At 31.6% G+C, this 119,295-nt stretch overlaps 7 protein-coding genes and 1 non-coding gene across 13 annotated transcripts; 4 read left to right on the forward strand and 4 right to left on the reverse strand.

Moving 5' to 3' along the window:
* Nucleotides 1–1,159: 1,159 nt before the first annotated feature.
* On the forward strand, nucleotides 1,160–7,947 carry LOC8269754. Its single transcript, XM_002530512.4, has 5 exons — nucleotides 1,160–1,454; nucleotides 1,673–2,257; nucleotides 3,811–5,055; nucleotides 5,141–5,211; nucleotides 7,364–7,947. Exons 1-5 carry the CDS (start codon nucleotides 1,359–1,361, stop codon nucleotides 7,695–7,697), a joined length of 2,331 nt encoding a protein of 776 aa, XP_002530558.2. The 5' UTR covers nucleotides 1,160–1,358; the 3' UTR covers nucleotides 7,698–7,947.
* Nucleotides 7,948–12,162: 4,215 nt separating this feature from the next.
* Nucleotides 12,163–12,837, reverse strand: LOC107262156. The gene has a single exon (XM_015726221.2). The coding sequence runs from the start codon at nucleotides 12,835–12,837 to the stop codon at nucleotides 12,163–12,165; it is 675 nt and encodes a 224-aa protein (XP_015581707.2).
* Nucleotides 12,838–22,140: 9,303 nt separating this feature from the next.
* LOC125369991 (protein DOWN-REGULATED IN DIF1 11-like) lies at nucleotides 22,141–22,545 on the forward strand. Its single transcript, XM_048373535.1, has one exon. It carries the CDS (start codon nucleotides 22,141–22,143, stop codon nucleotides 22,543–22,545), a length of 405 nt encoding a protein of 134 aa, XP_048229492.1.
* Nucleotides 22,546–54,309: 31,764 nt separating this feature from the next.
* On the forward strand, nucleotides 54,310–57,241 carry LOC8269753 (uncharacterized protein At1g65710). The gene is made up of 2 exons (XM_002530511.4): nucleotides 54,310–55,884; nucleotides 56,136–57,241. The coding sequence occupies exons 1-2, from the start codon at nucleotides 54,577–54,579 to the stop codon at nucleotides 57,003–57,005; spliced, it is 2,178 nt and encodes a 725-aa protein (XP_002530557.1). The 5' UTR covers nucleotides 54,310–54,576; the 3' UTR covers nucleotides 57,006–57,241.
* Nucleotides 57,242–57,539: 298 nt separating this feature from the next.
* Nucleotides 57,540–62,264, reverse strand: LOC8269752 (WAT1-related protein At3g02690, chloroplastic). 6 transcript variants are annotated; one of them, XR_001536055.3, is made up of 8 exons: nucleotides 61,509–62,261; nucleotides 61,239–61,286; nucleotides 60,850–60,972; nucleotides 59,154–59,303; nucleotides 58,726–58,897; nucleotides 58,495–58,555; nucleotides 57,790–58,292; nucleotides 57,540–57,601 (listed from the first exon to the last, which is right to left on the reverse strand). XR_001536055.3 is itself a non-coding variant. In XM_015726223.3 (7 exons), exons 1-7 carry the CDS (start codon nucleotides 62,115–62,117, stop codon nucleotides 58,190–58,192), a joined length of 1,266 nt encoding a protein of 421 aa, XP_015581709.1. In that variant the 5' UTR covers nucleotides 62,118–62,261; the 3' UTR covers nucleotides 57,634–58,189. The 6 variants fall into 6 exon arrangements, 3 of the variants coding, with proteins under 3 accessions (XP_015581709.1, XP_048230464.1, XP_015581711.1); XR_001536054.3 differs by having other exon boundaries at nucleotides 57,777–58,292; XM_015726223.3 differs by lacking the exon at nucleotides 57,540–57,601 and having other exon boundaries at nucleotides 57,634–58,292.
* Nucleotides 62,265–68,246: 5,982 nt separating this feature from the next.
* Nucleotides 68,247–69,459, forward strand: LOC8269751 (NDR1/HIN1-like protein 6). Its single transcript, XM_002530509.3, has one exon. The coding sequence runs from the start codon at nucleotides 68,490–68,492 to the stop codon at nucleotides 69,249–69,251; it is 762 nt and encodes a 253-aa protein (XP_002530555.1). The 5' UTR covers nucleotides 68,247–68,489; the 3' UTR covers nucleotides 69,252–69,459.
* A 10,724-nt stretch (nucleotides 69,460–80,183) lies between these two features.
* LOC8269750 (laccase-15) lies at nucleotides 80,184–83,108 on the reverse strand. Its single transcript, XM_002530508.4, has 7 exons — nucleotides 82,971–83,108; nucleotides 82,653–82,804; nucleotides 82,292–82,536; nucleotides 82,061–82,186; nucleotides 81,373–81,952; nucleotides 80,862–81,220; nucleotides 80,184–80,634 (listed from the first exon to the last, which is right to left on the reverse strand). Exons 1-7 carry the CDS (start codon nucleotides 83,061–83,063, stop codon nucleotides 80,468–80,470), a joined length of 1,722 nt encoding a protein of 573 aa, XP_002530554.1. The 5' UTR covers nucleotides 83,064–83,108; the 3' UTR covers nucleotides 80,184–80,467.
* Nucleotides 83,109–94,673: 11,565 nt separating this feature from the next.
* Nucleotides 94,674–94,780, reverse strand: LOC112536581. Its single transcript, XR_003080574.1, has one exon. It is a non-coding gene; the product is annotated as a small nucleolar RNA R71 (small nucleolar RNA).
* Between the last annotated feature and the right edge of the window lie 24,515 nt (nucleotides 94,781–119,295).

The following is a 119,295-nucleotide window of genomic DNA, read 5'->3' on the forward strand; positions in this document are numbered from 1 at the left end:
GTGTTTCTAAAATCAATGAAAGAAAAGAAATAAAAAAGAAAATAAATTCAAATGAGAAAGATGATGAGATTTGATACCTGGCATGAGAAGTATATTGGCGACAGTGATTTTTTAGGAGAGAGAGTGAGAACAATACAAAAAAAAGATAAAAAAGGAAAAGAAAAAGAAGCATAAAACTCTATCACAAACGGTTACTTGTTTACATATGATGGCACTGTTATATCTGGGCGTTTTACTAAGAAAATTCTAACTGCCACATCATTTAATTATATTCAAATATTGGCAATACACTAGGCTAGTAGAGAATGCATATGATTGAGATTTATAATCCAACATATCAAATAAATATGTGATTTTCCATTTGATGAAGAAAGTTTAACAGTGCTATATGAAGATAATGCTGATTGTATTGCATAACTCAAAGGATGATACATTAAAGAAGATAAAACCAAACACATTTCGCTAGAGTTCTTTTCACACATGAGCTTCAGAAGCAAGGAGTTTTACATGTTCATCAAGTCCGATCTATTGATAATTTGACAGATTTATTTACAAAAGCAGTTTTTACAACAACATTTGAAAAGTTAGTGAACAAAATTGGCATGTGCTGAATAAGAAATCTTTGTTAGAAGTCATGTTTTTATGCGGAGAAAATTTTGATGTATTGTACTCTTTTTTCTTTAGTTTAGGTTTTATCCCATTCGGTTTTCTTACAGAATTTTTGCTTTTATATAAATGATGTGCTCTTTTTTTTTTTACTAAAATTTCTTTTATAAGATTTTTCTTAGTAAGGTTTTAACGAGGCATATTCATTATAATAAACATGTTATGATAATATTAAAATATTTGAGTTATATTAGATATTATTATTATGTCTATATATAGATTTTTTTATGTAAATAAAATTCTATCTTTATCAAACTTTATGCATTGAATAATGACACAATTATTTTTTTTTTTTCTCTCTTTATTCTTCTTTATTATTATTCTTTATTTTACAATAATTATAAATTAGCTGTTGTGTTTATATTGACTAATTTTTTGATTATAAATAATTAATAATAATAAATAAATAAATAAATTTAAATATAATATTTAATAAATAATATTATATTAATAATTAATTCAATTCATTTGCGGGTGACGTCTCGTGACTAATAATTACTCTCTATATAATAGTAACAGTAGAACTGAGTTTTAGGGGGCTCCTTGGATATCATCCCGCCAAAACTAAAACTCACAATTTCTAATGTATAGAAAAAAAGAAAAACTCAGCACCTTCCTCAATTGTGTTTACTTGGATTTGTTTTTTTAATATCTTTGAAAGGTTTTCTCTGCGTTCGTGCTATGGTTTAGGAATGGGTGCGGGAAAGAAGAAACGTCATGCTCTCACCAGAAAGACTCACTCTCAGTCTCATATGCATACTTTGATGTCTTCAATTCAATATCTAGAGGTACTTTCCTAAATACCCACTTGCTTATCCTTCATATTTTGCATTTTTTAACTTCTGGGTTCAAAATGGTTTGGGAATTTGCTAGAGTTTGTACTTCTGCTTATTATTCTTCGGAATGATGGTTTTTGTTTTTTGGACTTCATTTTCAAGTTCTGGGTTTTAATTCACTATATAAAATTCCATTTCTTTGTTAATCTTTTTGCTTGTGTTAATTTCAGGGTCTAAACCCAGCAAACTTGAAAAAATTGTATGCCATGTTGCTCCATCTATCTTTGAACAAATCCACATTGAGCTGCTCTAATTGTGAATCTGGAGATGTGGAGCTGGATAAATGTGGTGTAAAATTGGTTAAAGAGATATATGATCTCTCTGATGTTCTGTTTAAAGAATTAGAATGGAGATTTAAGGAGTTATTCTCTGCTTTACATGATGTTTCTGCTACTTGGGGTAGCGGCAATTCTAAATTGACAACTTATATTTGGGCAAAGAGCGAGGAACTAATGTTGTTGCTGAGATGTTGTATGTCAATGTTAGATTTGATTGAATTCAACCATAACCTTCTCATGGAAAAAGGCAAACTTCTCCTTTCAGTGCTTAGAAGATTATTTTCTTTTGAGTTAAGTGGTGGTGGTGGTGCTGATGGAAATGAGAAAGCCTCAACCGCTTTTAAGAGGTTCGTTTCTGTTGAATGTCCATATGTTAGTGGTGATTGCACCACCTCTGTTATCGAGGAGTTTGTTGCTTCAAAATCTTCTTCTGAACCTTCCGATTCCTGCTGTACACTTCTATGTGCTGTGCTTGAGGTAGTAATGATTTGTACAAACTTAATATTTTCCTCTCTTTATTTTTGTCAACTATAACCCCTCTTGTAAAGTTTGTATAGATGCTTTTTACTTTTATCTTTTGAAAAATTCAGTTGGTTCTTACTATATCATTTGGAATCTTATTAAAACCAAGTGTGGTGCTGATGAAGATTTATAATTGAAGTATAAATCTTCTCTTCCAGATCAGAGCTTTTCCCTCTTTTTCATTTTATCAACTTGAAATCCTGTTGTGAATTTTAAGAGTTGCAACTTTATATTGGTTATTCTTGCTATATGCTAGAATAGCACTTAATGCTAGTAAATGGTATCGTTGAAGTCTTACTCATAGGGACATAAGTTTGATTTGAATTCTTGACATTGGGTTATTCTTTTTAACCATGCTTAAAGGATAGCTTAAATTATTTTCAGATGTTTTGCTTCTATGCATGTGGAACAATCACCAGATTTTTTATTTGTGCTAACCTCATAATTTATCATAACTTAAGGTACTAGCAACTTGCATTAAAGCTCAGTATTTGGTTTTATAACTTGCTGATTTTTTTTTTTGTTTTGCATTTTATGTTATCTAAATGGATAAGACATGCAATTATAACTATTTTGGTTCACAATGCACTCAAGTATATAAGCTATCCTGACAAGAGGTATTATGAGGTACAATATTGCATTTGGATAGATTGACAGTACAAATGTAGTGCCATCTTAAAAGTGCCTGTAGGAAATATGTACAACTACATTGTTCAAGTTACAACATTTCTTCCCCACCATTCGTAGTTTGGATGAGTATAACAATAATGAATTGGGTCAAACTTACATGATAAAGTTCTTTATATAGTTCTGTACATTGAAATCTTTACATGAACTCTGTTCTTTTCTGGTGGTATAGTGGTACGTACAAACCGAGTGACATCCACCAGAGCAGTTTGGATATGATACAAGTTTATAGAACTACTTTTTTGCTTAAATGTTGCAAATTTATATTTTTCCTCTGGCATATAGATTATTTTTGGGTATTTCTTCCACCTGATATTTTACATATCCAGGTCTCTTCTTCTCTGTTTTTCCAATTAGTTAAACTTACTTTCAAGCATTATGGGATTTCTAGTTATTATTTAGTTGTTTAAATATGCTCGAGCCATTAATTTCTTCTGGGTCTCTGGATAGGGCTGTAGTGCTCTAACGGTATGCTGCTATCAATAAGCATTGGATTTCATTGCACTATTTGTGCTTTGATCTGTGGTATTGCACACTTTGTTTTATCAGTTAGTATGTTCATCTTCATCTTCTATGTAATTGTGAAAATCCTATGTTTCTGTCATGCTTCTTACATTGGCACATGATTTCTATTAGAAGTTTAAGGCTAGTCTCTCATTTATGTTAAGGCTTTTTCTTTTATTCTGTGTCCCTTTCTGTACCTTTTTTTAAATGTTTAGAAGTTACATTGCAGCCAGACCAAATTCTGTACCTCTTTCTAAATGTTTAGAAGTTATGTTGCAGCCAAACCAACTGGATATTGAAGTATTTATTATCTTTAGGTGATTGCAGATGAGCTTTTGGTGCATAAGTCATTGAGGGAGTACTTTATGTTGATTGATTCTGCATCTTTAAAAAGTGAAATGCTATTCAACATCCAATTCAGTCATGGTAATATTGGAAGTGTGTTAGAGGTTGTTTGTGCTCATTTTGTTCTGTCAGTTTCCAGTGAGCAAGGGTCTATAAATTTCATCAACAGATTATTTTGGTGCCATAGGGAGGACCTAAGAACTCCAGAAATCAGCTTTCCAGCATCCTTGTCCTTGCTTCTCAACCCTGTTGTGCTTTCTGCTCCAAAAATGTTTCAGGCATATTTGATTTTATTGGTTTCTGAAGCAATTGGTATTTGCACATCCTCTGAGAATATGATGCTAGATGTTCAATTAATGGACTGGCACTCAACAGCATTTGAAAGGTCTGTCATTCTGTACAACAGACATATGTCTAGTTTTCATCCTAATAGCCATCATTTGGCTCGTAATGGTTCTTTTCTCAAACTAACTATGGATGGGAGTAGTCCACTGAACTTCAAATCGTTCCTTCTGCAAGCAACGGTGGACAAAGTATATCATCTTATTGCCACGTCCAAAAGTTCTTGGGATTCATATCTTAGTAAAATGTCCTGTAGAACAAACTCTGACCTGGTGGCTTCCTCTATTGCGTATGTGAAGGAGAACATATGTAGTTTTGATGAATCCTATAAAGATGAGATTTTATCAATATTAAATTGCATAATACTGGGATCTTCATCTGATGATACATGCAATACTTTATTTCTTAAAGGGGAAACAAGCTTTCAAGACATATATCTTCTTGCTTCTATACTGAAGTTAATGAGTAGCTCAATGTTACAAGCTATACAGTACATGAGGTTTTTTGGAATTTCAGGTTGCCAGAAATCCTCAACAGATTTTTCTTCCTCTAAGGAATATAATTACCTAGTGCATATTCTTGGTTGTTTTCAACAGTTTAGTATCCATCTACCCATTCAGAACTTCTTAAATGAAATGATGCAATCTCATTCTGCAAGGCATAAGGATTCCAAGTGGATGCTTTTGCATCTTTCAGGCTTGCTTTCATTAAGTTATGCTAGTGGGATTGATTTCTTAGTTAAGGGATGCTTATTTACAATGATGATGCTGTTGAATTTGTTTATCATTGAAGAGGGTGATCTCAGCGCACTACGGTCATTATGTGGTTCTAGATCAAAATCTTATTCATCTAAATCACCTGATAATGTTGAAGAGGTAATCTTGGTTCTTATCTTTATGGATTTTTCAATTTTATCATTGCTGTGCTTCCAATCTATTAAAACTTTTAACAATTTTGTAGGTCATGGTGGTAAGAAAATCTACCGAACTAATTTCTTCAAAATTTCAGAAGATTCAGGATACGTACCTGAGGTAAAATAAAATTTTTCTCTTCTCGTTTATTCTTCCAATGCTTTGGGCAATGAATTTTGAAATTGGATTACTTATACTGGCACCTTGAGGCTTATAGTACTGGGTTCTTAGGGCAACAAAATATTGCATTATCTGTAGAATTATGCTCTGCCATATTTCTTTCATGTGCAATATGGTCTTAATTAATTTAATGCCCCAGGCCAGGGTCATTTCGTTCTGCAGTCTTTTCCACTTCTAATTGTTTCTGTGGTGTATAGCCTATCGCTAGCAAAATCAGCAACATCCTGTGGTAGTCTTAGCTTTTCAATTCTCTTTGGTTGCTCTTAATAACCACTGCCAGTAAATTTGTTGAGATTCTGACAAAGGTTTTCTTCTATTTTTTTCTTGTCTATTTCTCTTTTAGCTTCAAAATATTTCTCTGTTCTTTTTTCACCCTTGATAATTTAGATTATTATGAAGTATAAGGAGAATGGATATTTATTGGTTGTACTATGTATAGACTTAATCGTCTGGTATTCATATCTGCTAGTCAATCTGAGGTCATCTTGCATAGGTTTCATGTTTAGATTTGGTTTTGATAGTGATCACTTTTTCTTATTCACATGTGCAATTTAAATACTTTACAAACCAATGAAGAGCAGTCTGTGTAAATATTTTCATACTTCTCCATTTGACTTTTGGGCCATGGCTTTAATTGTGAAAGTGTGGCAGGGTTGGTATTGGTTTTCTTTCATATCGTATAAATGCACAAGTAGTTGAAACAAGAAATTGAATGTCTAAAATCCTGTGTTGCCGTTTTAAGAACTACTAAACAACGAAGGTAATAGTTTTCTTTTATGATAAAAAACTAGTTTACTAATATGGTAAAAACTAGTTTACTATTATGATTGTTTTTATTAATTGGACAGCTACTCTGTTATCATTGGTGTTGGTGTTTGCTCAGCTAGTTTCTATTTTATTTCTAAATTATGCTGACCTTCTCTTGCATTATATGGAGGACTAGCTTGTTTTGGCTCTGACTATGTTAGCAATCATTTTTAAGATAAAGTGTTGACTGATAAAGGCAGATTACCACATTTCCAAGAGTGTCTTCATTTATTTGTTGTAGAAATACACATTCATTTGGCTAGGCTCATCTTGTTAAAGTAAAAGAACCATAAATTTCAAAGGAGATTAAAGATATATGTTTAAGATGAAAAGCAATTTGGCTTTGACCATTGTATTATAAATGCAGTAAATCTGATGCTTATATGCCAGTGTTTTTATAGTGGGAATAAGCCTTTCATGCATCTTTACATGTTGGAGGTATCATGATTGGCAAAAGAGGGTATGCCATTTATGTTGATATTTCATCTCTTTGAATATAAAAACATGACTTTACAACATCTAGGAATCAGCATAACAAATAGGAAATGGAAGTTGTAACTGTTCATTTTCTGCTTCAGTATGATTTTTGGTACATGTGATGAAGCCAATAAATAAAGAGGATAGAGCCTGTGACAAAACTGCAAGTTGCTTATGTGAAATCGTGTTTGAGACAGTGAGAAGAGAAAAAAGAAAAAGGACTAAACAACACTGTTATTGTGAAATAATTGCCATAGTATTCATGTTGGCGGTTGTCCTCCTGAAGAGGAATGTATTATAATACACAGGAGTAGTTTAAACCACTGTATTTCAAGTTTTTGAATTTAGATAAACTGCTTTTGGATAGAAATGAACAATACAGTTCAACAAATTAATATGATACATTTCATTGTTCTAGAAGTGATTTTCTGGTTGTAGGGGCTTTTGTGGTTCTCTATCAACAATGTTTGTATGGTTTTATTAATGGAAACTTTTTTTTTATGGGAACTTCCCATTTCTAGAAAACATTGAATTGATTATTAGAATTTTTCCATTTTTGTTTCAAGTACTAGTACCTCTGAATCTGCAAGTTCAGGGAACATCATATACTAAAAGAGTATGTATTTGGTCAATTACTGTTGATATACTATTTACTTAGTTTCCTCATGGTGTTAATTGTTCATCTCGTTGCATCAAGAAACTCTTGCTATATGTTCGATTGAGGTTAGTTTTAAAAGTCCACTTTTTCTTTTTACCATAATCAAGATGGTAACCTGTATGTCCTTTTTCTTTTTTCCTTTATTTTCAGAACACGATCGCATGTGGTTTCTGACAAAAGAAAACAAGACAACCAAGCAGAAACTTCAGAATATTCCTGCGTCTTGAATGGCCTGGATTCTGCTGTCACTGTAGCCAGCAATACTGAGGAAATCTGTAACGGCGAGATGTTCTTGAAATGTATATTAGGAAAAAACTCCAAAGAGCCTGATTTTGATGATTTAGCTGACTTCGTTGCATGCAAACCGGGGAAGGACTACTCAGACTGGTTGAAGGGTCGAGAGAAATTAAGACAACGGAAATATAAGAAGATGATAAAGTTGAGATGGAAGAAAAAGAAGTCGGCATGGAATTCTATGAGGTGATGTTAAAAAACCATCTTATATGTTTCAAATGTAACTCCGCATAGATGTTGTATAATGAATTCTATGAGATGATGTTAAAAAACTATCTTATATGTTTCAAATGTAACTCCGCATAGATGTTGTATAATGAATTAGCATATGTAAGCTTGGTAGCAGTATCCCTTTGTAAATCCTTTACTGATGTTAACATTATGATGCTCTTGTGCACATATAAGTTGGAAGTTCTTTATTTATCTCTAAAATTCCTCAACAGTACACTACTACTAATAGAGGGGCTTTGGGTCAATGGTTAAAATAGTGCTGGTATGCTTGATGAGTTCTGCTCTTTTGAATGAGGTTGAAGTTCTGCTGCTCGGATCGCTTGAAATGTACCAACTAATGAACCGGTTCTTACTTAGTGATGTATAACTTGCTTAAACTTGAATTTGGATGAGATACTCTACTTATTCAACTTAAACAGAAAACATTAGTAGTCTACTTTGGCATTGCGCGTTTGTTATTATTATTATTTTGATTATAAATATTTTTAATTTCTAAAGTCTAAATTAGATTTTTTATTTTAAATATATTTTTATATATGAAATTTAACTAATACTAAATCAAATACATATAATAACAATTCAATGAAAGGTATAATTGCTGCTTCTTCCGAGTCTCGAGGAATCGAGGAAATCACAGTTATGGTTGCAAATAATTAAACCAAAAATCGTTTTTTAAAATCAATTTAGACCAAGTTAAAATAAAAAATTAAGTTTACAGGTGAAATTGGAAGATTTGAAAGTTTAAGGATTAAATTGCAAAACAATTTGAGGATTGCCTACATAGAGCTAATTGGCTCTGCGTACAGGCGAATTGACTGTACATAGTCCCGATTGGCTCTAATTCCGGAATTTAACATCATTTTGAGATATTTTTCCTTTTAAAATGTCAAAAATAATAAAAAGACATCTTCTAGAAGGTTTTATTGATAATTATTCGAATTTTTAATATTTGTCATGATTTATTCAACATTTATCAATATTTATCGTCCAACACTTTTGATAAGTCTAAAAATATATATTTTATTATTGATAATTATCAAACCACTAAAGAACGTATATCTAGATTTCTAGAGTTTTCTCTGCTCTTCTCTATAAATAGAAAAGGAAATCCTAAGCTAGGGGGTTGGCAATTATCAACAGAGAACGACCTAGGAGAACCTAGAATAGGCTATTAATTAATAAAATTGAAAATAAGGATACACAAATAAGGAAGTTAGCTTCTAGATCTATCTCTAGATGTGGCGAAGCTTCTTACGAAATCTAGTACGTCACTCAACTAGTAAAAGTGTCATGGAGGGTGGCGATTCCCTTTCTTCGCTAGTCTATGTGACTAATTAGCGTGTTCTCGATAAGGTTGAAAAGCCTTGCAGTGCCGTAGTCGCTAGAAACACTTGAGTGCGCACCCAAAACTGCCGCCCACAGTGACGACTCCACTAGGATAAGAGAAGTTGATTCCAATGTGTTAGATGTATGTTCTAAAAGCCAATTGGACCTTTTGCTTTTTGGTTCATACATTATGATATTATTATGTAATGAATATCCTTTTATTTAATGGCAGTTGTCTATCATTCATTTTTGTAGTAATATAATTATTGAATGAGTCTAATAATATATATTAAAGACTCCATTCTCCAGAGTTGAGAGTATGAGTGACGGATGATCTTTAGAATAAATATTATAAAATAGTGCTTGGTTGTAGGATTAAACATTGGACATCTTTAATCCGAAAGACCAACATAATGCGTTTAACCCTATGATTAGTATGAGATACTAATATTTATAGGATGTTGAGTCTCATGCAATTTAGTATGAGTTATTAAGTTAATCATTATAGGTCATTTGTGAGACGAGTGTACTGAACATGACTTGAAGAAATAATAAATCACATGGATGATTTACTTAAGTCAGTGTGTAACACCCGGAATTTTTATATATTTAATAATGAGTTTTTATTTAAGTTAATTTTAGCTTCATTATTATTGGGTTTAATTTGAAATGATTTAATGAAAAATTTAATATTAATCAAATAAATAAGTTATTTTCTATACCCAATTAGTTTGAAATTTTAAGAAATTATTCAAGTAAATTATTTGAGAAATGATTATATTTTGGTTATTCAAATTTTTTTTCCAAATGCATATTTATATAAGTAAAATTATATATTGGAAAATTTTGGAAGAAATTATAAAGGATGTTTTAATAAAAGAATTTTGGGAAAATTGGTATTATAATTGATTAGTAGTATTAAATTTTAAGTTGGAATTTGATTATTTAATTTAATTGTGTGTTAGGACTAAATTGGAAATTTATTTTGGAATAAGGATTGAAAGTATAATGTTATTTTTATGGGGTTTTAATGGAAATTTGTGAGCTTGGTATTTTTGTAAATAAATATGTCGGTCAGGGGTATTTTTATAATTGTGTATTTTCAATAATTCGGTTTTGGCCCAAATTAAATAGTTAAGGGCTTAATTGAAAGGCTAAAAAGAAGTTTGGGGGTCAAATTGGAATTCTGCGGGATGAAATTGTAAGTAATTAAGAAAGATGAGGGACCAAGTTGTAATAAGGAAAAGTTCGGGGGCCTAATGTCGATATTGAAAGAAATGGAATCGGGGAGAGAGAAAGTAGAGAGAGAGAGAGAGAGAGAGTGCGGCGCCGGGAGAGAGAGAGAGGGATAATGCATCTTATGCATCAATCTAGCTTACTATTTTGAAGCCATATAGAATTTCATTTGGGTTGAAAAAGATAAGAGAGCGGTAGACTGGAGAGGGTACCAGTTTCACTAAAGATTTAGTCTGTGTTAGATTGTCTCGTAAGACCAAGGAGTCAACCTTCTTTGGTTGAGATCGAAGCCCCGATCGAGATTGAAATGGCCAATGAAAGAGCTAATGAGCAAGATATTGAGATCCTCAAGAACGTTATTATCGATGACTTAAGAGGTGTGATTCTGGAAGAGCTCCAATAACTTTTGGCAGGAATGGCTCCGAACCAAGCCCCACCGACTGCTCCTATTGCTTCGGTTGCACCTGTGATAGCTAATCCCCCTACTGTAATTGATGTAGTTACTATTGCTGCTAAAACTGTCACTACTACTGCTGCTGCTAGTGTTGATGACGGGCCTTCCCAGTTCGGCTTGAACTTCCTTTTTAGGTCGAATGCGGTAGTTCTTGTATGCTTTAATACTAGATCATCATCTCTGATCTTTTCTAGCTTTAAATGCCCTAACTATCCTTTTCTGATACAACTGCATGTGGTATAGGGCTTTCATCCTTTTCTCGTCAACCAAAGCCAATTATTGGTATCTTTGCTCAATCCACTAGTATTCTGGTATCTCACCCTCCAATAGAAACTCTCAAAGACTTCAACTCTAACTCAACTTGCAAAACTGTTTCAGTCCCATAAACCATAAAGTATGGTGTTTGCCCAATCGATGTTCGCTCGGTTGTTTGATATCCCCAAAGTGCAAAGGATAATCGAAACGACCAGTCCTTGTGATTCCACACCTAAGTGTAAAGTATTTTCTTCAGATTCTTGTTGGCTACTTATATCACTTAATTCGCTTGAGGTCTATACATAGAAGATCTATGATGCTCAATCTTGTACTCTACTACCAGCTTCGTTGTCTCACTCATGAACCGTACCACATTATCCGTCACGACGTGGTGTGGGACCCCGTGTCTACAGATTAGGTTCCTTCCTATAAATCTGGCCATCTACCTTGCCCTCATGGTGGTGAATGACTCAGCTTCGACCAATTTTGTGAGGTAGTTAATTGCTACAACTATAAGCCTGTGACCATTTGAAGGAGGCTTTATTTCTCTGATGATGTCAATCCCCGAAGTTGCTAAAGGCTAAGGAGATGTCAAGTTGTACAGCTCAGTTGGAGGCACATGACTAAAGTCACTGTATAGTTGGCATTCAGGGCATCTACTCACTAGCGCTATGCAATCTTTCTCCAGTATTAACTAGTAATAAAATTGCTGCATGATCTTCCTAGTTAACACTATGGCTCGCATACTCCTTTATGCATTTCCTCCATTACTACCTGAGCTTCTGCTTTAGTCACATATCAGAGCTATACACCCGATGCCATTCTTCTATATAGAACTTCTTCATGGTTGATGTAGTTCCTGGCTTGAATATGTAGAGCGTACCTTTCTTTAGCTGTCGCTTTTTCTAGATACTCATGATGGTAAATGACTCGGCTTCAACCCATTTGGAGAAGCAGTCAATTACTATGACTATGTACCTGTGACCATTCGAAGGAAGCTTTATTTCTTCGATGGTGTCAATCCCCTAAGCTACAAAAGGCCGAGAGATGTCAAGTTCTACAGTTCGGTTGGAGGCAAGTGACTTAAGTCACTCTATAGTTGGCATTTACAACATCTCCTCACTAGTGCTATGCAATTTTTCTCCATTGTTAACTAGTAATAACACTGCTGCATGATCTTCTTAGTTAATACTATGCGGCTCATATGAGGCTCGTATACTCCTTTATGCATTTCCTCCATCACTACATGAGCTTCTACTTTAGTCACACATCGGAGTTGTACACCCGAGACTGTTCTCCTATACAGAACTCCATCGTTGATGATGTAGTTCCTAGCTTGAATCCGTAGAGCGTACCTTTCCTTAGCTGTCGCTTCTTCTGGATACTCCCTGCTTTCTATGAATTTCTTTAGATAGTAGAACCATGGCTTCTCTTCTGGTCTTATATGAACTTGCATTATCTGATCCCATTGATAATAAGGCGCACCTGATTTTATAATCACCAAAGGCTTCATCAAAAGATGTGAGGGATTAACCTGCATAGACGACAGAGTGGCTAGTGCATTCGCCATCTCATTCTTATCCTGAGGCAAGTATACAAAGGAGCACTTGGAGAAGTCGCATACTAAAGTCCTGAGATAGTTGACATATGACTTCAACCTCTCTTCTTTTACCTCCCATTCCTCGAGGGCTTGTTGGATTACCAGCATGGAGCTCCCATAGACCATCAAATGCTTAGCTCCTGGTACCATGACCTCTTCTAATCTGAATAAACACGCTTCATATCTTGCCATGTTATTAGTCACTTCAAAGTCAAATCTCTTGGCCATTGGCAGCATCTCCCCTTCTAGCGTGATCAGAACTATTCATAAACCTACACCTCTTGCATTCACGGCTCCATTGAAGTACATCTTCCATTTCTGGATCTCGATCGCCTCTAGATTCTCATCAAGAAATTTGAGATCCCAAGGGTCGTCTCCTTCAATCGTGTTCTGGGCTAGAAATTCACCTACAACTCTATCCTTGACTACCTTCTTGGTGACTTACTATATGTCAAATTCCATAAGGAGCACCAACCATTTAGCCGGCTTTTCTATAAGAGATGGAGTTTCAAATAGGTACTTCAGAGGGTCTATTTTTGAAATTGCTTACACCTTATAAGACTGAAAGTAGTGTCTCAACTTCCTTATAGCCCATATCATAACTAAGCATGTCTTTTCCACAAGGTTGTACTTCGACTCGTAAGACAGTAACTTCTTACTAAGATAATAGACTGCATTCTCTATATCATTAGGTCCACACTACGTTACCATTGCCCCCAAAGCTTCACCAAGGCCAAGTAAAGGATTAGCGGCTTGCCATCCTTCGACAGCTTGAGTATCGGCGGCTTCATCAGATACTCTTTGATTCTTTCGAAGGCCTTCTAACAAAGTTCATCCCATATAATGGGCTGAAGTCGATGGCCATGTCTGCCTAAATCACGTTGGCTCAGTCTCGAAATCACTGTCTGCCTAAATCTCTTTGGCCTTAGTGTCTTGAACTTCATTCTCATCCTTGAGCTATACTAGATGTTGATGGCCATGACTGACTTCTTTTCCCATTCTTTCCAGACCTTTAAGAGACAAGGCTCATAAGTGGCTTGATCATCATCTGATCGATATCCTTAATTCGAATATCAATCGAAGGTGGCCTCGAATATCAGACTTTGAAGTCATATTTGCCCGAGGGCTACCCAAGCAAGTCTTCACTCTCATATCGAGGAAGTTGCTCAACCTCCCATTCTCCATAGTTGATTAAGTTCTGAATCTCACGCTTGAGACGGTTGCACTGGTGCGTTACATGCCTGAAAGCCTGGTGATGTTCACAATAATGACCATTGTAAGGCTTAGGACTGTCTTTTGGCGATTGGGGCTTAAGCTTCCTACTCCATTTCAAGTGTTGGAACACCATGGATAGTGGTGCCGCCAACTCGGTAAAGGTTTTCTGTGGGCTATTTGCTTTGGCTTCTGGCTCAATTTGAGGGTAGGTCTTCGAAAAGAGTTCATGATCTCCTCTTTGCTGAAATCAGGATTGATCATGGACACTTGATTTGGGGGTGGTGTGTTATTGTAGCTTGGTAAGGGGTTCCTTCTGGTACTGGGTTGGTCAAGGTCAGTGAGCTTTCGAACATTAATAAGGTCCTGAATTTTGTGTTTCAACCGAATGCAATTATTGGTGTGGTGGCTAAGTGCTTGGTAGAACTCACAATAGGTGTTGAGCTTGTATCCTGGTGCGTTTGGGTTCGGTGGATTCTTTAAGGTGGTAGGTTGGAGTATGCCATCCTGAATCAATCTCTCATAGATATTAGAGAAAGGTTGCTTAAAGTTGGAGAACTTACTTGGTTGCTGCACCACTTTCACATCCAGGGTCCTGCTCTCTCCAGTCTGGTAGTTTGCCCTCCCGCCGATTCTTACGGTCTTTCTTTTATCATTCTCTATCTCATTGTCTTGTAGCCCGTCATCATACAGATCCATAAAGTTTTTTGGGTTCATCATCTACAACCTTTCAACCATCTAAGAAGGATGTTTCGGACCACCATATGAACATAAGCCCTCTTTACCAATCTCGCCTTATTCCTCCATATGGTCAGGAAATCAGAGAAGGATTCATTTGGCTTCTGCTTAGTGCATTCGAGATCCCTGATTTTGAGATGAGTGTTATAATCATATTGCTTAATAAAATAATTGCATAAATCACGCCATTCAGCTTTAGTGGATTTTGTTAGACCGTGATACTAGTTGACAGTATGTCTTACGAGTGACAGCACAAATAGCTTGACAATCTAGGTCCTGCTTAGTTAAGTAGTTCCCATGATGGTTACATATTGCTTCAGATGAACCTCCGGTCACCAGACCTATTAAACTTGTTCATTTCGAACATTCTAAACTTCATAGGTAGCTTGTCTTCTCTCATTAAAAACCAGCTCTTCGAAATCATAGGTTAGGTCCAAACCTTTGAATTTCAGCATACCTTGCATCTTGTCAAGCCGGGAACTCAGTCCACTCACAGCCTCATTGGTGGCAAGGGCAGTCTCCTTCTTATCCTAGTCTAGCATGAACTCATCAAAGTCCTAGAATTTTTGAACCACTCCCATTTTGGCTGGATCTTCAACATTGGCATTAGCGTTAGCTACAATAGCAGTAGCAGGAGTAGTCTCAACGGCTACTACAGCCGGGTCAACAACAATAGAAGGATTAGTTGATGCAATAGGAGCAGCAGGTGGGGCTTGGTTTACAATCATCCCGGCCAAGAGTTGCTGGAGCTCTTCCCAAATCACACCCCTCTAGTCATTAATGACAACATTCTTAAGGATCTCGACATCTTATTCATTTACCTCTTTTGTTGGCCATCTCTTCAATAGCTTGGCATCTTGGTCTTTGTACGTGCTCTAACACAGCTCTGATTCTTAGAGAAATGGGCACTGTTTCTAATCTCCTACTATCTTGTCTCTTCCAATCCACAGGAGAGTCTATATGGCTAAAAAAAAAGTTTAGTATGATGCATGATGCACGTGCAATGCATAAGGATAAAAGAAAAGAGGTTAGTACACATAGTAGTATACAATTCATCCTTCAAACCCTATTACTCTTGCACACGGTTCATGGTGAGTCTTTCTTCCTTATGATTTTTGAGTTTGGACTTTCTATCAACAAGGGATAATAGGCTCGACGCACATGCTATAAGCTCTCAAAGTAGATTTAAACCAAAAAAAGCAATGTTTCTCAATAAGTATAAAAGCCTGCATACTTTGGGCCTAGAGCCTAGTTCCACATTTTTGGGCCAAGGCCTTTCAATACTTGGGCTTAAGATACTTACAAGGAAAAACATCTCATATAGCAAGCAACGGGATTCCTATGGGAGATTACTACAGTCATTACCATGGGCTCAGTCTTAGATAAGGATATAAGGCTCCCACAAGCAGAAAGTGTTCTTCCTTGGCTCGTCCCCCCCACTCAAGGGTCCATGCGATTAAGGAAATTCACTCATTACTTGTGAGTGATGGTAGCCAGTGTCGCAATTGTAGGATTCAAGTGGAACCAAAGAATCGCTAGTCGATGCCATTAGGTCCACATGGGCTAAAGTGTACAGTGTGTGAAAGTGTAGTGATGCAAGAATAATCTGTTAAATTATAAAATTAAAGACAAACATACACTGGATCAGCTTCTCTTATCCCTAGTGGAGTTGCAACTATAGGCAGCACTTTCGGGTGCACATCCAAGTGTTTTTAGTGACTACGGCACTGTAAGAATTTTCAACCTAATCGAGAACACCCTAACTAATCTCTGAGACTAGTCCAGAGATGAGAGTCGCTACTCGGGTAATCACCGGGACACTTTTACTAATGAGTGGCATTTCTCAGATTTCATAAGGAAGCTTATGCCACAAATCCAGAGATGGATCTGAAAGCCAACTTCCTTATTTATATATATTAGTTTTTAATTTTATTTTTAAACAAATTATTCCCTATAAATGCAGGCAATTTATACACAGGCATGCTAAAACAATCACACATAATTCACCTAAGTTTAGCTTATTTTTATTCAACCCTGCCCATATTAGAGTTGTTAGCCTAGTTTACTAATTTATTATGTATATAGTCCACCTAGTCTAGCCCAATTACATATTATGCCTTGGATTTCCAGCCTTTAGACCTAATGGACTACTTATTATGATTAGGCTTGTTCATTATGATCCTAATTCTAATTAAGCCCAAGTCCTAACTAAAGCATGCCAAAGCCTGCTAAGTCTACTTAGATTTTAAGGTTTTAGGTCATTTAATGTTAATTAGCCTATTAGACTACCATCTTCATATTGGATCCGATTTTTACCCTAAGTCTATATGGCCCACTTTTAATTAGTCAATCATATAATACATATTTAATTAACCATGCAATAAGCAAAATAAATAAATAAAAGGCAGAAAGTAAAACATAATTATTACAACCCGGCCTACAACTACAATTGCGAAAAGGAAAAAAACCTAAAAACTATACAGAAGCTGAAATACATCAAGAATCATAAAAACAAAACAAAATGGAGGATGGGCTTAAACAACTGATCGGCTCAACGTAGAGCTAATTGGCTTTGCACTGAGTTGATCAGCTATAGGGTTCTAGGCTGGACTTTTAATGATTCTTCAATGTGTTTTACGTCCCTAGAGCCAAATTTCACATGCATGGGCAAAAAAATCAATTAGAATAAAGAAAATAGAATAAAAAATATTAAAATAAAAATAATATAAGTCAATTGAATGATCAAAACCCTAAACTAATAAAAACTCTAAGTATAGTAAACTAACAAATAACAAATCATTCAAGCAATCGTATTAAACATGTTTAATTAACTAATAATAATGAAAAATTGATCTAAACATTAATCCCATGACATGTTTCTAATCAGATCAAAAACCTTAATTGGTAAAATATTAGATTTCAATACCCTAGAGTTCTTATTATCAAATCCAAAACCCAATGATCATGCATATTCACAAACCTAATCTAATCATACTGATCATAAATCAAAATTCTAATCATGTCTCTAAAAATAAATAATCAAAGAAAATAAAAAAGGAACGAAGGAACCGATTTTATGATGATGGTGAATGCATGATTGAAGGAACCCTCAAGTTGTCACCGTAGTTGATAGATATACGAGTGTCAGGTGATGAGAATGCAGTTGAGTCTAAGACCGTGTAGGAATTCAGTGCTACATCTGATGTAGAGAAATCTTCTGTAGATTTAGAAATAGGTTTCCAAAAATGATTCTTCCTTCAGTGGCTTGTTTTCCAAAACCGTTCTTTCTTAGTGGCTTGAATCTTCTGTTGTCAAATAAGAACGACAGTCTTTTTCTTTCTTTCCTCTTTGATTTTATAGAGGTAGGGCTTCAAGGGAACTCTAAGGGAGGCGATATATTTTAGGATTATATTAATAAATATCCTAGTTTATTTTTAAAATTTAAATAATTATCAATAAAAATGATGATTATCGTCAAGAAAACCTTCTAGAATTGTATCTAGACGTAAAATCATAAAAAAATGACATCGGAGTCTAAAAAACACAATTGGCTCTATGTAGAGAAGGTTTTGAAAATTTGTAATTAGGTACCTGGATTTATGAAAACTGTTGTTTTGCCTCGCAAAATTTATTTTTCTGGACAATTGAGTCCAAATTGATTTTAAACAAGGTAATTCCAACTGGATTAACATCGACCTTAGTCTCAGATTCACTTGTCCTTCACCTCTCGAGACCCGAGAAGGCAGTAATTTTTATCATAGGGTATCCCCTTTTCCCTCAATATTTAGTTCCAGAAAAGGGTGTTGACAGTAGGACCATGCTAAGAAAGAGACTATTCTTGCTACTAATAAGGTTGTAAGTGGCTTGAGTGCGAGGCTCGATAAGATGTAAGGGATGGTGGAAATTAGGGGTTTTAAACTTGATGTGGGTGGAATTGTACCCTAGTTTTCACACTAAATATAGAGTGAGTAGGGTGTCGAACTCTAGGGAACTTGGAGTGATTTTGTATTAGTTAATAAAGATACTAAGATAGATCGGAAAAATATTATTATAAAGTTGAATTTAATTATTCTAAAACCAAAATAAAATTAATCAACAAATAACAACTACTAATTAAATTATCTACCAACAATTTCAAGAAATGTTTATTAGAACCACAATTGAGAATTAATCAAAAAACTAAGAATTAATGTCAACACATATATTGATTGGAGAATATGACCTAAAATCCTTAAAAGCAACTCTTATTGTCAATTAAGGAAATTTCCATCTAGAGTCTAGAAACACTCTCATGTCATTGTAGAGATAGACAAAACCATTAAGAACCATACCAATTATTTTACCCCTCAAAGTGGATTTTATCTCTAGGTACTTTCCTAACCTTTAAGTGATTGAATTGCATACATAATACAATTAAGCACTTAATTGAACATAAATCAATCATGCATTACTAATAAAATAAAAGTAGTTCACAATATCAATTCATCATTGCAATTTTAATAAACAAGAAAGTTAAGCCTTGATACATATTGGATAAAACCATCAAAACACAAAATGCTACACTAAACATCAAGTAAAACAAATAAAAGAAAGGAGAAGAAGGGGTAAAAATAATGTAGGCAGTGATCTCCAATGTCTTCCAAGTAGTTACTCATGAGAATGTCGCCTTTTCAAGAACTATCTTCCTTTTGCCTTTGTCTTGTCTTCAAAATGTATTTAAAACTAATCTTCTATTTTTATCTCTAATGTTTTGATATTGTATATTCCTTTCAAGAACAAAAAAAACATTTATATAGGCCTTAGAGTTGCTTACAAGTGGTCAAAAGTCGTCTCCGAATAGAAAGGCACCATTCAAAGTGAAAAGACACCATACTGTGCAGGAGCAGAAAATTCAGGGGCATTTTCGTCCTTCAATATGACAGAATGTGAAAATTCTTAAAACATCAAAGTTGTAGCCCCGCCTCTTATACTTCCAACGCCACTTTATTCGCCTAAATCCGAGTTCTGTAGAAGACGTTATGCCCAAAATACTGAAGAGTGCTCAAACTGAAATGTCATATTATTTGATGAAAAACTCCTTTTCACTATTAGTAACATGCGTAACTAGTAGTGACAGCAAATGAATTTTCCTTAAAAAGAATCTATTAGTGAATAAAAGAATTGAATTTAGTGCACCATAATAAAAGCATCAGTTATAAAACTAACTCATGCTCAAGAAAGTTTGAGTTTAATTTCTACTTTTCAATTATTAATCTTTTAGTGTCATATAAATGCCTTAATTTATTAGAAAACTGAATAAAAATATTGATTAATTTTTTTATAACTTGTTAATGTGACTATAAATGCGTGCTTCACTAACTATTCAACTCCACCAACAAACATATCTTTATAGAACCCAGAAGAAAATAATTTCCATCCATTCGCAATGGTAAGACTTAACAACCTTTTTATCTCGGTACTTTTGATCCAAGCTAGTGCTGTAATAATCAATATGTCAAAGTTTGCATCTGGACTTGATTTTGGAGCACCAACGCCGTCACAAGAGCCGCTCCCGGGACTATATAAATTTTTGGATGAATGTGAAAAACAAATCACAAAAGAGTGTGGAAAAGAAATTTTCAAGTCAGTGTTCTTGAAGGGTATTGTTGCTAATGATTAATGTGTTGAACTAGTTTCGATGGGAGAAACTTGCCATAATGAAATGGTGAAGTACATTGCCCATGGATCACAATTCAAAGCACATTTAGAAATGTATTTAGCTAAGGGTGAGGAAGTGTACAAGAACTGTGTTGGTACACCAGTACCACTTGCCCGCTCAATCAGAATCTAGAAAGTTTATTATTGCCAGATCTATTGAGAATGTGCGATGAACGATTAGTGTCATCGCCTCGAATAAGGAATTGAAATAATTGTACTAGAAGATTAATATCAGAGATGTTCAAAATGTTTTACATATCTTTGTTCGATAGGGAATTATGAATCTCATTTTCTTAGTTTGGTCCTAATATTCATATTGTTATTTCCACGTAATTTTCTTTTTTTCTCTTAGAATTAATATGCACGTGCGCTACATATACGTCCAATTACTTTTCATTTGGGCGTAGAAAAAGACAAATATTATTAAACATTGGTACTCTAGCAGTGATTTGCATCCATTCTTAGATAAGTAAAATAAAAAATTTATAGTATAAATAGTTTTGAAAATTATTAGTTTTTCTGTCTCCAAAATGGCGGATTATCTGAGAGAAATATAAGAGAAGTTTAACATAATTTAAACATAATGAGAACGGAAATAAGAAAAATAATGTGGGCGTTGACGACTCTAGTGCCATTATTCAGTGGGGATAAAGTGAGAAAAATAAGAAAAGTTAACATACAGGAGATATAAAAAAAGAACAATTAATACATAAATGAGGCATACTTAAAAATATTTTTAAGGGCTTAAATTGATTGTTTTAAGTACTTGAGGGGACAATGCATAAAAAGTGGAGCGAACTTGCACAAACTTTTAAGGTATGAAATTTTAACTTTGGAAGTAATTCCCCTCAAACAGAATCGTCATTATATAAGGATCCTATATTCTATTTTCTCATTTTCCTAAATAATATACCTTACAGAAGATTCTTTAATATTTAAAATATTTACTGCTATTGACAATATTCTGATAGAAAAGAAATTACAATTTATACAATCGAAAGATATTTATGCGATATTCATAGTCCTATAAAGCTTTTCAAAAGGACTAAATGATAAGGTGAATTTGACCGAGGTTAGTTATCCAACTGTATTTAAAATTTTAAGACATCGATTTAAAGTTTAACTCAAGTCTCTAAAATATTTTTGAGAAGAAAGTAACAAAGAATCATTATGGAATGCATCAAAGCTATAGATAGAATCGCATTTATCCAAGCTTAGCTCTAAAAATTTTATTTATTATAACTTGTTTGTCCGCTAATTTATTTTCCTAAATTTCTTATAATTTACAGAACATTGATTTTCTTTTTCCGTTGTAGCTTGAAAAAATAACTCACCATAACATTTAATAACTCACCATAACATTTATTCTTTTTATACATACTATCTTTGTATAATGGTAATAAGATATATAATCCAGTACGACATGAAGGCGGTGCAACTGATACCTCTTACGTCCACCACATAGGTAATTATAATTACTCTAAACTTTGGAAGTGTAACTTTAATAGTATTGAATAACTAAATGAGACGTCAATTACAAATGTAACATACTCTCAATTAGCGTAATGCAACATGAATTTTTCCTTAAAAAGAATCTATTAGTGAATAAAAGAATTGAATTTAGTGCACCATAATAAAAGCATCAGTTATAAGACTAACTCATGCTCAAGAAAGTTTGAGTTTAATTTCTACTGTTCAATTATTAATCTTTTAGTGTCATATAAATGCCTTAATTTATTAGAAAACTGAATAAAAATATTGATTAATTTTTCTATAACTTGTTACGTCATGTGACTATAAATGCGTGCTTCACTAACTATTCAACTCCACCAACAAACATATCTTTATAGAACCCAGAAGAAAATAATTTCCATCCATTCGCGAATGGTAAGACTTAACAACCTTTTTATCTCGGTACTTTTGATCCAAGCTAGTGCTGTAATAATCAATATGTCAAAGTTTGCATCTGGACTTGATTTTGGAGCACCAACGCCGTCACAAGAGCCGCTCCCGGGACTATATAAATTTTTGGATGAATGTGGAAAACAAATCACAAAAGAGTGTGGAAAAGAAATTTTCAAGTCAGTGTTCTTGAAGGGTATTGTTGCTAATGATTGTTGTGTTGAACTAGTTTCGATGGGAGAAACTTGCCATAATGAAATGGTGAAGTACATTGCCCATGGACCACAATTCAAAGCACATTTAGAAATGTATTTAGCTAAGGGTGAGGAAGTGTACAAGAACTGCATTGGTACACCAGTACCACTTGCCCGCTCAATCAGAATCTAGAAAGTTTACTATTGCCAGATCTATTGAGAATGTGCGATGAACGATTAGTGTCATCGCCTCGAATAAGGAATTGAAATAATTGTACTAGAAGATTAATATCACAGATGTTCAAAATGTTTTACATATCTTTGTTCGATAGGGAATTATGAATCTCATTTTCTTAGTTTGGTCCTAATATTCATATTGTTATTTCCACGTATTTTTCTTTTTTTTTTTCTCTTAGAATTAATATGCACGTGCGCTACATATACGTCCAATTACTTTTCATTTGGGCGTAGAAAAAGACAAATATTATTAAACATTGGTACTCTAGCAGTGATTTGCATCCATTCTTAGATAAGTAAAATAAAAAATTTATAGTATAAATAGTTTTGAAAATTATTAGTTTTTCTGTTTCCAAAATGTCGGGTTATCTGAGAGAAATATAAGAGAAGTTTAACATAATGAGAACGAAAATAAGAAAAATAATGTGGGCGTTGACGACTCTAGTGCCATTATTCAGTGGGGATAAAGTGAGAAAAATAAGAAAAGTTAACATACAGGAGATATAAAAAAAGAACAATTGGCATACTTAAAAATATTTTTAAGGGCTTAAATTGATTGTTTTAAGTACTTGAGGGGACAATGCATAAAAAGTGGAGCGAACTTGCACAAACTTTTAAGGTATGAAATTTTAACTTTGGAAGTAATTCTCCTCAAACAGAATCGTCATTATATAAGGATCCTATATTCTATTTTCTCATTTTCCTAAATAATATACCTTACAGAAGATTCTTTAATATTTAAAATATTTACTGCTATTGACGATATTCTGATAGAAAAGAAATTACAATTTATACAATCGAAAGATATTTATGCGATATTCATAGTCCTATAAAGCTTTTCAAAAGGACTAAATGATAAGGTGAATTTGACCGAGGTTAGTTATTCAACTGTATTTAAAATTTTAAGACATCGATTTAAAGTTTAACTCAGGTCTCTAAAATATTTTTGAGAAGAAAGTAACAAAGAATCATTATGGAATGCATCAAAGCTATAGATAGAATCGCATTTATCCAAGCTTAGCTCTAAAAATTTTATTTATTATAACTTGTTTGTCCGCTAATTTATTTTCCTAAATTTCTTATAATTTACAGAACATTGATTTTCTTTTTCCGTTGTAGCTTGAAAAAATAACTCACCATAACATTTATTCTTTTTATACATACTATCTTTGTATAATGGTAATAAGATATATAATCCAGTACGACATGAAGGCGGTGCAACTGATACCTCTTACGTCCACCACATAGGTAATTATAATTACTCTAAACTTTGGAAGTGTAACTTTAATAGTATTGAATAACTAAATGAGACGTCAATTACAAATGTAACATACTCTCAATTAGCGTAATGCAATATGAATTTTTCCTTAAAAAGAATCTATTAGTGAATAAAAGAATTGAATTTAGTGCACCATAATAAAAGCATCAGTTATAAGACTAACTCATGCTCAAGAAAGTTTGAGTTTAATTTCTACTGTTCAATTATTAATCTTTTAGTGTCATATAAATGCCTTAATTTATTAGAAAACTGAATAAAAATATTGATTAATTTTTCTATAACTTGTTACGTCATGTGACTATAAATGCGTGCTTCACTAACTATTCAACTCCACCAACAAACATATCTTTATAGAACCCAGAAGAAAATAATTTCCATCCATTCGCAATGGTAAGACTTAACAACCTTTTTATCTCGGTACTTTTGATCCAAGCTAGTGCTGTAATAATCAATATGTCAAAGTTTGCATCTGGACTTGATTTTGGAGCACCAACGCCGTCACAAGAGCCGCTCCCGGGACTATATAAATTTTTGGATGAATGTGGAAAACAAATCACAAAAGAGTGTGGAAAAGAAATTTTCAAGTCAGTGTTCTTGAAGGGTATTGTTGCTAATGATTGTTGTGTTGAACTAGTTTCGATGGGAGAAACTTGCTATAATGAAATGGTGAAGTACATTGCCCATGGACCATAATTCAAAGCACATTTAGAAATGAAAAAAAGAAGAAAAATTAACATACATGAGATATAAAAAAAGAACAATTAATACATAAATGAGGCATACTTAAAAATATTTTTGAGGGCTTAAATTGAATTTTTTAAGTACTTGAGGGGACAATACATAAGAAGTGGAGCGAACTTGCACAAACTTTTATGGTATGAAATTTTAACTTTGGAAGTAATTCCCCTCAAACAGAATCGTTATTATATAAGGATCCTATATTTTATTTTCTCATTTTCCTAAATGATATACCTTATAGAAGATTCTTTAATATTTAAAATATTTACTGCTATTGACGATATTATGATAGAAAAGAAATTACAGTTAATATGATCAAAAGATATTTATGCAATATTCGTAGTCCTATAAAGCTTTTCAAAAGGACTAAATGATAAGGTGAATTTTCCTAAAATTAGTTATTCAACTATATTTAAAATTGTAAGAAATCATTTTAAATTTTAACTCAAGTCTCTAAAATATTTTTACTAAGAAAAGGATAAGGATATATGCTATTTTATATGATTGTATTTATCACATTAGCTGTATTATAGTTTACAGTTCTATTCCTAGTATATCTCAACTATTGTAAAGCTTGTAGTCTACATCTATATATATTGTAATCACAATACGTATAAGATAAGTTTTTCAGTTATTTGATCAATCTTAACATAGTATCAAGAGCATAGTGCTTCACAATTGAATTTTTTCTTTTTGATCCTTCTTACGCTTTTGTTCAAACGTTGGCTTCTTTTTACCATAACTACTTCATCTTCTACCTCCTCTTCTATTTATGCTTCTTCTTCCTCGTTCATTCCCTCTATTTTTTCTTCTTTACCAAATATTTCTAGCTATATTCTAATCAAATTAGACTCTACAAACTACCTTCTTTGGAAAGCACAAATTGAACCTCTCATCAATAGTGCTAATTTCGCTACCCACATCAAAGGAGATGATGTCGTTCCTCCTATCACAGTCATTGATGCTCCTAATCCCGAGTATGCCCTATGGTTTCATCGTGATCAAATGGTTCTCAGTTGTATTATCGGATCAATTTCTGAACAATATTTGCCTCAGGTAATTGGTTCCTCCTCTACAAGAGATGCTTGGAACAAACTTGCAACTTTTTATGCTTCTGGATCCAAGGCTCAAATTTGGAATATCAAAACTGGCTTTTATAAACTCCAGAAGGATTCTAATGAATCCATTGCTCAATATATTCAGAGGGGTAAATCTATGTATGACAAGCTTGCTGCCCTTGGTCATGTTCTTCAGAAAGATGATCTTGTTCAATTTCTTACCAATGGACTTGAAACTGATTTCAGACGCTTTGTATGTTCGCTAGAGAATCGTCTTGACTCTGTGGGATTTGATGATTTATACGGATTGTTACTAAGCGAAGAAACAAGTCTTCTTGCTGAAAATCGGGTTCTTCTTCCTTTACACCTTCTATTTTTTATTCTACTGCTCCCTCATTCAATTAGTCCTGTGGTTCATCTTCTTCTCGGGGACGTAATCGTGGTACAAGGGGCCATAGGAGGAACCAATATCGAGCCCTGCAACAGCAACAATTCAGTCCTTTTGCTCCACAGCAATATTCGGTAAATAATGTTGCTCATATGACTCCTTTTTCACCTTCACAAACTGCTCAAGACATATCTAATTTGGTTTACTACAATTGTAATGGCATTGGCCATATCAACCGTACTTGCTCATCTCTAAGAATCAACAAGAATAATCTTCCACCTCTTCTTTCTACACCCAAACCGATCAGCAACTACACCACTGCTACTCCACAAATTCCTACCCCTTAATAATGGATCCTTGACTCGGGTGCATCTCATCATTTTACACCATCTCTTGATAACCTTTCCACTCATTCACCATATCTGAGGAATGATGAAGTCATAATCGGAAACAGTAATACTATTCCAATTTCTAATATTGGTGCTTCGGTTTGTCATTCTTTTAGTAAAAAATCTCCTTTATGTCCTATTTTGCATGTTTCTAATATTTCTACTAATTTACTTTATGTTTCTTCTTTTACTAATTCAAATAATGTGTCAATTGAATTTTTTCCTGATCATTTTTAAATCAAGGATATCCACACGAAGGATTTACTGCTAACCCGCCCGAATGATGGTGGATTCTATTCTCTTTTTCTTCGGCTAGATGTGCCTTTCACCATGCCGAAAACTGCCTTGTTGTCTTCTTTTTCTACATGGCACAAACATCTTGGTCATGCTGCCATGCGTACTGTTGATGACGTCCTACGATGATATGTCATAAATAGTTATACTTATTGTGTTTAATTCTCTTACATTTTGATTGGATAATGTGCTTAGTTGTGAAAATTGTGTTTATTCTGATTTAGATGGTGAAATATCAAGGGTTGAGTGAAATTCAGCCAAAAGACATGTTTTAAAGCATCACTTGTCAAAAACCAAGTCTTTTGAAGGAAGAGGAAAAATTTGGGCAGAAGATCATTTTCAATAAGGCGTGACCACACCTTGCAACCCATGAGCTGCTGAAAATTGTAAAAGAGAGCTTCGAATTTTTCAAAGATAAATTTGTGGTGGACCAATCTTTAGTTAATTTCCTTTATTTTTAGAAGTGTTGGATAAAGAGAACTTTTTCTCATGTTTATTTCTCTTTAATAAGGATTTTCTTATTAGGATTTAGGTTTAACTTCCTATATAAGGAGGCTATTTCTACCAAGTAAAGGACGGCTGAGTACTTTGAGATTATTATTCATGTTCTTATTCTTCTTCTATTCTCTACAATTCTTGTGAATTCTTACTCCACTATGAGTGGCTAAGTTTTTAGTTTCTAATTCAAGAGTGAATAAATTCCAATTGTGATTTTGTGAGGTTTTGTGCTTAATAGAATTCTTCTTTAATTCAAGTATTTTTTATTTCTTATTTTTATTATTTATGAATTATTGATATTGATTGAACTGACGACTCAACTTTGATATTGATTTTCTATTGCTAAACTTTGAGTTTGTGATCCGTAATTGTCATGAACGATTGACATAAGTAGCAAGGAGCTGGCTCATGTATGTGTGATTGCGACTTATTCGAATTACATAGCTTGCATGATAGCCTCTAGGAAAATAAAGGAACAAGATTAATTCAATTGCAATTATCTCAATTAATTAATATTGGTTTAGTCATTCTCATTATTCTTAATGCTATCATTAAGTTGATATGGAACGCTATCGTGCCCAGTTGACTAATGGTAAGTTTTGATTTGGATGTTGGGTTTGAGTCAATTATATTAAGAGAATTACACTTGTTGCGGCTTTTTCGAATACGTGGACTAAATACTTGAATAGAAGAATTGATATTTTAGCCTATGATCATGATTACAATTGGATGGAATTAGCATTCTTAAATTGGTTAATTTGTTAAGATTGATTTTTATTTACTTTAATATTCAGCCTTCATTATTTTTTGTTTATTTATAATTTTGATTCAAACATTCAAAATCCCCCCATTTTTATTTTACTTTGAGAAGCTATCTACATTGGCACCCTTGGGATTCGACCTGGTTTCACTATTTCTACAAGTTAGTTTAGGAAAATCAGTAATTTATTTTGAAGGGCTTCGACAACCCGTTCAAATTTGGCGTCGTTGCCGGGGAACCTATTTTCGTTTCTCATTGATTAATTTATTTGTTTATTACTCGTTCTTCTCAAGATATTGATTTGAAGTTTAATCCTGAAATTGAGAAGACAGCGTGTCGATTAAGAAAGGAGAATAGACAAAGAAAAAGTTGTCTCATAGAGGAGTTGGAAATAGATTTGGCTATTGGTGACACATCTATTTTTCAAGAAGTTACAAAAAACATGGCGAACAGAACTCTCAAAGACATAGCTGCACCGGATTTAAATCAACAAGCTTTATGCATTACATTTTCCAATATTGCAGTTAATTTTGAATTAAAATCTGGTTTAATTCACTTATTCTCTTCTTTTCATGGATGTGCAGGTGAAGATCCTCATAAACACTTGAAAGAATTCCATATTGTATGCTTCGGAATGAAGCCACATGGTGTGACCGAAGAGCAAATAAATCTTAGAGCTTTTTCCTTTTCTTTGAAGGATAAAGCAAAAGATTGGCTCTATTATCTACCCTCCGTTTCAATAACAACATGGAATGAGATGAAAAGATTATTCTTAGATAAGTTCTTCCCTGCAACAAGAGCTGCTAACATCAGAAAAAAATTTATGGCATAACACAGTTCACTAGGAAAACATTTTATGAGTATTGGGAAAGGTTCAAGCAACTGTGTGCTAGCTGCCCCCCATCATCTAATTTCTCAGCAACTCTTAATCACATACTTCTATGAAGGATTATGGCCAATGGATAGGAGTATGATTGATGCAGCAAGTGGTGGAGCTTCGGTAGATAAAACACCTGAAGAAGCTAAGCAATTGATTTCAAACATGGCTGAAAATTTTTAGCAATTTGGTACAAAAGCTGATGGAGCTACAAGGCGAGTTAATGAGATAAGCACTAAAAATCTTGAAAATCAAATTTCTAATTTAACTGCTATGGTTCGTCAAATGGCTGTAGGGCAATTGCAAATGGCAAAAGTTTGTGGAATATCCTCAGTTCAAGGATATCCCACTGATATGTGCCCAACATTGCAATAGGACTCGATGCAAAAGACTAATGTTCTAGGCGGATTTACTGGTCAACCTCAAAGGAAGTATGACCCTTTTTTCCAATCATTATAATCCTGGATGGAGAGAACACCTGAATTTGGGCTATGGAAACCAAGGAGGACAACAAAATTATCCTTCCCAGAATTTCATTAGACCACCTCAAGTTCTCCAAAAACCTCAAGCTTCAAATTCAGGTATGTCTTTGAAAGATATTGTTAAAAATCTTGTTAACAATTCTCTTCAATTTCAACAGGAAACAAGGTCAAGCATTCATAATTTAGGCAATCAAATTACACAATTGGCTACGTCGGTTAGTAAATTGGAGGCTTAAAATTCTGGAATACTACCTTCACAACCAGAAATAAATCCAAAGGAGAATGTTAGTGCAATTTTTCTAAGAAATGGAAAGGAGATTCCTTCAGGGTTGATTCCACTCAAGGGAAGTGAACCGAGCAAGGAAAAGGAAGAAGAAGCTTCCTCTAAAGCATCATGTGGGGTAAAATTCGATCCTCCTCTATCTCTTTCATCTCACACTCCATTACCTCCTTTTCCTAGCAGATTAGCTAAGCCAAAAGAAGATGAGCAAGAAAAGGAGATCTTGGATACATTTAGGAAGGTGGAGATAAATATCCCATTATTGGATGCTATCAAGCAAATTCCTAAATATGCAAAGTTCTTGAAGAAATTGTACGCAAACAAAAGAAGGATGAAGGAAAAGGAGAAAGTGGTGGTAAGTAACAATGTGTCGGCTATCTTACAAAATAATATGCCAAAAAAATGCAAGGATCTAGGTATGTTTTCATTACTTTGTGTTATTGGTAATACAAAAATTGAGTGTGCCATGTTAGATTTGGGAGCTTCTATTAATGTCATGCCATTTTCTATTTATCAAGATTTGAAACTAAATGACTTGCAAAACACTGGTGTAGTGATTCAATTAGTTGATCATTCTTATATTCATCCCCTTAGAGTTATTGAAGATGTTTTGGTGCAGGTTAATGAGCTCATATTTCCTCTCGACCTTTATATTTTGGAAATGGATGGTAATTCTTCATCAAAATCAGCTTCGATTTTATTAGGACGACCATTCATGAAAACTGCTAAGACAAAAATTAATGTAGATGAGGGTACTCTCTTCGTAGAGTTTGATGGAGAGATTGTTAAATTTAATATTTTCGATGCAATGAATTATCCTAATAATGGACATTCTTTTTACCATATTGATGTAATTGATCCAATTGTGCAGGAAGTATTTGCAAAAGAGAGTGTTAGCGATGAGCAAGAATTAGATGCACAATCTAATTTAGAAGGAATTGATTATAAGATTGGTCAAAAAGTATTATTATATAATTCCCGATTGAAGCTTATGCCTGATAAGTTTCGTTCTCGATAGATCGGTCCATTTGTTGTTACTAATGTGTTTCCCTATGGTGCAGTAAAAGTTAAAAGCTTGGATTCGAATAAGATTTTCAAAGTGAATGGTCATAGATTGAAAATCTTCCATGAGGGTGAAATTGCTCCATGTCTCATTAGTTTCCCTTTGGATCACTCCACTTATTTGGATGACTCAAATATTTCATCATTCCGTCGAGCATAACGACGTTAAACAATTGCACTATTGGGAGGCAACCCAAATGCTTTCTTTATTTTTATTTATACTTTTTATTTTCTTTCATTTAATTTATTTTGTTTTCGAATATTTTTTTTTAATGAAGAAGTTCAATTTTTTTTTCTGGCAGGAGACTAATTTTGATAAGGCGTGACCACGCCTTTTACAGCTCTCCCAGAAGCATTAACTGAATTCTTTTTTACAGAAGCTCGTTTCTTATAAGGCATGACCACGCCTTGTTTCCAAACATCTTCTGTTTTGTTTTAAAAATTACTGTTAATCTTACAGAAGCTCGTTTCTTATAAGGCGTGACCACGCCTTGTTTCCAAACATCTTCTGTTTTTGTTTAAAAAAAACTGCACTTAAAATTACAGAAGCTCGTTTCTTATAAGGCGAAAACATCTTCTGTTTTGACAACTGCACTTAAAATTACAGAAGCTCGTCTTTTATAAGGCGTGACCACGCCTTGTTTTAAAACATCTTCTGATTCATTTCGGCTTCTCTACTTCATTTTTTTTATTTATTTATTTATTTTTCTTATTTATTTATTATAGAACTAAATAAAAGGAAGAAGAAGAAGAAGAAAGAAAGTTTTATTTTACAGCAGCCACCAACGTTTTATTTTCTTTTGCAGCAGCCATCACCAAAACTTTCTATTTTCACTAGGCGATTCTATCTTCTTTCCCACCATCACTATTGACTATTCAGTCTGAGTTGGTCGCAAATCAGGAAAGTTTCATATTTCTTTTCATTTCTTTTATGAGCCATTTTCTTTTTGATACATTAAGGACAATGTATAGTTTAGGTGTGGGGGAGGAATATGATAATTACATGATTTCCTTTTCTTTTTGAAAATATTTTTTTTATGCTTAGAATTAGGTATGCTATAATTCATATGTGCTAATTTTTCCTTTGCAACCTTGAGTTTTGTTTTGATAACTTAGAATACCATGTAAGTTAGATATACATTTTTTGTTTGAGTTTTAATGCATGAAAGGGATAAGCATGATTAGTTTTCTTTAAAATTATCTGATGGTATCCCATTAGTTTGTTGATTGAAAAATGCACAAGACTTGATACAAATTTGAACATTCAAGTGAGCTTTTGAGCCTAAGAGCAGTTCATTATATTTTGCTCTAATTATTTTTTGTTGAGTGTTATCAAACTTAGTATGATTATTCTAGAACTTGCTTTCGAATGTACGTTGAGACCACATCCTTGGATCAATGCTTTAATATGAAAAGGGCAATTAGGATTAACCTATTCTTAAACTCTTAAAATACATACCCTGTTGATTTCCCTTTTAGTTAGCCACTTTGAACCTATTTTCTATTTTTTTTTCTTGTTTTTAACACATGTTGTTTAACCCAAAACCTTTCATTTGCTACCTCTATTTTTCTACCCTTGTCAAGACAAGAAGGGAAGTGTTGCATGGTATAAATGAACAGAAAAAAAGAAGAGACAAAACAAATAAAAAAAAGAAAAAGAAAGAAGAAAAGAAAAGGGAAAGAAAAGGAAGAAAGTGAGAGAAAGAAAGTTGATATTTATTCCTTTCATAAAAGAGGATAATTGGAGAAGTATTCATCAAATGTATTGAATTGAATTGTTATATGTTATTTCTCCAAAGTTTTTAGTGCTAATATAAGATGTAGGAATAAATTTCAAAGTTTTAGTCGTGTGTTTTATGGTTATGTGGCATAGTTATTATGCAAGTAACTAACCTTTTTGTCTTGATTGCAAAACACTTTAATTTCTCATTTTATCATACCCTTTCCTAAGCCCCATTACAACCCTTATAAAGTCCCTTTGATTCTTGCATCTAATTCATGTTTAGTGGTGGAGACTTGATTCATTAGCAAGCTTATGGTAATAACATGCTATGTTTTGATTCTGAGAGTAAATACACCCTAAACACTTTGAGAGTATTGAGTGAAACCATGTTAGGGTGTTAAGTCTTGTTGCTTTGATTTTGATGAATTAGTGAGATACTTATTCTTTTTACAAATTTATCCTATGAGCGCTACTCTCTTGATTGTCATTATTATTCAACTCATTGATGTATGTTTAACTGATTTGGTATTTGTGAAGATTAAAAGAGATAAAAAGGAAGTAGAGAGGAGAATTGGTATGTTGAATTAAGGTATGCTTGAGGACAAGCATAAATTAGGTGTGGGAGAATTTGATAGGTCATAAATAGTTATACTTATTGTGTTTAATTCTCTTACATTTTGATTGGATAATGTGCTTAGTTGTGGAAATTGTGTTTATTCTGATCTAGATGATAAAATATCAAGGATTGAGTGAAATTCAGCCAAAAGACATGTTTTGAAGCATCATTTGTCAAAAACCAAGTCTTTTGAAGGAAGAGCAACAACTTAGGCAGAAGATCATTTTCAATAAGGCGTGACCACACCTTGCAACCCATGATCTGCTGAAAGTTGCAAAAGAGAGCTTCGAATTTTTCAGAGATAAATTTGTGGTGGACCAATCTTTAGTTAATTTTCTTTATTTTTGGAAGTGTTGGATAAAGAGAACTTTTTCTCATGTATTTAGGATTTTAATTTGTTTAGATTACTCTTTATCTTATCCTTCCTTATAGGGATAAGATCATATAGGAAGTTTATTTCTTTTAATAAGGATTCTCTTATTAGGGTTTAGGTTTAACTTCCTATATAAGGAGGCTAGTTCTACCAAGTAAAGGACGGCTGAGTATTTTGAGATTATTATTCATATTCTTATTCTTCTTCTATTATTCTCTACAATTCTTGTGAATTCTTACTCCACCATGAGTGGCAAATCTTTTAGTTTCTAATTTAAGAGTGAATAAATTCCAATTATGATTTTGTGAGGCTTTGTGCTTAACAAAATTCTTTTTTAATTCAAATATTTTTTATTTCTTGTTTTTATTATTTATGAATTATTGATATTGATTGAACTGACGACTCAATTTTGATATTGATTTTTCTATTGCTAAACTTTGAGTTTGTGATCCGTAATTGTCATGAACGATTGACACAAGTAGCAAGGAGCTGGCTCATGTATGTGTGATTGCGGCTTATTTGAATTACATAGCTTGCATGATAGGCTCTAGGGAAATAAAGGAACAAGGTTAATTCAATTGCAGTTATCTCAATTAATTAATATTGATTTAGTCATTCTCATTATTCTTAATGCTATCATTAAGTTGATATGGAACGCTATCGTGCCCAGTTGACTAATGGTAAGTTTTGATTTGGATGTTGGGTTTGAGTCAATTATATTAGGAGAATTACACTTGTTGCGGCTTTTTCGAATAAGTAGAGTAAGTACTTGAATAGAAGAATTGATATTTTAGCCTATGATCATGATTACAATTGGATAGAATTAGCACTCTTGAATTGGAAATTTATTAAGATTGATTTTTATTTACTTTAATATTCAGCCTTCATTATTTTTTGTTTATTTATAATTTTGATTCAAACATTCAAAATCCCCTCCATTTTTATTTTACTTTGAGAAGCTATCCACATTGGTTCCATTGGGATTCGACCTGGTTTCACTATTTCTACAAGTTAGTTTAGGAAAATCAGTAATTTATTTTGAAGGGCTTCGATAACCTGTTTATACGATGTTCAAAAATAAAAATCTCGTCTTAGTCTCGTCCTAGATTATGTCATTCCTATAGTGTCAATAAAAGTCATAAATTGCCTTTTATTTTGTCTAGTACTGTTTCTAAAGGACCATTAGATTTAATTTTTTCGGATGATTGGGGACCTACCCCGATTGATTCCATTGATGGTTTTCGTTATTATGTTATTTTTCTTGATCATTATAGTAGATATTGTTGGATTTATTTTCTCAAAAAAGAAGTTTGATGTGCTCAATGTTTTCATTAAATTTCAACATGTAGTAAAAAAAATTTGACCGAAAAATTAAAATTTTTCAGTCTAATTAGGGTGGTGAATTTCAAGCTCTAACAAATTATTTTGTTCAAAATGGCATAACTCATCGTACTACTTGCCCAAAAACTCTAGAATAAAACAGTCTTGCTGAACGCAAACACAGACATTTAGTTGAAACAGGTCTTGCTCTACTATATCATTCTGGTGTTCTAACAAAATTTTGTACATATGCTTTTGATTCAGCTTGTTTTACTAAAAATCGTCTTCCTACGTATGTTCTTGATGGCATTTCACCATATGAAAAATTATTTAAAATTTCTCCTACCTATCATGAACTTCGAGTTTTTGGGTGTTTATGCTATCCTTGGTTAAAATCATATCAAAGTAATAAATTTAATACAAAGTCTGCTGCATGTGCCTTTCTTGGTTATCATAAACTTTTCAAAGGATATATTTGTTTTGATATTACTTCAAGTAAATTTTATTTCTCACGCCATGTTGTATTTCATGAACAGGTACATTCGTTTTCACAAGACAAGTCTTCCTTTGATACGGATACAACTCCTATTTCAAATCCAATTTTCATTAACCTAACACTTATCCCATCTCCACTTTCCAACTCAAATTCCGACACTAGTACCCCACGTTCCTTGACCACTACAAACACCTATCAACCATCTCCTACCTTATCTCTAATTGTACCCGATCCTATCCCCTCATAGCCACTCTCATCACCCGATCCTACCTTATTACAACCACTTTTACCAATTATTCCAAATTCAACAACTTCCTCTGAACCTTCCTTTCCAGGCCTTAGTCTCATAGTAGACTTAACCAAATACACTTTGGTCCCTTCCTCTTCTCTTCTACCAAACCGAATGGTTACAAGGTCTCATACAAGCAGCCTTAAACCAAAATTATTCTCTCCACATATATTGATATCGATGAGCTAGTTACATATAAGCAAGCAGCCAATTCAGAAAAATGGGTCTTGGCAACACAATTGGAAATTCAAGCATTACAGCAAATAAAACTTGGGATTTAGTTCCTCCTAATGATGCTCAAAATGTTGTAGGATGCAAATGGGTTTATTGGATTAGGAAGAAAGCAGACAGTTCTATTGATCTGTACAAAGCTCGGCTAGTGGCAAAAGGGTATCACCAACGTCCGAGAATTGATTTCATGGCCACTTTCAGTCCTGTGGTTAAACCAACAACCATAAGACTAGTTTTGGGGCATGTGGTTTCAAATGATTGGAACATTAGACAACTTGATGTATTCAATGCATTTCTCCATGGACAGCTCAATGAAGATGTTTTTATGAGTCAATCGCCTGGCTTTGTAAGTAAAGAATATCTTGAATTTATTTTTAAATACAATAAATCTCTCTACGGTCTTCGGCAAGCTCCACGACAGTGGTTTTTTTGCATTTCGGATGCATTGGTTAAAATCGATTTTCTTGCTTCAAAAACTGATTCTTCACTGTATTATTACAACAAAGGTACAACTCATGCTTATTGCCTAATCTATGTTGATGATTTAATACTTATGTGCAACAACAATAATTTTATTCGAATGACAATTCAATCTCTTGGTCATTCGTTTAAAATCAAAGACTTGGGTCCTCTTCATTATTTTCTTGGCATAGAAGTAACTAAAACAGCAAATGGTCTTCATTTATGTCAAAGTAAATATATTCGGGATTTTCTTGCTCGAGCTAATATGGAAACCGCTAATACTGTTGGCACTCCTGCTTGTCCAAGCATCAAACTTATTGGTGGAACTTCGGACTCTTTTCCAGATGGTAACTCTCTATCGTAGTGTTGTTGGTGGCCTTCAATATTTGGCACTCACTAGGCCTGATCTTTCTTTTCGGTTAACAACGTTTCACAGTATATGCATGCTCCTTCTCAGCAACATTAGATAGCCGTTAAACGTATCTTGCGTTACTTACAGGGTACGTTACATTCTGGCATATTGCTTTCTCCATCTTCCTCTTCTACTATTCATTCATATAGTGATAGTGATTGGGCTAGCTCTCTTGATGATAAAAAATCCACATCCAGATATTGTGTTTTTGTGGGCAGCAATCTTGTTTATTGTGGTACTAGAAAACATCATACGGTTGCTAAGTCTAGCACTGAGGCTAAATACAAGGCCATTGTTCATACTGTTCTAGAGGTTCAATATGTTTTATCACTTCTACGTGAAATGGGTATTTCTACGGTTTCTAAACCAATTCTTTCATGTAATAATTTAGGAGTTACTTATATGACTACTACTCTGATTTTTCATTCGCGATCCAAGCATTTGGAAATTGATATTCATTATGTTCGTGACTTGGTTTCTCAAAATTTATTGGAAGTTCGTTATATTTCTTCTCGTGATCAAATTGCCGACATCTTCACTAAATCTTTGGCTAAACAGCCCTTCCATTTACTGAGTTCCAAATTAATCATTGATTCACATCATGATCAACTTGCGGGAGGGTGATAAGGATATATGTTATTTTATATGATTGTATTTATCACATTAGCTGTATTATAGTTTAGAGTTCTATTCCTAGTAAATCTCAACTATTCTAAAGCTTGTAGTCTACATCTATATATATTGTAATCACAATACGTATAAGATAAGTTTTTCAGTTATTTGATCAATCTTAATAGAAAATAACAAAGAATCATTACTAAATACATCAAAACTATAGATAGAATCGCATTTATCCAAGTTTAAATTTTAAAAAATTTATTTATTATAACTTGTTTGTCTGCTAATTTATTTTCCTCAATTACTTATAATTTACAGAATGCTGATTCTCTTTTTCTGTTATAGCTTGAAAAAATAACTCACTAGAATATTTATTCTTTTTATACATACTATCTTTGTAAAATATATAATCCAGTACGAAATGAAGGCGGCGCTACTGATACCTCTTACGTCCACCACTTAGGTAATTATAAATACTTTAAACTTTGGAAGTGTAACTTTAATAGTAGTGAATAAGTAAATGAAATGTCAGTTACAAATGTAATATACTCTCTATTAGCGTAATGTAATATGAATTTTTCCTTAAAAAGAATCTATTAGTGAATAAAAGAATTGAATTTAGTACACCATAATAAAAGTATCAGTTATAAAACTAACTCATGCTCAAGAAAGTTTGAGTTTAATTTCTACTGTTCAATTATTAATCTTTTAGTGTCATATACATGTCCTTAATTTATTAGATAACTGAATAAAAATCTTGATTAATTCTTTTATAACTTGTTACGTCATGTGACTATAAATGCATGCTTCACTAACTATTCAACTCTACCAACAAACATATCTTCATAGAACCCGAAAGAAAATAATTTCCATCGATTCGCAATGGCAAGAATTAACAACCTTTTTATCTCAGTACTTTTGATCCAAGCTAGTATTATAATAATCAATATATCAAAGTTTGCATCTGCATTTGATTTTGGAGCACAAACGCCGTCACAAGAGCTGCTCCCGGGACTATATAAATTTTTGGATGAATGTGAAAAACAAATCACAAAAAAGTGTGGAAAAGAAATTTTCAAGTCAGTGTTCTTGAAGGGTATTGTTGCTAATGATTGTTATGTTAAACTAGTTTCAATGGGAGAAACTTGCCATAATGAAATGGTGAAGTACATTGCCCATGGACCACAATTCAAAGCACATTTAGAAATGTATTTAGCTAAGGGTGAGGAAGTGTACAAGAACTGCGTTGGTACACCAGTACCACTTGCCCGCTCAATCAAAATCTAGAAAGTTTATTATTGCTAGATCAATGGAGAATGTGCGACGGTTGATTAGTGTTATCGCCTCGAATAAGAAATTGAAATAATTGTACTAGAAGATTAACATCACAGATGTTCAAAATATTTTTCATATCTTTATTTAAAAGAGAATTATAAATCTCATTTTCTTAGTTTGGTCCTAATATTCATATTGTTATTTCCATGTAATTCTCTTTTTTTTTCTCTTAGAATTAATATGCACTGCACTACATATACGTCAAATTACTTTCTATTGGGTGTAGAAAAAGACAAATGGTATTAACCATTGCTACTCTAGCAATGATTTACATCCATTCTTAGATAAGTAAAATAAAAAAATTTATAGTATAAATAGTTTTGAAAATTATAAGTTTTTTTGTTTTCAAAATGGTGGATTATCTCAGAAAAATATAAGAGAAGTTTAACATAATGAGAACAAAAATAAGAAAAATAATGTGGGCATTGGTGACTCTGATGCCATTATTCAGTGGGGATAAAGTGAGAAAAATAAGAAAAATTAACATACATGAGATATAAAGAAGAACAATTAATACATAAATGAGGCAAACTTAAAAATACTTTTAAGGCCTTAAATTGATCTTCTTAAGTATTTGAGGGGACATTACATAAAAATTGGAGCAAACTTGCACAAACTTTTAATGTATTAAATTTTTTAAATTTGGGAGTAATTCCCCTCAAACAGAATCGATATTATATATGGATCCTATATTCTATTTTTCATTTTCCTAAATGATTTACCCTTACAAAAGATCCTTTAATATTTAATATATTTACTACTATTGATGATATTTTGATTGAAAAGAAATTACAGCTTATACAATCGAAAGATATTCTGATTGACGATATATAATTTTTTGATGAATGTGAAAAACAAATCACAAAAGAGTATGGAAAAGAAATTTTCAAGTTAGTGTTCTTGAAGGGTATTCTTGCTAATGATTGTTGTGTTGAACTAGTTTCGATGGGAGAAACTTGTCATAATTAAATGGTGAAGTACATTGCCCATGGACCACAATTCAAAGCACATTCAGAAATGTATTTAGCTAAGGGTGAGAAAGTGTACAAGAACTGCGTTGATACACCAGTATCACTTGCCTGCTCAATCAAAATCTAGAAAGTTTACCATTGCCAGATGTATTGAGAATGTGTGACGATCGATTAGTGTCATTGTCACGACCCGATCTGTGGGCCCGTGATCGGCACTAGGGAATGGGTAGGCGTAAGGCCATCAAATCCCATAGTAAGCCTGACTATTCACTAACTCAAACAAAATGCAATCTGGACTTTGTCCATTGGCATTTTTCCACAATTAACCTTTAGCCATCAGATACTACATTTGAAATTTGGCTTGCCAGCACAAATAGGTAATATCTGAATTTATATAAATTTACAAAATGATAAATCTGAAATTTCTACTGCGGAGATTCTAGAATTTTTAAAAGTCAACATACCAATAAAATATTAGTTACATTATACTAAAGATGAAGGAATCGGGCTGCTAGATGAAAAGAACTGCAAAAAACTAACAACATCTGAAAAACAGTGAAATTGTGACTGTCAGTCTCGAGAGTGAGTTAAAATCATATATTCATAAACAAATACAAAAACTTCAATAGCACATTTGTTTAATTTAAAATAAAATATTAATCATGCAAAAACACGTCTCATGCCATGCTTCTTATAAAAATGAATTACATACTACGGGACGGAGTACCTCAGTAGAACCCAAATCCCTATTACTAATCAGTCTTAGCCTTTCAGCTCTTTCATTCCAACAGAACTAGCGCCCAGAAAGCGAAGCTCGACCAGGGTCCTTAAATCCAGTCTAGTCACTTAAATTTCCAACAAAGCCGGCGCCCAGAGAGTAATGCTCGAGCAGGGACCTTTACTCCGGCAAACTCACTCTATTCAGCTCAGAGATTTAAGCTTGACCAGGGAAAGTCCTAAATTTACCTTTTAAAATTTATCTATTACTATATGTCTCAGATTCATACCGGTGCGCACGCGATCCTGATGCAACCTATCAGGTGGCATGTTCTACTGCCATCTCATTCTAAGTCAACATGCACTCACAGTAGCATTGATGCAGAAAATGATACATATATAAATAGTAATTAAATAAATAATTAAAATATTAAATTATTTAATCAGAACTATTACGTAAAATCTTAGCATGACCCATGTAAACGGATATTTGACTTTAACTCACAGTTCTAACGACAAACTCACGTAAGCCGAACTGATGGATTTATCTAATCAAGGGAACAATTCAATCAGAATAAGTAAAACATTTGATAATTAACCCTAAGCCTGGACTCCTAGAATTAACTGTCTAAGAATTTCGACCCGGGTAAATTCTACCAAAAATTCGGCAGAACCTCCCCTAAATATAGACGTCTACCCCCTGTATAATGGGTTCAGGACTTGCCAGAAAACACTTTAAATTTTCAACAATTTTATTTAATGGGAGTTGGGTCACCAAGATTTCATTATTTTCCCGAGTCCGCCACCCATCACAAATCACGATTATTGGCAGACGGTCCGACAAACCATTATTTTAACTAACAATCCTCACATAATTTTTCTGATGCTCAATAAAATAATTAATCACATAAATTTTCTCAATAAACTATAAAATCAATGGGCTAGAGAATTACCGAGACGCTTGATCACTCGGTCGACTCACCTACAGCCATCGGAGTCCAATCGACGATCCGAACATGCCTACGGACTCGAAACAACACGCTGATGATGATCCTAGCACCCGATCTTCATATCTGACCCCGATCATTCGAAGAAATTTACAGACGCTCTCGACCGTCGATTTTCAAACGGAGTCCGCTCACCGCGAAATTAGTGCCATTAGAAAGCTTGAGCTGAGGGGAGTCCGGATATGCCCTCCGATCGGCCAAAGCTCTCCAAAAAAGGCAGGAAAAGTCTGAAAACTCGGCTGCCATCACCTCACCAGAACTCCTTCCTTCGGCCACCAACGCTGATGTCGCTACTCCATAAGGAAGCCCTCAACTCACTAGTCATTTTGAGACCAACCACGCCGCGAAAGGACGCCGGAAACGCCCAGAATAGCAGCAAAAAGTCACTGCAGCTTCCTCGCGTTTTCCCTCCATCGCCGCCTGCTAGAGCCACTACCGCTGCAATCATTGGCCTCCGCTGCACCTTCGGCAGTCGCCACCATGCTCAACCGAGCCTCCTTCACCCTTCCGCCGTTGACGCAGCCCCCCACCTTCTTTCTCCTCTCTTCTTCTTCCCCAATCTCTTTCTTTATTTCTTTTCTTTCTTTTCCTTTCTCTTATTGACATTTGGTCCCTGAATTATTCTTCTTTTCCATTTAGTCCCTCAACCTTATTAATTACTAACAATTTGCCCTGCAAAATTTCCATTTAATCCTCCAACTTTTCCTTTAGCTTTTCAATTAGGCCCCTAATTATTTAATTTGGGCCAAAAAAATTACTGAAAATAGAGAACACTTATTTACCCTTGCTTTTAAAAGTAAAATTATCAAAATACCCTTACCGACATATGTAATTATAAAAATACCAACCATATAAATTTTCATCTAAAATCCCAAATTAAAGCAATTATATTTTTAATTCTTATTCCAAAATTAAATGTCAATTTAATCCTAACACTTAATTAATCAATTTACTAACTATTTTTTAATTAAAATCAACACCATTAGCTAATTAAAATTTGCTATTCCCCAATAAATTCTTTTACAAAAATATTATTTACCAATTCTTTCATAACTTTCAAATATAGAATTTAATTCATATACTCACATGGGGAGAAAATTAAGCGACCAAAAACATAATTTATTGCTTAAGAAATTTACTTAATAAATTTCTTGAAAATCAAACTAATTAGATATAGAAAAATAACTCTCTTATTTTTATCTAGCATTGAAATTCTATTATAAATCATCCCAAATAAATCAATTAAAAATAAAGTAAAATTTATTTAATAAATTCATTATTAATTATTATTGATATTATTATTATTAAACGAAAAATTCCGGGTATTACAGTCATCGCCTCGAATAAGGAATTGAAATAATTGTACTGGAAGATTAACATCACAGATGTTCAAAATGTTTTTCATATCTTTGTTTGATAGGGAATTATGAATCCCATTTTCTTAATTTGGTCCACATATTCATATTGCTATTTCCACGTAATTCTCTTTTTCTGTCTTAGAATTAATATGCATGTGCACTACATATACGTTCAATTACTTTTCATTAGGTGTAGATAAAGACAAATGTTATTAAACATTGCTACTCTAGCAGTGATTTGCATCCATTCTCATATAAGTAAAATAAAAAATTTGTAGTATAAATATTTTGAAAATTATAAGTTTTTAAGTTTCCAAAATGGCGGATTATCAGAGAAAAATATAAGAGAAGTTTAACATAATATAAACATAATGAGAATAGAAATAAGAAAAATAATATGGGCATTAGCGACTCTGGTGCCATTATTCAGTGGGGATAAAGTGAGAAAAATAAGAAAAACTAACATACATGAGATATAAAGAAGAACAATTAATACATAAATGAGGCAAACTTAAGAATATTATTAAGGGCTCAAATTGATTGTTTTAAGTATTTGAGGGGACATTATATAAAAATTGGAGCGAACTTGCATAAACTTTTAAGGTATTAAATTTTAACTTTGGGAGTAATTCCCCTCAAACAGAATCGCCATTATATAAGGATCCTATATTCTATTTTTTTTCATTTTCCTAAATGATTTACCCTTACATAAGATCCTTTAATATTTAATATATTCACTACTGTTGACGTATTCGGATAGAAAAGAAATTACAGTTTATACGATCGAAAGATATTTACACGATATTCGTAGTCCTATAAAGCTTTTCAAAAAAACTAAATGATAAGGTGAATTTTACCGAAGTTAGTTGTTCAATTGTATTTAAAATTTTAAGATATCGTTTTAAATTTTAACTCAAGTCTCTAAAATATTTTTGAGAAGAAAGTAACAAAGAATCATTATTAAATACATCAAAGCTATAGTTAGAATTGCATTTGTCCAAGCTTAACTTTTAAAAAAGTTATTTATTATAACTTGTTTGTCCTCTAATTTATTTTCCTTAATTTCTTATAATTTACAGAACGCTGATCTCTTTTTCTGTTGTAGCTTGAAAAAATAACTCACCAGAATATTTATTCTTTTTATACATACTATCTTTGTATAATGGTAAAAATATATATAATCCAGTACGACATGAAGGCGGTGCAACTGATACCTCTTACGTCCACCACTTAGGTAATTATAATTACTCTAAACTTTGGAAGTGTAACTTTAATAGTAGTTAATAAGTAAATGAAATGTCAATTACAAATGTAATGTACTCTCTATTAGCGTAATGCAATTTGAATTTTCCTTAAAAAGAATCTATTAGTGAATAAAAGAATTAAGTTTCGTGCACCATAATTAAAGCATCAGTTATAAAACAAACTCATGCTCAATAAAGTTTGAGTTTAATTTCTACTGTTCAATTATTAATCTTTTAATGTCATATAAATGTCCTTAATTTATTAGAAAACTGAATAAAAATCTTGATTAATTCTTTTATAACTTGTTACGTCATGTGCTTCACTAACTATTCAACGCCACCAATAAACATATCTTCATAGAACCAAGAAGAAAATAATTTCCATCGATTCGCAATGGCAAGACTTAACAACATTTTTATCTCGGTACTTTTGATCCAAGCTAGTGTTGTAATAATAAATATGTCAAAGTTTGCATCTGCACTTGATTTTAGAGCACCAACGTCGTCACAAGAGCCGCTCCCTGGACTATATAAATTTTTGGATGAATGTGAAAAATAAATCACAAAAGAGTGTAGAAAAGAAATTTTCAGGTCAGTGTTCTTGAAGGATATTGTTGCTAATGATTGTTGTGTTGGACTAGTTTCGATGGGAGAAACTTGCCATAATGAAATGGTGAAGTATATTGCCCATGGACTACAATTCAAAGCACATTTAGAAATGTATTTAGCTAAGGGTGAGGAAGTGTACAAGAACTGCGTTGGTACACCAGTACCACTTGCTCGCTCAATCAAAATCTAGAAAGTTTACTATTGTCAGATCTGTTGAGAATGTGTGACGATCGATTAGTGTCATCGCCTCGAATAAGGAATTGACTTAATTGTACTAGAAGATTAACATCACAGATGTTCAAAATGTTTTTCATATCTTTGTTTGATAGGAAATTATGAATCTCATTTTCTTAGTTTGATCCTAATATTCATATTGTTATTTTCATGTAATTCTCTTTTTCTCTCTTAGAATTAATATGCACGTGCGCTACTATACGTCCAATTACTTTTCATTGGGTGTAGAAAAAGACAAATGTTATTAAACATTGCTACTCTAGCAGTGATTTGCATTCATTCTCAGATAAATAAAATAAAAAATTTGTAGTATAAATAGTTTTGAAAATTATAAGTTTTTATGTTTCCAAAATGGCGGATTATCTGAGAAAAAATATAAGAGAAGTTTAACATAATATAAACATAATGAGAATGGAAATAAGAAAAATAATGTGGGCATTGGCGACTCTGGTGCCACTATTCAGTGGGGATAAAGTGAGAAAAATAAGAAAAATTAACATACATGAGATATAAAGAAGAACAATTAATACATAAATGAGGAAAACTTAAAAATATTTTTAAGGGCTTAAATTGATTGTTTTAAGTACTTGAAGGGACATTACACAAAAATTGGAGCGAACTTGCACAAACTATTAAGGTATTAAGTTTTAACTTTGGGAGTAATTCCCCTCAAACAAAATCGCCATTACATAAGGATCCTATATTCTATTTTTTCATTTCCCTAAATGATTTACTCTTACAGAAGATCATTTAATATTTAATATATTTACTACTGTTGACAATATTCAGATAGAAAAGAAATTACAGTTTATACAATCGAAAGATATTTATGCGATGTTTATAGTTCAATAAAGCTTTTCAAAAGGACTAAATGATAAGGTGAATTTTACCAAAATTAGTTATTCAACTGTATTTAAAATTTTAAGATATCGTTTTAAATTTTAACTCAAGTCTCTAAAATATTTTTGAGAAGAAAGTAACAAAGAATTATTATTAAATACATCAAAGCTATAGATAGAATGGCATTTATCCAAGCTTAGCTTCTAAATATTTATTTATTATAACTTGTTTGTCCTATAATTTATTTTCCTTAATTTCTTATAATTTACAGAACGCTGATTTTCTTTTTCCGTTGTAGCTTGAAAAAGTAACTCACCAGAATATTTATTCTGTTTATATATACTATCTTTGTATAATGGAAAAAGAATATATTATCTAGTACAACATGAAAGCGGTGCAACTGATACCTCTTACGTCCACCACATGGGTAATTATAATTACTCTAAACTTTGGAAGTGTAACTTTAATAGTAGTGAATAAGTAAATGAAATGTCAATTACAAATGTAACATACTCTTTATTAGCGTAATGCAATACAAATTTTTCCTTAAAAAGAATCTATTAGTGAATAAAAGAATTGAATTTCGTGCACCATAATAAAAGCATCAGTTATAAAACAAACTCGTGCTCAAGAAAGTTTGAGTTTAATTTTTACTGTTCAATTATTAATCTTTTAGTGTCATATAAATGTCCTTAATTTATTAGAAAACTTAATAAAAATTTTGATTAATTCTTTTATAACTTGTTACGTCATGTGACTATAAATGCATGCTTCACTAACTATTCAACTCCACCAATAAACATATCTTTGTAGAACCCAGAAGAAAATAATTTCCATCGATTCGCAATGGCAAGACTTAACAACATTTTTATCTCGATACTTTTGATCCAAGCTAGTGTTGTAATAATCAATATGTCAAAGTTTGCATCTGCACTTGATTTTAGAGCACCAACGCCGTCACAAGAGCCGCTCCCGGGACTATATAAATTTTTGGATGAATGTGAAAAGCAAATCATAAAAGAGTGTGGAAAGAGAATTTTAAGACAGTGTTAATGATTGTTGTGTTGAACTAGTTTCGATGGGAAAAACTGGCCATAATGATATGGTGAACTACATTGCCTATGGACCACAATTCAAAGCACATTTAGAAATATATTTAGCTAAGAGTGAGGAAGTATACAAGAACTGCATTGGTAAACCAATACCACTTGCCCGCTCAATCAAAATCTAGAAAGTTTACTATTGTCAGATCTATTAAGAATCTGCGATGATTGATGTCACACCCCGTCTCACATAGCCCGAGGTGGACACTTAAAACAAACCATTAATATTATTACTTAGTTAGTCTAAATATTTTATAAATATCATTGTATCTGCAAAATTGATTTAAATTAATCTCTTATATAATTTTAGAGCTATTCATACATTACATTTAGAAAATAAGAACTTTTAAAGTAATATGTTTTATGAATAGTGAAATACATATGAATAGTAAAATACATATAAAAGTAACCAGATGATCTAGAAATTTTCATCATTAAATTAATATAAAATACATTTCCAAACAGTTATATTATATATATAAATTAGCCACCATTATTTGACTTATAAACAAATTCTTTTACAAACTTACACAAATAAAACTAAGACATAAAGTACAAGACTTCTCTGACAAGGATGTTGGCCAACCTTATTCTGATACTTTATACACATTATCTTAGCTCAATCTACCCACTATCAAGTTCTGTTTTCTGAAAAGATTTTTAAAACAGAGTAAAATGAGTACAAAAATACTCAGTGGATAGATGTCACAAGCAGAAAATAATTTAACTAAATTAAATATAATAAACATCTCAAATTAAGACACTAGAGTATTTATAATCGAATTATCATTCACTTTAAACATCAAATCCATTCTCACTTTCAACATGTTCAAAACTTAATTAATTAAAACGCGTGCGTTTGTAAACATCAATACATCCTTTCATTTGTATTAACTATCCCTATAACAAGCATCACAACTCGGCCATAATATACAGGCCATCACCTCTAGGCACATTTGATGGCTAACCCTTCAACTACATTAGCACGGAGCAGCCCTTCTCCTTTCACCGTCCTTACATCAAGTGCCCCATTGTTTATTGTGCAATAACAACCAATACAATCTCAAATGTGCATATATCACCTCAGCACATACATACATCTCATATAGGGTGGTAATACACAAACCAAATATCATTTCTAATAATTAATCCGTCAAAACAATGTTAACACATTTATAGTTCAATAAGAATTCAAATAAAACCATATATGTCATAATCCAAGCTGATCAAGAACTCAAATAAATCAATCAAAACATTAAAATTACTTACCAAATCAATCACCAAAGGCTTCTAGAATGAAATTAAATCTTGGAAAGTATTTTTTATCACCAATTTCACTTGCAAATCAAGCCTAAACTTGAAGGATCAAGCAGCCCCCTTCAAGCTCTCTCTCTCTCTCTCTCTCTCTCTCTCTTTTTCTTCCTTTCTCTCCCTTTCTCTTCTCTTTTCTTTCCATATTTGTCTCCAGATCCGATTTGTGTAAATAAATGGTAAATTATTCATTTAAGCCCTTAATGAAATGGCTTTGTTACCTACAAACCCTGAAGCTTTCAATTGTGTAATTAAGGATAATCATTTGCTTCAATTAAGTCCTTTCCTCTATAACTATATCTATATATATACTAACTTATACTTAAATTCTATCAACATATATGTAAATAAAATACAAAAATAAATACAAATATACCTATAGGTAGAGTACGGGTGTGACAATTCTTTCCACCTTAGGAAATTTCGTCCTCGAAATTTGCTAGAATAAATGAGGATATTGGTTTCTCATATCTTCCTCTCGTTCTCAAGTAGCCTCTTCACTTCCATGGTGCTTCCATAATACTTTTACCAAAGGTATGGTTTTATTTCTTAACACATTGGTTTTCCTAACAATAATGGCAATTGGTTCTTCTTCATAAGATAAATTATCCTTTAATTATATGGGTTGGGCTTGCAAAATATGACTAGGATCACTCCTATACCTCCTCAACATGGATATATGGAAAACATTATGAATCTGAGACAATTCTGGAGGTAAGGCCAACCTATAGGCTATTGGACCAACCCCCTCAATCACCACATATGGAACAAAAGGCCTAGGGCTCAATTTCCTTCTTTTACCAAATCTTAATACTCCTCTCCAAGGTGAAATCTTCAAGAGACCTTATCACCCACATTGTATTCAATCGGTTCCCTCTTCAGGTCTGCATAACTCTTTTGTCTATCTTGAGCTTCCTTTAGGCGATCCCGAATTAGTTGAATCTTCTCTGTTGTCATTTATACAATTTATGGACCAACTAACAGTCTTTCCCCAACTTCATCCCAACAAACTGGAGTTCGGCACTTTCTACCATATAAGGCATCATAAGGTGCCATCCCCAAGCTAGAATGAAAAGTGTTATTATAGGCGAATTCCATCAAAGGTAGATGTTTATCCCAGCTACCATGTAATTCCATTACACAAATTCGAAGCATGTCTTCCAATGTCTAGATTATCCTCTCTGATTGACCATCTGTTTGGGGATGAAAAGCTGTACTAAACCTCAATTTAGTACCCAAAGCATACTGCAAACTTGGCCAAAATTTGGATGTAAAAAATCTTGGATCCCGATCTAATACAATAGAGAATGGAACACCATGCAATCTGACCACTTCTCTAATGTAGATTTCAGCAAGTCTATCTAATGAATAACTCACTTTCACATGCAAAAAGTGAGTTGACTTGGTGAGTCGATCAATAATTACCCAAACTACATCATGTCCCTGTTGAGTTCTGGGCAAGCCAATCACAAAATCCATTGTAATATGCTCCTACTTCTATTCAGGAATAGGAAGAGGTTGCAATGTTCTCACTGGATGCTGATATTCTGCTTTAACGTGTTGGCAAACTAAACATTTAGCCATAAAATATGCAATGTCTTTCTTCTTCCCTGACCACCAATAGTTGTCCTTTAAAGTATGGTACATTTTTGTACTTCCTAGATGCATAGCATATGCTGAATTGTGTGCTTCCTCCATTATCTCTCTTTTCAAAACTTCAACATTAGATACACATAATTTGTCCCCATAAAGTAAAGTACCATCTTCTGAAATCATAAAATCTGCTCTATTGTCTTGTTGGACTTACTCTTTGATCTTCACCATTTGTCCATCTTGACTCTATGCCTCCCTAACTCTATCAATCAACACTGGTCGAATCATCAAAGTAGCAAGCAATGCTCCTTTCTTACCTTGAGCTAACTCCACATTCAATGCCCTCAACTCAAATAACAATGGCATTTGCTCAGAGTGAATATGAGATAAGTTACCTGAGGACTTCCTACTAAGTGCATTTGCTACCACATTAGCCTTTCTTGGATGATATTCAATAGTAAGTCATAATCTTTTAGGAGTTCTATCCATCTTCTTTATCTTAAGTTCAACTCTTTTTTACTTAGTATGTACTTCAAACTCTTGTGGTTTGTGAAAATCTGATACTTCTCACCATACAAGTAATGCCTCCAAATCTTTAAGGCAAAAATAACTGTTGCTAGCTCTAGATCATGTGTAGGATAGTTCAACTCATGTGGCTTTAATTGTCGAGAAGCATATGCTACTACATTGCCTTGTTGCATCAATACACAACACAAACCATTTTTAGATGCATCACTATACACAACATATTCTAGCCCCGTCATTAGAAGTGTCAACACTGGTGTTGAAGTTAAACATGCCTTTAATTGATCAAAACTGTGTTGGCATTCTTCATTCCAGACAAACTTCACATTCTTTCTTAGTAGCTTTGTCAAAGGTGAAGCTATAATGGAAAAGTTTTGCACAAATCTCCTATAATAGCTTGCTAACCCTAAGAAACTACGTACCTCATGTACACTAGTAGGTGATTTCTAACTGACAACTGCCTCGATCTTCTTAGGATCAATATACACTCCTTCAGCTGAGATGACATGGCCCAAAAATACTACTTTTTCTAGCCAAAATTCACACTTGCTAAACTTGGCATACAATTGTTTATCCCTTAGTGTTTATAGTACAATTCTCAAATGCTCAACATGCTCTTCCTTTAACCGCGAATACACCAAAATATCATCAATGAATACAATGACAAAGTTATCTAGATAAGGCTTGAATACTCTGTTCATCAAATCTATGAATGCAGCAGGAGCATTTGTTAACCCAAAGGGCATTACTAAGAATTCATAATGCCCATATCGAGTTCTAAACGTTGTTTTAGGCACATCTGCTTCCTTAATCTTTAGTTGGTGATACCCGGATCTCAAATCGATCTTTAAAAATACTCTAGCTCCTCGCAACTGATCAAACAAGCCATCATACATGGTAGGGGATACTTGTTGCATACAGTCACCTTATTCAGTTGTTTATAATCAATAAACAATCTCATGGTACTATCCTTCTTTTTCACAAATAGAACTGGTGCACCCCAAGGTGATATACTGGGTCTAATATAGCCTTTATCAAGTAACTCTTGCAATTGCACTTATAATTCTTTCAATTCTGCTGGAGCCATTCTATATGGAGCTTGAGAAATAGGAGTTGTCCCAGGCTGCAAATCAATACTAAACTCAACCTCTCTATCAGGTGGCAATCCTGGAAGTTCTTCAAGAAATACATCTGTAAATTCATTTACCACTAGAAGATTGTCAAGCTTTTGTCCCTCTTTTTATGTATCAATGACATATACCAAGAATGCTTCATACCCTTTTCTCATCATTCTTCTAGCTGTGAGTGTTGAAACCATACTATAATGCTCTGACCCCCTTTCACCTCTAAACATAATTTTACCACCAGCAGGCATCTGGAACTCTACCTTCTTCTTATAGCAATCAATCATTGCTTGATATTTGGTTAAAACATCCATGCCAAGGATCACGTCAAACATCTGTAATGAAGATGGTGCAACTGATGCTTCTTACATCCAGCACTTAGGTGATTATAGTTACTCTAAACTTTGGAAGTGTAACTTTAATAGTAGTGAATAAGTAAATGAGACGTCAATTACAAATATAAGATACTCTCTATTAGCGTAATGTAATTTGGGATTTTTTCTTAAAAAAAATCTATTAGTGAATAAAAGAATTGAATTTAGTGCACCATAATAAAATCATTAGTTATAAAACTAACTCATGCTCAAGAAAGTTTAAGTTTAATTTCTATTGTTAAATTATTAATCTTTTAATATCATATAAATGTTATTAATTTATTAAAAAAACTGAATAAGTGTTTTGATTAATTCTTTTATAACTAGTTATGACATGTGACTATAAATATATGTTCAATAACAATCCAACTCCACCAATAAACATATCTTTATATAATCGAGAAGAAAATAATTTCCATCAGTTCGCATTGGCAAGATTTAACAATCTTTTCATCTCGATACTTTTGATCCAAGCTAGGATTGTAATAATCAATTTGTCAAAGTTTGCATCTGCACTTGATTTTGGAGCACCAACGCCATTATAAGAGCTGCTACTGGGACTATATAAATTTTTGGATGGATGTGAAAATTAAATCATAAAAAGTGCAGAAAAGAAATTTTCAAGTTAGTGTTCTTGAATGGTATTGTTAACTAATGATTATTGTGTTAAACTAGTTTCGATAGAAGAAACTTACCATAATAAAATGGTGAAGTACATTGCCCATGGACCACAATTCAAAGCACATTTAGAAGTACACTTAGCTAAGGGTGGAGAAGTGTACAAGAACCGTGTTGGTACATGTGACGGCCCTACCCGAACTGGACCAACTAGCTAATTTTCTATCTTCACTTTCCTAGACCGTGGAGTCTAGCAACTCGAAGCTTTAACTGCTGCTACGTCTATTCTGATTCAACTCTAGACATCCTGCATAACACTGGTAGGGCAAAATAAGGGTGAGTAAAACTCAATGAGAGGATAAATAAATAACAAAGGGGAACATACAAGAATTGAAATAAACACATATATTACTATACCTTTTTTTAATACTTTTTTGCTGAAGAAAATACTGCTATCAGCCTGAACATAAATATTTGACAAAAAAATATTGTAGTTGGACAAATAAAATTTTATAAAACTATTTAAATAAAGAATAAGTTCAACATGCATTTGAATCTACAATTTCTTTTACTAATTTGAATTCAACTATCTACATAACTCGATCTAATATGAAAATATCGATACTAATTTAAATTATGATATCATACCAAGGAAAAATAAAAACAATTAAAATAAATAATTCAACAGAAACTAATACAGTTATAGTTGTATCTTACTGCTCCTTAGCAACTTTCGCCGCTTAGACGTCTCACCTTTGCAAACCTCAAAGTGCAAATAACTAGTCATACGCGTATAGACAATAAGCCCGCATATAGCACCACCTAGCATACGCCCTAAAAGGCGATGTGTATACCAAGTATTGTCCCAAAGATAATATATTGTGTTTACACCTGACGTCCAAGTTATGATCTCTGTTGACCTAAAGTGTAATCAATCTCTATTTTGATTCTAGCAACCAAATTAATTATCACTAACACCATGATTGAGTGTATATGTGATAGAGCATTAAAGAATAGACGAATTGGGCACGTTAGACTGTTCAACACGCCCTGCCCACACGCCCGTGCTGAGGAGCATAGTCAAAGTCAGAGAGCATGTTGAAATGCCTTACCTATGGCAAAAAGAAGTGATTTGTAACACGGTTTCTGAGAGTGACACAGTCCAGAAGTATGTCCGTGCTTAAAAGCACGGTCCAGATCCAAGCCATAGGTTTATAAAAACACATGAATTTTAATATCAAATGATAAGCAATTCGCCCTAGTGTTATCATAATCTAGAATAATTTATTGTTGCTAAAATAATGAAGGTGTTTGCCTCTTAAAAAAATTTTGCTTAAAAAAAGAAGTAAACTAGAAGATGTCAAATAGATAACCGATGGAATACTAAAAAGTAAGATTTCCTAATTGTATGAGTTTTATATTGATTTTTTTAATATCAACTAATAACTATTTTTAAATTACATTTTTTTATTTGACCCATATTATTTATACTAAAAATAACTAATAATAAAGTACCTCGCATTAGATTAATTTTCATATAATTTGATTTTTAAATTCATAATAGAGGATTATAATTTTAAATTATAATCAAAAGTTAAATGATTATGGAAAGAGAAATGTATAATGGTAGAATTTAAAAACTAACACTAAATGCCAGTAACACAGGTTTTATATATATATATATATATATATATATATATATATATATATATATATATATGATTGTTCAATATTATCAATATGAATGGTGGAGGAGAAAATAATTTTGCTAGGCAGAATTTAGGCATGAGTAACGGAATTTAATTAAGAAAAAAAAAACTCGTTAAATTGACCACACAGAAAGGGAGCCGTTAGAAGAAATTTGAATTGAAATGCAGAAAGATGGAAGAGATTCGAGAATAATGATTATATTAACAGAATGAATGTCGTTATTTAAATATAAATAATAAATAATAAGAAACTTTTTGTAGCTTGTGGGACGTCAGTTAGTGGGGACAGTCAAAAAACTTCATCTAACGGCTCTCTCTCACTTCTCCAACGGATCCATTTCTTTTTTTTTCTTTGAACTTCCCTTTAGATCTGCCATGTGCCCGCCCTCTCTCTCAAAAATTTGAAATTCTTTTTCTTCTGTATTAATAACCAAAAGAAAAACTTAAACGCTTTTGAAAATGTTTTCTTGAGAAACGTACCCCACTTCTCTCTCTCTCTCTCACTCTCACTCTTATCTATTACAAGAGCCAAATAATCATCAAATTCGACCTTTCCCTTTTACCGATTTGTTATCTTGGCTTACTTCAGTCCCTACTACATTCAGAACTCTATCTTTGTTTGTTTTGCTCTTCCTGTTCTTGCATTGGGTGGTCACTACCATTACCAGCAATGGGTAGCTGTTTAAGCAGAAAAAGGGAGTCTTCTTCTTCTTCTTCTCTGGACTTAGCTGCTCCTGTCTCTGTTGCAGCAAAAGAATCTATACTTGCTACATTCAAGTCGTTTGATGCTAATGAAGAAGTGAAAATCAAGAAGAAGGTAGCTGAGGAAGAGAAGGACAAGAAAGAAGTAGTGGTAGAAGAAGAAAATGCAGTCAAGAAAGAGATTTTTTTTATTAAACATAGAAAGAGTCATGATAAAGACAGAGCATTACCCTCCACTCCTACTGCTCAAAAGAATATGGCTTTGGCAGAAGACAGTGGTAATAGCACCAACACTACTGAGTTGGGTACTAGTAGTAATGTTAGTAATTTGGTGGTGAGGACTTCAAGTTGCACTAAAGAAGAAGTAGATGCTATTCTTATACAATGTGGAAGGCTTAGCAGGAGTAATTCCTCTGGAAAGGTTGCCTATTCAGGTAGAAAGTACTCCGGTTCCAAGAGGAGTTATGATTTAGATCAAGATCAAGATGTTGACCATCATCAGGTTGATGCTGCTGCTGCTAATTCCGATGCAAGAAAAAGAGGAAATGGCGGTTCGTATTGCAATGATGATGAAGATGATGAAATGGGTGGCGCTGAGAGAAGGCAACATAGACAACGCCATCGCCAGTCTGGCAGGCCTTCTCCTTCTTCTTCACAAGGAAGGAGAAGGACACCAAGTAGAGAAAGAGACCAGCGATCTGGTAGTAGAGAGAGAGGTAATGGAACCAACAGTAGTGGGAGAAGAGTGAGTAGATCGCCCGGTCGAAGATCAGAAACAAACCCTATTGCAAATCCTTCCAATGGTACTGGTAGTGACACTAGTAATAATAACAGGCCTGGCAAGAAGATGGTCTCAGTTCCTGCAACTGTATCTTCCTTGACAATGGATAAGAGCAACATTGGGGTTGAACCTCAAGCAGCGAATGGCGTTAAACGGATCTCTGTGAAGAGAAATGTTGGAGGTGGAGAGGCAGGTTCAAGAAGTGCCGCATCCCCTCGTTCTCAATCTCCAGCGAGAACGAATGCTAAGGGTGGTGGCTCTAATGAGAATAATCAGCAGCAGCCATCTCTTAGTCGTAGCTCTTCGAGAAAAGCAGAACAATCGCCTTATAGACGAAACCCATTGAGTGAAATTGACACAAATTCTCTTGTGTATGCACAAGCAACTGGCAACAACACTACTGCCAATAACAACAGCAACAGCAGAGCACAAACCAGAAACAAAGAACTTGAAGGAAAATTGATGGTAAAGGAATCTGTCAATGTACTAAATCAGGTATAACTTAATTTCGAATTATAACTATAATTTTCGTTGCTACATTGTTGCCTTATGTCATCTAGGAGAGTTCTACGTTTGCAGACTTCTTTTTTATTGCATAATGCAGAATGCATATGCATTAACAGAACAATTCTGGTTTGTGCAATTGCCCTGTTGCGAGCAGAATTTGATCTGTCTACACATTTTTCGACTGAACTTTCTATTTCCCATCTCTTGAGTCAAAATATGCATCTTTCTCTCTCTTTCAGGCTCAGATGCACAAGCCAAATGCTGAGGCAAACAGCAAAATTAATGCTCAAGGGAGTAATAAGGGAGTGAAAGAGCAAACTGTCACTGCGGAAGCCTCAGGAGCTGACTTGAAGCCTCAGACAGTAGCAAGAAGCAGGTCAGCAAGGAGATCCCGAGATCTAGACTTCAATCCTGAAACTTCGTTGAATCCGAATCCATCATATACTGCTCTATTGCTTGAAGACATACAGAATTTTCATCAAAAGAGCACAAACACGAACACAAACACCCCTTCATTCTCAGTTCCAGCATGTGTCACCAAAGCATGCTCCATTGTTGAAGCAGTTGCTGATCTCAACTCAACTACAAGCTCCAATCTTTCTTGTGCATTTAGTGATGAAAAAAGAAGCCCTACCACCGTGGTCAGTAATCTTGTCGGGAAGAAACTAGAGGAGGGTAAAGACCCTTTTGTAGAATCTGAAGTACTAGTCAATGATGATCTAATGGAGCCAAGTTTCCATAAGTATGTAACGGTGAGAAGAGGAGGCAACGGCAAGGGAACATCGAGTGTAGAAGATATGGATGGTCAAGAATCTTCGGGGAGTAACAGCTTTGTTGGTAGTAGCCAACAGCACTGGGGATACTCTACCTCTTCTTGGGAACCAAATTCAGCTGACTCAACTGATCGATGGACATCACGATCAAACACCAGAGATGAGGAAGAGAAGAGCCCACTTGGATTTCAGAAACATACATCATCTGAATCAGGCCGTGACATGGAAGAGGCAAGAAGAGGATTTAGTGGACAGAGAAATGGAATTGGTCGTGGAAGAGTTGGTTCTAGCAAAAATCTCAACTCAACTCCTATTGTTGCAGCTGCTTCAACATAAAAGGGCTAATGAGTTTTACAACCCCCACACCACGCCTCCCCCCCACCCCACCTTCTCGCTGTAGTGTTTCATCCACTGATGAATTTGTTGTTTTTCAAGTATGTAAAACATTTAGTTTGTTTTGATGGGTTGCAAAAGACTTTGCAACTTCTTTTTTTTATTGTTCTTTTCGTACTTATTGGTGGCCATGATATCATTTGCTCAAAGGAGATCTATTATAGCATAATTTCATTTTATTCTCATTAGCGTCCGTAAAATGCCTGATATAGCATAACTTCGTGTTACAAATATACAAAATTCAACGCGAATTATACAAAATTCTTACTATTATAAAAAATTCTTACTCAGTGTAGGTAAATAAATTCAGGTCTCATGGCAAAAATAAAAACTTAAGTCTTCAGAATTCCTTTTCACAAGCAAAATGATTCCACGCGCAAATTCTGATGTTTGTGTCCACACGTCGGCCACTGGATGTGCACCATTTATTATTGCCTACATCTCCATGTGGACATGGAATCATATTCAAATTTATAATTATATCCAAGACAGAATCAACATTTTCATTTCCCAGGTTAGCAGATGCGTTTGCTTCCTGTCTATATACAAAAAGAAAAACAAAAAAACCAAAAAAAAAAAAACAAGAACTTAGCAATTAGGATTATTTTCAACAAAAATACCTTGAACAAATGCACAGACCTTTCCAGACTAATGCAGTTTTTAGAACCTTTTTGCTATATTAAAAAAATTCTAACATGATAACAAGGAGATTACCCTGACAGCATACCCTATTAATCAGCTTCATCAGTTTACCCGTATACATGGTCGTAAGAAAGGTTCCAAGTTTTTTTCAGCAGTCAAAATGCAGGCCCTCACCATCCCCGAAACTGATCGTCCCATGGACGCCTCATTATATCATTGCATAACTTGGTCAATTCTGAATCATATGTAGCCCCAGGAGGTCCCAACTATAAGAAGCTCCTAACCCTTGTGCAGAGCATTGCCATTAGTTAAACCCACAGTCGAGTATAACTGATATCTGTTTTTATGAATTGCACTCTAAGTTACAGATCCATGCCATTTACATGCTGCAGCATAGAGGTCTAGAGCCTAGAGCATTGTGCGTAGACTTGACTATATACATGTTCTCTTTTTGTGTCTCTATTTAACCTTACAGACCAAGGGCTTCATTCCATACTGCTACGATAATTAACCATGTATATTGCTACCAAAGTAACAGCAGCTCCAAACAGTTGCAAGGGTGAGAAGGTCTCACCGAGATATAGAAACCTGTAGTTCAAAATCCAATAGGAAAAAATAAATCAACAAAAGAATATGGAAGTTGTATAAATAAGGCAACATTCATCATTAACTAGTCCTACATTCTGTTCGATTCATCTTTAGTCTAAACATACAATTCAGTAGACAGTACAAGTCAAAAGTTCCTTCTCTTAATCCTTCTCTTAATCTCGTTCTGAAAGATAGATCTTACCCAAAAATTGAAGCAAACATTGGGGTTAAAAAGGTGAGGGAACTGAGTTTTGTCAGGCTACCTGTAATAAAACAGAAAACACATATCAGTTCTGGAAGCAAAATTCAAAATAATATTTGGCGCTCTTTGGAGTGCCATTACCATTTTAGATTTAGTTATTGAAAGCAAACCACGAGAAAGATGATAGACAACCAAAAAGAAAAAGGATAGAATTTCAGCATAGACTGCAACCTTTTGTTGCACTGTAGAAGAATACACCATAACTGATAGCACTTCCAAAAATAGAGGTATAAAGGAGTGCTGCTATGTCACTCACTGTAAGCTCCTGGAGACTCCCATTAAACAAAGGATCATGATTGAGAATAGAGATTACTGTAAGAGGGAGACCACCAATAACCATGTGCTGCAACGAAAATACACACCTGTCAATTTCTTTTCTTTTCCCTACACTTCATTGTCAAACTAAAACAAGGCAATTGAAATTCTACAACAGAATTCACACCAATCCTGTCTATTTCCAGTATGATACATCTGAATTACAATCATGGACAAGCTGCTGTCTACTTAAAAATTCGAAGGCGATTTATGATGCAATGATAAGTTACGGAGATTATCATCTTGAAAAGATCAATAAGCTGATTGCTACCCAAATAACCTACCCATCCAGTTGCCATAACAGGATCGGAGTACTTAGTAACCCAGCGGACCATGACTGTGCCTACTGCCATGCTCTGAGCAGCAAGAAGCATCCACCACTCTCCACTTCCCCATAAAGAAAAATTACTTTGGTCAATAGAAAGAGCAGGTACCTATAGAATAAACCACAACACCACTCAAATAATATAACTATTATACTTGTAAAAGAGAATGTTAACATTGAAAAATTGAGGTTCCCATATCATCACTTCAGACATGATTTCAGAACAGGGCTACAACTATAACTGATATGTGAGATATAGACCATAACAACATTTAAGAGTATCCACAACTATAAAATTTCTCCAAATTTGATATCTTTTCACCACCACTAATCCTTAGATAACGTACACTTTGTTCCCCCAACTTTTAGTTGGAAAACCTTTCAGCATTTCTGTTATAAACTGAAGCAACTTTAGAAGTCAATTACCATATTACTCAAGTCCTAATGTTGCTTGAGCCCTTATATTCCTACTATTTAGTACTTTGGAATTCAGAGAACTTGCTACGTAACTAGTCCAGTTCAATCCAGATATTCAGTTGCCATTATAGTTTGTGATTGCAAACTTCTCCAAGTGTAATTATGTCATTTCTTGCTTCTATTTTGTTTGTCCTGACCCACATTCAGTTGTGAATTTCTGCAAGGCTCCCAAAACTCATCAAGCAAACAGAAACTGCTATCCCAGTTGAAACAATAAATTTTCATAAAATAATAAGCACTTTTCTTTAATCTCAAAGTAAAAGAAAGAAATACACTCAAGTATACTATAATTGGATGCCAATATAAAACAGAACTCTTAATAACCAACTACAGAATGGAAACCGATTTTAGGATTTACATTTCAATTTCATCTTCAAAGGTGTTGGGATGGTGTCTTGTGGACTAGTGAGTTCATGCATTGTTTAATGAAATCTAAACATCTAACATTAAGTAGGATAAATTCCGATACCTTGCTATTTTACTAGGGAATCTGTTGTCTATTCATTATAGTTGAAAGACATCAAGACCATAAGCTTATGTGAATATATAGGTAAATCGAGATTTCTATGCATCAAGTTTCACATTCTGACATATTATCTCAAGTATCACAGTGCTCTCTGAAATGTAAAACAATGGAAATGCTGTAATCATGCACTATAGAAATAGTAATAACATATGGTAAAATATTTTGCATAATAACATATCCTTCTTAAAAGGACTGGTGGCAGGTGTTAACTTTTCCAGAACATAGATCGATTCAAGAACTGTTGTAACATAAACACCTTATAGAACTCAATTTGATCATAATTTGAGTGAAAGAAAAAGAAGAAAAAAGAAAAGAAAAAGAAATCTTTACAAGCATCTCATATGCAGCTGGACTAGTATCAAGTGCATAACAAATGCCACCGGGAATTAACCGAAAAACTATTAAGCCTTTGAATTTTCCCCCTTCCTTTTTGGTATGAATATTCCCTCTTCCTTTTTGGTTAGTTAGATGCTTAATAGTTCCCAAATTAATTTTAGATTCAAAGTAAACTGCTCGGGACTCCTATAAATTAGCCAATTTGCATGCACATCAAGTATCAGCTTGTGTCTGCTAAATAGAAAGAATAAATAAATAAATAAAAGAAAGACACATCATCTTTATAAGTACAACAATCAGGATTTCAAGTGCTGACCTCAAGAAGTAGAAGTCCTACAACACCAAGTACAAGACCTCCAGCTCCAACTAATCCAATGGATTCACCAAATAACAGGGCTGCAAGTACAGCCACTGTTAGAGGTTGCGAGTCAATTATGACCTGCAGTAACCAGAAGCTCTGAATTATGCCCTCAAGTGTTCTTGTAGAAGGAGATATTATAGATAACTTGCAGCTGAAAATGTTGAGAAACTAATAGGCAGTCCGAATCCCTAACATAAATATCATTCCTACTCTATTATACCCTAAGAACCAAATTTGTGAAGCCAAAGAGAAGAACGTAAAGTTCCTAAGTAGCAACAAGAAATATGAAAGTTAAATTTCATTAGATGCGAAAAAAATTAAACTATTTGAAAAAGAAAACATACACTGCCTAAACCAGCAGATGTCCTCTGCAATCCTTCAGCAAGAAATCCCTGTTACACCATTAATATAAATCAGACCCAATAAAGATCAACAAGAGGAACGATGACATATTCAGGTACATGGTTAAGTAGAACATACAAATTCATAAACTGTGATTTCTACCAAACCAACTATTTGGATAAGAACATTTTGCAGATAAAAATTTAACTTAAATCCATCTATTCCACCACAAATAATTGCATTAAAGACACACACAAACACAAGAGTGTAACCTGAAAGAAAGTGGCATCAACAAGCCCAAAAAGAAAGATGGAGAGCCAAGCATTGAACCCAGAAGGGAAAGGCCTATCTTTATAAGCAGCAAAAGCAATCAATATTAACCCAGCAGGAATAAGCCGAAAAGCAGCCACAAAGAAAGGTCCAGTAAGAGGAAGAACCTCCTTCATCGCCACCATAGCCGTACCCCAAAAGAAGAATGGAGAAACCAATACTCCATTCTCCACCACCATTTCTAACAAATCATCCCTTTTCGATTCTCTTTCTTCTCTTCCTTGTTCCACTGCGGTTGTTTCTGTTGATGACATTGTACCATTGCTGCTACTTTCGGAAGATATGAGGCACTCCACGTCCAGGCCCGTCCCCACACAATCAAGATCAGTAGAATCTGACGACGTAGATTCTAGTCCTACGTTTCTACTGCTAGTGGTGCAGTTGGCAATGAAATTTGGCCTTCTTCTTGTTGTTCTTGTACTGTCAGTAATAGTGTGAGAAGAAATAGGAGATGGGTATTTGAAAAGACGATTATAAGGTGGTGGAGAGATATGAAGCAAAGAGAATTTGACTGAAAGATTATTGGGTAATGAAGGAGAGAGCAGCTTCATGGTTTCCCCTGCTACTTGTGTTTTCTTTGTTTTTTCTCACTTGTTTTCAGTAACAACAGTAAGAACTAAGCTCGCTTCTGTAATCAGTGTAAAGAGAAAGGTCACCGACGAATGGCAAATGAAGTGTACACGTAACGCCCTTATGGATTTGAAATCAGACTTGCAAAATTTACAGCCAACTTCCACAAAACTTTGGTCCTATCCGTGTTTAGTGTCTAAATTTAGGGAGAAGGTACGTTATTGTCCCTAATGTTTGGCCCGTGGTGCAGATATGCCCCTCATATTATTTTAGGGATGTTTTACTTTAAAAAACATGTTTTTAAGGTTAAATTGGGCCCTCCTTTTAATGCTTATTAAGGTTAAAAATATTAATATTATTTTTTAGATGAGATGGCATAAGTAGGTTTGACATGTTAGCTAAAAAGGTAGTTGTGTCTGACATTAGGCGGGAAGTTTGTTTGCTTTAATAAAGAATAAAAGTTCCCTGAATGACAAAAAGAAGTCCTCAAATCTTCTTTTCCTATTTCTAACCCTAAGTCTTAAAGTAATTACCTAATCATTCCACCATTTTCATTGAAGTAAGATCAAAAGGAAGGGTTCACTTGGAATTCAAGTTAGTTGGCAAAAGCGATATTGGCAAAAGCAATAGGTGAGTTACCATGTGAATGCATAAATGGTGGGCACCAAAAGAAAAAATGTGTTTAGTGACGCCAAATAGTCATGGATAACAGTCGTTGCGAAATAGCGACGGCTAGTGATGGCAAATTACCGATGAACTACAAGACTTCGATAAATGAAGCGTGAAGTTTTGGAGCTAATAATAGTGGTGCTATATCAATAATTTAGCAACGTCATATAGTGACAGCATACTATCCCTTACTAATTTTTCGCAAAAAGAAGATAGGAGTTTTTGGCACTTAGGAATTACTCTTTAGCAACGGAAACAATCTTCATTAGGCATTTAGCGACACTTGGCAGGTCGTCGCTATATTTTACCGTTAGCGACAAATGTTATTGTTGCTAAATTATTCCAATGAAATATATTATTGTTCTGGCGTCATATAGTAGATGAAAAGAAATATGTCATTACTAAATTATTTAATGAGACGATACATTTACTATTATACCTAAAATTTATGGACGTACTGTCTATAAGTAAATTTTAGGCATAATATCATACTTTCTCCTTTCTCTCCCTTCTCCTTCACTCTCTCTCTCTCTCGATCCCCTCTCCCTCACTCCTTCCCTCTTTTCCTCTAATCGGTGAAGTCGTCGTCGGTTCTGCCTTCTTTTATCATCAATAAGTTGTTAAATTTTTCTTAGTTTAATAAAGTTTTGATTAATTTAACTTTTTTAGATTTTTTATCTGTCATCCCCTCCTCTGTCATTCCTATAATCATTTTGAGCTGATAAGTGGCTTTTTAAGGGGTAATTACTTCTTACCCCTTAATTCTTACTCCAATACACGAGTTACTCCCGTGTCGATTTTATTATATTAACTTCCATTTATGTTTTTACAAAATTTACTATTACCCCTTTCTGTCCAAAGTCAATGCAGTCAAAAAATTAAATTGATAAATAAGATTACAATTTAATTCTTGAAATTTTTATTAAATATTAAAATCATTCAAAATTAATCATTTTATCAAATTCGAGTAAAATCTTCATTTTACCATAGTTTAATTTTAATGTCTATCAAAATAATAATAAAAATAGACATTTCTATCTATAAATATGAATTCTGTTTTAATAATTCAAACTAAATTACATACTAATTTGATAATGTTGATCTACTTATAAGTATTCTAAAATATTTAAATTTTAAAATTAAATTATGCTAAAATTTAGAGTAAGTAAAAATAATAATTAATTAATTTTGTTAAATACTAAAATTAACTTATTGTATAACTAACTATTACTCATACTAAAATTAATAATTTCACTCTAATATGGTAAAAAAATTATTTTTGGATGAATTTCATATTTGGTTAAAGTTCAACAACTAAGTTATAATTTTATTTTTATTTTAGTCTTTTAACTAAATTGACTTTGGAAGCAGGAGATTATTAATCATTACAAGAAAAACTGAAATTAGCTGCCTCAATTTTTATCGCTATACTTCTGCAAATATATAACAGTAAATATACAAGTCGCTACTGAAAATATATTATTGTAAGTAAATTGCAGTAAAATTTAAATTGCTTCCAAAAGAATGTACTATTTTGAGGCATAGAATTTAAATTTATGTATAATTTTATAATTTTTTCTATTAATTTATTAATTAATAAATTACAGTCTAACTAAACATTCATTATAATCCTAAAAGAATAACATATTACTAATAAATTAGTTTTATAATTAGATAATAATTATTTTAAAAAATAGCATATTAATTAAATTTTAATTTTATATCAACTAATAAATAGTTTTTTAATTAGATAATAATTTTAATTATAAAAAAAAAATTTTTAACAAATTAGTTATGCGTTATAGTTGAGGTAATACACTTTTATAAATAAAATTTTATAGAGAAGATAAATTTTAACTAAAACAATGAATTTTCTAACTTATTAGAATTTTTAATGTCTTAGCATTCTGTAATTATTACTAGAATAAAACAAAATTAATATTTATATAAATCAATGCTACTTTTCTAGGTTATAACCGGTGGAAGTTACTCTCTTCCTGTAATTCACCTAATTCTAACTAATCTTATAATTTTAACATTTGAAAGAAAATAAAATAAGAGAAAAGAACAGCTAGATTATCCTTTTTCTTTTTCTTTTTTTCTAAATCTTTTTGAAAATTGTTTAACCTTGATTATCCTTTTTAAGTCTTCTATATATTGTGGTTTAGATCAATTAAATAAATATATAATAGATAATGAAAAATAATAAGAATTTTAGTGAGATGGTGACATAAAAAAATTCAAATAGAGTAAAATATATTTATAATCTGTAAAGAAATAATTTTCACATAATAATAAAAAAATTAAGGTTTTAATTTGAATTAGTTATAAATAAAATTAAATTCTCTATTATGAAAAGATTATAAATTTGTTTGAATCTTATTTTTTTATATAGTTATTTTGAAAATCAAAATCATAAATGACTTAATTTTTCTGGTCATAGAAAGCCAACTATTCATAAACCACATAATAAAAATAATAATAGTTGTTATCTAAATTTAAATATTAAAAATAATAAAGACAGTTAATTTTTTATATATTTTTTTACCATAAAATCGATAATTTTACAGCAGATAGTGGGTGAAAATATGTATAATTTTTTAATTTTTTAATATAAAAATTAAAATTATCTCAAATTATGAAAATTATTGTAAATAGCCTCAATATTTTATTTTTCACTTAATTAACATTATTTAATTATATATTATAAAGTGTGAGCGCCTCAAATAAAGATGTGATCTGCCTTATACGAAAGTCAAGAAAATTAGGTACGGAGAACTTGTCCACGCATACATTTTGCTAATGCAACAAGTAAAATAAAGAAAACAAAAAGGATGCAAAATCTGTATATTTTGGCAATTTGCAGAAAGGGACACTTGTTTAATACATTGACGTGGCAAATTACAGGACTTTTTCAATGTTTTTTTGCATTATATTTGTTAATACATTTTTTTAATGTACCTGGAGCTTTTAATATATAGTTTAATGCAGGTATTGACCAAACATTTTCTTATTAGGCTTCTATTCTTCCACTTCTCTAATAGTGGTTCTTGAAATCTATTTGTATTTCAAGTGACGTTTTCAGAACAGAATAGTGACAATGGCAGGTGGGGGAAGAAAAGAAAAAAATAATAATAAAAAATTAATTATTTATCGGTACATTACATTGTATTGTTATACAAAAGATTTGATATAATCATCAAAATTTATAATAATTTATTATATTATAGAAAATAATGATAATTATTTTTAAGTATCTTTTTTAGTAAAAGTTCTATTATAAATTTTCAATAATTAAACATGTTAAAATATTTGTAATATATTTAAAATAAATTCATATCAATTAATTTGTTAAAAATATATTACTAATGCTATTTTCATATTAGAAATCATTTTATGATTAGAAAATTAATTGATTATTTAATATGATATTAAAAAATTACAATTATTATTTTATCATATTACAATTATTATTTTATTAGAAAAGTAACTTATTAATTAATAAATTAATTATATATCAATGTATTAAAAATAAAGATATCAAATTATTCTTTTATTTATTAATATTAAATATAGATATCAAAAACTTTTTGCATCTTAATTATTTTATATATATATGGGTTGTTTAATACTTATAATAGAAGATGCCATTAGTATTTAATATTTAATAAATATGATCTAAAAGAGTAATGGATAAAGTGTCGACATTTTAATTTAATTTGGTATTATTATGTTCCTTATAGAATAACGTAAAGATAAAGCCTGGAGGAGTGAAAGCAGCCCTGACCATCGTGTTATTTGCTTCAATTAATTTGGACATTGTTTGCATAAAGTAAAAGTAGCAAAACCAAAATATATTGGCTTAGATAGCTATTGTTGACTTGGGAAACTTGCTTAATTCGGTTGCCTATCGATTTCCTGGAACAGAATCTCGCACTGTGTTCACATCTTATATATGTATATTAATATTGTATAAGGAAAAACTCCGAAGGACTTCTTCAGTATATACAAGTATTGGATCATTGTTAAATTGAAAATTCAATGTGGAAGCATGTCAAATTGATATCTCAGAGTTGTGATGAGGATATTGGTAGCCAACCAAGTTTCCCACTCAGGATATATATTTACTTATTGCCAAAAGGACCTATATTCTTGTGACATTTGTTGTTACCTGGGCTCTCTTACTCAAAGAAGCTTCTTAGTGTGGATCATTGTTCTTGTGATCAATGTTATAATAATTAATTTTAAGTCGGAGATTAATTAGAATAAGAATTATTCTCTTTAAATTAATTGAAAATCCAACGGGTCCAAAGCAGCTTAATATAGGGAACACTCACCAAAAAGTGACAATTTACTTATACTCTAAAAAGTTGAATAGGAAAATAATTCTTTTATTTACATAAAATAAAAGTAATGATAATCTTATAAAAAATAGCAGTATCTCTCATCTAAATTGGGTTCAAATATAGATAATAGGTAGTCGTTGAACACTTTTTTTTATTTTCTTTTTACTGCAGTCGACATCTTTTCTTTGTCCTTCAAAGTAATTCATTTTCACTTTTTCTCTTTTTCTCCAGTTATAATGTATAACTAATTATATTTTTATTTCATTTATAAGATCTCTCATAATCTTAATAAATTTTAAAAAATAATGACATACAAAAATGTATGAACTAAAGTTTTAATGTTTAGAAATAAATTAAGATTTTCTATCAATAAAAATAAAATTATTTTAGTTTATGCTAGATTTACTATTTTGAGTTATTTATTAATAAAATATTATGCATTTTTCTTTTATTTTATCTTTTGTTTTTATAAGAGTTTGTTTGTTTGTTTTTCATCATGGGAATTAGAATGTTTTTAAATTTGATATTCGAAAGATCAGACTCGTTAAAAAATTAGTTAAATAATAATGAAATTAATTTATGATTTAATATATCAATTGAGTGAAATGTATTTTTTACCGGTACGTCAAATACAGCCAAAATATTATATATAACTATTATATCAACACCGATTAATGAAACGTAAAGGAGAAACTCGTTTTTTACAATACAATTAGTATGTATCTTTTGTACACCTTTACTTATTTGTTACAATTTATATTTATTAATTATTAATAAAAGATTTTTTAATTTAAAAAATAATAATTTTATTAATACTTTTTTTTGTGAAGGTTGAAAATTATAAAATTTTCAACAATTAACTTATATTAATATTTAAAATAGGAGTATTCGAATTTAACAATTTTATACACTAAAAATTAATCGCGGGACGCGTATTTATATTTTCTTTCTAAGGTTTTGAGGAAGCTAATTAACCAAATAAAAAGAACACACAACTGCTATGTGGTGCCATTTTTATGGCACGTGTCAAAATCTAGCATAAGCAAGAAGTTCCGTAGCATTTAAAATAGAGACAAACGCGTAGGGAGTTTGAAAAGAGAGGCATGTGAAACTCCCCTGTTCAGAAACTGCATATCAAAGTCAAATAAAGGAAGCTTCAATTGTGACCTAATCACAATTCTCTCTCAACAAAAGGACTTTACTTATAAAACCTGCATCAATTACCAACATAAAGAAGAAATCAAAAGCTTTTCACAAAACAAGAAGAAGAGACTGCCCTCAACTGTTAGGCCCTGTTTGGTATCAAAGTTCTTGAGTTCCAATACATCAGATATACCAATGGCAGATCAACAGAGAATCCATCCAGTCACACATGATGTAGAGGCACCGCAGACACCAACAGTCCCATTAATGCCAAGAAACTCATCCAAATCCGATCAAGGCGATCCGGCCGCCCAGCAATATCCTCCTTTTCAACGTACTTTTCCAGTGAAGCACTCGAAACCACCCAAGAAAAGAAGCTGTTGCTGCAAGTGCTTGTGTTGGACACTCAGTCTTCTCTTGATCCTTATAGTAGTCATCGGAATAATCATCGGAATATTATACCTTGTATTCCGTCCGAAGCTACCGGATTTTTCAATCGACAGATTGCAAATAACCCAGTTCAATCTGAGTTCCGATTCAAGCTTATCTGCTGCATTTGATGTCACTATTACAGCAACGAATCCGAACGAGAAAATAGGTATATATTATGAAGGAGGAAGCCATATAGGCGTATGGTATTCAGGGACCAAACTATGTGAAGGGTCACTTCCAAAATTTTATCAGGGTCATGAGAATACAACTGTCCTGAATGTGCCATTGACAGGACATACACAAGATGCAGCTGGGTTGCTAACTTCTCTTCAGCAACAGCAACAAGCAACTGGAATCATTCCTTTGAACCTTAGGGTTAAGCAGCCTGTAAGAATTAAACTTGGGAAATTGAAGCTTTTTGAGATCAAGTTCTTGGTTAAATGCAAGCTAGATGTTGATAGTTTATCTACTAATAATGATATTAGTATTAGAAACAGTAGCTGTAAGTTTAGCCTTAATCTATAATTTAAGTTCTTTAATTTTTTTTTTCTATGTAATATATATTGCCCATAGGCAGATGCTTCTTCTTTTTTTTTTTTCCTTCGAGATTTTTCTTTATTGTTCATAAAGTGGAGGATTATTTATGCTATTTTCCTCCCTCCATGATATTATTACATATATAGACTTGTATTTTATTACATTTATTAAAGCATATATACATTTTTTTCATATACATATAATTGCAATTCTATATATACTGTTTTTCTTTATATATATGCATATATGTAAAGGCCATAAGATATTCTTTCCCAATTTATTAAATTGTGTGATTTATTTAGTTTTCATTCATTCAATAAAGCTCAATCATCCTGAATTATTTAATAGAATAGTAATTGTTTAACCTCACTATGAAAATGATTTATTGATATTAGTCAATGTTGGATAAGGAAATTCAAACTTGAAATTTTTTCAATTTAACGAAATAAAAATACTACTCAAGTGATTTCTTGATTTTGGTTTTAATTTTAATCGTGTGCTTTAAATTTCTCAGAACATAGAATCAATGATGTCTGTATTAGGAGATTGGACATCATAAATTGGATTGCAATTGCTTTTTAACCTATAGTTGTTGACTAATGTTGCACATTTTAATTGCACATCTATTTGGGAAGAAATGTTTAAAAGAATTGAGGAAGGAAAATGTAGGAAACTAAAGTTTACTTAGAAGAGTTCCTGTACTTAATTTTCGTTTTAAGCAAAGGGCAGTCATTTTCGGGCTAATAACTTCATGTCCTTCTCAACTAATTAACATTTTCATTAATAATGTTGAAAGGGTTACCTTGTGGAGAAAATATATATTCAAGATTTAATAATTTTTTTAGTTCGGCAAATGATAATATGCATTTGGGTTCATATAGCTATGTGGTCAAATTTAGGTATACATGTGCGTTGAACACTGACGCGACGTGCGTCAGACGTTGATGCGAGTCAGATGCTGATTTGCCATGCATAAGATACTGACATCATTTTTGTAATTAACTTATATTTATTAAACTTTATTAAATGTTTGTTATGTTGGATCATTAATCCAACATTGAGCTTATCTATAAATAATTATGTATTACATGTTATTATATAAGGTTGAGCCAAATTAAAAGTAATATAATAAGGCTTATGTAATTTGGGCTCTAATATATATTATAGGATATGGACCTTTAATATGTAGAAATCTAAGGGTAATATTTATTTTATGATGGGCTAAAATAGAAATACTAAAAGATAACATTAGAGTTTTGTTATTTCTTTCTATATATAGTGATTATAGTCCTCGAAACACACATAGGGTTTTATTCTAATCTGATATCTCATCATCAATTAGAAAACATAGAGAGAACTAAATGGCTTTTGCGAAATATATGTTGATTTGGAAGGCAAACCTTACACCTCTAAAGAGTATTAAAAATCACTATAAATTTAGATATGCTTTCGCATATATTAATTTAATAATTTTTAGTAATTATATATAATTTATTTTGGGTATATTGATGATGGTTTTCACCTTAAGATTTTGATCTCACAAGTGCTATCAGAGCCAATTTTTATATTGATTATTAAAAATTAAATTAATTTTGATTTTATTTAATTCTTTGAATATTCTTAAATTTATGATTTTTGTTTTATTTATTTTTTGGATTTAAAAATAATTTTAGATGTATATATGAATATGAATTGATAATAATAAAAAAAAGGAGAAAATGATCACCAATGCATGAATGATTTATAACGCATGACGTCCGGTAGCTTTTTGTCATGGTCATTGTGGTTTCCAATCAAGTGCAAGTGTTTTTCCTTTTTTCGGAAACCTCACGATCTTTTTCTTATTCTTGGCCAAAAGGTAGCAACCATTTTAATGGATAAAGTATTTTTATTTTATTTTATTTTTTTAAATACTGCAATAAAAGTTTTCATTAGCATTAATAAAATATATATAGTTTTGCAATCGAGTAATAATTTAGTATATTTAGTGATATATTTTGGTTTTATTTATTTATTTAGACTATTATATACATCGTATATATTATAATTTATTTACGATAAATGACTATAATATTTGTTGATATATGTTTTACCTTTGAGTTTGTAGGTAATTGAGTAGGGTTAGGATCCACCTAGTCAACTATTTTAACCGTTGATTTTTAGGTTGATTTTTACTGTCAAATTTGGTATAATTTTAAATTTAAATATTGATAATTTGTATTATATATATTTTAAAATGAATTAATTAAAACAACATGTCATCAAAGTGACATCTCTTGTGGAAATTAATTTTGTTTCAAAATATAACCGGTTATGTGCATGTAATTTATGTGAATATTAATCAGCCCAAAGGAAAGTCAATGTTTTACAGAATTACTTGTGCACCTATAGTAATAAATGCGTAATGATTATTTAGTTTTACATGTAAATAATAAATTCGCTCAAAGGAAGATTTATTATTTGATATATTCTTTATCATTACTGTTTTGTTACTACACCAAGATATCACTTAGAAGTTAGTATTTTTATCCAAAGATAAACTATTAATGGAATTCTGATATCTTGAGATAGGATATACCTTATTGAATTTATAATTGCTTTGAGACTTATGTGAGCCTTTTTTGGTTGTTGTTTTCGATTCAGCTATGAGTAATCCTACTAATATCGCTGTCAACATTAACTCGATTCCTATGCTAAATGGCACTAACTTCAAATCATGGAGAGAAAATCTATTGATAGTTCTTGGAGTCATAGATCTCGATTTTATATTAAATATTGATCCTCTTGTACCTCTTACGGATAACAGTACCTCTGATCAAATGAGGGATGTTGAAAGGTATGAGAAATCGAGTCGCATGTGTATGATCATGAAAAAGGCCATTCCAAAAGTATTCAGGTCCACAATATTTGAACGGCTAAAAAAAACTAAGGATTTCCTTACGGATATTGAAAAGAGATTTATTAAAAATGAAAAGGCTGAAATTGGTATGCTCTTGACAAGTCTAATTACATCAGGTCCGAGGGTAAAGGAAATATTAAGGAGTACATCATGGAGATATCCCATCTTGCTTCAAAGTTAAAAGCACTCAAGCTAGATCTATATGAGAACTTGCTAGTGCATTTGGTTTTGATATTACTTCCAACACAATTTGGCTAGTTTAAGGTGAGCTACAATTGTCAGAAAGAGACTTGGTTTTTGAATGAGCTCATCTTACACTGTGTTCAAAAAGAAGAAAGGTTGAAGCAAGGTAGGAGAGAGAGTACTCACCTGGCCTCAACCTTCAAAGATAAAGGCAAGGGAAAGAAAAGGAAAAAGGATAAGGAAGCTGCAAATACAACATGTCAAAAGAAACAACAACAGAAAACGGATGAACCGAAAGGTTCTAGTTGTTTCTTTTGTGGAGATGAAGGGCATAAAAGAAGCAATGCACCAATTATCATGCATGGCGTGCTGAAAAACGTATGCTTCTTAATTTGGTTTGTGGGAAAATTATAACTTAGACATTATAACTTTTTAATTGTGGCTGAGCTCATTTTTGAAGTATTAATTTTGATTTTTGCTTGAGGACAAGCAAAGCTCTAGTGTGTGAAATTTTTTTATGGGCAATTTTACACATGTCTTTAAGTTGAATTCTAATGAATTTTGAATAAATAGTAAGTATTAATTAGGAAAAATTTAGGTTTAATTAGGAGCTTATTTAAATTGCATCTTTATTTTTGTATTTTATTTATTTTTGATTTATTTAGGACTTTATATTTGATTTTAATAAGTTTTTTCCCTTTTTGTAGGAAAAGTTAAAAAGAAACCCTAAACGATCATGAAAAGCTATATCATGGCTAAACACGAGCGTGCTTGTGCCCATATTGTACACTAGGAGAAGAATAAGGAAGCAGGGCTTGACATACGGTCGTATCTACCTTTGAATTTCGAAGAGTATGACACACATGCGTGCTTCAAACAGTGACCGCTTCTGCTTGAATTGAAAATATTATAAGACTTCAGCATGGCATTACATATGGGTTTGTGCTAAGTTGTGCCTTAAGGTAAATAATGTGACATGGCCGTGTGTCAAGCTATGTCGAATAAAAAAGAGTTTCCTTTAACATGAAACTCGAAAATTAAGAGCAAATTAGGGTTTTCTTTCTTGGGTATAAAAAGGGGACTAAGAATCTAGCTGTAACAAATGTTGATCTACACTCAATTTACTTTCCGAAGCGAAAGGTCACAAGTTTATATCCTAAAGTGAAAGATGATTAGCTCATTCCTCGAAGTGGAAAATCAGTTTATTTCTCAAGGTGAAATATCCACTAATTTATTTCCCGAAGCGAATAGTTTACACCCTGAAGCGGAATATCATCATATATCCTAAAAGGAAAGATCATAAGCCTATCTTCTTGAAGTAGAAGATCCCAGAGTGGATAACCAATTTAATCCTCGAAGTAGAAGATCTTAGAGTGGGAAATCACAATTCTTCATCCCCAAGTGGAAATTATTCAAGAAAACAAAGAGATTATCAATTTGACACTAGGAAGTGGAAAATTTACCAAGTCATAATCTGAAGTGGAAATCATAGCTTTTTGCTTCCCGAAGCGGAAGGCAACTAAAAGAGTCAACGGCAAAAGCTCCCATCATCTAAAATTTTAGGAAAACATCTGTGGTCATTAAATCAAAGCTGTATAAAATGTTTGCACCAGCTTAGGTCTACAGAGCATAGCTTCTATAGCTCACATATCTACATTTATCTTGAGGGTAGTCTTCAAGATGTAACAGGCGTGGTCCCTAAATTAGACGGGCATGTTCCTAAATTATACGAGCATAGTTCCTATATCAGACGGGTGAAGTCTCTAATTTAAGCTAGGTAGAAAGTTTGCACTAAAAAGCTGGAGGAATTCTTCGCACACAGTTTACTTGGAAGGAGATCTTCGAGATATCACAAGCCTATGAGGCGAAGCTTCTACAGCTCGTATATCTTCTATCCATATCCTTGATGTTTATGATTTTTCTATATTTTTTTAATCATGCATATGCTTATAAATCTCAATAAACTTGGGGCAAACAATAAGCACCTGTTTTCTGAATCTAGATATCGAAGGAATTATGTAAAACCCGATGATGAAAGTTGTTGCTTCACCCAGGTCTCGAGGAGTCGAGGGCGATCAAATCCTAGCTAGGGTTGTGAATAATTAAAGTAAAAATCGTTTTCTAAAATCAATTTGGACTAACTTGATAGAAAAAATTAATTTTTTCGGGTGAAATTGAATAAATTAGAAAGCTTAGGGACTAAATTGTAAAAATTCTAAAATTTGCCAACCTAGAGCCAATTAGCTCTATGTAGAGCCTGCCGATTCCACACAGTGCCGGTTGGCCCAAAACTCAAACTTTAGCATTTTTTTGATATTTTTCGATTTTAAATATCGATAATTACTAAAATGAACTTTCTAGAAGAATTTTATTGATAAATGTTTTACTTTTAATTATTTCTTATAATTAAATGAATATGTATTGAATAATTATCTCATTTGCCTTAAGAAAACCTATATTAATCTATTAAAGGGATTTTGATAAATCTCTTTTAATTAGTGATAAGTTTTTAGAATCATCAATAATAATTAAAGAAATGATTATCCAAGTCTCTAGAGTTTCCTCCATCCTTTCCCGTAAATAGAAGGGGAGACCCTAGGCAAAGGAGGCAAAATCAGTGGAGAGAACAACAGTTTAGTTCTTGAGCAATACACACAAATTCCCAAAAATCCTAAAACACTCTGGCTGTGCATAGAGCTGACTGACTTTGTGATATGGTCAGTGGGCTATCCACTTAATTTGTCCCCTTTTTTTGCTAATTTTAGGATTTTTACTTATTTTTTCATTAATTTTTGCTTTTTTATTATTATTTTCGATTTAATTAGTTGTAAGAAGGTTATAATAATTAATTTTGTTGCTTTCTTTTATTTTTAATTTTTTTTCCTTAACTAAATGCTTTTTTATGTGATTGTAAATTAAAAGATGGGCTTTTAGACCTGGAGTGTGGAATTGGATCTTTGCATGTAAGGTATAGTCTACTAGGTCTAAAGAATGATAAATTGGGCCTAAGCTATAAAATCTATTTAGATTTAGGCAAGATTTATTAGGTTTAATTAATAAATAAAATCCATTTAGATTAGAAGAATTGAATCAGGCATTGGTATGTAAAATATAGTCTAATTAGGATAAAGACTTAGTAATCAAGAGCATAATTTGTAATTGGACTAGACTAGATGGGCTTCTTTGAGCATAATCAAGCAGTTAACTTAGGCTAATAATATAAATGGAAATTGGGACCAACTAAAAAATGGTGAGACTTAAGTGGAGCTCACATGCTGTAATGCTTGATTTGTAGAGTTATAATGTTGTATTTATAGGGAATAGCTAGTTAAATAATAAAATTAAAATAGTGATACACAAATAAGAAAGTTGGCTTCCGGATCCATCTCTGGATGTAGCGAAGCTTTTTTATAGAATGTAGTACGCCGTTCAATTAGTAGAAATGTCCGGAAGAATTATCTGGATGACGACTTCCTTTCTCTGCGCTAGTCTCTGTGAGTAGTTAGCGTGTTTCCAATTAGGTTGAAAAACTTTATAGTATCGTAGTCGTTAGAGACATTTGGGTGTGTGTCTGAAACCACCGCACATAGTTAGAGTGACACACCAGCAGAGAGACCGGCTCAGTCTCTTCGACATTTAAGTCTATGGAAGATTGAGAGGAAAAGGAAAAAAGAAGGATAGTTAAAGGTGTTTAGGGTTTTCTTAAGGTTTTACCTCATCATCTTGTTCCTATACAAGAGAGTTTAGGCTAGATGGTATATCCTTTAGACCTTGCCCTAATTAGCTAGGTCTTCCTCGTTTTCCATTAAGTCCTCTATGCCAGTGTGCCTTCATTGGCTGGAGGGTCTTGGGTTTTCTCTGTGCCTGCCACCTATGCCTTGCTTCCTGTCTTACTTGCTACGTTGGTTGATAGGAAACCCGACCAGCTGTCTAGGGGCGAGAGTCGCCAATGACTAGGTCATGTTCGAGTTAACGCATAGCCCTAGGTGGGGCCTTGGGTATAGGCGCTCTCGCTGGATCTGCACTTGCTGGTTCTGCCGATCTCCACAAAGACTGGCATGTGGTCTTCACTGGAGAGCTGTTACAACTTAACTTAATCCACCAATATTTTCATGTCAAGCATTTTTGTTTTCTTTCTCTACAAGTGCATAAATTAATTATTACTTAAATCTAATCTAATAAAAGGATTTTACTTTATACTAGTTCATTTCAATTTATTTTCTGCAATAGAATGTAATTTATTTTTTTATTCTAAAATAGCATAAAAAAGAATATCATATTTCACATATAAACTTTTATTTTAAATTAGTTTAATAGAATTTATATAATCTCTTTATGTTTTTAAAATTTAAATATTGATCAAATTAATTTTAAAGTATTTTCCATTTTCCATAAATAAAAATCTCATACATATATATTTTGATAAACCATTAGTATGACAGGGATCCGAATTAAAAATATATGGTATTAAGTAGGGCTAGCTTTAATTTTCTAAGCAACTAAAAAAATATATATGCTATTTATTTTAGATTATACAATTAGAAAGAATCAAATTTACATTGAAGATTCTCTTATATTATTGTACAATATTTCTATTTCCTCCAAACATTCCAACATCAAAACAAAATTTTAAATTGTTGCTTGTATGCATAAGAAAAGTCGGCATTTTTGTCTTGGAATGAAAAAGTAATATAAAATTATATATAAAGAAAAAGAAGAAAAACGACTTGCGACACAAATTAAACGGCTGTGATTGTTTTGCATCAAATGAATAGTTGAAATTGCAATCTGTATATAAATGTATCTAGTTGGACTCTTAAAGGAAACATTTAGAATCCTTTAAATTGTTAAGGGTTTTTGCTTTTTAGAGTACCTTCTTTTAATCAGCAATTATCTTGATGTGGAGGCACAGCATCACCGGCGAGTGTACACTGTACCGTTCTGTTCGTTTGTAATTAGGAAGCAGAGCATCAACAGTGAGTGTACACTGTGATACCAACGTTATTATTGCGCCCCTTTGTTATTATTGGAACCCTTAATATTTTTTTTAAAAATAAAATTAAATTTGGCTATTAATTTTATTATTCGAGTTTAATTTAATATTTTAAAAAAATTTTAGACATTTCAGTTTAAATTTTTATATATTTAATTCAAATTATCTTTATTTTTTATAAAAATAAGAGAATGAATCATACAATCTCTCTAGAAAGAGTGTGGATAGAATAAATAATAATAAAAGTATTAATTTTTTATACTAAATTATTTAAATTAAAAAATATATATTGATATTTAAATAAAATATAATAAAAAATTAATATTGCTACAATAATCTTACTATTCCTTTTCTTAATAATGACAGTGAAATAGACAATTATAGTAGTAGTGGTGACGAGAGTGGTGAAAATGAGAGCAGTTTCAGCGAGAATAAAAATGATAATATATTTATTGCTTAGTTAAATTAATTGTCCTAAAAAATATAGTTTTTATTTTCAAGAGAGTGACTCTCACTTTCTCTTTTTTTTTAAACTATACAAAATTTGAATTAAAAAATTTATAAATTTTAAAAAAAATTAAATTGAAGCCGTATAACAAAGTTAGTAGTCAAATTGCACTTTATTTTTATTCTTTTTTAAACTATAAACAATGAAAATAGAATTTAAATTCAAAAATGAGCTCAAATCACTAAATTAAATCTACAAGTATTAATTCGAAAGCATAATTTGGTAGCTATGACATCAATTATTATGAACCCTGAGAAAACTGCTGTTCAAAAGCTAATTAACCTAGAAGTAAAATAAATAAATAAAATTGTTGCGCAGACTATAAAAGAATTTGGACTTACTTAACCGGGGTTTGGTGGAGATTCTTTTCTGGTCAAATAATGATGTTTTTTTTATATAAAGCATTCACCAATTAAAAGATAAAAGCACTAACCAATGAAATGATAAAGCGCGAAGACTTCAGAGCAAGAAACAAGTGAGCATTAATATTAGAACTTCAGAACAACCATTCTGTTCTGTCTTTAAAATGCATCAAACAAGACTTTTAGTTTCAGAAAAATGTAGCTGCAGCTGCTTTATTTGGATTCTGATATTTATTTGAAATGACTGATCAACAGTACTTAATCTAATTATAGAATTACTAGTAATCATAACTGTTTTCATTCCAGAATTTAAAATGATGATCCAAGTGACAATGTTATAGCCATACTCCTGCGAATACTAACAATCAATTAATCTATATTTAGATTAATAATATATTTATTAGTATTTAAATAATTAAATTATCTAATATTTTTATATTTATTACGACATATAGATCTGAATTAGATAAATGTTGTTCACTTAAATTAATAGTCTTAATTAAAAGAACATACTACTTTTCAAAAAAAAAAAAAAAAAAAAATTTAAAGAACATATTAGGACTACTTACTTTTATTAGCATTGGCGTAGGTCTCTTGTGCTGTAGCGAGAGTATGATGCTATCCTATCAGTACCTTCTCTGTTTCCATTATTATTGTAAATTCATAAATAAAAACTATTATTAGATTTCTTTTATTTAAATCTATTAGCATATTATACATTTACTATTTTATAGTATATAGTATATAACTAAATTCATAATTTAATAATGATATCTAATCTTAAATATTACTAATTTTAAAAAATAATTTTTTATTATTTATAAATAATCTAACTTTAAATAGTAATTGACTTATTTTCTAATTAAATAATAATCTTTTATACTGAAAATTAATAAATTTAATCTATAACAGAAAATGAGAGATTATTTAAAGATGTGGAAATCAACAAAATACTAGTCCGTCACTTATTAGCTACAGAATAGCATCGCCATTGCGACGGAACAATACTTGTGTTTTAGATATTAATGATAGTGTAGCGTCTGACAATTGACAAAAGATGGCAATGGACAACTAATCATCCTAGACGGTCGCTATATTTAGAGCCATATTATGGTGATAAATATAGCGATAAAACTAACGACAGTATAGCAGAAAATACTAGCAATCCAAGTCTCGGAGGGAACTGAGGCCAATTCTTTTCAGCGAATAGCAATGGCAATTTTTTGTTGCTACATAGCAACATGCAAGTATGCCATCGCTCTTGCCGTAGAATAGTTAGAGTTGGGGTTAGATTTAGCAACAGATGCTAACTGTCGGAATAACTCATTCAGGGCTAAAATCCTGCATTGACAGTGATATTCGTCGGTAATTGGTAAAAGGTACCTACCATCGTTGAGTTGTTTTAATGAAATGGTAGCTTATGCTACTAGTTTTAACATATTTAACAATGGAGTTTGGCTACCATCGTTGAGTTGTTTTAATGAAATGGTAGCTTATGCTACTAGTTTTAACATATTTAACAATGGAGTTTGGCCGTTGCTAATGTTTTTTAAAATAAAATGACCGTTTATGTTATTGTTTCACTAATAACCGAAAGTGTTGAAGAGATAATTTATGTCACTATTTTATTCTCTTTAAATACATAAGAAAAGAGACTAAATTACATCACATTGTCCTTTAATTTTATTAATAAATTAATTACTATTGTCTTTTTATATATTTTCATGTTAATAAAAGAGAAGTCAAAAAATTGCGAGGAAACAATGATAAAAAAAAAAAGAGAAGAAAGAAAAGAAATATAGATAAAAAAATTTAATAGAGAGACAGAATAATAGAGAAAAAAATTTTAAAAGAAAAGAGAAAAATAATAGAAATAATGGTGGAAGTAAAAATGAAATATTAAAAAAAATAGATTTAGCAACGAATTTTTAAAATATTAAATAAGCTCGAAAATACAAAATAGAGAGTTGAAGACTAATTGAAAGCCTTGAATACAGGGACAACTATATTGAGCTCATCTCTTAAAATGTATAGTACAAAATTATAGAAGGGTTGAAGCCACCTAAAGACCAACAACTCACTCTGTCAACTCAGATAAAGAGCAACCTGCCCTAGCTAGCCCATGGGTTCAGAACAAATCCTTAATTAACAACAACCATCCTACTCTGTCTTTTCAAATTCACCAACAAGACTTCTTGATTTAAAATATACATTTTTAATTGAGATGACTGATCAACATTAGGTAATGCCAATTGCCAATTACTTAGATTTCCATAGTTTAATTAGGGGTGCATCTTCACAGGGTGGCATATAATCTGGTGATTGACGCATAGATGTCTCCGGGGTTCCACCATTCTTTACAATCATAACTGTTTCCATTCCATAGCTTAAATGATGATCCAAGTGACAATGCCATAGCCATACTCCTGCCAATATTAACAATTAATTAGTCCGTATTTAGCATTATTTTTTTACATATCAATTAATGGATTTTTAATAAATTAAATTAAATTAAAAATTTACTTACCTGTATTACGTGTATATTTCTACATACTATTTTCATATTTATTACAGTGTATATATATGAAGTAGTACAGGGTTAGTTTTGATTAAATAATAACTGGATATTACCAAGAAAAAGAAGAGAGCATACCTGGATTAATTGCTCTAAATCTAACAGCAAGCCATCCATTCATAGGAAGAGTGGCAGTGTTCAAATATGGTGGATCAACCAAATTGTACGACTTTGGATCTTCTTCGAAATCAAAGTTGCCAAGTCCAGTGCCAACAACGTAAAAGCTATGTCCATGGAGATGCATTGGATGATCCTGAGCTGCATTCAGAATGTTAGATGATTGAAACACCATCTCTACTTCTTCTCCGTACTCTAACACCTTCACTTTGGTACCCAGTGTTGGTTGTACAAGATTCTCTGGTAAATCATCTCCGGTATAGTTATAGAATTGCGGCGGCATGTCTGGAAAATCTTCTGTGTAAAAACCACTCATGTTGCTGCAACCAAAGATTAAAAAATATTTTTAGCTCTAACTCTTTTACTTGGGTTCATTAAAGAGATAGCATGATTAATTGGGTCATCAAAGGAGCAACTTCATTAATTGCGCTAGTGCTTTTCAATTATAAAGAAGAAATTAAAGATAGCGTACTAGTAATAGGCCTGAAGGACATCCGTTTTGCGATTCATCCAAGTCATATTGTTTAAGCTTGCAGCGAGAGAGGCAGTAAAATTTCCTGTAGTGTTTAAATACAATTCATTAATAGCTCCTGTAATGTACATTTGAGTAGTAATGTTTTTGGGGACATTTTGCTCATGAAGGCTCTTGAGCTTATCTCGGAAACTCATTCCAGCATGAGAATCTCCATAAAGAGGAAGGGTGTCGGTTGGGAAAGTAGGAGAAGTTGAGGGAGTATAATTGCCTCTATACTCAAGAATTGCAGTAACATTTGTTGAGTCATAATCGGTGTATATTGTACGAACTGTGTTTTGTCTGGCAGCCATGTAAAATTGACCAAGTGATTGATTTGTTATCACAATTACATCCATGGTTTGGCCAGGAGCTATTGTGATATAGGTTGAAACAAAGGGTTTCAGGTATGCTCCATCCATTCCTACAATGGTGAGATTGTGTTCAGCAATTGCGAAGAACACTTGTGAAGTCATGATTGCATTCACTATACGAAGAAGATATGTCTTTCCATATTCAACTTGCCAACGGTATGTTGATTCTGAAAGCAAGACAAAGATACTAATTAGAAATTGAAGAATAACTGTAGAATAATTTACTCAACACCTTAATTGCAATTAACCAACGCAAGAGAATTATAATTGCCTACGCTTAGAACATCGACAAAAGTCTCCTGGTTGACTATTGATGGTGTAAGAATCTGATATTGGTAATTCCACTCCCGTTGTAAGTTCCTCTTCAACCACTAAATTCACATCATAGGTATACCATGATCCTGCATGTTACAATTATAAATACAGAGTAAGTACTCTCTTCCAATCTCTCTCTCTACCACACAAACACAGAGCCAAAGCCAGAAATCTAAAAAGGATAAGCCTACCTAGTACAAGTACTTCTTCTGCGTCAGGTTTGGGAAAAGGATAGGAGCTTCCTTCTTCGGGGTAAATGACAATGGCCCCATGGACAGTGTTTCGAGTCCACTCATTATGAGCATGCCACCAAAGCGTACCTTCTTCAGTAGTAAATATGACCTCGTATGTGAAGTTTGTACCAGGCTGAATTGGGCACTGCGTAATGTACTCCGGACCATCAAACCATGGATTTCTTGGTTGCTTCACTCCATGCCTACAATATTCATAAATTATATATATGCTTACAACAATTTTTCTAAACTTAGTTTCGTAATCTCAATATCCTTGGCAATTTATGATAAGAGGATCAAAAGGGGTTTACGTACATACCAGTGAATAGTAACTTTGGAACTCCCTTCATTATGTACATTAACGTATATCGTATCACCCTTATTGACATAAACCACTGGCCCTGGAAGACTTTCATTGACGACCATAGCAGATTTTGTTTCACACAGCCTTGTAAAATTTTTATCTTTCAGCTGAAAAATAAAACATGAATAAGATTCAATCACTTGAAAATCATTTAAACGATGCATCATCAAGACGGAATCTTCAAAGTTGTCTATTTATATATAAAGTAAAAGTAAATTCTTTTCAAGTAATCTAAACCAGTAATAGATATGTGAAGTGTGCATGTATACTTACAACAAAATCATAATAATGAACCTGTCCTTCAACCATGCAAAGAAGCGACCCACCGAGGACCACAGCCACTATAAATTCCAAGAACACGCCCATCTTCTCACTCCAGTTCCTCAAGACTCCACGTTAAGTTGGCTGGAAATCTATGCCTTCTTTAATTTAAACATCACTTTTAAAGGCTAGTACTTACTGTTTACACACTTAGACTTGTAGTTACTCTTAGTTAGGTAAGATTATCCTCTAATACTATCTCAACCAACTTTCTTTTTCCTGCAGTGTTTAGTTGTTACTATAGCAGCATCTCTTAAAGTTAATTTTTATTGTTTATTTTGCTTTTTCAGCATAAAAATAAATGATTTTAATTTATTTTAAATCTTTTCGAAAAATTAGAGTTAAATATATTAACAAATACACTAAAAAGTTATAGTACATTAATTAAAAAGTCCCTTTTGATAGTTACCAGCCTCCAACAGGTCCTGTGGCATGTGGATTTAGCTTCGTATTTCTTCACTAACTAATTCCTCCTTTTGGGTCCCAAAAGGCTTACTTTTAGGGAGTTTTTGTACTGTAAAACTAATGTATGTTTCAGCACGTCATTGATGCTGATTCTTTTTTTTTTTTTTTCTCTTTCCTTCGGTGTTAGTTCATCTACTGTATTACACACCTAAAAATTGACCTGCTATTAGACATAAATATCGGGTTAATTTTTAACTTGCTATAATAAATTATTTAAATTATAGTGGATCCTATTTATATTATAACATGTAACTACTTGAATAAATAAGTGGGCTGGACCAATTGAATGAATTAGGCATATGAATAAATAAATAAAGAAGATGCACTAGTCTAATTTAAATTGTTTAAGCTTCACTTACAAAATCTGTTGTATAACTAATTTGAATTTTACATTTATTGTATAACACATCAAACACCAAAATTTCATTCCTAAATAAATTCTATTAAAAATTTGTGGATCAAGACTTATTTGGATTCCAAAAGGAAAAAAAAAAAAAAAACGTGTTTTTTAATTGTGCTTCAAATATAATTAGAAAACAGAAGTAAGTGTGCTTTAGATGAAAGTTATCATTATTAAGATTCTTGATTATTTTCTAAAAAAATCTCAAAATTGATGTTTCAAATTTAGCCTAATCATCAAAATAGCCTAAGCTTTTTCTTTTTTTCTTTCTGCAATCTTGATGAAAAAACATTTATTTTTAACAAAATGTAACCTAATTTGATAATTTTAATGAAATTTCTATTTTAATTTGTAAAATAAATTATTAGTCATAAATATTTCATTGAAAATTCTGAATCACACATATTCAATGAGAATACACATTTGGATGTTTGAATGATAAATCTTTTGGACATTTTGAATAGCACATAATCTATGAGAATTCATATTTTGCTCAAATTACACATTATAATTGTCATGAAATTCATTTGTTACTCAAAATTATTATTTTTTTAACTAGAATTTTATGTGGGATTTGTGTTTTGATAATATATTTAGATGTATGTTCTAAAAGCCAATTGAACTTTTACTTTTTGGTTCATACATTATGATATTATTATGTAATGTATATATTTTATTAATGAAAATTTTCTATCATTCATTTTTGTACTAATATAATTATTAAATGAGTCCAATAATATTTATTGAAGACTCAATTGTCAAGAGTTGAATGAGTGGCATATGATCTTTAAAATAAATATTATAAAATAGTTCTTAGTCGTAGGATTAAATATTGTACGTCTTCAATTCGGAAGACCAACATAATGCGTTTAACCCTATGATTAATATGAGATACTAATATATATATATATATATATATATATATATATATATATATATATATATATATATATATATATATATATATATATATATATAGGATGGTGAATCTCATGCCATTTAGTATGAATTACTAAGTTAATCATTATGGATCACTTGCAAGACGAGTGAAATGAATATGACTTGAAGAAATAATGAATCACATGGATGATTTACTTAAGTCACTGATTCATTATTAAGTTATGATAGTGCAACTAATTTTCAAACCTGAGGTGACAGAGTTGTCTCATGAATATATAATTGAAATTTGCTTATACTTTAGGTATCCGTTCATACATAGAATGGGTACTTGCAGATAGTGGCTCCAGTTGCATATGCGTGGAGGCAGGTGCTCATCAACAAGGAATCAATTGCCTTAAGTAAATAAGGAGAAAATCCTATGCGATTTGATAACATCTTGACTAAGAAATTCTTTGCTGACGTAATTATGATTAATGAAAAAGGAGTTTTCACATTAATCATATTTAGTCGAGATATATCTTGGATTTAGTCATAGAATCAAGTTAGTGGATTTGACTATTCCATGATCCTCACTTAATCAGGATATTGTTCAATAGAAGAATTTAATTACACGGTAATTATAGATAAAGAGTTCATGGATGATCAATGCCTTATATTATTAATTAAATAATTATAATTTGTGGCTAGACGTCACTTATAATTTATGGGAACGATTGAAGAACAATTATTTAATTATTCCCTTAGTAGACTAAAGTGTTTTAATTAATATTAAAGAGTTTAATATTAAATTCTCATTACAAATTAATAATGAACCTAGAAAGTCACACACGTTAAGATTAACTCAAGCACGGTGATAGACTTGACTTGTATCTTAAGTAAAAACACTAGCATCTTCCGAAGTTAAAGTCTATAAATGTCTAACTAATGATAATGTATAATATATAAGTGTTATATATTAAAGGAGTTTGATACATGTCATCACAAAAGAGTTTGTAATGACATGTATTTGTACAGTAGCTTGATACATGTCATTACAAAAGGGTTTTATGCTGACATATATCATAAACCTAGAAAGTCACACACGTTAAGATCAACTTAAGCACGACGATGGACTTGACTTGTACCTCGAATAGGAACACTAGCATCTTCCGAAGTTAAAGTTCGTAAATGTCTAACTAACGATAATGTATAATATATAAGTATTATATATTGAAGGAGCTTGACACATGTCATTATAAAAGAGTTTATAATGACATATATTTATACAGCAGCTTGACACGTGTCATCAGAAAAGAGTTTTATGATTGACACGTATCATGAAAGTAGCTTAACACGTATCATTACAAAAAGATTTTATGATGACACGTATCATGAAAGTAGCTTGACACGTGTCATTATAAAAGGGTTTTATGATGAAATGTGTAGAAAAAGCATCTAGACATGTATTATCACAAATTGGTTTTATGATGACATGTGTTAGGAAAGCAGCTTGACACGTGTCATCACCAAAAAGGTTTTATGATGACATGTGTTAAAAAAGTAGCTTGATACGTGGTGTCAATATAGCTTGACACGTGTCATCACAAAAGAGTTTTATGATGACTTGTGTCAATATGTCATCACAAAAGAATTTTGTAATAACATACGTTTGTACATCTGTGTTAAGAATTATAAATTTTTAACACTTTATAAGAGAGTTTTTTACTCCTATTATCAAAAAAAAGAATAGAGATAATAGACATACTTACTATCATAACAAGGTTATCTTAGTAGGAAATTTAAGAGTGGAGAAAGAGTTCATCTTCAAGGATTGAATAGCTTTACTTGAAGTTGGTTGTGTGAGATAGTCTAGAGAATTTGCAATTGTAAATGTCTATTCGATTCTCTAACAAAAAAATTATAGGCAATCAAGAATCGAATTCTGCTCTTTAAAGGTTGTAGTCTTTCTTTTGTATTCTTCACAATCAATAAGAAAAATTATTTTTTTTTCTCAACTTAAATTTTCAATTTTTATGAAATATGAAATTTTTTGACTGCGTCATTGCATGTACTTTTCCAACATAGAATATAGATTTTCTTTCTCTTATCAACAACTAATTAAGCTTGATATTTATGGAATGATACATGTATATGACACAACAAAGTTTTCCTTTATTTTCAGTAACCTAGTAATAAAGGGATCATTACAATGAGAAAACAAAATCCATGAGATTTACAGAATTTTTTTGATCTCAGCCTTTACTGTTTATAAATTAACATTTTAGTCTTTAATGTTTATCAATAACTGTGCACTTTGGTCCTCAATCATCAATTTAATACATTTTTTGTCATTCACATTTTGAATACTTAGACCATACTTTTAATGCTAAACTTTTAAATATTAGTCGCAATTTTTGCCCATAAATTTTTATATTGCAGAACAGTTTAACCCCTTGGAATCTTACATTTTTTGTTCAATTATTAATGCTAGCATAAAGACTAGAATTACTAGTTGTTTTATAATAATATAAACCCAATAATATTCAAAGGCCAAAATCTAAAAATTGCAAGAGAAATTATAAGTTTGATATTCAATCAGCCTGATATTAAATTGCAAAACCAAATTTAATACATTTTAATTTATCACGTGTAAGATAAATGAGTATTGGCAGAGATCAAGACTCAACACAAAGTAAAATATGAACAAATAGGCAGTCTAAATTGGTTGCTTTTAAGGCTTTCAACCAGTCTCCCTCTGCTTATGTCTTATTTCAAAAATTTAAAAATTAATTTTGATTGCTAAAGCTATCATTTTTTCCCTTTCTCTGGCTTTTCTCAGGAACCAAACACATTGAGATTTCTGGGTTCAGAAAAATCAAAAGGAATAAAATAATTAAGAGAAGCTCAGTATCCAATCAGAAATAACTGAGCATCAAAAATTCATCTTTTGCCATTTTGCAAAAAGACGCACCACTCTGATCTTTACATAGAACAGATCTGGAGTAAAAATGCAGAAACTCTAGAATAACTAAGTCAAATTCTTTTAGATATATTATCAAACATCTCATACGCATCAACAAAATCACCACACTTTAATAAACAAATCAATTAAAAAACACTCAACACATAATCAAAATTTCCAGTTTTGATTCACACAACATTTTTCACTACTTTGATCCCAACTTGATTAGATCTCCATTGATCATCATTCATTACATACACCAGTTCTCCTAATTCATGGAAAAAAAGAAAGAAAGGAATATGCCTTTAGTTGCATCTCTATCATATCGAGTAAGACATGGTTAATCATAGAGCAATGCTATTTAACTCATCAATTCTATATACATCATATTCTGAATCTTATCTAATCCTAGTTGGCAGTGAGATTGAGATGTAAAGTAACATACTTACAGACAAAAGAAAAGAAAGCTATTATCAACTCAAATTATCAAATACAAACGAAGCTCAGAGAGAAAAAGAGGCCCAGAAAAATTTATAATGTGGGGTTGTGGTGCATTAACAAGGATTCATCAGATCGTCCATTGATGACGAAGGTGATGAAAATATTAGACGGGAAGATTGATGATTTACAATTGCCTCCTAGTCCTTTGTCTTTCCCTGACCACGTTGCCATCGAACGATCACAATTAAATTCTTCAATTGAGCTGCTAATATATGAGGAGTGAAGCAAAGCCCTTAGAATAATTTGACAGTTATTGACCAATAAAGATTTTGAGAATTAGGGTTCATCAATTTAGGAAAGAGAAAAACAAAGAGAGGCTGATTAAAAAAGAGAAATATAGAAAAGAAAAGAGAAGAGAAGAGAGAGGGAGAGAAAGAAAGCAAAAAAACTTTTGTGGTGAAAAACCATTTCAACGGATTATAGGTTTCAAGAAACATAGAAAAATATTACCAGTTTAACAAGTAGAAAGTTAATTAATCCAATAGTCAGAATTAAAGGATTCTAATTTGGTGGTTAAAATTCTCTGGGTAGATAGTGCAATTAGGTTTCACGACAGAACGACTCATTATTTATTTTCAGTGTAATTCTATTGTTCTTAGATTATTTCTTTTGCATTTATGGCGTAGGACTATGTTTTAATCAGGGTGTACTGGGTGACCCTTATGTTTTTGGGCAGTTCCCTTGCCTGTTTTTCCCCATTTTATTAACAAAAGAAATTCTTATTATGAAAAAAAGAACGAAATATAAATATCTAATCCCTAACATGATATATCGTTGAACGCAATAATTTAATTACACGATAATTATAAATAAGAGTTCAGGATTATCATACTTTTATTATTAATTGGATAATTATAATATATTGCTAGACGTTATTTATAATTTATAAGAATAATTAAGAGACAATTAATTAATCGATTTTTTAATTGATTAAATTATGTAATTAATATTAAAGAATTTAATATTAAATTATCACTGTCGATTAATAATAAATTTAGAAAGTCACAGATGTTAAAATCGACTCAAGCAAAGCAAAAAACTTGACTTATATCTCGGGTACAAATACTAGCATCTTTCGAAATTAAAATCTATAATAATAATAATATATATATATATATATATATATAAGTATTATATATATTGTAGGTCCTTACACATATCACAATAAAAAAGTTTGTAATGGTATGTATAAGAAGACAGTTGTGTTAAGGATTATCACTCTTAACACAATGTAAGGGACCAACTCCACCCGGTAATACTAATATCATGTTTTTTCTGCAACCTAAAAAAGAAGCTTACAGTAGCAAAAGCAAAAGGAAGAAACAGGAGAAGGTGTTCTTCATTTTTCTCAAGGATTAAAAAGTTTTCCTTAGGTTAATTGTGTGAGATAATCAGAAAGGTTTGCACTTACAAATCTTTATTTGATTCTCTATTTGAATCATCATTAACAAATGAAGATTGAATCAAGTTCTTCAAAGGTTGAAGTTGTTCTTTCCGTTCTTCATTGGAGAAAATTTATTTTTTTGACCTAAAACCTCAATCTAACATGTAAACCTAATTTTCAAGTGTTGTGAATTAGTTTAATGCTTCCTTGTGCCATATATGCTATATATATATTGATACCTAAATAAAAAAATAAAATAATAAGTAAATAAAAAGAATAAAATAATAATTTTATTATTTTTTATAATGAAATTGAAGGAGGCGGTTACATGGGTGGTGATACTAAAAGCGATGAGGATGGTAAGTTCAGGGTAATTATGGTGAAAATAATAGTAGTAAGAGTTACTTATTATTTAATTATATTAAATTTATAAAATAGTTTTTAATAATTATTATAGTTTTTTAATTATTATTATTTATTTATTGAGAGAGTGTCTCTCACATTCTATTTCTTTTTTCAAAATAGGGTTTATTTGAATCAAATATACAAAGACTTAGACTAAAAATTTATAAATTTTAAAATTACTAAATTGAGGCGGAGTAACAAGATCAGTATCCAAATTGAATATTATTCCTAAATTATATGGGTTATCACTAAATTTTATACTTTGTGATCAAAATGTACTAAATCTTTGATTTGTAACTAAATGGTCACAAGACTTTAATTTTAATAACACCAGCGAATCTTTTCAGCATTCTTAAAGAATAAATTATATGAAAACTTATCAAATTTTATTTTTTATTATAAAAAACACCAAATTTTGATTTATAATTAAATATTTATTAAACTTTAATTTTAACAATACAAATGATTCTGAGGCAATTTTGACATATAGACATTATTATAAATCCTACAACTAATTTGCTCTTTTCTTTTCTTCTTCTCTTATTTCAAGGTAAAGTCACAGTTTATTTTCTATAAGAATACTATAATTAAATAAAAATAAAAAGAAGAAAACAAATTAGTTTTAAGACCTACACTAATAGCTGTCGACTAAATTTAATGGTACAAGATATTATTATATGTGTCATTAATGATGTGGAACTAAAAAAAAATTTAAAAAATTTATTTTATAAAAATATATATTTTTATTAATATTTTAATCTTTTATTCTATCTTATGTTGAATTATTTAAGTCGTTATTTATATTTTCTCTTAATTCCATAACTAATCTCATTGATGCATCTATTATAAGTATATGTACATAATATTTTAATAGTTTGTATATATGCATATAATGTTTTAATTAGTTTGTTTTCTTGGGTGAAGTGTGAAATTTTTTAAATAAATTTTGTTTAGCATAATTAGAACTAAATTCAATTATGCTATTTATAATATTGAGTTTTCAAATATATAGTTTATTAGTATTGAAAGGAATTCTAATTTATGTAAAAGATTTAGTTTGGACCTCAACTCTCACTCTTACTCACTCTTACTCTTTCTCATCCTCTCACTCTAGCTTTGACCTAGAGTCCGTTTTTCAATCCATTTCTTTTTCAATTCGAGTTTCGAGTTTTTATTTTTAAATCTTACCTGCATTTTAAGTAAGGATTAGAGTCTACTGTAGGTCACGATGATCCATTAATATGCTAGGAGTTTTTTTCTCCGTGGTAGTTCGGTAAGTAGATAAGTTTATTATATTAGTTATAGATTATATTACATTATGTATAGTTTAAATTATATGTTTCATAAGACAGTTCTTTTAAAAAAAATAAATATGATTTAGAAAAATTGAAATATTTTCTATAGTTATTGGGAACAAATAATGATAGTTTGAATTTACTTAGATTGAATTTATTGATATATACAAATAAGTTTTTGTATAGTTAGATGAATGGTATACAATCATTTATATGGCCTATAAAATCAAACCTTAGATGTCGAGTGTTAATTAAATAACTGAAAAGATAATAATATGTTTTTGTAACAACATTCAATTTATAGATGCATTTGTGACATATACCGGGTGGTTGGATTTTGGAGCATTATCCTCGCACGTATAATAGAGTTTCACACTTTGAGTTGCTGTGTAAGACAACTTCGCGCCTAGGGATCATTGAGGTACATATGTGAGGTATCTATCAGATTTTATTATCAGTATTTTGATATATTAGGTTTAAGACTTGTAAAGATGAAAGTTAAGTTTTGTAGTCTTACAATTGACATTTGTTCAGTTGGTTAACTGATTTCAGTTTATCCACATAATATGAAATAAGATACTAAACCCCTTATTTGTTACCCCCTGTTATTTGTTTGTCCCTCAATTGAGTTTTGTACTCACTATTATTAACCTATTAACCTCTATGTTTATTTTGTTACCCAAATTGAGTGTTGCGAGTGGCTTAAGCTTTGGATGAAAAGACTTGGAGAAATTCAAGTTACATCATTTAAGGCACATAAGGAATGAGGGTGCTTTAAAAGCACAAAGGCAGTTTTCATAAAGTCAAGTTTGCCATCCATATCTAAAGAGCACCTTGAAGCTACCCAACTAGACGTCAACATCTGGCAGTCAATAAGTCTTCACTTTGAGAAGCGCAAAGGCGCTTCTGAGGCGTATTGGCGCCTCATCATGAAGAAGAATGCTTGCTTTAATAAAGAGTACCATGAGCTAGAGCATGAGCGTGGTTCTAGTCATCCTTCGATTAAACGCGAGGGCGCTATTTGCATTTGATTTTGGGTCAGTAACTGTTACTGATAAGTGTTAAAGACACTTACTTCTGAGCTTTATGTTATACTAATTTTACCTTCAGTTGAGTTTGATTTGTTTGTTCAAGCTTGGTTTTTAGTTCTTTTAGGCACTTCAAGGATAATACATGTCAAGGAGTTGAATGCAATTGAAAAGCATGAGAATTGGGCAAAAGAAAGGCATATCTTTTCCAAAGTTCAGTTTGACACGGGAATCCACACGACTATGTGGCTTTCCCATGTGAGTTGTGAAAAATGGCAGATTGCAAGAAGGTTCCACACGGGAAGCCCACACGGCCATGTGCTCAACGTCTGGAAGAAAATGGAGAATCTCATCATTAAAAAGTGGTCTTCATAAACTTTGTAGTCTAAGCTATAATTTTTATGAGTGGCTCAACTCCATACTAGATTGCTAAGGATGAGAAAACTTGGATCGAAGTCAGATGTTGTGCAGTCCATTTCTGTTTAGGTTAGTCTTAGTGTTTAGACCTTATCTAGAGCTAAAGAGGCCTAATTGAGGTGATTAAAAATTCTAAAATGAACTAATCTTCTAGAGCTACAATTTTGATTAAGAATATAAGCCTCAATTCGATTTCTACGATTCCCTAAAATAGCCCGTAATGTAAAAAACAGAAAAAGACACATGTTCAAGCTACGAAAAGTTAAAAATGTGATACATCCGTGTGGTCCCCATGTCAATCATAAAAATACACTATTTTAAGGAACATTTAGGGTTGTTTTAGAAAGGGAAGTCATTATTTCATTTCTAAAGAGAGAGACACTTAGAGAACTTACTTTTCTTATAATTTCTTAGGATCTTATTGGTTGTCTTCAAGGAAGAACATCATTTCCATCTTTATTTGTCGAGATTGAAGATTGAAGATTGAAGATTTTCATCTCTAATCATCGATCTTCCCTTAATCTTTATTTTGTTATTGCAATGTGTAGGAAGTAAACTTCTTGCTATTTGGATTTTGATGAATCATAATTTGTATTGTATGGATTGATTCAAAGTTAATACAATTATACCTTTTCTATGAGTTATTTTATTTCTTTGATTGCTTATCATATATTTCAATTGATAAGTCAATGTATTGATTGAGATTTATTTTCATAAATTGATTAGAGATAAGTATTTATAAATTGATCACATCTTAGAGATTGAGGATGATTAATTGGGTTACTAGAGATAGATCTGTAAGATCCTTTGGTTTAATAATTCCTTAATCTTAATGCATGACCTAAGTGAGTGGGTTTAAGAAGAGATTTATTTCACTCCTTTTAGGAATTAGGAGTTTAATCACTTGGAAAATATTTTTACCTATTCTCATGTAATGCCAACTCAACTCATGGTTTTGATTTAATTGCCATTTATTTCATGAAGTATTCAACTTATTAGGGGGATCATTACCTGACTTTAATAAGTAAACCAATTGTTTAATCCTCATTTTTAATATTAATTCACTTTTAAACATTTTTATAACTAACTCAAATTTGATTGCTAGACATTAGTATATGATTGAAAATAGTATTCACAATTGAGTACCCAGTGGAACAATACTCAACTTATCACTTTATTACTTCATATGATCGATGTACTTTGTCATGTGTAGATAGCGCATCAAGTTTTTAATACCGTTGCTGGAAAACTTTATATTGTGATGTTATTAGTAATTCAAAAGCTGGCGATTTGGTATTTTTGTTTTTATTGATTTTTTTCATTGTGTTTGTGTTTTCTTCAGGTACTTAAATCTATGCATAACCCAAGCTAATTTGATAAAACTATTAACTTACGGACCAGAGTTAAGAAGGATTTTGAGGAAGCAGAGAAGGGAAGAAAGAGAACGAGCTTTAACCAAAATAGTGGCAGAGTTACAAAATCAGAATTAAGAGGACTGGGAGGAACCAAACTAAGGAGAAGAACAGTTAAGAATGGTAGCTCCACTTAGGGAGAGGACCATGCAAAAGTATGCACACCCAATTCTTAATAGGGCTACACCGAGTATTATTAGACCGAACATTGCAACGAACAATTTTGATATGAAGCCCAACATCATTCAGATGGTGCAAAACAATTGCATCTTTGGTGGTTTACCAAATGAGGATCCAAACATTCATTTGGATTATTTTCTTAAGATATGTGATACCTTCAAGATTAATAGGATATTAGATGAAGCTATCAGATTAAGGCTATTCCCATTTTCATTGAAGGATAAGTCGAAAAAAGGGTTGAAGTCATTTCCAGTTGGAATATTTACAATATGGAATCAGCTAGCTGAGAAATTCTTAGAGAGATACTTTCCACCTTCTAAGATGGCCAAGTTGAGGAATGACATAGCAAGGTTTCTTCAGTAGGAGAATGAAACTTTATATGAATGTTGGGAACGATTCAATGATTTGTTGAGGAGCCATCCACATTATGATCTACCCCTATGGCTGCAAATTCATACATTTAATAGATTGAATTATGCAAGTGAACATCTATTAATGCAGCAATAGGTGGATTATTTAATAATAAGACTCGAGAACGGGCTATGGATCTTTTTGAGGATATGACAGTCACGCACTATCAATGGCATAATCCAAGAGAGCAGGTTAGAGTCAAAGGTATTGGAATGCATACAATAGACCTCATGGTAGTTGTAAATGCATAGTTAGAGGCTATGAGCAAGAAGATGGATACTTTGACTATGTCTTTATTTGAAAGATAAGCATAAGTTATGACTTCTGATTGGTGTGGGGATCAAGAATACCAAAATAACAATACTTTTGCTAAGCCAAAGCATGTTGATTATATGGGAAGTACCTCTAAGCAGCAGAACAATCCCTACAGCAATACTTATAATCCAGTGGAGAAATCATCTGAATTTCTCTTAGAGAACTCAGAATCAGCAGAGACCTCCACCACCAGGATTTCATTAGCAAAATAAGCAATAGGCTCCTCCTAAGAGGAGTAACCTAAATGAGATAATGAAGCAGTTCATATCAACTTGTGAAATTTGGTTTCAATCTACAAAAACCACTCTTAGAAACTAGTAAGCTTCGATTCACAAATTAGAAAATCAAGTGGGGCAGATTGCAAAATTGTTAAGTGAAAGGCCTCAAGAAAGTTTGTCAGGTAACACAAAAACTAATCCTAAGTAGCAGCGACAAGATTATCGCGTGCCTATAAAAAATAACCTAACTAGACCTCCTAACTATGTAGTCGGGCAAGCAAGAGTCGATTCCCCAGATACTAAAGTAATAAAGACTAGCTAATCTTGACTTTAGTTAATACTAAGTAAGTAACCAAATCAACGATTGAGATAGAATTAATCTAAGTCTAATTAATGCAAATAATAATAATGAGAATAAATTCAAGGATAAAAAGCACCTAGAGTTAAGTATTCCTACTAGTATATCCTACCCCAAACTAATTAAATATTTGTTCATAAGGAAAGGTAAACTCTATAAAATACTATAGATTTCTCCTGAGTATCAATGGCCTCCCTAATATGCAATCAAAACCTACTCCCGTGGAATCATGCAAATTAAAGACATTAAACTCAATACCCTGACTTCCTAACAATCTATTCTACCTACTCCCGTGGAGAATTTTATGTCCTTAATTGAAATATTCAGATCCGTCAAACCCAACTCCTATTGTGATAAAGACAATGGAATCATAACAATACTAATTATCCCTAATCTAGTATTGGATTATGCACAATCAATTAAGCAAAAGCAATTAAATAATTAATTTAGAAAATTAAAGGAACAAATCATACATCAATCATGGCTAGGGTTCACTTAACCCTAGATTAGAAAACTACTCACTCATGATAATTAAATAAACAAAATAGATTATAAGAGAAAACATAATTAATAACAACTTAAGAAAGGAAAAGGGAAATACTTGGATTAATAATTGAATGATGAGGTCCTTGATAAATCTTCAAAGCACAAAGAAAAGTAACAGACAATAGAGAAAAAAATGCAGCCAAAAACTAAGGAGAAAAGAAGAAGGGGGCTTCCTTTCAAGTCCTCTTCACAAGCTATTTATATGATAGAATATCCAGGAGTTTGGCTAGGTTTGCACCCTAAAAATTCGATTAAATAGGCGTCTAAAATGCAGTTTTGAAGATCTAGCCACGGGCAAGTCGCGGTGTGGCATTATAGGCTGCGAGAAGGGGGCGGAGTGGACTGTTTCTTTGCTTTATTGTTGGCCTTGAAAGCCAAGTCGCGAAATGGCCGCGAGATAGCTTCCCTTGCTCGTTTCGTGATATAAAATCCTCTTAAAGCATGAGTATCTCTTTGACATTATGCTTGATCATGAATGACTCTACAAACATCCTCGCCAACGCCTAGCAACTCGAGCCAATTCCTACAAAAATAAAATAAAAACGAACCCGAGGAGAGAAATATCGAAAACAACGAATAATAGCTCTAAAAGATTAAAAATGCGAAGATAACATGAAGAATAATGTATTTATATAGCATATAAAATGCATTTATTATTGCGTTATCAAGCAGCTTAAAGCTATTACATTAAAAAGTGGTAAGGAATTGGGAACTAAGACGAGAGAAGTAAATGCATATATTCTAATCCGTTTGAATTACTTTATAAAAGTCCCCAAAATATAAGGATTTGAAACTCTTTGGTTACAGGTCTATCCTTGGTTAAGACCATATAACAAAAATAAATTTTCTTACAAGAGTCATCAATGTGTTTATCTTGGTAAATCTCTTACTCACCATAGACACTTATGTATAGATATTTCAATAGATAGAATATATGTAGCCAAGCATTTATCTTTTCATAAAATTGTCTTTCCATATAAACTGTAATCTTTTAGTTCGAACTTACACAAGGAGTCTATCTTTTATCCTTGAATCACGGTATCTAACTCTTTGTCTCTATTTTTGTCTTTTAATTCAGTCTCTCCTCTACACACTCCTACCACATCTCAATCTCTTGCTTATAATAATCAAATTGTTATCTTCTTATCTTTTCTTGATATATCTAACCGTGTTGCTCAAAGTATAGGACAAGTGTTTTCTTTATCTTTATCTTCTTTGCAATCTTTTTTAAGTTTAAAGTTAGTTAGATCAACCGATGATAGAACTCACCCCATGCAATTAAGACCTTCCACTCTTAAAAGACACAAGCTCAGCTTGCTACTGTTCCTATTTCAAATTTGAATTTTTTACAAACTAAACCTAACACTTTTTCTCAAGCAAATAAATCTCAAGTTTAGAGCAATGCAATGTCTATGGAAATCTATGCTCTTCTTACTACTTGGACCTTGGTTCCAAAGCCTTGTAATGCTAATGTTATAGCTAGCAAATGGATCTATCAAATCAAAGCGCACTCAAAGGGTAGCATCGAAAGGTATAAGGCATGTTTGGTGGCTCAAGTTTTACTCAGCAAGTTGGACTTGATTGTAAGAAGACATTCAATCCTCTAATCAAAGCTACAACCATCTGAATTATCTTGACAATTGCTACTATAAAGAGATGGGTAATAAGACAGTTAGATATGTCCAATGCATTTATTTTTGGTCATCTTATAAAGAAAACTTTCATGCATCAACCTCCAAGCTTTGTTGGTCAGTCAAGGCTAGACTTTGTTTTTAAGTTTCAAGGACTCAATACATTCTTGTTGACTTTATCTTTTGTTGCTTCTAAGAATGATCATTCATGATTTATATCACGTAATGGAGATGATGTTTTTGTTTTAGTTTAAGTGGATGATTTAGTGGTCACCGATTCTAATCTTGATCTTGTGCTTGATGTGATAAATAAGTTAAAGTAGAAATTTCCAATGCGATACATTGGTAGTTTGCATTAGTTTCTTGGTATTGAAGTCAAACAACAATTGGGTGGTGTCTTGGTTTCTCAACAAAAGTATATTTATGACTTGCTTGAGCATATGGGTATGACAGATTCGAGCGCTTGTCTTTCATATTGCTACAAAGCCTGCTTTAACCAAAAAATCATGGTGAACCTATTCAGCAAGTTGAAGATTACATAAGGCTTTTGTTGTTGTGTTACAATATATTACTATTACAAGGCCTGACATCGCCTTTGGTATGAACAAGCTTTCCCAGTTTATGAACTCTTCAAGTATTAAGCATTAGGCAACATTAAAAAGATTGCTTCGGTATTTCCAAGGTACTAAAGCAGTATGTTTATTCTTCTCTTATGCTTCAACTCTTGATCTTCTATGTTATATGGACAGTGATTAGGTTCATGAAATTGATGATCATTGTTCTACAAGTGCCTAAAGTATTTTTCTTGGTACACAGTTAATTTCTTATTGGCTAAGAAGCAACCAAGAGTGACACGATCATCGACTAAACGCTAGTACAAAGAAATTGCTCATGCTACTGCTAAATTGATCTGGACTCGGTCTCTTTTTTGTGAACTTGGTTTTTCATGTCTCAAGAGTTTTTCTTCATTGTGATAACATTAGAACTATATACTTCACTTCTAATCTTGTCTTTCATGCTTGCACAAAGCATATAGAATTGACTTTTCATTTTGTTTGGGAACAAGCGACTATTGGTTCATTATTGTTTCGGTTCCTTTCATTTCAAGATCAATTCATTGATTTATTCACAAAGCCCTTGTCTATCACTCGGTTCCAGTCACTTTGTGTTATGCTTCCTATTCGTGATGATCCTAGGCTTGCAGGGGATCTTAGGATATATAATTCATAATAGTATCTCTAAAATTATAATAATTTGAATTGAATTTATTTATTATTATTATTAATTTAGAATTATGTTGAATTTTGTTATTTTTCATCATTTTAATTGTATTATTTCTTTTTATTGTATTATATAATTGTTGGTATCTTATTAAATAATAATATTAATAATAATAATAATAATAATTATTATTATTATTATTATTATTATTTTATTTTATTATTTTATAATTTTATTATTATTATTATTATTATTATTATTATTATTATCATAAAACTACGATGATATATTAATATTTGGTTTCAATTGGTAATATTCTTAGTTTTTTTAATAAGTTCTTTACACTAACAATTTATAAAACAACTTCATGGTATCATTTCAAAATTATTATCTTTTTTATTTTAATAGATTATAAATACTGACAAGCACACATAAAAATCTGTAAGTTCTTTTTTTATTTATTATTATTGCCGCATCATTTTAATATACTATTTTAATTCATTAATTATTACATTAATATTAAATCAAATATAAAATTAATATTAAAAATACAGTTACTATGTTCTTTTTAAAATTAAAAAATATATAAAATTAAAAATTAAGTTATCAATTAATATAATATCAAAAAATAATTAAATTGCTATTTTTAGAATTAGAATGATTATTAATTAAGATTCTAATAGAGTTAAACTTTTAAAATTAAACTTGTACTAAATGAATTGTAAATTATAAATTATATATATATATATATATATATATATATATATATTATTCAATTATGTTAATAAAATACCAAATTAACTAAAGAATTAGTAATGTCTTATTAGTAAATTTATCCCGCTTCACTTCATACTTTTATATATACTAGTTTTTATACTTGCCTGCATTGCATGATATGTTACTCATTATCAATTTGAAAATAAAATAATAATTTTTTACCAATTTAACATCATTAAAATTTTTTCAGAAAATATATTATTAATATATATTGTAAGAGTTAATTAATGCAATGAAATAGAATGTCACAATAATAATTTTTTTAATAAGATAAATATATAACAAACACTTTTTGATATGAAATATTCTTTTATTTTTCTACTTCTAAAAGTTATAAAATTAAAATTTTTAATTCTAATATTTTTATTTAGATTTAGATATCTAAAATTTGTATAAAATCATTATCATTATATTAAATAAGTATAATTAAGTAGAAACTTAGTAATTTACTTTCCAATAAATTTGAAGTATAGAAAGAAATTATTAAAAGTATTCTTTAAATTTTATAAGAGTTTTATGTCTAAATCATGTCAAAAAATTTAAAATTTTTGTTGATGATCTACTGATAGAATCATCAAGTTAAAAACTCTATATGCTATGTATAATTTATGTTATACACTGATAAGAATATATTAATACATAAAACATTTATAAGACACGAACTTATTTTAAGAGAAAATAAATATATTTATATCATATTAAAATAATAATTTAATACTTTATATATCACTACTATTATTTCCATGATAAACTAGAATAAAGAGTAATATATATCCAATCTAAATTTTTCAGCAAATAACCCCTTGAATTTATGTTCAATAATGAAATATATCTGATTTTTAAAATTTTTTAAGAAATGAAATAACATTATGTTTTTAGAGTTTAATTGAAATATAAAGATTAGAAAAATATTTATTTTATTAAATTATTGATGTAATATCTAGTGACGTGCTATAGAAAAACATATTTGACAAAATTTAAAATTTGAATTTAATTGATCCAAAATAACAAGGATCTACTTGTGTACTATATATAATCTTAGAGGTAAATAGTATTTGACTCAATAGTTTATCATCACTTAAGTTTTAAATGTATACATAAAAAGATAATATCTCATACCCCTTTAAAACCTTGAGTCCTCTTACAAAATCTAAAATCACAAATAAAAAAACAAATGATTGAAAAATAGAATCTATTCACCCTTTTGTGAGACAAATAAAAATACCTCATATATATAACTAAAAAAGATATAATATCCTTTGACTAATAAAAAAAACCATACAATTCAGAGTGACAAAATAATAAATAAGTTTGTTGGCTCGACCTCCACTAAAGCCAAAATCAATAAAGTAGAAATAAGGACAACGCAATAAGGATCTACTAACAGAGCAACAAAAAAAAATAAAAATATTTTGAAATTTATTTTAATTTTTTTAAAAAGATATTGAAAAGCTTTTTTTGGGATAAAAAACATACATTTATTGCTTTAAACTACTAATGGACTTTTTTGTTTTACACGTGATTTCCTTGCAAAATAGAAAAGCATAAACACATAAGACAAAAAAAGTAAATTGGTAAGGAAGTAAAATGAGAGGTATTTTTATAATTAATTTAAAAAGTATAAATTTCAATAATAAACATAATTAGTACTTAATTTAAGATTTAAGTCTTTAGCCCGTTAACTGGACTTAATTAGATCTTATTATAAGCCCAACAGTAATTATTAACTAAACAAGTAAAGAAAATTTAACGCATAATATAAGGATCAAAATTTATAAAACGAAAACTTTAACTAGAGATATAAATGAAGCTATAATAATGTCAAAGCCAAATATCTTAGATAGAATGGTTGAATGCTCCCCTTAGCCAAATTTCTCTTGACTTGCAATGGCTTGAACCTCTATAACTGGATTATCATGAGCTCCAAGTTCTTTTCCATGAGCTCTCTTTGAGTAAATAGTTTAGATGAAACTTGACAAATCTTCTTTAACTTTTTAGCCTTACTCAGAGCCAAGGGTCTCTCAAAATTCGTCAATGGATCTATTTGGCTAGCTGAATCATCATCATGTTCATTAATATAAATTCTTATTATAATAATACTATTTTATTTATATTTTTATATAAAACATATTGTTTTGTGCTTTTTTTTTTATAGAAAATATACACTATTTTTAGATTTTATTTTTACTTTAATTACTAAATTTAATCTTCAAAGATCAATTAATAACTCTTTAAACTACTATAAAACATAGTAATGGTATTGATTTACCAACTTGAACTCAATTTTGACCAAATTACACAAAGATCTAGCAACACAAGAAATTTTAGTTCATAATCAAAATATATTTTTAAATAATTGAAACAAATCATATAGTTTTTTTTTTCTCTATTTAATGATAATTTTACTTCTAAAATCTTTTTTGAGACTAATATGGAATTGAGCGATTTCATTTTTTTTTTTTTTTTACTTTTTGGTAGAGATTTTATTTGGTGTTGTATATAGATTTAAAATTTATTTGCACAAAAGTATAAATCTAGAGAGACTGAAAAGTACTTTTACAGTCTTCCTTAGACAAAGGTACGTTATTCTTTTTATTTTCTTTAATTTTTAAAATTTAAAAATAAAATAATCTTTTAGAAAAAAAATTCTTTTTATGGGTTGCTTTCTGAAATTTATATATATAGTTTATGTATAGTTGTATAAATTTCTGTTGAAGAAATTGAAAATATAAAGAAAAAGAATTGATTAAGGATAATAATTTGTAAATCAATTGAATATAAATCCTTAATCATTTATTTCCTTTGCATAACATTTAATGTAATCTTGATTGGGTGGCAGTTCAAAAACTGAAAATGAATTTACGTGGGCGATCTCTACCATCATCAATAGAAAGCAGGCATACTCCAGAATTCAGTCATTTAAATTTCTGTACTCATAAGATTTATCTCTATAACGATTGAAATGCTGGTTCCCTGAGGCGTCCAGTTCAGTCTTTAATTCCCATGACCCTGAAAACTTCAAATTAAAGATAGGGTCACATCATATATATCTGACTTTTAGACGAGAGAAGCCAAGCACATGGACAATAATGGAACACATAAATATCTATAATGCAAGTAAGGATAGCTTTTCTGAAAGAATGAAAATAAAAAATTAAATATTCTCTTAGGCTGTTTCAACATATTGTAGGAATATACAATAATAATGTCAATATAAAATAACTGCCAATGTAAAAGAATATAAATATAAACATTCAGCATATAAAAAGAATTGACAAGTTTTCTTTCGTGGTTACATTCTAAAAATGTTTTTAAGAGAATATTATTCGATTATTGTGCTTGGTTTAGCACTTTAGATTCCTTGACACGCGATACATAATATTTTTATTTTAATATGTATATTTATTTTTAACACATGAGATTCAAGCTTATGTATAAATTTATAAATTTTTTTATTAATTTATTCACTAATAAATTACATTCCTAATTACACATAGACTATTCCATTCAAAAAACTTTCTTAGAATCACTCCGGAAATTACTACAAAATAAAAAAAATTGAAACAACATACAACTGTTAGTTAGCTTTAAATAATAAGATATGTGTCAATCATTCAATATCAAAAAATAAAATACTATACATATGTGTCTTTCTCTTATTAGTTGTGATCAATATACAAAATTTATATACTAAACTAATAAATAATTGACATGTCTTTCTTAATTTTGAATAATAAAGTATGTATTAATTTTTCGATATCAAAATATATATATATATATATATATATATATTCTTATATTAGTTGTGCATTTAAGAAATTTATTTTTCAAAATAATCGTACTTCATTCGGTGAGTTTTCTATCCTTTAGACGAATTTAGTTAAAGATGACGTAACAATACACTTCCGATATTTAACTAGACTTCTGATTAACTCTTTCATGGAACCGACACATTGCGAAGTGGAAAGAACGGATGCAACAATTTATAAAAGTGGCTCTTTTGGCATGGGTCGTAATGATAAATGGTCAGGTGCTGTTAGCTGGTGAAAAACAGATTAGAATGGAAGGTAAGGTACGGCTGGTTTTTAAATGTCTGTTGGCATGGATAGAATTGCGGAAGGAATATGGCTGTGACAGTGCTGTTGAATAGAGGGTTTGAATGGAAAAGTAATTGCTGAATTTTTGGTTGATTTAGAGTGGGAGAGGGACAGGGAGCTGTGTGGGGTGCAAAATTATGGCATCAATACAGCCACCAAGCTGCCACATGCAGTACCGCTTGATGTTGCTGAGTTAAGGACCAAGCTTTTCCGGGTAGGTGAAGTTTTAAAAACGCATGGATTCTTTTTGCTCGATTTGGATGACATCAGATATTTGTTTAACGAAATCTTTTTGTTTTTCTAGAAAAATAAAAAATTGTGTTGACTGGCAAAAAAATTACTAAATAAAGAAATATAATAAACTCCCACATATCAATAGAATCCACTTAATAGATTCTAAGAGCAAACAAGAAAAGGATCGGAAGGAAAGGAACAGCTAAACCATATTTAAAAAAACATAACCTTTTTTTTTAAATTTAAAACAATTTAACCACATTCTCTTAAACTTAAAAAGGATAAAAACAGAACAAAAGAAAATTATTTATTCTTAAACAATTCCTTGTTTACTTTTAGCAAAAAGGTAAAAAAATACCTTTAAATATATTAGAAAAGTCTAATTAAATTAATATTTCTTTTCTTGACTTAATTAAACTAATTAATTTTTATAAAAGGTTGAATTAAATTTTTCTTTTTTTACCAATTAAACCCATTAATTTTTATAAAAGATCCAATTAACCCCTAATGCTTACAGCGTCCAAAATGCCGTTAAATGTAAGGATCTCAGTATTTTGAAAGCGCAAATAATAACGGCTCTGAATATATTAAAGTCATGCGTATATCACATGAGAAAGAAAAAACCAATTCTTCTTCTTTATTTAACTTGCATCATAGCTCTTACAACCGTAGAATATCTTTCCGAGATTGGTTTTCCTCTATTAAATGTACACTTTTGTGATTTTATTGCAGAAAATATTAAAGGTGGCGGGATGTAATCTAACTCAACAACTTACACTCACCTTCTACTTACAAATAAGTGTGATGAAGAAGACGAAAATATTGCTACCATTTCAGGTGTGGAAAAAAATTACTACTCTTCTTTATAAATTGAAATTTATAGATACTAATTGTACAAAAATAAAGAAGTAGTAATTTTTTCTCTTTCATATGATATAAGCGTGACTTTAAAATATTCAGAGTGGTTATTATTCACGCTCTCAAAATAATAAACTCTTACACTTGATATTTTGGACGCTATTAATATTACGGATTAATTAGATATTTTATAAAAGTTAATGAATTTAATTGAACTAAAAAATAGGATAGGAACTCAACCGGATCTTTTATAAAAATTAATAAATTTAATTGAACTAAAAAGATATAAATTTAATTTAACTTTTTTAATAAATTTAAAGACATTTTACTTTTTCTTTTTTACTTTTTGATAACTTTTAAAAAGCAACTTTAAATTTATCCACTGATGCGTACTGTTTTTGAAAGGAATTTTAATTTTAAATTTTTTATACTATAATCGCTTTCCAGTTCTGAGCACATCTATGTTATGATTTCTTTCATATTTTTGTTCCTCTTCTTTGTCTTTCCCTACCTTATTAGCCACCGGTCTCTTTTCCCCTCTAGCGTTACTTTTTGTAAAATAATACAAACTTAGATAATCTTTTTAATTTTATTTGATACCCAAGAAAAAGGATAAATAAGGGAATACATTTCATTTATTTTATTTTTAAATTAAAATTTCCTTATATTTATATTAAATATAATGTATCATATATTTTATAATTTTTACTCTTAATGGTTTAATATTTATTAAAAAAATTAAGATTTTATATATCGTACTTATTTATTAGATAATAAAATCTTAACTATTAAAATTTAAATTTTATAAATAAAAATATGTCAATAACATATATAACGTTATCTAAAATATAATAGAATCTCAATCTTTTTATTTTAATTTATGTTAATCGGTAATATATTTTTACTTTATTATTTAAGTTGGTGAAAATTGAAACACTACAAGTGACAGGAAATAATATTTTATACGAATATAAAAAATGAGCCCAAAAGGTTTTTAATACGTGCGAAATATATTCTGTTAAAATTTGATATGTGTGACAATTTTATAAAATCATTCTAAAATTCATCTTCATTCATATATAAATTAATTCCTTAAGAACGTACATTTACAATATTATAATATTAGTTTGTGTAACTATAATATATATTTACTAATTAGTTATTTTTTATTAAATAATAATTTAATTTTAAAAGTAGCATATTAATTATATTTTAATTATCAATTTATTAATATAACTAAATTATAATTCCTTAATGTACCATGAAAAGGAGTCCTATTGGTGCAAAAGAAATGGGCAATTAGAAATTGATGTAGTAGAAAAAGAAAGACGGAAAAGGATACACAAAAATTATAATGGTTCAAGTGTTAACAAATTTTATCTCTACTTCCAAATTTATAATTAGGTATTCTACTAACACCTTACACTTATAATGGAGATTTTTTAACTTCATTCCTAACTTAGTAGTTTAGCTCACACACAATCTTACAACTTGTATTTCTAACTAACACACAACCTTACAAAAAATTTACAATCTAAAATAACTTGCAAATCCAAACGAAGTATTTAAAGCTCACACTCAAACTACTCAAGAGGGATTAAATGCTTTTACAATAACCAACAACAATAATGTGATACAAGAAAATTTATTACAAAATATGGGAATTCAATAAGCAATAATTTGGCCTAGTGCAAGGATGTTCATCAATTATATATGGCTTTTAGAGGATATTTATAATCTCAAATTACCAAAGAGCTGTTACTCACATAACCTAGGCAATACCCTTTCTTCTAGCCCTTGAAAGTGCATTAAATACATTGTTATAGTGCAGTTGCAATATTCATGCCCAAACATCAGTTGCGATGCCCATTTTGCGGTCTTGATGCTTCTGTCGCGGTCCCAAAACTTAAAGGCATCTAACAGCTAGTAGCACATGGCGCTTTAGCATTGGTCTTCAATATGACCACTGACAGTTTGCAAATTGGTACAAACAATGTAGTCGTGTGATATGTGTCAGTAGTGCATTTACGTTTAGGTGAATTATATAAGAATTTCATGCATATAAAGTCGAATTATGTTTATTTATTTGCACTATGTTATGTTTGTTCTTTGAGGAAGGTCTTATAGGTATTTTGTAGGTTTTAGTGTGAATTTAAGGGCAAAGAAGAAGTCAGAGTTAAAGCAGAAAATATGGAAGGCGCTATAGAAACTAGACTTTGTCGCGACTATGACACTTGTAGCACTAGCAACAAATTGATAACGTCTTATTCCATTTTTACCCCTGAAAATTGAAAAGTTGACTTAATTGCAATAGGAGGCAACCACCTATTATTAATAGAATATAAAGGGATAAAATAAGGGGGAGAAAACCCTAGAAAAGAATATCTTAGAGGAGATTATTCAAAGAAAACACAAGATTGAATAACTAGGATTAAAGATTAAGAGATTTACAATTTCTATTTTCTCTTAACTTGTATTTATGATTCCTTCTTCTCTTTGGTACTCTATTATTATTTCAATTATGTCTAGCTAAACTTTATAGTTAGGATTTAATGCTTTGAACATAATTTAATTCCAATTATCTATAAATTTAAGTCTTTTTTTATGATATGTGGTATTTATTGTTCTTCATGTTTAGTTTTGCTTGATCACGAGTTGAGTTATGCACTGAAAGATGGTAATGCAATTGATCTCCAAATACTTGTTTAGTCGCTAATTGATAACATATTATGGTTAGTAATTAGATACCCTTAGAGTTTGCTTAAAGCTATTTTTAGATAATTAAGGAATACTTTTGATTAGATGAGAATTAATCAAATTATTTTATAATTGCTTAATAGGTCATTTAAATATATAGTTATTTAGGTTATTTTGGAGCTTTATTAATACTGGTTTTTCTACTCATATTTGTTATACGTGAATATTAATTATTTGACTCGTTATAGCTTAGGAAATAAAAATAATATATATACTTTTAAATTTATCATCATAAATATTTATAGTGTTAAGATAATGATATAAAAAAATTATAGTAAAATTCATGTTTAAATGAACTTATTTATGACTTATGAAATTTATATTAATTATTTATACAACTATTAATAAATAAATTTAATATATTATTAAAGAAAAATTAAGATTCATATGCTGTAAAGTATATTAATATAATTAAATAATATTTAGCAAATAATTTCTAGTATGAACTATTCTTTATTTTTACTTTAAAAATTATAAAATTAAATTTTTTAGTTTTAAAATTATATTTAAATTAAGATATCTAATATATATATATTGTTGGCGTGATACGTTGACTAAAGTAATTTTAGGAATCAATTAGCCAATTATCTTTTCTTTCTTCATTTACTCATGTGTAGTGATTCTAGCCTAGAATAATGTAGTTTAGTTTTCTTCCAAATATAGCTCATTGTAAAGTGTATATATTTGTTACTCATGGTAATCAAAGACGTGTAGAAATTCAATTCTGATCAATATGGTATCAGAGCAGAAATCCTAAGGCCACATAAAAAAATGGAGGAAAATAAAAAAAAATCGATAATGAAACAAAATGAAAGGGAAAAGCCTACTATAACAGACCTGACATCTAGAATGGCACAAATTCTGAATTCTCAAAAGCAGTAAGAGTCGACAGCACAAATCGGCATTAAGTTGCATGGCACCAACTATGCACTTTGGTCTCAGGTTGTCGAGATGTATATCTCTGGCAAAGACAAACTAGGATATATAAACGGGGACCTTCCACAGCCCCAAGAAACATAGTCTAATTTTAGAAAATGGAGAACTGAAAATGCAGTGGTGAATGGATGGTTGGTCAATTCTATGGATACAACGCTTATCGGCAAATTTATCAGATTCCCAACAGCAAAGGCGGTATGGGATAATATTGCAACAACCTTTTTTGATGGCACAGATACGTCACAAGTGTATGACCTCAAAAGGAAGGTAACAAGACTCAAGTAGGGAGGATCTATTGAATCATATTACACCAGCCTCCAAGGACTATGGAGAGAGATTGACTTTCGTCGCCTGAATCCAATGGTATTTAAAGCTGATATATAAAAGTATAATTCTATAATGCAAGAGGATAGAGTCTATAATTTCCTAGATAGACTTGATGACATACTTGAAAAAATACGTGGAAATGTTCTACAGATGAAACCCTTCCCAACAGTTGAACATGCCTATGCACATATTCGAAGAGAAGATCTAAGGCAATCAGTGATGCTAAAAAATAAAGATAACACAATTGGTAGTGTGATGTTGTTAAAGAGAGGGCAAAAACCATCAACTGGAAAGCCTAGTATGACAATGAAACCAAAATCAACGGGAGAAAGTGGTTGCACTCATTGTGGAAATATAAAATATACAAAATAAACTTGCTTAAGATACATGGGTATCCAGATTGGTGGCATGAACTTAAGGCTAAGAAGAAACGAGAAGGAAGTGGAGGTGAAAATCAAGGTCAGGCAGCTCATGTGACCATAAAATCACAACTCTTTCTTATACCACAACAAGAACTGGTTTGTTCTATGAATGAAGGGGCTAATGAAAAACATTCAGGTAAAAATGGGCGTGTACTTTTTTACTCAAAACAAAAGACTAATGATAGCTGGATTATCGATTCTAGAGCTATCGACCATATGACATTTTACCATTACGATTTTGTTGAAACCACAGTTCCAAAAAGAACCAGCGTTACCAATGCAAGTGGGATATCATATCCTGTAACTAGGGCTAGAAAAATTTATCTTTCCCTTTCTTTTTTATTAGAAAATACACTCTTAGTCCCATCTCTCTCAAATAAGCTGATTTCTATAGGCCAGACAACAAAGGCATTAAATTTTTGTGTGCTTATATAACCGGCTTTCTGTTTATTTCAGGATATTCTCACCAATGAGATTATTGGTCGTGGTACTAAGAAGGAGGGGTTGTATTACATGGATGCCTTCAGCTACGGCAGAGCAAACTATATGCATTCCAATGAAGCAAAAAGGCAGATTTTACTATAGCATGATCGATTGGGACATCCCTCATTTCATTGTATGAGACATTTATTTCCAGAATGGTTTTCACATTTTGAAGGAGTTAAATCTAGAATGTATAGTCTGTATCCAAGCTAAAAGTCATCGTGTACCTTATCTAATAAGTTTGAATAAATGTTATACTCTTTCTTTTATAGTGCATTCTGATGTTTGAGGTCCTGCCCCTATCAATGTGTCTTCTGGTGTGAAATGGTTTGTGACTTTAATAGATGACTATACAAGGATGACATGGCTTTACTTGATGAAGATTAAAAATGAGGTGGCTGGTATATTTACATCATTTCACAACATGATTCAAACACAATTCTCAGCTAAATTGCAGATTCTTTGATCTGACAATGGTGGAGAATATGATAATGCAGAAATGAAAGGATATTTTCAAACCCATAGCCTTTTTCATGAAACTACTTGCTCTCACACAACACAACAAAATGGTGTCATGGAGCAAAAAAATAGGCACATTCTTGAAACGACTCGAGCACTCTTGACTATTGCACAGATTCCAAAGAGATTTTGGCCGGAGATGCGGTAATGACTGTAGTTTACATGATCAGTCGAATGCCATCACGAGTCTTGAGATCTAAAACTCCTTTGCAAGCTCTTGTTCATCATGTGACCTTACCTTCAGTTCTAATGCTTCCACCGAGAAAATTTGATTGTGTGGTGTATGTTCATCTCCATAAAAATCAACGAGCCAAACTTGATCCATGTGTCGATCATTGTCTTTTCTTAGGATATGCAACTTATAAGAAAGGATATTGATGTTTTGACCCTAATACTACACGACTTTATATGACCATAGATATCATTTTTCTAGAATCAGAAAATTACTTCTCATTCCCATCTTCTCAATCTTCTCTTCAGGGGGAGATGATAAGTGAAGAGCAGAATTGGAAACATTGGTCATATTTTGGAGAAGATCAACTCTAGCTTTAGAACTGAAACATGCCCATGAATCTCAACATACTCGACTAGAGGAACTTGACAGAAGAACCACAATTAGAGGAACTAATAGAAGAACCAATGCTTATGGGTCATATAGAAATGTTGAGAAGGTTGGAAATCTTGAACAACTTACAATGACAGATGCAGAAAAAGAATAGCCCATATCGCATCTTATAGTACCACCAACCAATCGATCTTCAAAAAGTATTTTTGAGGTATAATTTCTGAACTCTTCTTAATATAATTCTTCAGATGACTCGGTTGGCTATAAGTTGCCCTTTAGACATAATCGAGAAAAGCCTACAAATCGTTATTCACCTGATTATGAAGAGAGAAAGTCAAAGTATCCAATTTTTAATTATGTATCTACTCAGAGATTATCAAAATCTCTTAAAGCATTTATGCATAAAGTGTCTATTGATTTTGTTCCTAAAACAATAACTGAAGCTATTAATGATCCAAAGTGAGTTCAAGCAATAGATGAAGAAATGAAAGCATTACAGAAAAATGGTACCTTGACACTTGTACCATTACCGAAGAAAAAGAAGACTGTAGGGTGCAAATGGATATTCTCCATCAAATATAATGCAGATGGATCAGTTTAAAGATATAAAGCGAGGCTTGTTGTAAAGGGATTCACACAGACATATGAAGTAGATTATCAAGAAACTTTCTCACCTGTTGCAAAGTTAAATACTATAAGAGCGTTACTCTCTCTTGCCGTGAACTGAGACTGGCCATTACTTCAGTTTGATGTGAAAAATACTTTCCTTCATGGAGAGCTTAAGGAAGAGGTGCACATGGATATTCCACCTGGTTTTACTACTTCAACACAAGTGGAGGTTGTTTGTAAACTAGACAAGGCATTATACTAGTTAAAACAATCACCTAGAGTATGGTTTAGTCGGTTTAGCCTTATAATGAGGAAATATGATTTTAAGCAAAGCAATTCAGACCACATGCTTTTTTTGAAACATAAACAAGGGAAAGTAACTACTATAATTATCTATGTCGATGATATGATAATTATGAGAGACGATGAAAAAGAAATCTCAAACGTACAAGAATTCTTGGCAACTGAATTCGAAATAAAAAATTTGGGTGGATTAAAATATTTTTTGGGTGTTGAAGTAGCTCGATCAAAACAAGATATCTTTTTGTCACAATGAAATTATGTGGTTTTTTTTGTCTAAGACAAGATTGCTTGATTGTAGACCGGTGGACACTCCAATAGAACAAAATCATGGTTTAGGAGAATTACCAAACCAAGCTCCTACAAACAAAGAAAGATATCAATACATTGTAAGGAAGTTGATTTACTTGTCCCATACCCGACTTGATATTGTCTTTGCAGTAAGCCTTGTTACTCAGTTCATGTATTGGCCAAGTGAAGGTCACATGAATGTTGTGGTCCGGATACTACGTTATTTGAAGTCCTCTCCAGGTAGGGGCTCTTGTCCAAGAAAAATAACCATATACGTATTGATGGCTATACGGATGCAGACTGGGCAGGAAACATTACAGATAGAAATTCTACATCGAGATATTTTACATTTATAGGAGGCAACCTAGTCACTTGGAAAAATAAGAAATAAAAGGTTGTTGCATTGTCTAGCGCAGAGGCAGAATTCAGAGGCAGTGGCTAAAGGACTTTGTGAACTTCTTTGGTTGAAGAGATTAATGGAGGAAATTGGATGTTCAACTGAATCAACAATGAACCTCTTTTGTGATAATAAGGCTTCTATAGCAATTGCACACAATCCAATTCAACATGATCGCACTAAACATGTTGAAGTAGATCGACATTTTATTAGGCAAAAACTTGAAGACAAGATAGTTCAATTTCTATTTATCAAGTCAGAAGATCATTTGGCAGATATACTCATAAAGGTTGTTTGAAGGAACTCTCTCGTTAGAAAGTCTAGAATTGAATTCGAATCCACTCTTATGTATTCGATTTCAAAATAAAAAACAGAAAAAATGGCTTGCCATCTGGCAAAAATCTGTTTTGAAGCTATATTTTGAACATCTTTTTGCAATACTTCTTTCGCGGATTTACAATCAATCCTTAAAAGAAATTTTTGATTTAAAAGGTCACTTTGGAATTTTGAAATGCATAATATTATCGAAAGAATTTCTTTTTTGATAGTTGAATAGTTCTTTTGAGTATCATTCCAGTGTGCATAAGTAAACTGGACAATGCATTCTTTTTTATTTTGAACTTGTTTGAGAAGTCCACCATAACCTAAATTTTATGCATCAGTTTCAACAATTTTGAACGCAGATGGATCAGCTAGATGTAAACATGGAATTTCAGAAACTTGCTTTTTAATGCTTTGGACAATATTTGTATGCTCATCAGTCCATGCAGGGGGATTTTTCTGTAATCTATCATGGAGGGATTTTGCTAAATAGTTTAAATTTGGATAAAAATCCATGACATAATTTAAACTGCCAAAGAACCTTTGCAACTGAGATTTTTCTAAAATTTTATCTGAAAATTTTGAAGTAAAAGCTAAAGATCTTTCAATTGGGGTGATGGTTCCCTGGGAGAGGTAGTGTCCAAGAAATCTAATTTTCATTTGGAATAAAGATACATTGGACTTTGAAACAACTAGACCATTTTTCTTAACAACATAGAAAAATGTCTCTAAATGTTTGAAATGTTGCTTTAGAGAATTTGAAAAGATTAATACATCATCGATGTATACAAAGCAAAACTTTGAATAAGGATTAAAAATATCATTCATAATTTTTTGAAATTCAGAAGGAGCATTTTTTAATCCAAAAGGCATCACATTCCATTCGTATTGGCCAAACGGAACTGTAAATGCAGTTTTGTATCGAACTTTAGGATGAATCTGGATTTTCCAAAATCCTAATTTCATATCAAACTTTAAAAAAACAAAAGCAGAATGAAGCTTTTGAAGAAGATCTTTTTTGTTTGGAATAGGGTATCTAATCCACTTTAGAGCTTTATTCAAAGATTTATAGTTAATCACCAATCTAGGTGTTCCTCTTTCTATTTCACTATTTTTGTTGACATAGAAGGCTGCACACAACCAGGGGGATCTGGATTTGGTGATTAAACCCTTTTGTTCTAAATCTTTTATTTCTACTCTACAATGTCTTTCAAGAGTTTCATTCATTTGGATAGGCCTTGCTTTGGTAGAAATTTATTTTTCACTAAAATCTTTTTCATATGGTAAATCTACCATATACTGTTTTCGTTTCTAAAAAACATTAGGAAGATCAGAACAAACTTCTTTTTCGATTTTCTTTTGCAAATCAAAAATTTTTCTTTGGATAAATTCATTTTGCAATTGGCTTTGGATTCTTTTTAAACTCATATCTTATTTTAAATGAAAAAGCTGGGTTTGTTTTCCTTTAATTAAAGCATTCATCTCAATTATAATTGAGTGGGCCTTATAAGATTGAGATTTCTTTTTTTGAGTTTTTCTAAAAACGGAAAAACAATCTTTGAATTTTTAGCTTTAAAAATGATACCAGCAGTAGTTACTTTGAAATGAGTAATTAAATTGATAAAAGGTGTTCCCAAAATAACAGTTTGTCGTAAATCCTTTGTAAGAATAAAAATATTTTTTAGAGCAATATTGTTGTTTAGAATTGCAGCTTCAATTTTTCCTGCAATTCTGATATTTGAATTATTAGCAGAGGTGAGTCTTTCTTTTATTTCTTGATGATATATTTTAGGAACTAGCTCATGATTGATACAGTTGAGGTTTTCTCCTGTATCGAACAAAGCTATAGTTTCTATTTGGAAATCATCAGGGAAAATGAGTTTTATTTGAATCAAATATTTTCTTGAGGTTATTTCTTTTAAAACATTAATGAAGTTTTCTAGGACATTTTCAGAAACTTCAAGATTTTGAAAATCATTTTCTTCTTCAGAATCAGAATCACTATTTTGTTTAAGAATCAAGCTTTGGAGCAAAATAGAATCATTTTGTTGTTTTTTTTATTCTTTGAGTTCTATTTTAATGGTTTTAATTTCTTTTTGAAGTTCTTGGATAGTAGGGAGAGGGTTCTTTAGTTTTTTTCTCTTTTTCTAAGATCATAGTAAGATCATAGGTGTTCTTACTAGAAGAAGGGATGAGGGTTTCAGTTTTTAGAATTTCTTTCAAAACTTATTTTTGAATTTGAGGGTCATTAATATGCTTGACGGCTTCAAGAAGAGCTTCTTGTTGCTTAGTGAACATATTAATATTTTTTGGAATATCATCTGATTCCAATTCAGAATAATCGGATGAGGTTTTAATTTCATCAATTTGAAACTCTTCCTCGTTATTTGAAAATTCTGATTCAGAGAAATCAACTAGAAGAGTTGAAATTTTGCTCAGAGTTTCTTCTTTTATTTGGAGCTCATGAAGTTTTTTAGAAAACTTGCAATACTTTGAAGTGTGTCCCTTTTTCCACATTTATAGCAAGTAATTTTGCTAAAATCTTTTTTAGAATTTTGTTTTGGAAATTTAGAAAAGGATGGTCTTTTGTAGAAATTCTCTCTGTTTTTTGGCACTTTCCTATTTTTGAAAAAATATTTTTTCTTAAAAGATTTAGAAATTTTTTTTTCATTTTCCTTTGCAGATAGGGGAAGGTTCTATGGGATTATACTCAAACTGGTTACAAAAGCTATCTAGCTCCTATCTAGTCTTCCTCATTTCCCATTTGAGCTGTCTTTGGAGTTTAAGGTCATGACAAATTTTTAATCCTTCCTTCTGAATAAGGCTAATTAATTTGCCATAAGTGTAGAAATCATAAGGGATCTGGCCATTATCAGCTTCTCTTATGGTATTCCTAACTCTTTCACCTAGTATCTTAGGTAAACCAGCTAAGAATTTTTCTTTCCAGAAAGGTTGGTTTGAATCTTCCCTAAGCATGACTTTGGTAAGGAAAGTGTCTTTATAAGCTTGGAAGTTGCTAAGTTTTTTGTAGGTTAGATTGCTGAGAAGCTCAGCATTCTTATGTTTTAAAAGAGATGGGTCTCCTATGAAATGGAGGGAAATCGTCAAGATTAAGGTTGACACAGCATCCTCAATAGGATTTCCTAGCTCATCTAAGATGGGGGTCCCTTCTATGGTGGTTTGGATGGCACCTAGGCTTTGGAGCTGCTGTGTTTGGGTGAGATGGTAATCCCACCATCCTTTAAGTTGGCCAGAAAAATCAGTTATAAGGAGCTCAGCTATAGCTCTATTAGAGGTACCGCTTTGGGTTTTGTAGGCATTAATTGCCATGGTCATCTGTTGTAAGAGACCAAGAATGTTGTACTCCGACATTCCATCTATATTCCATTCATAGACGGAGGAAGCATTGAACCTAGATTGGGTGAGGATATTATTTCTATTTTCTATACCTAAATCCGGAGCAGTATTCCTAGAAGTATGTCAGGTCAATCTAGGGGCTTGCCATCCCAATCTGTTGATATTGTAGGGTTTTTCAGTGACACTTTCAAGCTCTGAATCATAGGATTCATTGCTTTGCGCTTGATCTATAGCATTGATATTTCTACTGCTTTGAGGAGTATCAGGTGCTAGGTTTTTGGAGGACTCAGAATTGGCTAATTTGCTAAGCTGTTACCTGGCTGCTTTAGCAAACTCGGTTTGCTTATGAAATTGGTCTTGACTAGGCTTTGAGATCTGGTAGGGTTTGAAGACTAAATTTTTTAGCTTTTCTGTTTGGCTTATCTCTCTAGGATGACCAGTGTTGGGAATCAGAGAGGTGAAGATTGTAGGAGATTTTTGAATTTGGCTTTCTATCCTAACAAGTTGTTTTCCTATTGTGTTAAGATAGGTATTTGAGAAATTGTTCTGTTGAACAATATTTTTGACATTTTTCTCAAGCTCTTCTCCTACTAATTTGTAAGGTGCGGCTTCGATTTCGTTCTCTCCATAAGAAATGGTTATTTTTCTAAGGGGAGGATGTTCAGACTGGATGGTTTGATTTTCTCCGACCTTCCACTCTGGAGCTTTGTTCCTTACAGTAACAGGACTAATGAGTTTTTCTTTAAAAGAATAAAAAATACTATTTTCTTTACAATAAATCTGAAACCAATTAAAAAATTTGATTTGTATTCTATTTTGTATACAAAATTGATAGTATCCTTCTTGGATACTGTCATTTTCTTGTAGAAAATGTTTAAAAAATTAAAATTTTTTAGAATGGTTTTTCTTGGAATAGAAATCTTCATGTAAAAGCTTTTTATTGATTTGAAAATCTTTTGAAATCATATTGATTTCTGCTTCTAGATTTGGGTTATTGCAGATGATGATGGTGAAGAGGGGGTAGAGACGGTCTCTATATCATCATCGTTCTTTGGTTCATTGTAAACAGGTCTAGGGATATTGCTTTGGTAATCAACATTTTGTAATATGGTGTTTGAGCTTGGTATAACAGAAGGTATTTTTAATACCCTTCTAATATCTATGGTCGAGATTGAAGAATCATCATTAGAAAATCTGGAAGAAGTTGATTTCCTGTTGAATGTAAGCTTGACTTTCCCATCTAGAAACTGGGTTATGTTCCTGATATTGGTATTTGGTTCTGTCTGCTTTGGTAATTCAGGTTGGGTTGCACCTTCAAGGATCCATTCTTCTGGAAGAGTGATATATTTTCATTGAATAGTTTTTGGAATAGTTGCATTGGATTTAGAAAAATCTGTTTGGAGGAATAAGGTTTCTCCTTTTGGTGAGTGGAGTTTGTGTTTCGAATCAAAAGCAAAAATCATGGCTTTGTAATATATTTTGAAAATCAATGCTATCGTAATAGATTTTTCAAGCATTTTGTAATTATGTGTTTTTATTTGGAGAACAATTCTCTTTAAAACATTTTTATCATTTAAAGAAATTGTAATATTTGGAAAACAATTGAAAGAAATTGGTCATTTATTAAGGTTTGACTCAACAGTATCTAATAAAGAATCATAGAAATTTATGAACCTAGCATCTCTAACGACTGTTAAGATGGAAGTATCTAAACCTTCTATGGTAAGGGGTTTTATTCCTACCTGGACAAGGAATATATGAATATATTTATAGTCTTTTTTTTATGTTTCTGGAGGGTTTTTAGATTCAGAAGATAGATTTCTTCAAAAGGCTTTGAAATTTGAATATCTCTTTCTTCAGTTTTGATAGTAAAATCAGTTTTGAAGATAGGAAACTTTGAAAACTCATAGATTTACTTCTTTTGAATCTTGGGTATTTCCCAATCATCAAAATGCTTTGAAAAATCTTCAATAGTGATTTCCTCAATATTTACTAATCCTTTAGACCTTGAAGACTCAAAGGTAGAAGAGTTCGAAAAAGAAGAAGATCTACAGAAAAGATGTTCTAAATTCATTTTAAAATAAATCAAAATAACTTTCTAAACAAAAATGGACCAAGCCACCAGATTTATTGCCCTTAAATCAGACGGGACTTACTATTGTATCAATTATGAGCTAGTTCATAAAAGATATCATCAAGAAACAAAAGAAAGACTCATCTCTGCTAATAATTCAAAGATCAGAATTGCAGGAAAAACTGAAGTTGCAATTCTAAATAACAATATTGCTCTAAAAAATATTTTTATTCTTACAAAGGATTTACAACAAACTGTTATTTTGGAAACACTTTTTATCAATTTAATTACTCCTTTCAAAGTAACTACTGCTGGTATCATTTTTAAAGTTAAAAATTCAAAGATTGTTTTTCCTTTTTTAGAAAAACCCAAAAAAAGAAATCTCAATCTTATAAATGTCCACTCAATTTATAATTTTGAGATAAATGCTTTAATTAAAGGAAAATAAACCTAGCTTTTTCATTTAAAACAAGATATGAGTTTAAAAAGAATCCAAAGCCAATTGCAAAATGAATTTGTCCAAAGAAAAATTTCTGATTTGTAAAAGAAAATCGAAAAAGAAGTTTGTTCTAATATTTCTAATGCTTTTTGGAAAAGAAAACAGCAAATGGTGGATTTACCATATCAAAAAGATTTTAGTGAAAAATAAATTCCTACCAAAGCCAGGCCTATCCAAATGAATGAAACTCTTGAAAGACATTGTAAAGTAGAAATAAAAGATTTAGAACAAAAGGGTTTAATTACCAAATCCAGATCCCCCTGGTCGTGTGCAGCCTTCTATGTCAACAAAAATAGTGAAATAGAAAGAGGAACACCTAGATTGGTGATTAACTACAAACCTTTAAATAAAGCTCTAAAGTGGATTAGATACCCTATTCCAAACAAAAAAGATCTTCTTCAAAAGCTTCATTTTGCTTTTATTTTT

This window comes from Ricinus communis, chromosome 5 (assembly GCF_019578655.1).
Source record: "Ricinus communis isolate WT05 ecotype wild-type chromosome 5, ASM1957865v1, whole genome shotgun sequence".
Classification (NCBI taxonomy): domain Eukaryota; kingdom Viridiplantae; phylum Streptophyta; class Magnoliopsida; order Malpighiales; family Euphorbiaceae; genus Ricinus; species Ricinus communis.

Bases quoted from the DNA above. Each gene is read 5' to 3' on its own strand.
- LOC8269754 (XM_002530512.4), top strand. From the start codon at position 1,359: ATGGGTGCGGGAAAGAAGAAACGTCATGCTCTCACCAGAAAGACTCAC. The intron at 5,056-5,140 runs GTAATCTTGGTT...ACAATTTTGTAG, and splicing joins CACCTGATAATGTTGAAGAG to GTCATGGTGGTAAGAAAATC. The intron at 5,212-7,363 runs GTAAAATAAAAT...CTTTATTTTCAG, and splicing joins ATTCAGGATACGTACCTGAG to AACACGATCGCATGTGGTTT.
- LOC107262156 (XM_015726221.2), bottom strand. From the start codon at position 12,837: ATGGCCAAGAGATTTGACTTTGAAGTGACTAATAACATGGCAAGATAT.
- LOC125369991 (XM_048373535.1), top strand. From the start codon at position 22,141: ATGGTAAGACTTAACAACCTTTTTATCTCGGTACTTTTGATCCAAGCT.
- LOC8269753 (XM_002530511.4), top strand. From the start codon at position 54,577: ATGGGTAGCTGTTTAAGCAGAAAAAGGGAGTCTTCTTCTTCTTCTTCT. The intron at 55,885-56,135 runs GTATAACTTAAT...TCTCTCTTTCAG, and splicing joins CTGTCAATGTACTAAATCAG to GCTCAGATGCACAAGCCAAA.
- LOC8269752 (XM_015726223.3), bottom strand. From the start codon at position 62,117: ATGAAGCTGCTCTCTCCTTCATTACCCAATAATCTTTCAGTCAAATTC. The intron at 61,287-61,508 runs GTTACACTCTTG...ATGGTGTAACAG, and splicing joins TTGATGCCACTTTCTTTCAG to GGATTTCTTGCTGAAGGATT. The intron at 59,304-60,849 runs GTCAGCACTTGA...TTTATTCTATAG, and splicing joins TAGGACTTCTACTTCTTGAG to GTACCTGCTCTTTCTATTGA.
- LOC8269751 (XM_002530509.3), top strand. From the start codon at position 68,490: ATGGCAGATCAACAGAGAATCCATCCAGTCACACATGATGTAGAGGCA.
- LOC8269750 (XM_002530508.4), bottom strand. From the start codon at position 83,063: ATGGGCGTGTTCTTGGAATTTATAGTGGCTGTGGTCCTCGGTGGGTCG. The intron at 82,537-82,652 runs GTATGTACGTAA...TGAATATTGTAG, and splicing joins TCCAAAGTTACTATTCACTG to GCATGGAGTGAAGCAACCAA. The intron at 82,187-82,291 runs GTAGGCTTATCC...TGTAACATGCAG, and splicing joins AGAAGAAGTACTTGTACTAG to GATCATGGTATACCTATGAT.